This window comes from Coloeus monedula (assembly GCF_965178545.1).
Source record: "Coloeus monedula genome assembly, chromosome: 3".
In the NCBI taxonomy this organism is placed as follows: Eukaryota; Metazoa; Chordata; class Aves; order Passeriformes; family Corvidae; genus Coloeus; species Coloeus monedula.
This window is the reverse complement of record NC_138783.1, coordinates 16072153-16216331: the sequence shown is the minus strand read 5'-3', so window position 1 is coordinate 16216331 and position 144179 is coordinate 16072153. Positions and strand designations below refer to the sequence as shown.

General features: G+C 46.0%; 2 protein-coding genes across 2 annotated transcripts; one reads left to right on the top strand and one right to left on the bottom strand.

Annotated features, from left to right (window-relative positions):
- Positions 1-12075: 12075 nt before the first annotated feature.
- Positions 12076-35219, bottom strand: MOGAT2 (monoacylglycerol O-acyltransferase 2; the record flags this gene model as incomplete). The annotated part of the gene is made up of 6 exons (XM_082277368.1): positions 12076-12230; positions 14252-14451; positions 14602-14776; positions 16213-16417; positions 27726-27904; positions 35126-35219. 6 exons carry the CDS (start codon positions 35217-35219, stop codon positions 12076-12078), a joined length of 1008 nt encoding a protein of 335 aa, XP_082133494.1.
- Positions 35220-48569: 13350 nt separating this feature from the next.
- On the top strand, positions 48570-104716 carry MAP6 (microtubule associated protein 6; the record flags this gene model as incomplete). Its single annotated transcript, XM_082279502.1, has 4 exons — positions 48570-49294; positions 89345-89558; positions 91430-91626; positions 104647-104716. 4 exons carry the CDS (start codon positions 48570-48572, stop codon positions 104714-104716), a joined length of 1206 nt encoding a protein of 401 aa, XP_082135628.1.
- Positions 104717-144179: the final 39463 nt, after the last annotated feature.

Here is a 144179-nt window from a genome sequence, read left to right as displayed (position 1 = left end):
CTTCACTGGAGAAAAGCTGTAGGTTTTTAGAAAGGGAGGATGGATCCCTCCTGTGGGAGGATGCTTGTGGTCTAAGATGTAGGGAAGGGTTCCTTAGGACTGCAAACTGGGAGGTGTAGTTTGGAGGCAACAGACATGGCTTTGTTATTAAGTTCATGTCTACATCTAGGGATTTGTCTCAGTGGGAGGAGAGGAGGTGAAGACTGCATATTGATGACCCCCAGTATGTGGATCTCAAAGAAGAAGAGGAATGGGATGTGCCTGAGAGCACAGGGATTGAAGAGATCTTCCAGCAGCCTTCCAATACTAAAAGGGGCCTACAAGAGAGCCAGAGAGGGACTTTGGACAAGGGCCTGGAGTGACAGGACAAGGGAGAATGGCTTCCCACTGCCAGAGGATAGGGTTAGATGGGATATTGGGCAGAAATTCTTGATGGTAAGGGTGGTGAGGCCTGGCACAGGCTGCCCAGAGAAGCTGTGGCTGTCCCATCCCTGGAAGTGTTCAAGGGCAGGTTGGATGGGGCTTGGAAGCAACATAGTCTAGTGGAAGGTGTCCCTGCCCATGGCAGAGGGGGTGGAATGAGATGAGCTTTAAGGTCCCCTCCGATCCAAACTATTCTATGATCCCATTATTCTTTGATCCCAGCCCTGAAATGTTGAGGCTGGGACTTCCTCGAGTCGGAGCTGCCCTGGCCCTGGGGAAAGGTGCAAGAGAAGAAGTACATGGCCATCTGCTGCACCATTTTCCCCATTGTGTGAGGTGTGGGTCTGCCAGCAGGCCTGCGGACACACTGTCACCCACCTAACTGTGTTTTATGGGCAGTGCAGAGGCCCATGTTAGTCTGTCCAAGCTGCCCTTTGAGGTCTTGAACCAAATGCTTTCTACTGATGAGGGGCTGGAAGCCAAACAAGGGGACTCAGGAAGGTCTCAGACTGAACAAGTCTCCTTTCCAAGAATGCTCTTCTTCCCCAGGCATGTTGGAGGTCTGGTTTCACCATTTCTACCAGAGATCTAACCTTTTTTTCCCCTGTATTTTCACAGATTTTCCCCCTTGGCTAAGTCTGACTGCAACTTCCAGCTACAAGACAGGATTGCGATATCAATTTAAAACTTACTGTGATACTCCTTGGACCATGCATGAGAAGCTCTTGCAACACAAATCAATAATAATGATCTGAAATTTAGCAGGACATCCAAAAGAGGCCCCAGATCTGCTGCAGATGCTCATTTAGAAGCCTTCACCTTTGAGAACAGCTGCAATCAAACCCCTGCTTGATAATTATGCCTTGCAAAGATCATTTTGCCTCCTTTCACCCTGTCCCAGAGCTCTCTCCTCTGAATGCAGGACAGCATCACTGTCAGTAGTCTGGGAGACACAAATGGCGCAAATGCTCTTGCCCTGAAGTACCTCTGTCTATAAAAAGATGAAGTTTTTGCTTCTCTATGCTACAGAAATTGATGGAGAAAAGTTTTAGGGCTTGTTTGCAATGCTTTAATTTGCTGTTTTAGAGCAAGTGTGCTCACCAGCCACCACACCAATTAAAATTGAGGATCATTTTAGCACAGAAAAAAGTTAAATGCTCAATTAAAAAATTGGAAATGCAGATGCAGAGAGAAAAGCATAGAACTCCTAGAGCAAAGTGTCAGGACCTACCTGATTTTCTCCTCATGCCCTTTTTGCAATCTGGTTTCTTCTTAGGCACTTAGAGTCCTAAAGTTGTAGAGTCATGGAATCATTTAGGTTGGAAAAGCCCTCTAAGATGATTGAATCCAACCACTCCCCCAGCACTGCCACGGGCAACACTCAGCCATGTCCCCAAGTGCCACATTTACATGCCTTTCAGTTTCAGGGATGGTGATTCCACCACCTGTTCAAATGTCTGACCACCCTTTTGGTGAAGACATTTTCCCTGATATCCAACCTAAACCCCCACAACTTGAGACTGTTTTCTTTTGTCCTGTCACTTGTCCCATGAGAGAAGAGCCCAACCCCCGCCTGGCTGCACCCTCCTTTCAGGTAGCTGTAGACAGGGAGAAGGTCCTCCCGAGCCTCCTTTTCTCCAGACTGAGCCCCCCCAGCTCCTTCATACACTCCTCATTGAACTTGTGCTCCAGTCCGTTCCCCAGCTCCATTGTCCTTCTCTGGACACCCTCCAGTACCACTTGCTACTAAAAAAAAACCCCAAAAGACCCTGCTTGGCAGCACTCTGGTGCCAAAATACCTTTTTCTCTGGCACTTTGACTCATGCATGGTTGGATATTCTATATTGGCTCTTGAATTTCAAAGCACATCTCTAGAAGCCATGCATGGTTCAAAATGCCTCCCCATTGTGGATGAAGAAGGATCTTGAAATAGAAATTCCTCTCCTTCCCTCAGGAAGGCAGCTAACACAATATCCCCACTGCACTTTGCATGTTACACAGCAGAAAGGGTTTGTGGACAGCCTGTGGGAGGCTGAATCTTAATTGCTCCTGGGTCAGCCAATCTGAGCAATAACCTAAACCTCCCCACTGTGTTATAATAGCTTGAAATGTGGAAAGCATATAATTTCTATAATATTTTTCACAGCCCTGCTACTGCAGGATTTGATGTGGAGATTACATGTGATGTAGAGATTACATATGATGTGATCATATGTGGCGGACTAGGGCTGTCTCAGTCAGCCATGCTGTTAAATGTATGGGGTTGCATCACAATCAAATATAAAACTTAATAAACTAAGAATTAACAGAGTCTGCACGAAGAAGGTGCCAGCCTTGTTTCACAACTCCTGCAGGTTCCAGTAGAGTTGTTCCACACGTGCACGTGGGCTGTAGGCACCAAAGAGACTCAGTCTTGCAACCCTTTATTCACCAGGGAGTCTCACTGACTGCAACAAGACTCTTTCTGCAGATGCTCCTTGTGCACCCCCACGGCTGCAGGAACAGGCCAGGAAGTGCAGAATAAGAGTGGTACTTCTTGGTGCCATCTATAGGCTGAAGGACAAAACACTAATCTAGTCACCAGAGGTTGTCTTTACTCTCTACAGAGCCTTTCAATGGCTCTTCATCTCTTCCCATTTTTCTGGAGTCTTCTAAACAATGTTTATCATAGAATCGTAGAATGGTTTGGGTTGGAAGGGACCTTGAAATACCATCTATTCCAACTCCCCCTTCTTCCATGGGTAGGGACATCTTCAACTAGACTATGTTGCAGATCTTTTCAATGATCTGCCATATGAGAAATTTCTTGGCCAAATATGGACCAGTGTTTTGAGGACACCCAAGAACAGATCAACAGCTTTGGGGTATAAATGGGAAGAAGGGAAATCCTCCTTTCACAGGCCATTTTCTATCAACTTTTTTGTGCTGGACTATTTTCAGACTCATGGAAGTCCTCATGTGTCCTCCAACAACCCTGTGTTGTCCAACTCCAGAAGGTGAGATGATCATCAAAATATACATGTCTGTGTACAATCAAGCACCCATTCTGATAGAGATTATTATGGAGATTTTACTGGATCCAGCTGATCAAATAAACATGGTTTAGCCTGAAAAACTGTGGATTGAGAAGACATCACATGTGATGACATGAAGACAGACAGAGAAGGGAATAATCTTATCTTCATTCCCATACTGGATGGGGAAAAAAAGCCAAGAGCCAAAGTTCATCCTTGAGAATTTGAGTTAAAATTTGGGTTAGGTATAAATCCTCTGAGAAGGTTGTGTCATCTTTATCATAGAAAGTCTTCAAGAGCATATTAACACCGTGTCTGTGTGGTGACACATTACATGCATGGACTTGATCCTTCCTTGAGATAAAGGGCATGGCCGCACTGACCTCTTAATACCCCTTCCCAGCCTTGTTTCTCTATGACTGCGGTGCTGGGAACAGTAATATCAGCTACATTGTCACTTCCACTGCTCTAAGAAGATTTCCCGCAGGATGTGCCTTAGCTAATAGGCTTCTGACGATCTTTCATGAGGCTAGTTTTAGCGTGACCTGCTAGGAAGTGATGAATATTTCTTCCTTCTTACAGATATCAGTGTCCAATTGCTTTGTTTATTACTGGGTTTCATTGCTTCTAATGCTTCTAATACTCCTAATGCTCTGCACTGGTCAATACAAAGTGAAGTGGTAGAAGGCCTCCTTACCCAAATAAAGCTTTCAACAAAGATTAACCTTTCCTGCTGCTCCAGCCACAGCCAGCCCTAAAGTTTGGCAAGGGAGAACCAGCAGCACATCCTATCATCACTGTGTTGTGCCAGGGCTGCAGTGACCTCTGTGCTGCTGCACACATGCTCTCAGCAAGATGTGAAATCCATTCCATCTCAGTCTTTGGCCAAAGGATGTGGACATCCCAGACACAATGAGGTCTGATACAACACGATTGCAAGGGTTTCTACAAGGGAACTGATGCCAAATAGAGTAGCAGGCTAAGAAGGAAGGAGAGTGGAAATAGAGACTAAGAGAGATGGCCACTGAAAGAGGACGTGAGGCTGTAGGGACTCCTCAGCCATGGGGATAATGGATCACTATCGTTTTTCTGTGTCATTTGCACTTTCCAAGGAAGGGAACAATTTTTGTACTAAATAACTGTCAAATCTGGTCATCACCTCTACATTTCTAATTTTTAAATAAGAATTTAACCATTCTGCTTGCTTGCTTTAAAATAATTGTAATTTCAACTTGATTGACCTATTTCTTCCTAGATTGATATTCTTCTTTCTCCCCCTCTATGTTTAAATATAAGTATTCATAGAAAAGACGGTCAATTTAGATTAGATATAAGGAAGAAGTTTTTTACAATGAGGGTGGTGAGCTATTATATGATTCAGGAGGAACTAGGTCTCACCTTTGCCACAGTCTTCCTCTCTCCAGCCACAAATCACATGGATCTAGATGACCTGGGAATTTGGGCCACAGGTCATGCTTATTCTTGCTCTCTGGCCTTGTGACATTCGTGATCTTGGGTTGACAGTAGCCCAGCATCAACAGAGAGGTTAAAGGAGCTCCTGCTCTATCTCTCCAGGGATTATGTATCCTATTTACTTTTAAAGTGCTTGACAGTTCCTGGAAGCAAGGCACACTGTGGGATTTGTAGGTAATGTCAAAAACACAGCGTGGAAAAATCTGGCACCCAGCTCATTCCCTCCTCTCAGGGACACACTGTGATTTTAGCAAGTGAGCATCTCGAGATTTTGGGGTTGCTGATGAGGAAAATTATCTTAGCGTTCCTAGGCGATCCTGCCACATGGCAGCTTAGAGGATCTCCCTCTCAGAAGGTAGAAGCTAAGCACTTTGTGAACAATTATGAAAATCCTGACATCACAGCCCTGTTTACGTGCTCTTGACAATGCAGCACTGGTCTCTCAGTTCAAAGTACTCTGTGATGTGGAGCTGAGTTCCTCAGCATCCACATGCATCCTTGTCCATGAAGATTTTGTTTGTGATGAGCAACCAAGTTCTGCCCTTGCTGGCAGTGGTGAAGATAAAAGCATTGCTTGCTAGCACTTGTTCCCCTTGAATTCTAGGGAATCAGAAAACCTTCTTCACCAAGAATTAGGCATGAATTTTTATTCTTTGCATTATTTTTCTTCTGTGCATGCACAGTTTTCTGTGAATGCATAATATTCTGTGCATTCATGGTTTTCTGCAAGCATTTCATAAACCCAAGTGGTTTCAAATCCTTGCTGTAGTGCTTTTCTGTGCACCTTGAGTTGCTCATTGAAATCGTGTTTGGGCTTGTACTTTTTCTTATAATCTAATAAAACATTAATCCCTTTAGCTCACAGGAATTATTTTGTATCCTGACACCCAAGATGCTGGCTCACAACTACCTGATATTATAGGTGTTTTCCCTCCTGATAAGTGTATTCTCTGTTTTGAAGGTCATGTGTTGCTTGAAGCACACAAGCCCCCTGTACCCCAGAGATATGGTGGCTCAGTAGGTTGCCAGCCCAAAGGTAATGGCTTAGCATCTCCAAGGGGGCTGAGGTCAGGAGATGGGTAGGAGTAAAACCAAGCACAAGCTTGAAAAATGGATGAATCATACTCAATAATTTCTTAAATCCAATATATACCCTCCTGCCTTGTTGGTCATTGCAGATTATTTCTTCACTGATGGGTTTTTATAACCTGAACAAGGTGGTTTGCCAAAATCCTGTGTCAGATGGTTCCTCTGAGAAAGGCTGTGTCAAGAGGTGAGCTCACATGATGGGAGGTGCAGAAAGGAATTCATTGGGTACAAGTCAGACAGAACTAACAGATTATCCCAAAAAATAAGTGCCCGTATTTGTGAGGAGACCCGTGGTTTTCTAAATGTTTTAAATGTTAGTGTTCCAAATGTTTAAATGGAAAAGAAAACAAAAAAAAAAGTAATTTCTTGGTTTTGATTTGGTTTTGTCTTTGCTTCTTTGTTTGCTTTTTTAATGTAAAGTGGTGGATTTCAGATGCACTTGCAATTTTATTTCCTTTCTTGAAAGGTATGCCATAAGGGAGGGATGTTTAGCACACTACATTTTGGGACTTTATTGAAGTAAAGGCGGCAAATCTTTCCCTGAGCACCTTTCTTGAAAGGTATGCCATAAGGGAGGGATGTTTAGCACACCACATTTTGGGACTTTATTGAAGTAAAGGCGGCAAATCTTTCCCTGAGCAGAAAAACACACATTTTTCTGCAACGGCAGAAAACCTTTTAATTTTGTTTGCAACAGCAGGCAATCTTTTAATCCCATTCTCAGGGCAGTAAAACAACTTTGCAGCACTAGAGCTGAAGAAGGGCAAAAAATTTTTTGCTTGGCTTTCCTCCTCTTGGAGAACTAGTCCAGAACTAGTCCATATTTTGTATTCATTAGTTGTCATGGTTTAGCACAGTTTGGGTTTTTAGTTAAGGAGGGCTCCATCAGCCACAGAAGTGATTCTTTGCAAAGAGGTGCTTACAGCTTCCTCTAGACCCGACAGAACCAATCAACTGGCTAGTTTGAATATTGGCAACATTTTTAAGCCACTTAAGAAGCTTGACACACCTTTGTGATCCACATTTAAGAATGAACAAACCCCAAGAAGCCTCTCTTGCTTCTGGCTTTTGGACAGGTGGAGGGGGGGGGGGGGGGGGGAGGCCGCGGCGCGGCCCAGCGGGGCCAGGCTGGGCCCTGCTCGGCTGGGTGCTCGGCTGGGTCGGCCGGGTCAGCCACAGCACGGCTTGGCTAAGATCTCAGACGCTTCGGCTCGCTGGACACCTGGCGCAGCCCCCTCAGTGCGGCCCAGGCCGGCCGGGAGACAGCCATCCTTGAGCCGTGCGGCCCTGTTCCATCCGCAGCCCTGTTCCATTCGCAGCCCTGCTCCATGCAGGTGGCCCCGCGGTGCGGTTCGGCCAGGCCGGCCCTCACCTAATGTGGCCGAAATTCATCTGAGGCTACTGCCTGGCAGAGATTAGGTGACCAACAACCTAGAGAGGAGAATTCCAGCTGCAAGGCCCAGGTGAGATTAACTCTCTTAGTGCTGTAAGATTCTCCAGAACAGATGAAACCTACAGACATCAATCCTCTCCCGAGTCAGAGGAAGAGGAAAGGTGAAGGTACGTGTAGAAAACACCATAGAGACACCAAAGTCAGTGAAGAAGGAAGAGCTGAAACCCCGAGAGAGGAGAAAGAGGAGATGCTTCAAACATAGAAGCTGAAATTCTGTTGTAAAGCTATGGTGATGGACTATGATACATCAGAGAACCTGTTGTAATTTCATGAAGCATGGGGGGTGGAGCATTCAAACTGCAATCATGAGCAAAAGTATCTGTGCTGAAACAAGCAAATGTTGAAGTAGCTGTGATTTGATGAGATGCTTGAACAGAGAGAGATGAAAGTGATGAAGAGCCTTGCTCCCACGGAGGAAGACCTCTGATCCTAGAGATGAAGATGATCCCAGAGATAAGTGAAGAGAATCTTTTGCTTCTGAACGGCTCATCCTTAACATGGTACCTCATTAGCTAAAGATTGAACCCTCAAAAGCAGTTGTGGGGAAAGCTGTAAGTTGAGGGAAAGGATTTTCACATGCGAGCAGAGAACCATCCCGGGTGGCTGTCTTGCTGTGACATTGAAGCCACAAGAGAACTGTTTCTTGTGGAGATGTCTCCATAGCATGAGCAAGAGAGAATCCTCTCCCTAAGTGAACTGAAAAAAGATTATTATAGGGATGGTAAACTGACTGATAATCTCAAGGGTTGTCTTTTTACGTTGTCAGTGGGGGAAGGGAGAAAGGTGGGGAGAGGAAAGTGTTCTGAAGGTTTAGTCTGATTCTGACTTTTTTTCCTTTTAGTTCTGTTTAATAAACTTTATTATATTCTTTTAAGTTTTGTGCCTGCTTTGCTTTCTCCTAATTCTTATCTCACAGAAGGAAAATAAGCAAGTAATGGATATTTCGAACCAAACCACTACACTCAGTTGGTGTTTCTGCCTGGTTTATGAGCTGAACCCGCTACATCAGTCATCAGAGGTTTTCTTCTGAGCCTCATGATCTGAACCTGCTAAGTAAGGCAAATCCAGATTAGAGCCTCTGGCAACAGAAATACAGGAGAGATCAGGAGGGAAGAGGTGGGAGGAAGTGACAGGCAGAAGGGGAATACCGAAGCACCACACTTTTATTTCTTACTGTATTTTCTTTAGAATTTCCATGTAAGTCCTAAAAAGGGTGACATTTGAAATTTCTGCAAGAAAGGCAATTGGATATATCTCTTCTCCTTGAGCTTGTTTCTCAGATCAAAGCCAGCTGTGTAAGTAGGGAGTGGACATGCTGGAAGGAAACATAGAGTGTTGTTTTAGCTTTAAGTGGTCCTTATATTGAGGTGACAGCTCAGAGGTCCCTCAATTGAGGGTGCCTTGGAGGTGCCTGCAATTGAGCCAGTTCCAAGCTAAAGAGCTCAAACCTAAACACTGTTTGGTTTGGTTGATTTGAACACTTTTCTTTAGGCTTCTCCTGCCTTGTGTAGCATCAGAGGAGTTTTAATCCTCCAGACAGCTCTGTGTGAGGCTGAAATGGCACAAAAGCTTTTTGAGTTACAATGTTTCTCTCAGAGACAGCTCTGGCTTCTTGAGATGGGACCTCTCATTATGCTGAGCCCCCTAAAATAGTCCTGGCTGTAAAGATGCCTATGAATTAAAGTTCTTAATGTTATATTTAATACAAGCCCAGGCACTGACTTTTCCCTCCTGGGTTATATAGGTCCCTGAGGGATCAAGTCTGTTTTCCAGTCTGTGAGATAAAACTGACCTTAAAGAAAGCCAATTATGTACAGCCAACACTCTCCTCTGGCCACTCCTCTCCAGCACCGTGGTCTTTCTTCACCTTTGGATCTCCCTGATCACCGCAACAACTTTCAGACAGCTCCAGCATCTTCCTTCCCATGCCTCCCTGGGATTTTTTCCTGACCACCCATTTTCTGCCTTTTCTCTCTTTCTGGCTGGTATCACAAGCCAGAAAGGTGATAGGCCAGCCCACCTCTCAAGCAGGTGTGTCTCTGGCACTGGAGGTATCACTGTGACAGCCCTGAGCGGATAAGACCGAGGCCTCCATTGCCAATTGGGAGCACACCTTCTAACATGGCTTCTCAGTGCGGTAGAAGTCTTTTCTACTGACCAAACCCCTCTTGTCATTACAAATATCTGCCATCCTTGTCCATGACTTTGCATCCTGCCCCTCTCCATTTCCTACACCCCCAACACATCACCAGATTCAACCACTCATCTGACATCTCTGGAAATCTTCTCCCTCCCCTCACTGCTAATTTCCATTCCAACAGCAGCACCTTCTCTCTTTTTCCCCTTGCATCAGCTCCTCGTCCTCACCTCTGGAGACCTCCCCCATCCTCACAGCACACTGTGATGTGACCCTGGGGACATACCCATCGCTTCCCTCTGGCACTGATCCCCACTGGGATGTTTCCAGAAGGCCATGGCAACATTCCTGAGATCTGTGGGTGGATGGCCAGTAAAAGGAAAGGCAGAAGAAAGGATAGAGAAAAACACCTGGAGCTAGAGTAAAGTTTGGATGGTGATGAACTCCAAGAGAAAAGGGTGGGAGATACATTTCTTTTGTTTCTGGTGCAGAAAATCTTCCTCCTGCTTGGGCACCTCTGTCCTTAACTAAAAAGAAAAATAGAAAGCAAGCAAGAAATCATAGCATGTGACCTGGTTTATTGGACTGGATTAAGTGTGGGATTACAGGAATGTTTAGAATGTTAACCAGGGCTCCATTAAATTCTTCCTTGCTGCTGCTTGTTTTCTGGGAATGGGAAGGATTTGCAGTGGGTCATTCAGATTAAGAATACGGTGGAATAACTTGGTCAGGGCAGGAGACAGGAAAAGGAAACAAACGCCAATGATGGCCTGGTATTGTCAGTTGAGACAGAGTTTTCAAGTTTTAAACAAGTTTTTCTTGTTAAATGCAATTCTTGCAGTTTCAGGAACAAAAATGAAGTGCATGTGGTCTCTAGGATTTTTGGTGGCTCCTCACAAGCAGGGAATGGGATGTGAGGAAGAGAAAGAAATGAAGGGAGGGATGAAAGTATCAGGGCTCTGTAAGGGTGAACTGAGCAGATGGCTTCCTGCCACCTGAAACTTCCACACTGCAAAATCCCATTAAGTGCAGAGTTTAATGAAGTTCTGGATATCAAAAAGAAGCAGCTATTTAAAGCCTTGATCACCTGCCAAATGTGTCTCCCCCAAACCTCAATGGATATTTCCAGTCTACATCACTTCTGCCTTCCCCCATGTCTTGGTCCTCTTTCCTAAGAAAATGGCCTCATTTGTAGAACAAAATGCACAGTGACCCTGCTACCATAGCTGGTGACTGGTCGTGTTCCCATGCAGGGATGTCTGGGATTAAACTAATCAAATTGGAAGCAGGACTCCTAGAGCCCAGGTATGGTGAACCCTTTGGGTGAGTCCCTAGACTTCATAAATTTAATTCTATTTATATTTTTAAACTAATTGTTTAAGAACATATTCAGAGCAGGCAGCTCAGGGGCAGCTGCAGTGACAGCTGCAGATGGAGCTCTGGAGGCATGAGGTGGAGACAAGAAGCTACTGGCAACCCTTTGCCCAACAAAAGGGCACAGGGACCTGTGGCACAGCCAAGCAAATGGATGCTCTGAGACACTGCAGGATGCCGGGCCTCAGCAAGAAGAGCCCAGACTTTCCCACACACTCAGATAGTAAGGCCACATAAGCCGAGGGTTTCTGTTTTTGGAGATTCCTCCTCACTTCTGGAGGCTCCCACCCCAAGCTGTTATTTTGTTCTTGCGCAATTAAATTATTTGAAGGATCCAGATGTCTGAGACTGTGCTATGGGAAACCAGGGGTTGAGCCAGTAAGGAAGCCCAGTCTGACTGTGTGAGTGTGGAGTGTGAAGCTGCCAAGGGGCCTCAGTCCCAGCTCAGGTGGTGTGAGTATAACTGCCAGAGTGGCTTCTGGTTTCTTTACAATAATTAGAACTATTTTATAGTTCCAATACATATTTCTAATGGAATTTATTTAATCTCTATTTCCCCAGTGGGCTATGGCATCATTCTGCTGAGGGTGCTTGGCATCATACTAGGAATATGACCTTTCTGATAAACTGTGCTTCAGAAAAAAGAGCCCAGAGCAATTAAAAACGTAAAATGCACCAAACAAACAATGTTCATTTGTTTATCTAGATGAATTATATTTTAAAAACCGTATGCCTTCAGCACAAATTATGGCTCATTCTTCCATTTCAAAATGAAAATAATGCAAAGGAAATAATTTCAATACTTCAGATCTGCCTGGAAATATCTGTATAAAGTGGCATCCATGCCAGACTGGAAGTGCGAGTTTTGTGCTGGGGAGTTTCAATTGTGCTGATCACAAATGGGATTTTTTTTTCTTCTCTTTTATATCTTTTATGTGGAGAAAAAATTAAAAACCTGGCTCTACACCCATGCAAATACTTGGAAAATCAAGCTCTTTTCCCTGTGCTATACAGACTATATGCTAACTGAGTATGTTGAGCTTGTGAAGTAGTTCCAGAGAAAGGGGAAACTTGGAGCTTGATCTCCATGGTTTCACCTTGCTTGAGGCACTCTATATAAATTCCAGGTGGCCGTCTTCTGGGACATTATATTTAGCTTTGTGCTTCTCAAAGAGATTGGACAACTCATTTAGGTATTTTTGATGGACTTGATCAACTTCTTCCTCAGAGGGTCTGTGCTTCTTCTGCACTGGAATTGGCTTCCCAACTGGAAAAGAAGCACAGGTGTTAGGAGGATTCAGTCTGAACACTGCTCACCCTAGCACAGAGCTGAGGTCAGCCTCTCCAGGATGGACAGGTTAATATGGCCAGTTATTTCCTGGAGCTTGGGAGATAGCAGAGCCAAGGAGGGATGGTGGCTCAGATCCTGACCAAGCTCTTGGTCTCCAGGATCACACTGGTCCTTGCCTCAGTTTACCCATCTACAAAGTTGGTTAATGTCAAAGACCCTCTGTGTAGTCTTTTGAAATAAGTGGTATATCCCAATGCAGTCCCAAGATCTGCTTCTCACATCTCAGATGTGCTGCAGATAAACACAATATAAAGACAGGATAATATTTAGGTTGGGCTTTCCAAGCTGTTTCCACATGGCCCTGGGAATCTGCATTGCAAATGGGGAAGGTGAGGAACAAGGGAGCCCCACACTATTTAAATACACTTGCAGTGGAGGTGCTTCCACTTTGCTCAGATTAAAGATTCTATTAAACATCTGATTTTTATTAGGAACCAAGCACTTATTTATCTTCTTAAAATCATGTTTTATTCTACAGAAAATCTAATTATTTTGATTCCTATCACTAGAAGAGCCTTTCCATCTCCCAGAGCTACCAGGGGCAGGACCAGGTACCTGGCAGGGGTCAGAGAAGTCCGTGAGGTACCTCTCTTGCTCCGGTCTCTTACTCAAGTTGTTTTTGTCAACTGACAGAGGGTTTCAACATCTTATAATGCTATTCTTCATCCAATTAATGAAGAGTCCATGTGATGCTACACAGCTCATAACACCATTGAGACAATCCAAACAGGTTGTAATACAATTAGAAGTAATTGCTGATTGTCAAACTTCATCAGTGGTGTAAGCTCTAACCATTCCAAACAGCATTTTTAATTACATTAATTCACAGAGCATCAGCCACGCTAGTGGGCCAAGCATGGAGACATCGAAAAACTTACTCAAAACCAAAGATTTTCTTGAAATTTGGTCTCCCACAGACATGGTCTCTGGTCAAAATAGTTCATTTCACATGCAAATAGGTTTGGATTTGCAGATGTGTTTGCACAGGACACTGAGCAAACCTGCAAACTGCTTCAGTGTTCACAGAACCACAGGATAGTTTGGCTTGGTAGTGACCTTAAAGATCACCTCATTCTACCCCCTGCCATGAGCAGGGACACCTTCCACTAGACCAGGTTGCTCTAAGCCCTGTCCCACCTGCCCTTGAACACTTCCAGAGACGCGGAGCAGCCACAGCTTCTCTGGGCAACCTGTGCCAGGCCCTCACAGCCAAAAATTTCTTCCCATCCATCTAACCCTGCCATCCTGTTACTCCAGGCCCTTGTCCAAAACCCCTGTTCAGCTTTCTTGGAGCCCCTTTAGGCACTGGCAGGGGCTCTGAGGTCTCCCCAGAGCCTCCTCTTTTCCAGGATGAACATCCCCAGCTCTCCCAGCCTGTCTCCAGAGCAGGGGCACTCCAGCCCTTAGAGCATCTTGGTGGCTTCCTCTGAACTCACTCCAGCAGCTCCCCATCCTTCTGATGCTCTTACCCCAGAGCAGGAGGCAGCACTGCAGGAGGGGGTCTCACCTGAGTAGGGCAGAGGGGCAGAATCCTCTCCCTTGACCTGCTGGTCCTACTTGTGTTTGTAAAACTGCCTTGGAAGATGTTTAACGCAACCCTATTGGAGTGGTTTTTGTCACCATGTTGTGGTGTTGGGGTTGTCTGTGTCTCACAGGAGTGATGAGGTGGCCACATTTGCTCTGGAGCTCTTCCCAGCACAGCCCAGATGACTTGAGATCTGTCAGGAGATCAAACCAGATTGCCAAACCAGTGTGACACGAGAACAGTTGGGGATGCTGCTTTGCAGCACATTTCTAGCCCACTACTGCTCGTGCTCTCTGGCATGATGCTTCAGCCTGGCAGGATGATGTCACAACTCTGGGACTGACCCTGTTTCCCCAGTTTGGCCAGCCTGAGTGGGTCTGGCATCATGTCAGAGTTCTGTGGATTGACTCACCCACGGTGCAGATGGGCCGTCGGTACGGTATCAGCCCAAAGCTGTACTGGAAGATGCCTCGTGCGTGGAAGAGGGGAAGGGAGATGCCCATGATCTTCTGGAGCCGGTGCTGAATCCTCCGCAGCCAGGAGCCCTTGGGATTCTTCACCTGGTCAAAGACATCATTCTCCCCAAAGGAAAAGGCAGGGACCAGGGGGGTGCTGCAGGGAGTCAAAACCAGTAGGGTGACATGATTAGCAAAGTCCATCCCAAAACCCCTTCATTCCTCTCCAAAGCAGAATCACCCAGTAATCAGTCACAGAGCCAAGCACCCCTCCCTCAGCACCCCTGGACCCCACCCCCTGCATCACCCGTGCTGGATGGCCAGGCGCACAAATCCCTTCCTGTTCTTCAGCATCAAGGTGAAGGATCCTGGCCGGGCATCCAGTGCCTCCTGTGCCCCACCGACAATGATGGCCAGCAAGTTCCCACCCCCTGGCTTCTGCAGCACGTAGGATGCACTCTCCTTGTCAGAGGGGATGAGGCCTGGAGAGCAGAGAGGAATTAAAAGTAAAACCCATCTGTAAAACACACCTGACTGTGGTTTGTTCTGAACCTTTTTCCCCCATAATCCATCTCTGGAGAGGTGCTAAATAGTTTATTTTCAGAGTTGATAACCCCAGCCCAACTCCCTTAAAAGGTGCTGGATTTGTCCACAGCTCTGCTGGGTGAGTACAAAATTATCCATTTGCTGTCTGGCTCAGAAGTGAGAAATGAGGGAAAAAATAAGGAAAAAAATAAACTGAGAACTAGCTGCACTTGAGCCCTAGGAAAAATCTGTTTCAGTTTGTTGTCAAGTGAGACTGTGTCCAATTCTGAATAATTCTGAAGTCAGAGAAACATTTGCTTTAGGTCAAAACACACGTTTCAGTGGATGGTACTAATTTAAAGTGGAATTTAATGAAGGATTTGGTCCCTTGGTGTTGTTTACTTGAATAAGTTAGAAATCTTTAATTCAGAAATGACAAAGCAACATTGTTTTGACTATTTAAAAAAAAAATCAATCCTTGTTTCAGGGGCTGAAATAATTTGCACATTAAAACCTCATTGTGAAATGGATTAAATTGACCTGAAATTGAGTTATGCACCCAGCTCCCACATTACAGTGATTAAACCTGCCTTCACCTGGGTCATAAGTATCTCATATATCTCACTGTTTGGATTTCTCACTCTCTATGTAAATATTTTTTCAGCAGCAGGAGCCAGAGTTTATGTGGAAAACAGGGTAACGGATGCCCTAAGGTACATCAGATGGAACAGGATGCCTATGTTTAACCTATTGAATTCTGCCCACATTCATCTGGAGAAGTGACCATTGCCAAGCCCACTACTGAGAGATGGAGGTCATCCTGCCAGTGTCCAAAAATCTCTCAAACTCCCTTTCGCCTCTCTCCATTTAATTTTTACCTGTCCCTTTTCCTATTCCTTTCACTACATCTTCCTCCCCTGCCACACTCCATTGCAGTAGCATGAGCTGCTATTTTCATCCTCTGTCCCTGGATGCTACTTCCCTGGAAGCAGCAGATGCTTCAGAAAAAGAGGGGTTTTTTTTCCTCATCATTTCAAACCTGAATATAATTTTTATGGAAAGAGATACAGGAACACCCTGCCCTGCTGCTCTCAGTGTTTCTGTTCACAATTTGCTCTGCATTTTGCTGTTACACAGCAGCTGGCAGAGTGATGCCCTGAGCACAGAGACCATTTATGAAGTTGAACAACAGAGATAACAGTGAGGAGGACAATTTTTAACTTCAAAGGTTTTGGGTTACCATCTCTAATAGCTGTGTCCATGAATGGGATCCAATTGGCCCCAGATGGGGAAAACCAGACCCTTGACTCCTCTTTCCCATGTATCTTCACTCTGTGTTCCTCTAAAAAGCACCCACATATACCACTGCATGCCAGAGGCCCGTGTTCCTTACCTCCACTCATTACATAGTCCCTGAAGAACGGGATGCGAAACCACAGGGAAAGCATCATCAGATGTGGGGTGATGCCTGGGAAGAGCATGGAAAAGCCAGATGCCTCTGTGCAGAAATTGAGAAAGGCTCCAGCTGCCAGGACTCCATGGGGATGAAATCCCACCAGGTAGTTCTGCCGAGGGTCCAGCTCTGCTGTCTTCATCAACTAGACCCAGGGATGAAGCCAAAAAGGGGCCAGAGTTAGTGCTGTCACCTCAGCAGGGTGGAACACTGGCTATTGAGAGCAGATAAGGCATTCCTGGAGGGGCGTGCCTTGCACCCACCGTGCCTTTCTGTTGGAAAAGGTCAACTGGAACAACTCCCTCATTTTTCACTGAGATGTATTTCACTGCCCATATTTCCATCTCCTCCTACCCATTGGCCTAAAATGACTTTTCTAATGGCACAGTTCCTTATGTTGCCTTGAACTGGTCTAGGTGATGTTGGGAACCAACTTTGTTTAAGGTGTCCTCCAATACATTTTCTAATTTGGGGGGAAAAGTGAAAAAAGGATGATTTTTTTCCACATAGTCCCTCTTGATCCCACAACCAGAACAGCAGAGGAAGTGCATAATCACTGGTAGACCTACTACACAGCACAAGCACATGTCCCACCCAACAGCTTGGTGTGGATCCTAGGTTTATCCTGTCCTGAAGCATGTGCCAGGTGATTCCAGGATGTTTTTCACACATGGTAAGTTGAAATCTAATTCCCAGACATCTAACAGAGAAGCTGATGGTTTTCTTCCCACTGGGGAAAGCCTGCAGGAGGCCAGCTGTTTGTGTCTGTGTTGGGTGCCCAGCTCCATCAAAGAGTAGTGGATGTCTGCCCAAGGCTGCAGCAACTTTAGCAGGAGGAGGGAACGGGAAATGCCCATGTCCAGCATTTTAGGGATGGGCAGCATGGATTGCAGATACAGTGCAGCTCATGGCCAGCCCTTGAGGGCTGGCTAAGCAGCTTGTTAAAATCCTCAGCCTATCTGAAAGTGACATTGAAGCCTGGGATGGACTACATGGGAGAATGGGTACCACAGAACAAGAGGGGATGGTTAACGGGAGATAAGGAACAACTGGGATTTGAACTTAATTACACTTGTTATGGACTGCCCAGGGGAGAGGAGCTGGTGTGACAAACCCACCCTCCAGCTCTGGCACCAAGAAGACCTTGCCATGACAATATCAGCCAGCATGTGCACAGCCCAGGCAGAAGCAGGCAAAAGTGAATGCTAACATCTCTGCACTGTTTCTGTGGGTGCTGAGGATGCTCACAGCAGCAGCAGAGGACGAACCTTTCCAAGGTTAGTCATCACATCATTTCCTCCCTGAAAGGGTGGTCAGACATTGAAACAAGATGACCAGGGAAGTGGTGGGACCACAATCCCTGAAATTGTTCAAAAAATATGTAGGTGTGGCACTTGGGGACATGGTTAAGTGGGTGTTTGTGATAGTGCTGGGCAACAGTTGGACTCGATGGTCTTAGAGGGCTTTTCCAACCTAAACAATTCTGTGATTCTGTTATCACAGAGGCACCATGCATTTCCAGACAACTCAAAGGCACTTGTGCTCAAGAACAACCAAAGCCCTATGCATTTCAGTGTCACCCCTCCAAGCACCCTGATTCAATCTGCACTCAGGGTGCAGTTAATGGTGCATGTATTTTCCTAGAAGCAGCTAGAACTGCAGGCTAATCATGAGAGTGTATTTTACTTTCTTACATCATGGCTCATTTTCCACCTGTCCGAAGGCACTGTTGACTGTACATGTGCCCATTCAAGCACCTGCTCCTAATGAGGGGAATGGACAAACAAAAGTCCCATCACTGCCTAGATGCAGAGGTCTCTAGGCAGGAAGAAAAGCAGATGGCTGAATCACTAAATGCCCAAGGCCCCTGCTACCATTTGCTATTTTGAATAATCTCAGCTTGCATCAATGTTTCCTGCATTCATCTTCACCTTCCAAACAACCTTTCATCTCCAACTGATTTATAAGCAGGGAAGCAAGATGCTCAGGCATGTTGGAAACTGCTACATTTCTGGCTGTGTATGTGCAAGGAGACAAGAAGCGCAGAGGGGGGCACAAGACAGCAGCCACTGAACTGTGCAAACTTCCTTGATGGGAGAGTTCGCCTGTGCTAAGACACCACACATCTGTAAAAACCCTCCCTAGGAAACAATCAGCTGCTGTCTTGGTGCTCTTCGCAGTGAAAGAGGAAGGAGAACAGGAAAGCAAAGAACACAGGATAGTGCTTGGAGTGACAAGACAAGGGAGAATGGTTTTAAACTAAGAGAGGGAAGATTAAGACTAGCTATGAGGAAGAAATATTTTTATGATGAGGGTGGTGAGGCCCTGGCACAGGTTGCCCAGAGAAGCTGTGGCTTCCCCATCCCTGGAAGTGTTCACTGGATGGGACTTAGAGCAGCCTGGTCTAGTGGAAGGTGTCCTTGTTCCAATGAGATGAGTTTTAAGGCCTCTTCCAACCCAAACCATTTTGTGATTCTGTGATAAGACATGGTCCTGGGCAACTGGCTCTGAGTGGCCCTGCCTGAGCAGGGGGTTGGGCATGTTGACCTCCAGAGTTCTCTTCCAATGTCACCCTGGTATTTGAATCTGTGATTTTTGACTCTCTGCCTAAGCCATGGGCAGCTGGAGGGTAGCAGTTGAGTCCCTCAAGACTTGATGGATCTGGTTAATGTTTCTGCAAGAGCTGTCCCCTGCAGTAGCCCTGGGGAAAGAATGTCCTCAGTTTGTCACAATATCTGCTCACATCTGGATGATTTGGCCAAAACTCACAGAGAAACCAGAGAGCTTATACAAGACTAAGAAAGAAATCTGTAGCAGAGGAGAGACTTGGGCAAAGTCTCCTACACTGTAGGTCTAGACTCTACACTACCCTTTTCCCTCTGGAAACTCTTCCACACAGAAACTCCATCCTCCCTTCTGGATTGTTCCCACTGTCTCACTTCTTCCCTCTCCACCTGGCAGAGGTCAGTCTCCATTCCCAAACTGCCAGGAAAGTTAATAATGTGACTGTGAACAGCCTCCCTCTCCTGCTGTCCAGCTGAACTGCCTAATGGAGCTGGGTTTGAGGTGCCAAGGAGTGGGACTATCCTCCATCCTGCCTGGAATGAGCTGTCTTTTCCACACCCTCTGGATGGCACTTGCTATTCTGGTCTTTATGAATGAATTGAACATTTAATAGTTGTCAAAGTACTTAAGGGTCCAACCAAGCTGGTGTGTGCATGAGCATGAAAAAACCCAAGGTTTTTCTGGTGAGCTAAGAGCAGTATCTCATCTCAGAGGTGCCTGAGATGCCAAGTTAATGTGTATGGCCTGTGGTCTGAAAGAAATGAGCTGTTAGCAGCTCAGGGTTGTGCTCTCCAAGCTGAGCCATGGGTTTGTTGACTTCCTTGAGATTCCCCTTGGCATGGTCAGGATGCCTGCTGATGAGCAGTAATGATGCATTCTCAAAAGTGCTATGAAGCCTTCTGGATCCCAGATGTGGGATGATCTTGGCCTTCCTAACAAATCATAATTGTTTAGGTTGGAAAAGCTCTCTAAGATCATAGAGTCCAAACGCTCTGCCAGCACTGCCAAGGCCACCACTAATCCATGTCCCCAGCTGCCATATTCACATGGCTTTTAAGTGTTTCCAGGAATGGGGAGTCCACCATTGTGTTGGACAGCCTGTGCCAAGACTGGACAACCCTTTCAGTGAAGAACTTAAATTTTGAAGGATGAGGTCTATTTTATGCTTCATCATGGAGAAGTATAGCTTGATAGCTACAATTTTTCAGGGCTTGCAGTGAGTACTCTAATAGAAAACTCCCTTTATTCTGTCTACTCAAATGTGGGTCCAGGACATGGGTGAAACTCTGCCCCAGTTCCCCCAGCTCCCCAAGAGACATGGTGGGACCTGCTCCATGCACTGTCAGCTGTGTTAGGGAAATGCATATGCAGACTTACGGGAGCTCTGATAAGAGCCCAGGTACTAGTGAGGATCTCAAGCAAATTAATCCAAATTTATTTTAAACTGGATTAGTTAAATGGCATTAACATCCCAAATAGATTATTAATTTGATGATATTGATGAGGTATTAAAGTGCTCTTCATTTCATATTTGTTTTGGTTTAGTTTTAATTAATTTTGGAGTGGATTAAGTGAATTAAGATAATTGGAGCTAGGGCTTCTGAGTGACTTTATCAGCCCAGGAGTTTAGCACTGGTTTAACCGGGATGATTTAATTCATCCCTTGAGATGCGGCTGGGTTCTCCTAGTTGTTCCCTACTGACTGGATTGTCCTGTCCCAAACCGTGGGAAGACAGAGGACAGGCAATTCCCTGTTTAAGGCTGGTGCACTAATGCTTGAGGAAGGGGTAGTGAGGCACTGGCACAGGTTGCCCAAAAAAGTTGTGAATGCTCCATCCCTGTAAATATTCAAGGCCAAGTTGGATGGAGCTTGGAGCAACCTGGTCTAGTGAATGGCATGCCTGCCCATGGCAGAGGGGGTTAAAACTAGATGATCTTTAAGGTCCCTTCCAACCAAAATCATTCTGTGATTCTGTGATTCAAATAAAATTCTCCCAGAGTCTAAAGGTTTGGAGGGTGGGTGCTCCAGAAACCCCTGGAGATGCATTGTCTGCAGGGCTGAAGGGGTTAAAAAGTTGTTAAGTGAAGAATTAATCAAGTCAAGTTGAAATGAGTAGGAGCACTGCATGGTGCATACCATGTCAGGGGGCATGTAGTCAGGGAGGACACTGATGTGCCATGTCATTGCATCCTTAAGGATCAACGAATATGAGGTGGGAGAGAGGGAGGAGCATGGCATTACCCCCACAGTCATTCAGAGAGCAGAAGAGGATGTGATGGAGGAGGAGAGGTTAGGAGAGCTGATCAGAAAGCTCCTGCCTTCTTCATTTAAAGTCTCCCAAATTGAATTGCTACTGTTTTTTATCCTTCTCTGGTCCCAAACTCTGCTTCTGTGGATGTTACTGTCAGTAATCTGCTCTTAAGTAGGATAAACCTCCTTTCAACTTTGTACTAAACAAATCCTCAGGTCTCTAGTTTTCCATGGGCACCTCCCAAAAGCATCTCTTGCAGGATGAAACAGGCAGTCAGTTTCTCTGTGGGAAGAAGCCCAACAAAGATATCCAAGAAACCCAGCCAGATCTGAAGAAGGACAAATTGTGCCAAGCTGAAAAGAAGCAGGTCACCCATCCAAGGGTGTCTGAATGGGAGACCAAAAGAAGGGCAAGTATCTGAGTACTGCCAGCAGCTGCTGAGGGTGGGTTTCAGGTCCCAGCAATGGTGAAGGTCTGAGAGGGGCAGTTGGAAACAGTGAGATCTTTGAGCCCTGGGATTTTCTCCTGGTGTCACAATGCCATGTCAGAGCTGCATTTGCAGCAAATATTGGAGAATCTGACCAGCTAGGTGGATTTAAATTGAGTTTGGATGGGACTTCACCACCCTCACTCCAAAGGCTTGGTAAGGATGGAAGGTCCAAAGTCCTCCCTTGTTCTGGTAGGACTTCCTTTATCCAGTGGATTAGCAGTGCAGATGGTGGGGGACAGTCCTCCAATAGATCACAGCCATGCCCCCCCTCTTACTTAAGGACCCGCCAGAACAGAAGAGTGCCAACACATGGGACAGAGAAGTTCCTCAGAAAAGGATAGCAAGGTGGCTTTGGGCCATTTGGCCATGACTTTCTTTTTCCCTGACAATGCCTCTTCCAGCCAACAGAAGGAAGCAAAGGGAACAGCCAAGACCTCTGGAAATCAGAAATTGTATTTAATGTCATGGGCCATGACACAAGTCCCCAGTTACAAATAATACCACTCTTCTGTGAAAAGAAAGGAAACATTCCTGGCAGTGATTACTTCACATGAACTGGAATAGTCCCCTCTACAGTGCCTTGTAATTCCCCAGAATCACAAAACATTCAAATAACCTCCATCACGGTTTGTGCAATGATGAGAATGAATGAGCCATGGGATGGAGCCTTCCCAAACTACAGCTTCAAGGGTTCAACTAATTCTCCGATAACTCATTTTAGTTATGCTAACAATAAAACCAGTAACACCACCAAGGCCACAAGCACAATGACAGAGGTTGCTGCAGACAACAAGGTCCAGCTGGCACTTAGATAACCCCAAGGCTTGTAAGAAATGTCCTGGTGGCTCTTCACAGGGAGAAAACAGTGCGGTGAAGACAACAGGGGCCTTTCCTGTACAGCAGGTTCTTTCCAGGCTGCCCTGAATAAAGCCGGCATGATTAACCCTACTGGGGTTGCGCTGAATGATGACAGCAGCTGAAAACAAAATATGTCCCTGTCTTGGGTTAAAAGGCAAATGTCTGCCAAGGAAGGCAGGAACCTTCCTGGAACAGGAAGAAAATACCCCTCCCTCCAAGCTATTTTAATTTCAAAATTACAGGGCTTTCAGGCAAAAAAAAAGTAGAAAAAGGACTAACACTTCTTTACTAGAATATATATATATATGTATCAGGACAGAACAAACCAATAGCAGAAGCTTCCAACCCACCAACTACAGTTTTTCCCTATGGTGTAGTTATGATCACGGCCGGCAGGGGGCGCAGCCGGCCCTAGCGAGGCAGAGAGATGCCGTGATCCCCTCAGCCGGCGCCGGGAGGGAAGGAAGGAACTTGCTCCTTCTGCAAACTCAGGGTTCGATCTCAGCACTACCAAGGAGCAGCTGGCAGAAGCAGGGAAAGCAGGCAGATTCGATCGTGGTGCCGAATTGCAGCGTAGCAAAGTCCTGGAGCCGAATACACAAACTCCCGCAGCACCACGCTCTCCTCAATCCCCGAATGGAAGGAAGGCAGGACCCACCCCCATCAAGTCTCGGGTCCGAGTCCACAACTTACCGTGGCATCACGCCACAACTCCCGAAAAACCTTGAACAGAAAAGCCCACTCCCCCAGCCAAAAACTCCCCAACCCCACAACAACTCCACTGGAATGCCAGGGGACTTCTTTTTGTGTCTCGATCGCTGACTATTCACCCAAAAAAATCACCCCCTCCCCCTTCTAGCGTCTCCCTGAAAACAACGGGAAGAAATTAACTGAGAAACCTAAAAAACCACAACAGTCCCCAAAATTTCCCCCAAGACGTTAATTTTCACTTCCTACTGCTAGAATGGACTCATAACCCAGGTTTTGTGATCCAAAGGTGAGATGTCTTGCCTAAGCCAAGCATCCAGCCCCAATTTTCAGTCAGCAAGAAATATGGTGACTTCTGTTTGAGGACTGTGGTAGAGATAGATCTTGTCAAGATTATGCTTACACTTTTCCAGTTTCACCTTCCTCATCTGGGGTTACCAAAGCACCATGGCTGTATGAGGGAGGATGGTGACAGGACAGGATGGGACTGGGGAGAAAAAGCCACAATGTCCATTCACTTGCCCAGAGGATGCAATTTGTTTTTACTGTTAGGCTGGGTGTATCCTTCATCGTAAAGATGCACTGATAAATGATGAGGAAGGGATTGTGAACATGGAGATAGGGTTTGGGCAGCAGCAGACAGATTACTGACTAGTTTTTCAACATAGCATAGATAGAGCAGTCCACAGCATCCAAAATCACTCTGTAGGCAACATCAACACAGCAGACATCACTGGTCATCTGTTCAGACATACTCTAGCCCAACCAGATTCATTTTACACCTTTTGGTGTATTTTTCACAACTTTATAATGCAGCTGAGCTCAGCCATGTATTGGAATTGAAGAATCATAGATTCATTTAGGTCATAAAAGCCCTCTGAGACCATCAAGTCCAACCATTACCCCAGCACTGACAAGACCACCATTAAACCATGTCCCCAAGTGCCACATCTACACAATTTTGAAACAATTCCAGGCCAATTGAAGGACTACAATGAGGGCATATTAAAAAAAAAAAACAAAACAAAACAAAACAAAAAAAACCACTTTTTTTTTTTTTTTTTTTTAAGATAGGTTTTAAATGCAGAGAAATTAAGCAGAAATAACTTCTCTGGGCAATGAACTGGACCCTGACTTGGATTCTCACTGCAGTTTTTCTCATCCCCCTTTTGAAAACACTCAAGCTCATTTGGGTCCTGCCTGGCTCTGATTCTCAAATCATTAATTGAAATGGAATCAGTTCCAAGGGGGATAAATCCAGCAGCAAAGTGGTACTTGTGCAAGGGTGGTATCAGCAGAAGGCGCACCTTGCACACACTGCAGTGGCCTAGCTCATCACTGGCACGCTCCATGTACTGCAGCATACTGCAAATTCACACTGCCCAGAGAACAGATGCTCATCCCAACCTCTCTTTGCTTCCAAGATAGCAAACATGCACAGGGATCCCTTAAAAGCAGTGTTTAAAGCTGTTTCCTAAAATAAGACAGCAGGCAGCACATGCTGCCTCCAAACACTTGACCATGCTATGTTTGCTGCTGGGATCTGGTAGGATTAGGAGGCACACTTAATCTTCCCAGAATGCCTAATTCTCCAGGGCTTAACAAACTCAATCTACACACAAATACAGCCCAGAGTCCTGGATGCCAACCCAGTCTGTGTCCCCACATCTCACTTCCTTGTGCCCCTTGTGCTGGGACTTTGGGCAAGAGGCGTTGTTCAGCCTGAAGAAGAAAAGGTGAGACCTTAGAGCCCCTGCCAGTGCCTAAAGGGGTTCAAAGAGAGCTGGAGAGGGATTTTGGACAAGGGCCTGGAGGGACAGAACAAATGGGGATGGCTTCAAACTGCCAGAGAGCAGGGTTAGATGGGATATTTGGCAGAAATCCTTGGCTGTGAGGATGCTGATGGCACAGGCTGTCCAGAGAAGCTGTGGCTGCCCCATCCCTGGAAGTTCTCAAGACCAAAGTGGGCAGGGCTTGGAGCAACCTGGTCTAGTGGAAGGTGTCCCTGACCATGGTAGGGGGGTTAGAACTGCATGTTCATTGAGGTCTCTTCCAACCCAAAACATTTTATGATTCCATGTTTCTATGACTGAAAAAATATCTTGGAGAAATAGTATTATGTGATTTCCTGGTTATAATGCTCTCTATATTATATATTTTTTAAATTTTTCTGCTGTCCTTTTGTGGAACTTCCTCTATTTTCTCACAGAGAAATGGGGAGAAAGGTTCCACAGAGCCCTCCCGGCCCTCCCCCAGGCAGCTGCAGCCAAACCCCATACCATGCTCCCTCTACTGGTCTTAGTGGTCCTCTTAAAAGAAAGGAGAGACACGGAATGCAGTGAAGCATTCAGGAGCGGGGTTCCATGTCCATTAGAAAGGGACAGGAGAAGGATCATTGCTGGGCTGAGCTGGCAGCTAAATTTCAGCAGAGATGTTGGTCCAACACTTCGTAAGTGGTGGATTATGGCCGCAGATAATTTACAGAATATATATTTGCATATAATTATTACAGTCACAAAAATCATTGCATTAATGTATGGTTTGGGTTGGAATGTGATAAATAACATAGAGAATAGAAATTTTCAGTTCTCCTGAAGTTGCTGAATAGAGTTTAAAGCCTAATTAGCAAAAAACCCCATAAAAGGATGTAAAGGTATGCACACTGGATGATAAATGCGTCTTACCAGTGGAGGAACAGATAAAGAGGATTACAGTGGGTTTTTTTGCAAGTTAGGTAACAAGAAGCAACAGCATATGCCTAAAGAAAAATTTCAAGGAAAGGTCACCTTTCAAATCGAAGTATTCACTGAATAGGACCACCAGAGATCCCTTTAGAGGATCCTCCAAGATCATAAAATGATTTCCAGTAGGAGGCATGCAAATTAGTTCTAGGAAAAGTGATGATTTATGTGTTAGCTAGGAGACACGCTTTAATGAACATGTATGATTATAATGGATAAATACCTTATTGTAAAGCCTCATCACGCACATTAGATAAAAGGAGATACCCCTGTAATATGTCCTGCACAGATAAAGAATGCCTGCTTTCTAACACTTCAAATTGTATTAGAAAGCTTATTTTCTGGCCGATTTCACTATCAAAGGGGCCTTAAAAACATTCCACTCCCTGCCATGGGAATGGACACCTTCCACTAGACCAGGTTGCTCCAAGGCCCGTCTAACCTGGCCTTGGACACTTCCAGGCACGGCACAGTCACAGCTTCTCTGGGCAACCTGTGCCATGGCCTCACCAACCTCACAGCCAAGAATTTCTTCCAATATCCCATCTAAATCTACTCCCTTACAGTTTGAACCCATTCCCCCTTGTTCCATCACTATAGTTTCTGATTAACAGTCTCTCTCCATCTTCTCTGTAAGGCCTTTTCAGATACTTGAAGGTGCTGTGAGGTGTCCACACAACCTTCTCCAGGATGAACAGCCCCAATTTTCTCAGCTGTCTCCATAGGGCAGGTGCTCCAGTCCCCTTTTTGACTTCGTGGCCTCCTCTGGACTTGCCCCAGAAGTGCCATTTAACCTTCTTATGTTGGGAGCACCAGACCTGTGCACAGTATTCCAGGTGGGATCTTAGGAGAGCAGAGAAGAGGGTCATTTTTGGTTGAGCAGGAAAGCTGATGGGCATGTCATCTCTGGTCCTCACTTTGCTCTGGCTCCCCTTAATCCTTATCCCAGGCCCTACTCCATTCAGGATGGACTCTCAGGCTGGGTTCTTACTTTTTCTTTTGGGCTGGTGGGTTCTTTGGATTTTTAGGCTCCCGACTTCATTATCCTGGACTGCAGCACCCAGCTTCTGACTCCAGGTGATTTCTGACCAGCTGGGTGCATCCCATCTGAGTTCTCTCAACAGACAATGGGTTTCTAAAGGAATTACCTTAGAAATTCCCATTTCCTGATCTACCCTTGAAGCTCTCTTCCTTGCACAACCCATGACCTCTTCTGCTGCATTTCTCAGATTTGTACCAAATGGTGATGGCTCTGAGGCAGGACTTGCTGCTACTCTATGCATCCACACCATGCCAAGGGGACACCAGATAAAAGAGTAAGGGCAAAGGCCAGCCACATGCATTAAGTAAATCAGGGAATGTCACAGAAGCCCCTCTCAAGAGAACAGTAGCTCTATGAGACTGCCCAGTGCACACACAGATTTACCCATCCATCCCCTTCCTCAGCAGAAGGGGATACTGACATTGCAGGACACCCAGGATCTCTTGATTTTGGTTAAAACTTGGCCCTGTGCCAAATGGGTAAATTCTGAACAACCTGAAGGGCAGGAATGTTGCAATATAGACACAGAAAACAAAGGTGAGATTTACCTAACAGCTGTAATGCAGCAAGGTTAAATAGGTGTGGAAAAGCCGGATGATTGAAGGATGTGGTTTGTGAACATGGTGATCCCTATTTTTTACTGTGTCTTCCAGTAATCTGGGAGCTGGGAAGATTATCCTTCAACACTAAACTTCTAGCACCCCATGCCATGACTGCTGACCCCAGACTGTATCCAGACTCCAAGGACAAAGCTGGTCCCTGAAACACTGAAGAGCCGATAGATCGGTGGCACTTACCGTGATGGGGAAATAGTCCCTCATGTACCTCCAGATGATGCAGTTCCGGAGGATGTGGATCCGCCGCCCACCCTTGCTGGGTTTCTCTCTGTCTATTAACCACCATGCAGCATAGAGGGTACTGACCAGCCAAAAACGAGTGAAGAAGAGGGCGATGAAGGCAGCTGTACAGCACTGTGCTGAAAGAAAAGCCAGCAGTGACTTGGCAGTTGGATTAGGTGGACTTTGGGAGAGGAATAGTTCACTTGGAGAGGCATTTTGGTCCTCGGATGTAGCCCAAGCCTCCACTGAGCTTGCTGCTGAATATATCAGTGTGAAGGAACCTCTGATGCAGAGGTGGTTTCTTTTTTATCCTGCCCAGGAACCTGAAAAGACACTAAGCACCTGCCTTGTAGCAACCACCAATTTCTCCAAAGGCCACCATGTCCCCCTCTTCCCAAAAGACTGATGGATCTCACTGCATCCACAGTGGATTCACATTCTCATGGATCAGCTCTCTATCCTTTGCTGTCTTGCTTTTCTCTGGAGTCAGACTGATCTCTGCAATGATAATGGCCTTGTTTTACTCCAAAACTGCTGTTAATACCCTCTGATGACACCTGATACTTTGCAATGGCAGCAAAAAGGGTCCTATATCCAGCCTGTACAGTCCCCAATAGCTTTTTCTTGAGCTAATGATTCCCTATTTTAGTTGTGTCCATGATTTATACACATAGATAAGATTTTACTCTTTACTGAGTTTTTTATTATTGATTTTGGACCCTTTCCTCCACTTCTCAGGTTCAGTCTCAACTCTAATCTTGGAGTCTAGAGGATTTTCAGTTCTTTCAACTCGATGTCATCATGAATTTTATAAGAATGTTCTATTTCATTCTCTAAGACTTCCATCACTTGGGACTTTCTCCAGTTAGTGCTCAGCTTTTACCTCTACCTCCCGCCTCCCTTATACCCTATGTTTTGGCATGGGAACAAGAGAAGAAAAGTCTTTGTGCAAACAAACATCATTTGGTACATGAAATCCCACTCAAGCCCAATACTGTCTGCAGAGACTGGAAAGTGATGATCAGCCACCAAGCTGCCACCTGGTAAAGCAGATGTGCGCCTGGGAAGAGCTGTGTCCTCTCCATCTGTTCCTCTGGAAGCCTTAGTATTGCTTGTGAAGGGAAAGACTGAGCTGAAAAATACCCAAAGATTTATCCAAATCCTTTGCCCTCCCCAGCTCATGGGTTACATAATGTTTTATACATTTTGTTCTACTTTGGGTCTTCATCACAGATCCACCACCCAGGGCTGAAAGATATGAGGATGGAGATGCCCTGCTCAGCTTCAGCTTCAGCTGTGATATAGATGCATCCACACCCTCATGCTCTGAGACATCTTTTCCATCTTTGGGAATCACCTCGTACCTGCTCTCTCCACCTCATCTCAGCTAAGGCCTGTCAGAGAAGTGGAATAGGATGCTCTCATCTAAGACCTTTGTGTACCTCCTGTTTGCTTTCACTTACGGATAAATAAGTGGATCATGTTGGTAGCTTTTCTTTTTTGGTGATGAGTCACCCTGATTACAAAGCATGGAAAAGCAAATCCTTGCCCCTTTTTAAAACACTGTCACGATAGAACCAATAATCCCTATGGGGGGGGGGGGGGGGGGGGGAAGTGCAATAATCTAACAGGATCCTAAATCCCCTTAAAGCTGAAATGGGATTGTTTGTCTTCCTATAAGTAGAGACACTGCAGCAGGCACCTGGGTAGGCACTACAAATTTGCCAGTGGAAAAAAACCTGCAGCTCTCTGCAAAGCAACAGTTCTAACCTGTAATGCATCCTGCAGGTCAGAAAGAACTACTGCTCCCACCTGGTGCCACACTTTTAATGGAATCATAGAAGTCCCCTCAAATCTGGCCTTAGACACTTCCACGGATGCAGCACTCACAGCTTCTCTGGGCACCCTGTGGTTGCCAGGGCCTCACCACCATCAGAGCCAAGAATATCTTCCCAATATCCCATCTAACCCTGCCCTCTGGCAGTGGGAAGCCATTCCCCCTTGTCCTGTCATTCCAGAGCCTTGTCAAAAGTCCCTCTCCAGCTCCCTTAGAGCCTCTTTAGCACTAGAAGAGGCTCTAAGGTCTCCCCAGAGCCTTCTCTTCTCCAGGCTGAACACCCCCAGCACTCCCAGCCTTTCTTCAGAAAAGAGGGGCTCCAGCACTTGGAGCATCTCTGTGGCCTCCTCTGGACTCGCTCCAACTGGAGTCTCACAAAAGTGGAACAGAGGAGGAGAATCCCCTCCCTCAACCTGCAGCTCATGCTTCTTTTTCAAATGCCTCAGACATAGACTTTATAACTCTCAAGAATTGCATAGAACATGAACTGCAGCTCCAGGGTCCACATGATAAATAAACACAATTTTACTACAGCTGGGAGTTAGGTTGTCAGGTCTGCTGCAAAACTGTGCAGTGCCTAATTCTCTTTTTATCATACTGTGCAAAGCTCAAAGTACATTCTGCAAAGTGAAGGAGTAGTTCTGGTCCAAATCCATGCTTTATCTCGCAATTATATACTTATTAAGTTCTTCCTCAATTCATTTGCAATTCACCTTTTTTTTTTTTTTCAGAGCAGAATTTGCACTCAGTGACCTTCATTCAATTTTAAGTTTTTGGGGGGTTTTTGTCCTTTTAAAACCTTTTGGTGCTCTGTGGGAAAGGAGCCCATTCCTGTCCCAGAATGGACTGTCAGTCTGAAAGTTACTGTGGATAGACCAAAGAGACAGGAAAGTTCCAGAAAATGTACAGTTAAATCTTCATCCAAACCAATTCCAACCTTAGGCAGGCACCTGATTATTTATGGTCTGTAGTTTGGTGAGAAGGAGACACTCTGTAGCACTGTCTGGACACTGAGACTTTCTGGGCCACCAGTGGCAGAGTATTTGCCACAGAGCTCTATTAGTGCTTCCCAAAAGCCATGTCAGGTCCCCAGGTTGAGTCCACCACCACCAGTCCCACTGCTCAGAAGAAATGGGCAGGTTTGGGTGTGAGGTTGCAAACAGGCAATCCTCATCTCCTCCCTCTGCAGGTCTGGACTCTTGTGCTATAGTCCAATTGCACATACTAAATTGCTATAAAATGGCTTAAGCCCTTACACAGAGCCCTTTCAAGGCAGACAAGGGCTGTAAGAGCAGGGCTAAGGGCATCATGCAAGTCTTTGCAGATGCATCAGTTCTGTTATCTGAAAATAGCCAGATAATCCTGGGCTGGGCTGATATTAGCTGCTGCACTGTCTGCACTGTCATGGAAAGTGGAGACTGCTTCAAACCAAAACTAAAACCAAAGGGTCCTTGACAAGAAGGAATGCCATATGCAGACCCTAAATCTTGCACTTTCTGACCAGTCCAGATGCAAGAAGGTTTCTTTGTGGTTGTCCATGGTGAGATTTGGCTTTGGATGAAGCATTCATAGGATGGTCTTGGACTCTGCGCTGCACCTGTTGAGCAAGGTTGCAGCAACTTTTCATGGTCCAGGACTCAGCATCTCACATCTCTATGGCTGTATGGGACTCAGCAAAGAAAAGAGACATCAATTGATGGCTTTCTTGGATTCTTTCACAGGCCAAGTGGTTTCCTGGGATAGATTCCTTCAAAGAAGCTCAGAGCAAAAATGAAGTGGTGGGTTTCTTATGCTGAGTAGTTTTGCTGTGAGCTGCAAATCCCTCTCTGGACAAAAAATTGGCCATATCACAGAAAGCACAAATATGCCATTGGGTCCAAGTGAGCCATGGGTTCCAAACAAGCCACAGGTTTCAAAGCACATGGAGGACTTTTCTGGCCAAGTCTAAGCAGCAACCATGTCCCATCAAAGTGCTGCTAACCCAGAATTTGTTCATTCAGCCTGAAACAGGGAAAACTGCAGCCCACAGAAAGAGATTTTTTTTATTGCAACAGCCCCAAAGTGAGTCAGATTCATACTGCGCTTGTCAGGAAGGTTTGCAAAATCATCACAGAATCACAGAATGTGTTGGGTTAGAGGGATCTTAAAGACCATCCAGTTCTAACTGCCCCACCATGGGCAGGGATACCTTCCACTAAACCAGGTTGTTCAGAGTCCCATCCAGCCTGGCCTTGAATGCTTCCAAGATGCATGTTCCTGAGGTCCCCAGTGCCAGCCTGGAGTCCCTGATAGTGACCACCTACACTGATACGGCACCCTTGGGCACAGCTGATCTGGGCAGGCTGTGGACTACACTTAGCTGCCAAGGAAGCCTGATCACACTGGTATCACATTGCCCTTTAAGCCAATCCTAATGACTCGAAGGGTTTGAAGGCTGGGTTTGTTATGCTGGGTCTGCAGAGGCAGCGTGCCCAGGTCTACTGCCCCTGCACTAGGTTTGTTTGCCATGGCTCAGCCCTGCACTCATGGTTCTGCATGGTGTGTCTGGATGGACGTCCATGCCCAGTGGAGAGTAGGAATGAGAGAGGCAGCAGGAAGCAGTGCAGCAGGCTTGGGCACCAGCCTGCTGATTTCAGTTTCTGCAGTAGCCTGGTTCCCCTCTATTACGAGGGGGCACTGGTCGGTACTCGGATCATGTACTGGAGAGGCAATGGGGTCCTCACTCCATGCCCTGCAACCCATTCTTACACCTTGAACTCTTCCTACAGCAGCTGTCAGCCTCGGAAGTAAAATGAAACCTTTTGTCTCCGTGCTCTTGTCAGGAACATCCTCAGGAAAACTGGCAGGGCAGACAATGCCTGCCTGTTGCAAGGGATGCTGGAGCAGAGCTCCTTGCCAGCACTGAGGCCGAGCTGCTGCCCTCACCCACCATCCTGCCAGGAATGAATGAGTCCCTTGCCCAGAGCTTGGCTTTTCAGGCGATGCATTTGCACAACCATAGCAACAGCTGCCTGCAATCAGCGCTGCTGGGATCTCTGGTCGAAGACCTGTGCAGCGGTCAAATGGGTGTTTTCAGAAGCCCTCTTCTGGCAGCAGAAGCACAAGCCTGTCTCCCAAACAGTGGAGCAGCCGGCAGCTAAATCCTGCCCACGGAAGGTCTGAGCTCTGTGCCTGAGGGTTATAACAGTGCAACAAGGGGTGCTTGGCAGCTCACGAAGAAAATAATGGTATCTCTTAGCATCTACCTTATGCAGTTGTTAACTGGGAGATTTTGGGAGGAAAGCTCCAGGCTCAAAGAAACTTTGTAAAATGAACCAAACCAGCTGGAATTGCTTCGTAAGGTTTTGTTATCACCTTTCTAATGCCCTTCTTAAGAGCATTTCTTAACTGCTTTTGGTTTCAGATTGTATCACCAAAAAGACCCCAAACTAAAACCAAAACCAAAAACAAATAAACCCACAAAAACACACCAAAACACCCAAACAACAAATCAAATTCTTCCGGGGAAAGAAGATAAGTTCTGGAAGGTCAGCCATGGGAGGAGGAGTGGGTTTGGGTCCCATCCCCATGCAGAGCAAGCTGCATTTCCCTGCAGGAGATAGAACCTGTGTTGCAAGTAACTCCTACAGCTGTAGAGGATTCCTTCCTCCTGGCCATTTGCTGTCATTCTGCTGGCTCCAGAAGTAATTTTCATCTGTGGAAAGTCAAGTGCCAGTTTGCTCCCAATACCAAGAAGGAAAAAAACCTCAAGTACAAATTGTTTTATTGGAAAATACTGTTAAAACTCCGTAAGCCCCAACTGCATCCATGCTGGGAACGGGGATGTGCTGTTGGATCCCTTGTTAGCACTGCGACCACATCTCTACTGCATCCCAACTGATTCATGCACTGTGGAAGGAAATGCAGGTGGCAGGGACAGAGAGGGAATCACGGAGCACTCCAAAATGTCCCATCTTGGCCAGCTGGGTCCAAGGCTGCACAGCTCTTGCCAGATCTCCATCTTTCTTGCCAGGACACATTCATGTCTCCTCCTGACAGGTGTTCTCTGGTGGCAGAAGGTTGATCACAGGTGGGATCTCTTCTTCACTGGAATGTTGATCACAGGTGGCATCTCTTCTGCTCAGGGAGACCCCCAGGGTTTATAACACAAGTACACAATGGCACCAAGGGTGGCTGTTTGGCACTTCTCTTCCAAAAAAAAGGTAGCTTCACCCATCCCGTTGACCAGCAATGGCCCCTGGCCTCTGGAATTGCCCAAACTGGGCTAATGTGTAGTTCAGAAGAGTGATACTTAGCATGGACCAATCCTACACCAAGAAACATTTAAAGAGCTACACTATCTGGACCAGTATGGTGCAGTCCTCCGATCCATCAGATACCGGTGCAAAGGTGGCCATTCAGACTTAAGTCTGTGGCAGAATTTGGAAGGGCCCATCTCAGAAACCAAGTGGGACTCAGAAGCACAGCCTGTGCTTTCTGTGCAGGTATAGTTCTGGAGATGTTTGTGTACCAGGAAATGGATACACACAAAGATCTGCTATGTTCTGGGGCTAGTCAACAACTGTATTGCCACAAAAAATGAGGAGCTTTATGCACGTCCCATCTGAGATTCACAACTGGCATACAATGGGAAACTCTGTGATGTTACCTTTTAGCTTGGCTCCTGATGTGCTGCAGATGGCCCCTGACATTTTACAATGATTACCTGCCTCTGATACTCCCATCTCTTTATTTCCCTAACGCTAGGAAACACTGGGATGCCACCTTCCAGCCTGATGGGCTCTAAATGTCTCCAGGCAGTTTGTACTCTCTGATGACGCACTTCTGGGTCTCCCATCTCTTTATTTCCCTGTGCATCCTATCCAAAACTGCATGTGTGTCATTTCCATCAGCACCTGATGCCATCCACCAAGCAGTGAGTTTGTCTGCATCTCAGTTTGCTGGTTTGATTTTCCTCAACTGTTTGGGTTTTCTTTGAAAAACAACCTTTTCGAATGTTCAGGGGCATCTGTAAAAAGTGAAGTGTCTGTTCCCAGGGCTGCAAAGCAGAGTCCTCAATGCTCTTCTTATGGTACCATTCCTCAAGCATGGTAATTCTGTTTCCCATCCCTAACACCAAGCAGAGCAACAGCTTAAACCAGGAAAACTCTAAACCTAAAGGGCAAGAGAAACTGAAAACCCCACCCAGGTTTAGATGCTGCATAAGACCTGTAAATATTCCCATGCACAGGCAGGCAGCCATACACTTCCTTAGTGCTACCGTGCTCTGATCAGGTGGTGAGAAGAAGCCAAAAACACTGGCACAGATTGCTCAAGGAAGCTGTGGCTGCCCCATCCCTTGGGGACCTGTTCAAGGCCGGGTTGGATGGGGCTTGGAGCAACCCGGTCTAGTGGAAGGTGTCCTTGCCCATGGCAGGGGATTGGAACTGGATGATATTTAAGGTCCCTTCCAACCCAATACTGCAATTCTATGGAAAGCTTCTCTGACTTCTCAGAAAAAGGAAGAAGAGGTGTTTCTTACCCAGACCCAGGAAGCTGAAGACCCATTGAACCACTGATGCTGTCTGAAGCCTTCTCTGCAGTGGCAGAGACAGCGGAGCGAACTCAACCTTCATCTTGGGTTCTGCATGCACGTCTTGCAAGGAGAAGGAAGCAAGTGGTGAATCCAAAGTGCAGTCACCTGTCAATATCTACCCAGTGTTACAGTAGAAGGGATTGTGCAACATACAGTGGCAGTGGTGGCTGCACACAGCACCATCCCATACAGGGAGGAGAGGGAGGTGTCACGGACTTTACACCATCATGACTCACAACATGGTTAGATGGTGACAATTTTATGCTTCTACCACCCAAATCTGGGAAGTAAACTCCATTCAGGACCTGATCCTGCCTTCAAGATCCTGTCTCTTTCAAATTTTGCAGTATTTGGATGTCGGCAGAGACAATGAGGCATTCATGCCTGTAAGCCAGTTTTATTTTTGCCTTTCCCCTACAAATCACCCTGTACACAACAGGAAGGGACAAGCAGAAAGGACAAGCACAGGCAGGTCAGTTTTGTTCACAAGTGATGTGATATGGATGGGTTTCAGTCTCAGCCAAGGAGGTGGGGAGAAAACACAAGGGTGTTTCGCTGCTGAGCACAGGGTACATGAGCAACCTCATTCCTCTGCCAAGACATGAATGGATGGTGGATGGATGGGGCAGATGAGTGTCCATGTGCATCCTTGCACACATTTATATAGGTGCAGAGAAAGGAAATACTACTCTCGTTTTGCATTTCTGTGTCCAAGCAGGTGCACAGTCTGAGCCTCTGCCTTGTCATGTGCAAAGAGATGAAATTTACTATATGGAGAAAAAAAAATCTGAAATTTTAGGGGAAAAAACCTCAAGGAACTGAAAAGACACTCAGATAAGCAATCATCTCATGGGAGGGCTGGGAAAACCAAAGGTCTCATTGTAACCAGGATACAGAATAATATCATGAACAGATTGCACTGAGCAGTGAGCACTGTGAAAGGACTGGCCACGTACAAAGGCTTTACTCACATGTGTGCGGGGCATTTCAAATCCCAAGGTCACTGCAGCCAAGAATTACAGAACAAAAGTAAAACCAACCTTGGCAAAAGCAAATCAGATATGTTAGCTGAAAAATAATCCCTCTCCTTTGTCAGGCCTAGCAAGATGCTGGGCTATGAGGGATCCGTTAGACTCCATTTTCCCAAATCACTATGACAACAGGGCTCTGGTGAAAGGGATCTTTTCCTAAAGGCATCAGTTGCTTTAATTGAGCTAAAACTGGTTTAGATTTCACTCAAATCTCTCCCTATCCTTTGTCTTCTGCTGCAAATGTCAGGACCCTGCCTGCTTCAAGAAAACAAAGGAGGTTTTTAATTCTTTCAGCACTGTTACCTGGAGACAGGATGTTTCCTGGTGAGAAACCATCAGTGATTTCCAAAATTCTGTGGGGAGATCTGTGGGCCCAGGGCTCCTGGTTTTCCTGGGCTGCAACACCAACACCATCAGAGAGGTGGACGGTGGGACCAAGGAGGGGTTAGATTGGTTATTAGGGAAAATTCCTTCCCCAGAACAGTGGTCAAGCCCTAGCACACGCTGCCTGGGGCAGTGGAGGGATTTAACACACATGTAGATCTGGCACTTGTGTTAGCGGTGGGCTTGGCAGTGCTAGAGGAATGGTTGGACTGAATGGTCTTGGAGGACTTTTCCAACCTTAAAAATTCTATGACTCTATGAAAAGTACTTGCAGGGAACCTTCTGGTCCAGTGATGTTTCAGGGTGTTTTCCATCCAGCACTCCTGTCCTTGTTGGAGACTAGCCATGCCAAGGAACTCTTTTGGTTTTCACTAGTGGAAAGAGTCACACCTGTGCCCTGGGGACACCCAGACATGTGGAAAGCACTTTCTGCTCCTGGAAATTTCAGGCTAAGCCCTAGACCAGTTGTATTGCTTATTACCAAAGCAGTTTTACTGCAGAGAGTCACAGGTGTTTGCTTGTGGCTTATTATGACAAGGAAGGCTCATCCTCTGGATTTATGAGCAAGTCGGCTCCTTGGAAGAGCTGAGTTAAGCAATGCTCAGCTAGGTAAGAAATATTTATGTCCTGCTTTGTGGTGGTTATGTCACTTGCTTTTTGTCTTTCTACTTTCTTAATTAAGGACAGAACAATAACTACTTATGGAGGGCTAAAAAACTTCTGCTTAAATAAGAGAGGAATCATAGATTTCTACTCAGGACGAACTGGAAGAGATGCATCTCCTTGCTGAGTGTAGATAAAATAGAATCTGTGACTTAAAATCACTGAATCACAGAACAATTTAGGTTGGAAAATTCTCTAAGTTCATAGAGTCCACCCATTCCACCAGTACTGCCAAGGTCACCACTAACCCATGTCCCAAAGTGCCACATCCACATGTCTGTTAAATTCCTCCAGGAACAGGGACTCCACCACTGCCCTGGGCAGCCTGTTCCAGGGCTTGACAACTCTTCTGGGGAATAATTTTTTCCTAGTTTCCAGCTTAAACTTGCCCTGGCACAACTTGCAGCCTTTTCCTCTGATCCTGTCTCTTGCTCCCTGTGAGAACAGACTGACCGTCTCCTAGCTCCATCCTCCTGACAGAAGTTGTATAGAGCAAGAAGGTGTCTATCCCCCCTCAGCCTCCTCTTTCCTGTTTTAGGGAAGATCAGTCTCTGAACTCGCTAACCAGTACGTGACATGCCCAAACACTGAGCCCTGATCTCTATATCTTATATCCTGATACCTTAGTCGGTCTTATTTCCTAACAACTCAGGCATTCACAAACTTATGGGCCATGATAAAGCTCCAACTACATTCCCCTTGGCTTTTCCCTTTTCAGTTATATATAATTTCATTTATTTAATCTCCTATGGCTTGCATTTAGTCTGGGAATATTAGGTTCCTTTAATCCCTCAATAAGTCATCTCTGTAATACCTCTGTCAGTGGCCATTGTGACTCAGTGGAGCAATGTCCCTCTCAGAGTATGAGGAACCTGTAAGCTCAGAGTCATGGAACTGTGGGTTTTTCAAGTCACCAGGCTTTGCGAGTCAGCATGGTGGGGCATGCCCATGAGACTTCACAGGCTGCACATGGACACTGGCCACGATCCAGGATCAGCACTAAGAAAGTGTAACACAGAGGATCTGCAGGAAGAAATGCAAGGAACAATGCAGTGGCTCATATAGGATGCCGGGATACTTCATAGTTGGCAGGAGCAGCTGGCCATAGCTACCTGTGGACTTCCTTGTTGAAATCCCACCACTTATAGATCCTATGGAACTTAGTGCTCCAGCAGAAGAGCTATAAGCACTCTTCAGATCACTGCTCCTCTCTTCCAATCATAGACAATCCCCTTTTATTTACCCTAAAGCCTCTCAGTCATTCATATGTACTCCTAGAGTTAATTTACCCTCCAATGGGAAAAATTATCAGAAGGAAACTGAATGTACCATCTTGGTAGTTGCCCAGTGGATTCTCTGAGTTCTATTCCTTCCTGACCCATCACTCCTTCAGTAGTAAGGTTCTCCTCCTTTGTACTACCCCAAACCTATGTGATACCATTGCACCAAGCTTGGTCTTTGTCCCTCTCCAGCTCTGAGTGAGAGTGTGGGTGTGAGAGAAGCTCATGTCTGCCGGGTGGGAATTTTGGTTTGGGGCTTTTTTTAATGCAAATTATTTCAAATTTTACTCCCCCTTCTACCTGGTACAAAATCACTTCTTCTGAAATCTGGCTGTGTTATGCCAGTGATTTTCATTAAAGAATTTCATGTCCTTTAGAACACTTGATTTATTGGTCAAATTTTCTTTTTATGGATTTCAATTATTTTCTTTATGCAGCACTCTGATATGGAATTGCTTTGGCTCCTGTCCCATTTGGCCTCAAAACACTCTCACAACATACACGAATCGTAAGCAAAATTGGCAAGGAAGACAAGAACACCCCAGAGCAGAACCTTGTGAACCCACCAGGCAGAAGCTGTGCATGATTATAAAATGATTTAAGATGTGGGAGGCTGTGAATACAAATATTGCTGCTAGCAAGACTTTTTCTTGCTTCCTTCCAGTCCCGTGAGATACTTTTCTCTCTCACAGAAGATATTTGTAGAGTTCTATAAACTATGAACACCTGCAACCTTGCAAAGCCTTGTTTATAGTACAGTAGAAAAATATTTTGACAACGGTGTTTCAGGATTTCAGCCGATCACCCCAAGGGATGGCTGATCCTTTGACCAATTAGACTATGAAGAAAAAAGTCTATAAAAGAGTTGTAAAATAATTAAATAAATCAATCTTGCTGCACAATTCCTGCCTGTTGGATCTCTCTTCTCCTCCCTACCACTGCGGGACACCGTGATAGGAGGCTACTAAAACTCCCCTTTAGATTGTCACCTGCAGTGTTGTCATGTTTCTCTTGTCTCTGGTGATAGATATTAGGAATGGGAGCAATTGGTGCCAAGACATCTCCTGCAAAGTGGAGCGAGTGCCTGGAACAACCAGAGTGAATAGAACTTTCCTGCATCTCACTGGAGTAGTGTGGAGCTGAACAACCTGCTGCAAGTGTGGTTTGACTCTGGCTTTGGAGATGGAGTCTCACCTACCTTTAGCCTGTGGAGGGCTGTGAGCCCTTGATGCAGGAGCCCTCTGCACTCCCTTGGAGAGAGGCCTGAGGCCCAAAAGAATCTTCCCAGAGATAAGCAACCTTCCTCTGGGTCATGGTGACAAAAAGAGCCACTCTCAACATGCCTTGCTTCTTTATGGTAATAGCCTGTACCCAGTTGGCTAATTGGTTTCTACCCCACCCCCTGCCTTCCCCATATAACCTCTGCTTCTACCCCTGAAGAGAGGGAGGTTTTGTCCCTGGCCTCCCCTTCACAGGGGCTGCTGGACAATAAAGGCTACCTCTGTGGAACTGCCATATGAGGCTCCTGTCTCTCTGTCCCCGAGTTTTGCCTGGGTGATTTCACAAAGAGCCAAATCAAAAAGAGCTGATATCACTTGTAGCAGAGAAGTTACTACACTTGCTGAAATAACCTGTCACTCAGGGAAGTTGCTAAAGCCCCTGGAAAAGCCTTTCCCTGGTGAGACACTTTCTCTAGGAAGGTCACAACACACTGGGTTGTCCACCACCGGACCCCAAGGTGATATTAGCCCATGAAGCAGATGCCCAGGGTCCCTCTATAATGGGGGAAAAAGGCTTCTAAGGAGATGTGGGGCTCCTACGTGATTTTTTTCTCCATTTTCACTTCATTTCAGCTTTTATCAGTGACCTCCTGAGAGCAATGGGATGAGCTGCCATCCCCTTCCTCTAACTCTCGTCAGTGATTAACAAGGAGTTAGGTGCCTACCTTTGAGATGGCTACCACTGTATGGGGTGTTTTCCCTAAATAAACTCACTGTCCATTCCTATAAGGTCATGAGCTTTGCCATGCCATTCTCACATATAGCATTATTTCCTAAAAGAATGGATGGATATGTGTGTACAGGGTGTGGGGGAGAATATGTACAGCAGCATGTGATGAGATGTCAGCTGGTGGTCTGAGAAAAGAAGCCAATCCACCTTTGTCATCAGATTGTCATGCAGAAAAAAGCTCTTGCAGTATAAACATCTGCTCACATCATCATTGCCAGTCATCTTGCTCTTCATGCCATCACAAAATGCAGGAGAAACTGTCAAAACTGTCCCTGGATGGTCTCCAATAGCTTGACTGAAAGGTGCCCTGGCTTCATGTGAGGACACCAGGAGAAGAAGGTTGATCAGGTACCTTATTAATCAGCTTCCAAAACATCCCAGTTATCATTGCACAGGAGATGCTTGGAGCTATTCCTTGCCTCCACACCAGTGGATCCCAGCATGGAGAGGACAGGGAACCACTGCTCTGCTCAAAGTCAGTGATGATTTTGGGTGCTGCAAAATACTGGTATTGCTCTGGTTTGTACTGCACCATGGTGCCTTTAGCATCATCATACTATCACAGACTGGTTTGAGTTGGAAGAGACCTTAAAGCTCATCCAGCCATGTGGAGGGACACTTTCGACTAGACCAGGTTACTCCAAGCCCTGTCCAACACTTCCAGGGATGGATTAGCCACAGCTTCTCTGGGGAATCTGTGACAGTGCCTCACCACCCTCAGAGAGAGGAATTTCTTCCTAATAATAAACTTTTTGGCAGGATTGTGCCCCAGACTGATACAATCTGATGCTGTATGACACCAATGTCCTTGGCCAGCCCCCTTGTCCCACAATGTGGCATCACACTTGGTCACGCCATTTTCCCAGAGGCGGCTGGAGAAGGAATTCCTCCTTCCTGCCATGGTGGCTGTAATTTAAAAACAGAAATATTTTTATTTAACTTCCATCCTCTCTCAGAGAGGTTTGCAGCCAGCACATCAATTCCACTGATTAGAACTAATGGATTTTACTTGATGATGCGTAGGTACGAAAATGCTGCTAGCGAGGGTTTTCTTGCTATTTTCTAAGCCCATGAGAGACTTTTCGCTCTCACAGAAGATGTAGCAGAGTTATGTAAACAACCAAATACCTGCAGCCTTGGAAAGTCTTGTTTATAGTACAGTAGAAAAGTATTTTGACAATGGATGTTTTAGGATTTTAGCCAAACACCCCAAGGGGTGGCTGATCCTTTGTCCAATTAGACTATGGAGAAAAAAGTCTATAAAAGAGTTTGTAAAATAATTAAATAAATCAATCTTGCTGCACAATTCCTGCCTGCTGGATCTTCTCTCTTCCTCCCTATGGCTGCAGGACATGGTAATATACCCTAGGGTTGCAATAATAATGATGCTTTTCCATTGTTGATTCCTGAATGTGAATGAGCAGCCATGCTTCAAGATACAGATAACCATATATTTCACTGAGATGCTAAGCAATTTTTTTTAACGCTGCAGCTTCTAACACCATCCAGCTCTGCATGGTATCTGCAGAGCAGCAAAATCTCCTGATGCTGCAAAACCTCACAAGGCAGTTTTGTCCATGACTTTTGTTATAAATAAAGATGATTAATGCATGACTGAGCATTTCCATGTGGCATGAGCCCAGGCCTGCTGCATATGAGGGACACTCAAAAAGAGGCTCAAAAGCCCTTCGTGCGCATGCCAATCCTCAGTCCCCAAATAGGTGCAAGATGCTGTGCAAATCCCTGTGTGATGGCACTGCTGAATGCAGAGCTAGGACATGGATTAGCTCCAGACTGGGAGCTGCTGCAATGGATTCATGCAGGCTTGCACCCTCCAGCAACACACTAATATCTCAGAATCACAGAAACACAGAATGGTATGGGTTGGAAGGGACATCAGAGATCATCTTATTCCACTCCCCTACAATGGGCAGGGACACCTTCCACTAGACCAGGTTGCTCCAAGCCCTGGCCAACCTGGCCTTGAACACTTCCAGGGATGGGGCAGCCACAGCTTCTCTGGGCAACCTGTGCCAGGGCCTCAGCACCCTCACAGGGAAGAATTTCTCCCTGATATCCCTTCTAACCCTGCTCTTCAGTAGTGGGAAGCCATTATCTTTTGTTCTGTCACTCCAGGTCCTTGTCCAAAATCCCTCTCCAGCTCCCTTAGAGCCTCTTTAGGGACTGGCAGGGGCTCTAAGGTCTCCCAAGAGCCTTCTCTTGTCCAGTCTGAATATCCCCAGCTCTCCCAGCCTGTCTCCAGAACAGATGGGCTTCAGCCCTGTGATCATCTGAGTGGCCTCCTCTGGACTCATTGCAACAGGTCCACATCATTCTTCCCACAAAACTTCCCTGTTATATTAAGAACAACTCATTTCACTAACAGCTCTCAGTGCAACAAATTCTGAAACAGCAACACAGATGTACTTCGAAAGGTTTTCTGCAGGACAGTCCACAAACATGTGTGGGGCCTCTGTGGGCAACAGTTCTCAGACCAAGATGGGGTTCACATTCTCAAAAATCACCATGGCAGCTTTCAGATAAATGAAATTACTGAGAGTATTTAAAAAGAAACACAATCTTGAACTTCACCAGGCAGCAAGCTTGATCCCATTGCAATCTTTTGATTGCGCATCTTCCTTGCAAACCTTGGGTCACCATCATAAGGTCATTCTTTTCCAATTTTCCTTGTTCCTGTTTCCATACATATATTACTTTTTTTGTTATACCATAGTCCATTCAATGCACAAGCTGTTTGCCATTAACCTGTAGTGTGCATGGAAACACAGAGCTGGGGTCTGACAACAGCAGTTTTGGGATGACTCTACCATCTTTGCTGCTTGAAAACAACCAGGGTGTGTTGGTTGAGAGTAGCTAAACATGAGCCCAGGTGTGCCCAGACAGGCAAGAGGCCAAGGGCACTTCACCTGTGTCAGCAATGGTGTGTCCAAAAGGACCAGTGACACTTTACCGTGCCATAAATCAAGTCCCTCCGGATGGGAAAGAATTTACTGAAAGTCTTTGCAAGGAGTTTCAAAGATAAGCTGAGACTTTTCCTTTAGTTTCAATGCTTGCAGATGGTTGTTTATTAAGTCTTATCAGAGGAACAGAGCCACTAGCGTGACCCAGGTACAGCATAGAAGGAAGAAAAGTAGGAGTGAGTCTAATTATCAAGATTTACACAGCCTTTTAAAGATATTTTAACCAATAGTTACTAAAAACCTACATTATTTTCACTTTCCTACCAATTATTCAGTAACACGGCTAGGAACTGCGGAATTTTCTATCCAATCGTTCCAAACTACTTTTACTGCAGAACATGGAGCAGTAGAAGAAGAAAAAGAAGGTTTCGAAAACAACAACAATTCTCCATTTTGATATTTTTTACTCTTATCTATGTACTACAAAGAGAAGCCCAAAACCTCTAAAATTTTCACCCTGTGACAATCTTACATAGTAGTCTATCACCTAATTCACACCACCGTATTTTCTAGTTCTTGTCTGACTGTTGGTCATTTTTTCCAAGGTTTGAAGCTAAAACAGTGTTGTTCAGGTGGGAAGAACCCTTAAAAACAGGCAGAGAAATATTCTCGGCACTCTGGGTTCCCACAGACCAGGGCAGTGACCATCCCCCTGTGCTGGACCCTGCTGAGGCATCTCCAGTCCTGGGGGCAGTTCTGGGCTCCTCACTCTGACAAGTACATTGAGGGGCTGGACCATGTCCAAAGAAGAGAACAGAGCTGGAGAAGGGTCTGGAACATGAGGAGCAGCTGAGGGATATGGGGGTGGTTCAACCTGGAGAAAAGGAGGCTCAGGGGGAACCTTCTCACTTTCTTCAACTCCTGTGGCAGGACTTCCCCCCTACCACAGAAGAGCTTATCTGCTCTGTCCATCAGCTGGTGCGATAACTCTGGACATTCTCCCCCTCACATGAATTGATGAGCTAACCCAGGCCAGCTTGCCTAGCTGGTGAGTTATTTCTCTCACTGGCACCAGGGGTGGAATTCCCAATAAACAACTGGCCTTGAGAACAAGATGTGAGGAGATAAGCTGGAATTCCTAACTGAGAGATACTTCACTTTACTATAAAAGAGGCAGAAGCCTCCTACACACGCCTTGGAAATGTGTAGGACTTCTTCCCCAAGTTTGGAGGCAAATTCCATGGATACTTTCCCAAAAACTGAAGGAAAGAATTCTATGTGTACTCCATCATCAGTATGGAAAGTTACATTGAATCCTAATCTATACTATTTCTTATCTAGCTGTAATCTAGGTACCTTTTTATCGTGCACTGTATTTTATCTACTAGTAGTTCTTTTTGTTTTTTCCTGTGTAGTAGGTAGTCTGTTTAAAGTCTTACGTCTGTTAATTTTGTGTCTATTCAATAAATAATTCATTTTGCAATAGACTAATCCACCATTATTAAGAACTTACGAACGAGAGCGATCTGGGGTGCAGACCGCCCCAAACAGAGTTACTGCCAGAAATCTTAGTCAAAGGCAGAACTTGTCTAAGCTTGTCTCCATTCGTAACAGCGCCTTGGAAGGAGGCTGGAGCCAGGAGGAGGTTGGGCTCTGCTCCCAGGTAACAAGAGACAGAACAAGAGGAAATGGCCTCAAGTTGCACCAGGGGAGGTTTAGATTGGATATTCTTCACGGACAGGGTTGTCAAGCCCTGGTAAAGACTGCACAAGGCAGTGGTGAAGTCCCCATCCTTGGAGGAATTTAAAAGCCATGTATATGTGGCATTTGGGACATGTTTACTGGTGGCCTTGGCAGTGCTGACGGAATGGTTGGACTCAGTGATCTTAGGGGACTTTTCCCACCTCAGTGATTCTGTGATTCTATTTCAAACCCAGCCTAAGCAGAGATGAGCACATCTATTGTGGATGCACAGGAGCACACTGCAGACCTTCAAAGCTGATACACAGTGCATTGATGCCCCAGAACACTATGGCTTGGGTCCCAACTTGGGAAATACTGAGGAGCTTCCTAAATCTTTAATTGTAATCCTCACTTTTAGTAGCACTGGATGTAATAGCAGGAATGATATAAATCTGGAAGAGAAAGCAATGTCTGTGTATAGGCATCTCTAGTTGATATTTATTTATTTTCTTTCCAAAGGCAGCTCTTTGAACCATCCATCCCCAGCACTGAGTGCTCCAATACCATCCATAAAATGAGTTTCCACAATTTGCCTACAGGTAAGAATGAAATTAAGCCATTCCAGGCAAAGTCAAGCAAAGAAAAAAACCAAACCCAAGGCCAGAATCCTCAGGGCCTAAGAATCAGTAAGGGAATGCAAAGTGTTATACTAGAGAAACAATCCCCACAGGGATGCTCCTGCCTGTCACTGCACTCCCAGCAGCTGCAGTCACTGATGAGGGGGAATTGCTTTTTCTCTTTGTAATTCAGCATTTGGGTGTGTGGATTTCACTGGTTTTATTGGAGTTCTGCTCCTGGTAGGAATGCTGGCAGTGCCTCAAGGCTGACAAAGACTGGAGGGCTTCAAGTGTGGATGTGATTTGAGTGCAAATGGACTTTATTGGCATCAGGGAATAAAAAGAAAGATGCAGGGAAGAATGGAGGGGTTGAGGGAGTGATGGAGGGACAGTGGGAGAATGGGATGGAGGGATGAAGGGACGGAAATAGAGAGGGATGGAGGGATGAATGGAAAGATGGAGTTATGGAGTGATAGAGCGATGGAGGAATGAAGGGATGGAGAAACAGAGGGAGGAATGGAGAGAGGGAGGGATGGAGGGATTGATGGCAGGATGGAGGAATGAAGGGATGGAGAAACAGAGGGAGGAATGGAGAGAGGGAGGGATGGAGGGATTGATGGCAGGATGGAGGAATGGAGGGATGGAGGAAGGGATGAAGGAAGGGTTGGAGGGCTGGCATGATGGGGAGAAGGTGGAGGCAAGGCTAGAAAGGAGGGTGGGATCTGGGGCTGTGAATCCACCCTGGGAATCAGATTTCAGAGGAAGCCGTCAGCAGGAGATAGCTGGGGGGTGTTTTGGTTTGGGTTTGCAACTGAAAAAGAGGTAAAAGGAAAGAATAAAATGTATATGCGTGTATGTGTGTGTGTGTGTGGCTGCACGTACCGGTGCATACAGATGGGCAGCTCGCATATGTGTACATGTGCGACCAAGTACCTGTGCATGAGTGTATGCACATGGGAACACGCATTCATTTCTATGTATGTGTGCATATGCGTGCATCTGTTCACGTGCACATGTGTACAGCATGTGCACGTTTGTGAGATTGGATGTGTGTGGGCATCTGTGTGTATGTGCACGTGTGCATGCATGTGCTTATAGGCATGTACTTGTGCATTCAAATGTGCATATGCAGCAGTGCACATATGTGGACAGACACGTCTAGCTGTGTGTGTGTTCATATGTGTGTGCATGTTCATATTTATGTCTGTGTGCATGTATGTGCTTGCACATGTGAATGCAGGTGTGCACATTGTGCATGTGTGAGCACGGGGGTGCATTTTCACAGTTGTCCATGTGCATATTTGCACGTGTCTACGGGGGTGAGTGCATGTGTACAGGTTTGAGTATATATGCAGGTGTGTAGATTTGCTTGCACGTGTGTGCAGTTGTGTGTGTACACATGTGTGCACATTTGTGTGTACAAATGTCTGTGTGCACTGCATGTACACTTACATGAGAACCTGTATTTGTGAATGTGATTTCTGTGTTTTTGCATGTCCATGTGTCTGTGTGCAAATGTGTGTATTTGTGTGTGAGTTCACATGTGTGTGCATGTGCACATATGCCTGTGCAGGTGTGTGTACAGAAGTGTGTCTTGCATGTGTGTTTGCATTCCTGTGCATGCATGTGTGTAGGTGTGAGTGTGCACCCCTCTGTGTGAATGTACATGTGCACGTGTGCAAGTGTGTCTGCTCACGTCTTTCCATGTGCATGAACACAAGCATGGATGTGGGCATGTGCATGGGCATGTGTTGCACGTGTGTGGCTGAGCATGTGTGTGCATGCAAATGTGCATGTCTTGTATACGTGTGTGCAGGTGCGTGTGACCATGCATGCATGTGCATGAACACATGAGCACCTTGCACATATGTGTGCAGGTATGTGACCAAGCATTTGTGTGTGTGCACACACGCATGGGCATTCCTTGCATGTTTGTGCTCTGGTATGTGTCCATGGAGTTATGTACACACATACATGGGCACATCTCCACATGCGTGTGCAAGTGTGTGTGACTGTGCAGATGTATGTGTGCACCCAAACGTGTGCATCTCTCATGTATGTGTGCAGGTGTGTGTGACCACATATGCATGTGTTTGCACACATGGGCACCTTGCACATATGTGTACAGGTGTGTGACCAAGCATGCAGATGTGTTGATACATGCATGTATGTGACTTGCCCATGTGTGTACAGGTGTGTGACCATGCATGTGTGCACACACACAGAAGTGTGTGCTGGGTTTGCATGTCTGGCATATGTGTGTGCAGGTGTGTGATTGTGCACGTGTGTGTGTCCAGGTGTGTATGAAGTATGCAGGTCTGTCCACACATGGGCCACATGGGTGTGTCTTCTCGTGTGTGTTCAGGTGTGCAGCTGTGCAGGTCTGTGGCAGTGCAGGTGTGTGCACACACACATGGGCATGTCTTACATATGTATGTGCAGGTGTACGTGTGTGTAGGCCTGGGATCAAGCATATGTGTGCACACATGTCTGAGTGCTTTTCACACGTGTTTGCAAGTGTGTGTGGCCGTGCAGGTCTGTGCACACACATAGCCATGTCTCACGTGTGTGTGCAGCTGTGTGGCTGTGCAGGTGTGGGCACACACATAGCCATGTATCACACGTGTGTGTAGGTGCATTGATGTGCAGATGTGTTGCGCGTGTGCGTGCCTTGCCCCTGTGCGTGTGCAAACCCCGCCCCCACGCCCCGCCCACCTGGGGCGGGGCGGAGCGCGGAGCTCGGTGTGGAGAGCAGTGCGGTGTTCGGAGCGCGGAGCGGTCGTTCCCGGCGCGGGGCCGCCATGGCGTGGCCCTGCATCACCCGTGCGTGCTGCATCGCCCGCTTCTGGAACCAGCTGGACAAGGCGGACATCGCCGTCCCCCTCGTTTTCACCAAATACTCGGAGGCCACCGAGCATCCCTCCGCCCCCGCGCCCCCGCCGCGCCCCGCGGCCCCCATCGAGACCCAGCCCGGCGGCGAGGGGGCGGCGGGGGCCGCAGGGGGTGAGCCGGCTCCCGGTCCCGCCCGGCCCGGCCCGGCCCCGCACGCCTCTCCCCCGGCCGACTCGGTCATGCGGCACGACTACAAGCCTTGGAAGGTGCAGCGGCCGGAGCCGAGCTGCAAGCCCAAGAGTGAGTACCAGCCCTCGGACACTCCCTTCGAGAAGGAGACGCAGTACCAGAAGGATTTCCGTGCCTGGCCCATCCCCAAGAGGGGCGATCATCCCTGGATCCCCAAACCGGGACCTTCCCCCGTCCTGGCCCTGGACCGCGATCCCCCGGAGAAACCGGCTCAGGAGAAGCGGCGGAAGGTGCACCTCGCTCCCGAAAAGAAGGAGGAACACCCCGAGGTGGAGGATGAGCATCCCAAAACAGTGCGGCCCGGGGATGGGAGAGAGAAGGGTCGGAAGAAGGTGGAGGAGGCGGGTGGGCAGCCGGCGGAGCCGAGTAGAGGCCGGGCGGCTGCCGATGCTGTCAACAGGCAGATCAAAGAGGAGGTGGCGGCGGGGGTCAGTTCGTCCTACAGGTGAGAGGGCATCTCCCCCTGCCTCCCATCCATCTAGATCCCCAACCTGCCGGCCCCTTGCCAGCTCTTATCCAGTCCCCCTTTGCGCATCCCCGGAGGAGCATCCCACCTTGGGAGTGAGGCTGTGAAACATTCCAGGGAGGCTTGCAGATTTCCTGCCGGGGGGGAGGTATCCTTAAATTCCTCATTTCTCTGGGGATCGATGATGGGGCAGTAGGTATTGTGCAGGTAGTGAATACATGAACACTTTTTGTCGGGGGTTTGGCAGCAGGTTTGAGTTTCTCTGTGTCCCCCTCCCTCCACTGCATTCCAAAATTCAGACACCCACCACCTTGGATTTCCACAGGGGTGATGTTTGGGGTCACCTCCTTAGGATGTGCAAGTCGCCTCTGGTCCTTTCCAAGCACATCCTTGGCTGCCATGCTGCAGCCAACCCCCCGGCATCCCAGGGGTCCCATGCACGAGTGGGGTGCCCCACACACAGGAGCGTCCCAGGAAGCATCCCAGTCTGGCCCACCCTCAAGACAAAGCATCCCGGCGGTGGGGGATGTGCCAGGATGAGGAACGCGCATCCTAGGCCGCTTGGGTGGGGCAGCCTTCAGATGCTGCCATGTTTTAACGCAGCGCAGCAGGGGATGACACATCCTTCTGTCGTCGTCCCCCCCCCCACCTCCCCAGCCAACTAGAAATGGATGCCTTTATTTCAGCTCAGCAGTAGACCTTGTTTGGGATTCAGAGCATGAAACTCATTGCAGTGAGCTGCTGCTGTTGTTTCTCTCCGTGTCAAGGGGTTCAATGTGTTGGGAATGCAAAAACAAAAGTGATGGGGTGGTTGTCCTGCATGTACGTTTGCAAGGAGGGTTTGCTGCAGTTGTGTTTTCCAGCACTTTCTTTGGCAGAGCCCACCGCTGCTGAGACCAGGGTGGAGGTGGCAGAGAGCAAAGCTGGGGGTTGCGGTGACAAAAGTGTGATGGCAGCCTTTTTGCTTTTCCCTATAGCTGTGTGAATGCTGAAGTGTTCATGCCTTGAATGATTTATTTTCCTCGTTGGGGAGATTTAGAGGTGACACCTGGCCATCAAACAGGTAGTACATTCATGCATATTTAAGATGAAGCTGGGACTTGACTCCTCTGTTCCACTGGTGGCACAGCAAAGCTGACAGTCATCTGCTTTCCCCCCTTCCTGAGTGGGAAACAGTTGAAGCAGTAAGGTCTTGATTTTTGCTGTCATTTGGCATCAGCTCTAGCTCTCACTGGCTGATGCTGGAGGCTCAGGTGCATCCAGGTGTGATGGTGGTGCTTGGCTGAGACACAAGAAAATGGCCAGGGATTTTTGGGGGCTCTGTTTTGCAGGGGTGGAGAGTGTGGGGAAAGGGGTTTCCAGGAGTAACACAGCCCGTAAATCTGCTGTGATCTGAGAGACTCTGAGAGCTTTTTGTCTGCTCACTTTGCAAGGTCTGTGTTCATGCTGGAGATGGCAGAGCTAAAGCAGAAAGCTCTCCTGGAACTGGAGAGCCCTTGTGTTGCTTCTCTTCTGCTGCTACAAAGGATAATTAGACTTATTTGCATATTTAAATACAGATAGCTCAGCTTCCTATCCCTCCAGTCTGCTCCAACAAATTCCTAAGGCACTGGGCTAGGATTCCTCCCCAAGGCTGGGTCAGCTGGGATGTTAAACCTAAGAAGAACTAGAAGGATTCAGCTTTCTTTGTGTTGCTTGTTGGCTTTCACGATACTCTTAGGGCTTTTCTTTCCACTTGGAAAAGTGTTCTCCCACTTCCATGTTTTTCTTCCCTTGCCGCATATTGCAGGAGAAATGTTTGCTCTGACGCTCAGCCCAAAAACATAAGCACCTCTTCATTAATGCATAAGTGATGTTTTGGCTAATTGTTCTCTTTTCTGTTCCAATTAGGCATCTTATAAGTGTTGTTTATTGTTTGGGTTCTTTTTAAAAACCAAATTCTCCAAATCTTTATTACTGCCAAGAACCTAGCTGCTGACATACTGAGTGGATATTGAACATCTCCAAGGATGGAGACTCCACAGTGTATTGGGACAACCTTGTGGGCCGTGCAGCAGCCCAAAATTACCTCCTAATGACTTCTTTGCTAGAGAGGAGCAAGGACGGCTCACATGGGGCTTTTCTTCCTAGTGCATGGATGAAGGCTCCCCATCAGCAGAGAGTCAGGGGGAGATTTCCTTACAGTCCTCTGCCACTGCTGCAAATCAGTGTCTCCAAGGTTGGGAAACAATTCCTTGGTGAAATCAAAAGAGCAGACCAGCAATAGTTTTTAAGCTCGCTCTGTCCCACTGGGTATTATTTCCATGTGAGGAATACCTGAGAGCATGGGATAGAGTAAGCAACTCACCCAAGGTCATGGGGAAAGTCCATGCTAAAGGGACTTTTTAACCTCTGTATACTAAGACAGATGAATATCACAAAGACCATGTGCCTGTGATCTCCTCCCAGGTCTGCCCAGAGTTAGAGAGCAGAGGTGGCACTAGATGGTGATGTCCATGGAAGATGGAGGTTCCTCCCAGCCAGAGGGATGAATGATTTGTTTGTATTAGCATTTGAGCCAGAAGCCTTCGGTGAGGCCAGAGTGGCAGGACTGTGGATGTCTGCCAGAGACTTCCTGTGCCCAGGGATCCTACAGAATAAATAGGATTTATTTCCAATATTTCTAGTATTTCTTTATCTTATTCATAGTATTTACATTATTTATATTGATATATTTATTAACAATAATTTATTAACTATTCACTAATACATGGGATTTATTTATGTACTTATTCCCACTGCTGTCACTGGATGTGGCTTGGCGTGACACAGATTCCAGCACTGAGAGACTTCTTGTCTCATTTTCCCTCCCCAGCACAGGAGCTGCCCAAGTTTACAGGTAACCAAGGCAGGTTACATCTCCTTCACCCCCCCTCTTCCCTGTGGTCCTGCTTCTCAGGGTGGTCCATGGACCCTGAGGGACCAAGGACCAGGGAATCCTTCAGTCAGGTCAGCTTGAAAAGCCGCTGGTGGTGGATGGAGCTGTTTCTTGTTCAATTTGTGATGTGGTGGCATCATTGAGGGCTTTATCTGTATTGGGTAAGGGGATTTCTGCCCCTGAACTTCTGGACAGGATGGGCAGAGCACTTCTCCCTGCTGCACCAAAGGCTGGACTTGACCCTGGGGGTTTGGGACCAGAGGGAGCAGGCGACAAAATGTGCAGACAGTGGCATTTGCTGGTGGATGTGAAACAATTAGAAGCACATTTGGCAAAAATAAAAGAAGGAATGAATGAATGCTTTCCCTTTTTATTTGGAAATTGTGGAAAAATGCCAGAATTAGTTGTTTCTTGGGTGTTTTTCCCCCCCTTCTCCTTTGTCTTACATTCTGCCTTCTCTTGTTACCTTTATTCCCTGAAGAAAAAAGATACAAAAGGGAAAGGAACCACTTACCCCCCTTTGTAAGGTGTCCAAATGAGTACTAAGAAAATGCATTTACCCCTGAGAAGTAATATTGTGAAACCAGATTTTTTTTTTTACCAAACCAATTATTTTTTCCATCCCACCAACTTCCTTTCCTAGCAGAGGAAACAAAACAATAAAGGCTTCAATGGAAAATTTTGGACTGCCTCTTGTATTAATGAATTGCCTGTTGCTAATGTTCTGTCATTCATCTCAAACCCTGGAGGTACTAAAGATGTGGAGCAAATGAGGATTTGTAGTAGCTATAGAGATGAATGAGTCAGCACTGGAGACTTGCTGTGTGGTTTTTCAGAGATACAGCAGAGATAATTTAGGGAGGGATGCCCACACAGGAAGGCTGGACCAAGATACACACGGGCAGGAAATTCATACTTCTCCTTGTTCTGGAGACAGGCTGGGAGAGCTGGGGGTGTTCAGACTAGACAAGAGAAGGCTCTGGGGATACCTTTAGGCCAGTGTCTAAAGGAGCTGCAAGAGCCAGAGAGGGACTTTGAGCAAGGGCCTGGAGGGGCAGAACAAGGGGGAATGGCTTCCCACTGCCAGAGGGCTGGGTTAGATGGGATATCGGGTAGAAATTCTTCCCTGTGAGGGTGCTGAGGCCCTAGCACAGGTTGCCCAGAGAAGCTGTGGCTGCCTCATCCCTGGAAGTGTTCAAGGCCAGGCTGGCCACGGCTTGGAGCAACCTGGTCTAGTGGAAGGTATCTCTGCCAATGGCAGGGGGTCAGAACAAGATGAGCTTTAAGGTCCCTTCCAACCCAAGCCGTTCTGTGTTTCTGTGATTTTATCTAACCTATTCTTGAAAATCTCCAGTGAAGGACATTTCCTATCTTAGTGAGAATGCTAATAGCACTGCTTATGCTGTAAGATGGGAAATTTTCCATTGCCTTCTGAAATTTCTGATCAGATCTGTAGGCTATGTCTGTACTAGTAAATTAGAGTCCCAGGACATGTTTCTGGGTGTGGAAACATCATGTTCACTCTAGTGCTTGGAACTGTCTCTAGCCCTCTTCTCACACTGAGTTTGGTAGCACCCACTCCCAAGCTAAGAACTTATCCCTACAAGCAGTTTGGATGCAACCACCTTGGTTTTAGAGGTTAAAGAGGTTTAATAGCATGACTGAGGGCTATCCCAGACTCCACTGCCAGAGAACATTCCTTGGGAGATACCATTCTCCAAATCCTTGTTGTTTCGGCTATGAGAGTGTTTATTAAAGTAACTGCGTAGGCAGATGGGTCCGATTTTCTTCTCAGGTGGAAGGAAAGGGGCAGAATGTTTTCTTCTATCCAGAAAAGGCTGTTCAGAGAGGTGTTTGGCAGCTTTGGCTAAGGCTGAGCTCTGTCTCAGGGGTCACTTGATACATACCTTTAGCAGCAGGAGGAGACATGACGTCTGCTGAGACGACAGGGACTGGCTGCCCGAGTAACTAATGACCCTGGTGTTCACTAAGACACAAAGAGCATGGAGATGGATGATGCAGGCTGTGTTGGTTTTGTATGGCCTAGTTTTTGGTAGTGGGGGAGAGGGTGGAGGCCACAGAGGTGGCTTCTGTGAGAAGCTGCTAGAAACTTCCACTGTGTCCGGCAGAGCCAATCCCTGATGGCTCTGAAGATGGACATGCTGCTGGCCAAGGCTGGGCCAGTTAGAGATGGTGGTAATGCCTCTGTGATAATGTATTTAAGAAGAAGATCAAAAACAAAGTGGGGCACAGTTTTTTTCTAGCCAGAGAAGAGGAGGAGGTGAGAACATGTGAGGGAAACATGGAGACACCAAGGTCTGTGGAGAATGAGGGGGAGGAGGTGCTCCAGGTGCCAGAGACGAGATTCCTCTGCAGGCCGTGGTGATGACCATGGTGAAGCAGCTGTCCCCCTACAGCACATGGGGATCCACGGGGGATGCAGAAATCCACCCACAGCCAGTGGGGGAGGTGCCCATGCCAGAGCAGGTGGATGCCTGGAGGAGGCTGTGATGCACTGGGAGACTGGGTGGAGAGAGAGAGGGCCCCTGCTTCCAGGCTGGAGCAGCCTGTCCTTGGAGGACTACACCCCATGGAAGAGTGACCAACACCGCAGCAGTTTTGGTAGGACTGTCTGCCCATGGGAGGGACTCCCGTTGCAGCAGTTCTGGGAGGACTGCTGCTCGTGAGATTGGAACCATGCTGGAAAATTTCATGGAGAACTGTCTCCTGTGGAAAGGGACTCCATGGCATAGCAGGGGAAGAACTTTTCTCCCTGAGCAGTGGAATAAGATCTTGGGTGATGAACTGACCAAAGCCCCCACCCCCCATCTCCCTGCGATGTCGGTGGGAAGGAGGGAGGGGTTGGGGAAAAAAGGTGTTTATAAGGGCTATTTTATTTCTCATTATCCCCCTCCAGCTTTGTTATTAATAAATTCACTTTGTACTTCTAAGTTGAGCCTGTTTTGCCCTTGGAGTGTTTTCTCCCAGACCTTACCTCAACTCATGAACCCTTTAATTTTTTTTCTCTCCTCTGCCCAGTTGTAGCAGGGGAGGGTGAGTGAGTAGTTGTTGTGGGTGCCTGGCATTTGGCCAGTGTCAAACGACAACATGCAGGCAGAGAGCTATTCTACCATGCTCTTGATTTCCTCTGGATATAGTCCATCAGCTGAGAAAGACTGGTGGTGTCTCCAAGCTTGGGACACTTGGGGGTAGGTAGCTCCAAGCTGGAGTATGTGGCAGTGTATTCCCTGCAATCAGTTTAAGGTGGACAACATCCAGCCCCAAAAGCCAACGGGGAGGTTCTCAGCAGTGTAGGCAAGACTGAATTTTGCTGCTTTGACTGTGTGCAAGCTGGAACTGGTCTGTGCATGCCTTAGGACTGGGTGGAGCAGGAGGAATCGGTGGAAGTGGCATTCAGGTGATGGAGTCAACATACTTGAGAATCTGTTCATCTGCTTTTGCTCAGCTGGGTCACCTCAGAGAGACCTTTAGGCACATAGGGCTGAATGGGACCCTCTGAACCTTGAAGTGCAATTATCTGGTTTGTTATTTAGTCTTTATGAGTAACACCCAAGGCTCTGTCTCAGAAATGCAGAATTTTCAGCTGCATTATGCCAGCAGGAAGGCTGTGCCAAGACCTCAGTCTTTGATAATTTGCAACTCATTTCCAGTCTGGATCAATGGAGAGGTTGTAGTTTGCTGTTTTATTTGGTTTATTTACCTCTTTTTTTTTTTTTTTTCTGTTTTATTGGCATACTTAGTGACTTTCTCCTGTCCAAATGTCACTGCTCAGTGTCTCCAAGTACAGTATCCACATTGTTTGGCTCTGTAGCTAGGAAGTAAAAATTTTTACTTCCTGGGTATCAGCCTTTTCTCTCTAGCTCTTCCTAGATGAAATCTGTTTCTTAAACGGAGATGCAGACTATTGCCCTTTGGAGATGAGGTCCCCATTTCTACTGAAGACTCATGAGCCATATTTGTGGGCATCATGGATTCATTATGGATCCCTCATTTACTCTTTGATAACAAGGATGTCCATACTGTTCTCCTTCTTAGGCAGTCACACGCCATAACAAAAAATCCTGGTGATTAGTACCAAGCCTAGAACTAACTACTAATTTTCATTCCATTTTCAACATGGCAGTCAAGGTCAATCCCCTCCTTCTTCTGTGATTTCCTGATCCTCCTGCACATTGGTGCTGCATATTACATTGTGTCATTAGGAGGTCCCATCAGTGTTGCCCTACTTTTTTTGTGCCAAAGTCAACCTTAAAAATATTAAACACTGCTAACCTCCTTCTGGGCTGCTGCTCAGCCTTCCAACACTCATCACTGTCATTTTCCTTGCCTGGTTTTCCATTCTGCTAATGTTCATGTTCACTGGCTTAATTAAGAATTTCCCACATGGCCCTGGATAAAATGCTTTGCTGAAACCCAATAGTTTTCCACATTTCTTTTGTCTGTTAAGTCAGTTATCATGTCAAAGGACATGTCAAACATCTCTCCTCCTCCCCTTCCACACACTTCTGTGTCTGGTGAGACCACCGGCTTCTTTGGGATGCAGGAGCTGATGTTGTAGGGCAGATGCCACTTTTACTTGGTGACTTCAAGTCACCACTGTAACACAAAGAGTAAATAAAGAGGAGAGCGATCAACTACAACTAATTTGTAGTAAGCATGGGTGCTCTTCTGCTACCATGATCAACACCAGCCAGGAGGGAAAGGGCCATTTTAGGGAAGTTTTATAGGATGGAAGTTTTAATTCTCATGATGTAAAACTCAGTATTCTGGATATCCTTCCAATGTCATTCATATATATATATATGTATTATTATATAAAGGACATTGGAAGGAAATATATATATTTGTAATTATATATTATTTATTTTTAGATTAATATATTTTATATACTAATATTTTATATCATATGTTTATATACATTTATATCTATTTTTATATATTATTAAAATACTATACACAAAAACTGGGCTGTTCACCAAGTTAATCCTTTAGCCTCCAACTCATATCTCCTCCCCAAATCCAGCACTTCAAGAGTTCTATTGCAAGCACATTTTGCTTTCTATTAATAACTGCTTTATTTTGATTAATAGCTCATTATATGGCAAACTTTTCTTCCAGTTAGTAATTTCTTTTTGATCAAAAATTGCCTCCAGCTGTGGGGACCCCACAGCACTTTGCACACACAGTGTGCATATGGAGACTATTGCTGCTTTGGTGAGTTGGCTGCAAGCTGTGCTGTTAACACTACGGAATAGGAGGTTTTGGTGCTGAGAAGGCAGGGAGGCTGTTATTCTTAAAAAAAAATTATAAATGTTTTAAAAATTTTAATTTAAAAATAAAATTTTACATTTTTAAGAATTAATTTTAAAATCCAATTTAATTTAAAAATTTTTTTAGTTTTAATTTTAAACTATTTTTTAGTTGTTTGATAGTTTTGGTTTGGGTTTTTGTGGGTGGCTGGGTGGGTTTTGTGTGGTTGGTTTGTTTTTTGGTGGAGCTGTGATTCAGCCTGCAGGCGAGAATATTGCGTGGAGACCGCACAGCACCTTGCAGTGTCTGAAGGGGCCTACAAGAAGCCAGAGGGGCACTATTCATCAGGAACTGTAGTGACAAGACAAGGTGGAATGAGTTCAAACTGAAGTAGAGGAAATTTAGGTAAGATATTGGGAAGAAGTTCCTCCCTGTGAGGGTGGTGAGGCCCTGGCACAGGTTGCCCAGAGAAGCTGTGGCTGCCCCATGCCTGGAAGTGTTCAAGGCCAGGTTGGACAGGGTTTTGGTCTAGTGGAAGGTGTCCCTGCCTGTGGCAGGGGGTCAGAACAAGATGATTTTTAAGGTCCCTCCCATTCCAAGACATTCTGGGATTAAATAATTTGATTGATTAGTATATAGCTTCACTACAGAAGGCCACTAGTTTTTTTAAGACCATCGCCTTCTATTTTTTTCCCCTTTCTGAGCAGCAAAGAACCCACACAGTGTCACACATATTTAACCCTTTTAAAACACAAGAAAAGAAAAGCAGCAACCAAGCACCATTAATCAGGCACCAGCAACCTTGCAAAGTATTCCAGTGAAAAATCTGTTTTCTAAGACAGCATCTGCAAGGCTGGGCAGATAAACACCCTGTGAGAGCTAACAGTGTCTTTGTGCTGGATGAATGGGAAAAGGAGAGGTTATCCAGATGCCGGAGAAGGAAATTCTTCAGACCTGACAGCTGAGCTTCAGGCTCCCTCCCAAATTTCACTTTGCCTTTCACCCTGAAGGAGGCTGCGTGTCTGCTCTTGTGCAGGGAGCTTTGCCTGAAAGGAATCAGCATCACACACTGATGGGCTGGAAACACAGGCAGGGGTGTGAACCCTGACCGGGCCCATTCCCAGGTTTAGGCAGCAGTCGGGCTGTTGGTTGGTTTATTGGACGAGACCTTAAAGGAAAATTTGCAGATGCCCTCAGGATACCATTTCACTGCACAGGTGGCTCCTCTCCCTTCTCACATCCATTTTGACTGTGTAGTTCCATCACCGTGAGCCTCAGCAGGAAGTTGAAAGGACCCTTGGTATCTTGCAAACTCTTTTGCAGCCTGAGCCACACTTCCACCAGTGCATCAGAGCAGACTATCAGTGAAGTTCCTAAAACTAGGGAGGGAACTAGCTGACAAGGCCTGATTATTCCAGTGTGCTGGATTTGTGGACACCAGCATGCTGGGTTGCACATTGGGACTTTGAACATGTTTTGTGCTCTTGTTACTTGGATATAGATGGATGTGCAGAAGATCTGAGATGAGGGAAGAAAGGTGGGATTGGAGGTTGCCCATGAAAAGTATGAAAGCCCTGGGTTGGGTTTGCCATGGCTGGGTGATAGCCCCCAGCCAGGTACCCTGTGCATCCAGGGGATGAAGGCACCGGTCTCAGCCAAGCAGCAGAGCTTGTTAGAGTCAGTAGCTATGGCAACTCAGAGAGGATTCCCAGAGAGGGGTGTGTTGGCAAGCAGCCCTGTGGAGGGAGGACACAAGGAAAACCATGTGTTTGCTTTGGGGAACTGGGATGGGTTTTGACAGCATCATCATGCAGAGAGCAGTGAAAGTGGTGTTGAAAGTTGCAGTGATTGAGCCTTCCTTAGTGTGTAAAAGCTTTTGACAGCATAGCAGCAGTGGAAGCAGAGCAGGATCAGGAATCCAAGCTCAGAGCAGGATCACAGGATCACAGGGACCTTTAAGCTCATCCAGTTCCACCCCATGCCATGGGTAGGGACACCTTCCACTAGATAAGGTTGCTCCAAGCCCCATCCAACCTGGCCTTGAACACTTCCAGGGATGGGGCAGCCACAACTTTCTTTAAGGGGAGAGGTGATTTCCTGGTGTCTCACAGAAATTCTCCCTTGGCTCTGTGTAACCCACAAGGCTGAGAGGGTCTGCAGCATTTGGCTGGTGTGAACTCTGGGAAGACACAGGACAGGTTGTTTCAGCCACTGACTGTCTGTAGCATCTCCAGCAAGCCAGCCAACCTTCAGAGGAGATATAAAGGTCCATTGCTTGATCCTGACTCCAGAGCATGGGATGAATTGAATGTGTTCTTGAGATTCTCCCCAGCCCCATTTCCCAAGATTCCCTTTCTTGCTTGTTCTAGGACTGCATATTAACTTGGCATGCTGATCCCTGTACATGGAGGATTTTCATCCTCCCAAGAGAGATTTTTATGACCAGTTGCAATTTGTCTCCCTGGCTGCTCTGAGAATTGGAAACCCTCAGAAAACACAGGCACATTTGTTGCCTTAGAAGGTGGTTTTCTAGTTGGTTTTCTGCTGGTACCTCTAGTCATTGAAGTCTTGGCAATACTTTCGTTAAGTGTTTGCAAAGCCCAGCTCTTGGAGTTAAGTAGTTTGGAGAAGCCCTCAGCTTCCTCTAGAACAAGGATCTTGCAGGGTTGTGCAATATCCAAAGCTGGCAGTGAACAACTGAAAACTCAACATACTGTGGTTGTGAGTTGTAGCCAGGTGTGTCTGTCCAGCCCTTCTTATCTCAATCTTTGGTCTTCCAGTGGATCTTAATGTCTAGTAGTCCATCAGTGGTGACATACGTATTATCATCTTTTTCACACCCTCTTGGGCAGTAGGGGTGTATTACCGCAGGCCTGGTTCCTACGGTATATCACCATGTCCCGCAGCCCTAGGGAGGAGGAAGAGAGAAGATCCAGCAGGCAGGAATTGTGCAGCAAGATGGATTTATTTAATTATTTTACAAACTCTTTATAGACTTTTTTCTTCATAGTCTAATTGGACAAAGGACCAGCCACCCCTTGGGGGTGATTGGCCTAAATCCTAAAACATCCATTGTCAAAATATTTTCTACTATACCATAAACAAGACTTTCCAAGGTTGCAGGTGGCTTGGTTGTTTACATTCCCTGCTAGCTCTTCTGTGAGAGAGAAAAATCTCTCACGGACTTAGAAAATAGTAAGAAAACCCTCGCTAGCAGCATTTTTGTACCTACAGTTCCCCCTTTTTGTTTTATAAGATAACAACTCTACTATTAATCCTAAATAGAAATCTATATCAGTTATTAATTCTAAATATGTCCTTAAGGCTTTAACTATCTGACTCCATAACAAGAAATTTAAAATTCAGTCTCTGCTTGTGGAAGGACCATCCCAGTCTCTGCTTGTAGAAGGACCATCTGCCTGATGGTTGCCATCTTGGCCATCATCAGAAGAGTCATTAGGCTGATGATCTACATTCTGGTCGCCATTTGGGTGGTTGGCGTTCTGGTCATCATTTGGAGGTTGCCTGTTCTGCCTCTGGTGCCGTAGGTCAGGGCGAACACATTTTGAAGGTAGCCACCGTACCCCAGTATCTGTGGAAATGCAAGCATACCCATGACCCCAAACGATAAGCTCATGCGGGCCTTCCCACTGGTTAGTGAGTAAATTCCGTACCCAGACTTTTGCCTGGGGCAGTTGTATGTTGCCTGCAGACTGCAATGAGAGAAAATGATTCAGAATAACAGGATTATTTGAATTTTGTGGTACTGTAAGGTGATTAATTGTATACAAAGCTTTTGCTAGTCGGCTCTGTGGGGTTTCTCCATGCATTCCCCTTTTCTGTTTGTCCAAAACACGCTTCAAGGTACCATGAGCGCGTTCAACAATGGCTTGGCCAGTAGGAGAATGTGGGATACCAAAGGTATGGTCTACATTCCATAGGTGTAAAAACTGCCGCATCTTCTCCGAGGCGTAGGCAGGACCTACATCCGTTTGCCAAATCTGCAAGGCTTTTAGCCCTCTGGGGTTTACCCCGGTGGCAAAGGCGCAGTGAGTCCGTGACAGTCAGCACAAGCGCTGACAATGTCACGCACTTCAGTTGGCATTAAATGGAACTGCTTCTGCAGGGTATGTGCACTTTGATGGAAGAAACCGTGTGATGCCTTGGCTTGTGCAATTTTGTGAGGCTGAGGCCCTACCCACGCAGGGTTGGCCAGCATGTCAGCCCTGGCACTGCCTTCTGTTAGAAACCCTGGTAAATTGGTGTGGCTTCGAATGTGCAGAATGTAATACGGATGCACTCGAGCCTGAATTGCAGACCACGAGGTTTGCAACAGCAAAAACAGAGCCGCATTGTTCACCTCCTTCAGAAGTGAACAATCTAAGCGTTGGGTGATATCTTCTACATAGCAGAGTCAGTAACCAAATTCAAAAGTTCCTGTGAGAATCACTGAAAAGCCATGGTAACAGCCCTTAATTCAACTAACTGAGCAGAGTCTGACTCGGATTGGTATGTTAATCAACCACTGCAAAGGCAGTATAGGATACTGTGCGCCCTTACACACAGTGACCCCTGCTAAAAATTTGTCCCAATCCGTATGCCTCAAGCTGCCAACACATCCCACCCCCAAAGGTTACGGGAAGTGGTAGCAACATAAGGCCTAATCATAGCTGTGTGCCCCTCTGAATCCTTCACCACCACAGGCCGTTTGCTTAAATAGCTCTGTGTGGATCCTCCTAATCCTGCGATGGCCAATCCCACCGGGGCTAAAGGCCATGCGGGAGGCCATGCAGAGAAGGAGATGACAGTTACATCAGCAGCCGTATCAATCAAACCTCGAAGCTGAGTCCGGGGTGGACGGGCGTTCGGCAGGATCAGGGTACATGTCATCTGTGGCCTTTGGTCAGAGATGTCTGCAGTCCAGAAGGCCTGCGGAAGTCCCGTAGATCCACTGCCGCTATCTCCGTGAGTTTGTTCTATCCTGGGGACACAAGACTTAAAAGGCGCGATTTTAGCAAGGCAGGTCTTTTCAGGAATAGTTACAGGGGGTTTTTGCGTGGAGACCATAGTGCAAATCTGACCTTTAAAGTCAGCATCAATAACTCCTGAGTGCACTAAGATTCCTTGATGGGCAACATCAGGTTTTCCCACCAGCATCGCACTGGATCCCTGGGCTAAGGGTCCGTATGCGTCCAAGGGAACCTTATAAATACCGCTAGAGTCTAAGACGACTGCGGCTGCGGTGTGGACGTCCAAACTGATCCCTGGGTGCTGTCTGATCCCTGGGTGCTGTCTCTAGGATGGCTGGGTAGGCCTGTGCCTGTACCTGTGCCACTCTCTGCGGGAGCGACTGCATCGGAGAGCAATTCCCCCTCCTTGCACCCCAGTGGGAGTTTCCCGGCAACGGCCGACCATCGGCATGAGTCTGGGATCTACAGCAGTCCGAGCAATGCCCTGGTCTGCCACACCTCTTGCACTGGGGGATTGGTGTGTTCTCTTTTTGGCTCGGCTTAGGCCGCTTCCGTTTCTTCACCTGTTTTGGTTGCTTTGGTTCACGACCAGAAGATGCACGAACAGGCTGCAGGAACGCAGCCAAAGCAGACCTTCTCTGGTTTCCAGATCCCACCTTAGCACAGGCTTCGACCATGTCTCTTACCTCAGGATCCCCTGGTAAGGCATCTATGATTTTTCTGCACTCCTCGTTTGCGTTATCTCTCACTAACTGCCTTGACAACAACTGCCTTAACCCGTCATCCTCAACCTGCTTCTCGAGAGAAGCAGTGACTTTCTCTACAAAAGAATGACTCTGATTTGCCTTGAACTATTTCAGTATATCGCTTTCTGGGCGCAGACAACTCTATGGTTTTCAACAGGGCAGCCATGCTGACCTGTTGTGCTTGCTGCAGGATGCTAGAGGACAAAGCACCCTGTAGACTGGGATCAGAAAAGGGACCAGTCCCCATCAAAGCATCCATTCCTGCTGTCCGTCTAGGATCAGCAGCAGGGAGCTGCATATTTGCTAATGCAGCCTTGTTGGCCAGCTTTCTCCAGGTTTTTTCAAAAACTGTAAATTGTACAGGTTGAAATAGAATTTGACCTAAGTGTCTGATATCAAATGGAGAAAGCAAATCTGTATTTATCACCCTTATTATCTGCATAACCTCAGCAGAACCTAGCCCATGTTGTGCCACCTTGGATTGGAGGTCCTGGGCAACTTTCCAAGCAATTACCTCATGTTTATCATGCTCCCCTGAATCTGGGAGAGCCTTATACACTGGGAAAGCTTGGATCTCTTTTGGGGAAGCACTACCATCCTGAACTTCTGGCACAGCCTGCGGATGGAGTGTAACAGCTCTCCAGTTACCCCCAGAATCCTCAGATCTATTTGGCATTCCAAGGGTTTCTAATAACCTCCAGTCACCCTCCTCCAATGCTCGCATCTTAACTGACTCTAAGAAACGACTGTAGTGGGTTGGACGTACAGTTATCGTGCAGTCCTGAAAGGTCCAGGGGCGAGACCGGCGCAGCCTTTTTCTTCGCCGCGCGGCTACAGCCGCCTGACGACCTGGGGCCAGAACCTCATCTGCATCACTGCCTGACGATGAGTCATCAGGCAAAGGCAACTCAGAGATGCTGGGAGTGAACAGAAATGGACGGATAGGGGCACTTTGGCTAAGTTCGCTAGAGGCAGAACAGACAGTACAGACTGCAGCTGGCTGTGCGGCAGTTTGGACAGCAGTTTCTTTACGGGAGGCTGTCTCGGCCGGTCCCGACTGAACCAGTACTGGAGCTGCAGCCGCCGTCTCTGGGGCTGCGGCCGCGCTCGGCGCCGCGCTTGCCTCTTGCACCGCGGCTGCGTTCGGCGCGGTCGCCGCTTCCACTGCTGTTTCTCGCTCCCCGGCCGCGCTCGGCACCGCTGCCCGCGGCTGTTTCGCACTCCCCGGCCGTGCCCGGCGCCGCCGTCTCTGGCCGCGTCTCCGCAGCCGCCGCCGCTTCCGGGTTTTCCCGCGGCAGCGCTGCTTCCGGTTTCACCGCTGGCCGCACCGTTTCGTGGCTCGGAGCCGCGGCTCCCGCGGCCGGCGCGGGTGGTGCGGGCTCGGCGCGCCCCGCACGGCAGGGTACCTCGGGCATCCGCTGCTCTAGCAGGCTGAGCAGGTCCTCCATCCTTCGGGATAGGTTCAGTAACTGTCAGCAAAGGCAGATGCTGTATTAAAAGGTCGATGGCTCGGTTCTGCGACTGCGCAGAACAGTCCAGCGCCAGGGAGGGCAGCGGGCCACAGCCAGGCAGTCTCGGGGCAGGCACGCCCGGCGCTACGCCGGCTAAGAAGTTAGATCCAGGTGCATACGCAACCAAGCTAGGAGCCGCTCTGGGGGTCCAGTTGGCTAAGCCGCTAATTTGCGGCCCTGGATAAGCCGTGGCCACCGATGAGCTGAGCGGTAAGGCAGGCTGTGCGCCCTCCCGCTGCCCCGACCCCCCTGCCTCTGCCGGCGCGGAGTCCCTGGGGGTCGTGGAGTCCTGCGATTGCACAGGGTGAGGCAGCGCAGGCTCTGCCTGTGGAGCTAGGGGGGTTTTCCGAATCCACCATCATTTGTCCCGGAAGCCCAGTCAGCGGGGCCCCCCCGGACATTCCTCCGTCACTCATCACCGAAATAGGCGATCCAGCACTGCTGCTACAGTCAAGGTCTGTCAGCAGAATAAATAACGAATGCCAGGTTTTGTATAATTCTAATGCTGCCGGCTCCCCTGTCGGGAACTTGTGTCGGACAGTGCATCCGAGTTCTTGCCATAAGGCAAAGTCCAGGGCAGTATCTCTGTCCATGGAAATCCCTTTTAAAGTAGCCCAGTCTAATAATTCCCGAACTGAGTTTTCAGGAATGGAGGTGTGCATTATACTAAACACACCTTTCCAGACCAGTACGACAGCGTCGGTTTGTGAGCCGCTGTTCGCCATTTCTCAGTTCTGCCGGACCTCCCGGTAGGGGAACAACGTACCTCTAGAGAAATTCAGCTTGGCTCGCAGTGTGCAGGACACGTCAGAGAGTGCAAATCACGTCGGGCAGCACCAAATATTACCGCAGGCCTGGTTCCTACAGTATATCACCGTGTCCCGCAGCCATAGGGAGGAGGAGGAGAGAAGATCCAGCAGGCAGGAATTGTGCAGCAAGATGGATTTATTTAATTATTTTACAAACTCTTTATAGACTTTTTTCTTCATAGTCTAATTGGACAAAGGACCAGCCACCCCTTGGGGGTGATTGGCCTAAATCCTAAAACATCCATTGTCAAAATATTTTCTACTATACCATAAACAAGACTTTTCAAGGTTGCAGGTGGCTTGGTTGTTTACATTCCCTGCTACCTCTTCTGTGAGAGAGAAAAATCTCTCACGGACTTAGAAAATAGCAAGAAAACCCTCACTAGCAGCATTTTTGTACCCACAGGGGTGCTCCAAGGAGTTAGTCCTGGGATCTAGTAACCAGGCTTCGGACTATATCACATTGATGTTTGATAGGGAAATTGGGTGGGAAGTCATACTGGATGATTGTGTAAAATTGGTGTTTTCATGTCAGACTTAGGACATGATGCAAAATAGGAGGAAACAGAGGCTTGTCTTGCAGTTATGGCCTGGGAAGAGTGAAGATGTCTGAAGGTGGTGCACTGCTGTACCTCACTTTCATACCTGTGTTGCTCTAATGAGGGGAGGTGGAAGCACTGAAATAGAGGCTGTATTTAGTTTTAAGGTCTCAAAACACTTGCCAGCAATTCCGATTTAACCTGGTCCCCAGTCTGGATTTCGGCAGATACTACATTCCTGCCCACAGGAGTATTGCTGGGTACTAAACCAGAGCCTGGCAGTGTCCAGGTTCAGGACTATGCCCTTGATATAGAAACTGCATGGATGTGCCATGCAGACGGGGAAATGAGGGGAATCACCATGACCCCAATATTTGTGCACACTCTATCCCCTCTTTGCTGTGTGGAGACATCCCTTGGAAAGCTGCACAGGTGCTGGAGATGTGTTCAGGCTTCCACAGGAACAAATGATCAAGAATATTCTACTTATGAAATATTATAGGATATTACTGTATAATGTTCAGTGTAAGATCTTGTGGAAGAAGATATTAATTTACAAAATACATAAAAAACTAGCTTTTTCTTCTTTTTTCTTTGATTTCACTCATTTAAACCCACCCTGCAGGTAGAGAGATGTCCATGTTCAGGTGATCTGACAAGGATCACTGGTGGACAGCCTGAGGGACACCAGCTTTCGAGTTCTTATGTAATTCCTTGGGTTTTTCTCAGCTGATGACTACAAACTCAGTTTTGGGCAGGTCTTTCATATCACTTAGGGGTTATTTATTTCAGATTCATCCTTGAATAGCCCATCAATAGGACTCTCTGATGCTGAACACTTCCAGGGATGGGGCAGCTGTAGCTGCTCTGGGCAACCTGTGCCAGGGCCATACAAGGAAGAATTTCTTCCCAACATCCCATCTAACCCTGCCCCCTGGCAGTGGGAAGCCATTCCGCCTTGTCCTGTTCATCCAGATTCTTGTCCAAAGTCCTTCTCCAGCTCTTTTGGAGCCTCTCTAGGTGTAGGATGCCTTAAATATCCCACAGGCAATTTAAATATGCAGCACTATGTTCCTCCTGTAATTCTAACTGATACTTATTACAGGTAAGAGATTTGTAAGGGCAGAATGCGGCATTAGGACTCTCCCACCTGAGGGCCTGTCCAGAGCTGTATTTCATCTATGTAATCTTGTGCTGAGCCCTTCACTTATGTTTGGCTAAATCATTTTGCATGAATTGGAATTCAAAGAGATCTTGACATATTGAAGAAATAGCTTGAAACAAAGAAGTGGCAGTTTAGGAGAGGTGAGGGCAGGGAATGACAGAGAGGTAGGGATCAGCAGTGGTGCCAGTGCATATGGGAACAGCTGGTGAAGGAACAGTTCTGCAGGGAATCACAAATCATATGTCAGTAATGTTATTTCATCTAAAAAACAATAAATTAACAACAAAAGCACTCAAATACTTTGGGGCAAGTAATGTACTGAGATATATGGAGAGGATGTGATATCTTTCCACATTAGTCAAGACTCATGTAGATTTTTTTTGTTCAGGTTTTAATTTTGTACTTGAGCAGTCATGGATCAGAGAAGGTTCTGAGGACACCCATTAGAGAGGCCAGGAGTGCAGCAGACACGGTCGTTGCAGGAAGCTGGAAAGTATGGAATGGTTTTGGAAGAGAGAAATGGATTATTATCTTTGCATCTATGAAATGTAACAGTGGGTTAGGATGCTCAAACTTGCTGTTGTCACAGCCAAGAGGAGCAAAACTTGGATGTCAAAAGTTAAAAATGTACTAAGTGCATTCCTGGAGAAAGTCCAAGGGATATGGCGTACCTCTGGAGATGCCAGGAGGAAATCTCCACAGTCCTTCTTTGTGAATCTAGGAGAAAAGAAGTCACTATCACTCATTCTTTGCATTGATTTTTTTGTCTGCAGTGACCTTGGTGCTGCTAGCTTTTCTTTATGCTCACCAGGGCACAGGTTGGATCAAGCAATTAGAGTTTTAATAAAAGCTGCCTGGGTGTATCCATGGTGACATTTGATTTCTATTATTTTGATGGCTTCTGCTGATCATCAGTCATTGTCCCACTGCCCTCTCTACTCCCTGCCATGTTCTTCATCCTCTAGCCCATGTTGGGGTCCAACTGTTGGGAGTCTTACCCCATGTTGTTGGACCTTGTGTATCTTTGCAACCAAGACGAAATAACCTGTTAGTGGGCTCAGAGCCTCCTCACATTCATGGTGCCTTGAAATCAAAAGCATAATTTCTTGACAGCAGAGCTTAATATGGGACCACTGAACCTGCCCTGCCTGGCTGGAAAACGTCTTGTGGTGTTCAGAAAGTGTGTGGATGCAGCTCTTGGGGTCATGGGTTAGTGGTGGGCTTGGCAGTGCTGGGTTAATGGTTGGACTTGATGATCATAGAGGTAATTTCCAATATAAATGATTCTATGACTCTATGACTCAAGAGCAGGCTTCATGTAGCTGTTGCAGAGATCAATGGAAAACACCCTATTCAGGGCAAGATCAGGATTAGACCCAACAAAGCAAGAATTGACCCCATTTAACTGCTTTAGCAGAGGAAATCCAATGTGACAGCTTCCAAGCAATCATTTCCCCCATCTTCCTTTGGGTTGATTTTTCTCTTGCCTAGCATGTTAGTTTGGGGGTTTTTGCAATGCAAAATTGAATTATTACTTAATATAAACATTTTATGAGCTGCTGCAGGAGGTGAATTATTTATGGGAGGGGAAGGAGTGCTTTTTCTGAACCTTTCTGCTCTGTCAGTTGGAATAAATATCAGTCTAAGAGTGTGTTTAAAGCTTGCATGCTCTGCCTGGGAGATGAGAACTCTGCCTTTTTCCATCATCTCTTCTCTCAATTAAATACCTGCTGCATATGTTTGTCCCTAGCATGTTTTATTTTTTGATTAAGCTTGGAACAACTTCAAAGGAAGAAGTATTTGCAGATCGCCTCATTTTCAAATGAGACAAATTATTAAACCCAGCAGGATACAAATGGCTTGGAGAGGCTGTAAACATTTGCTGTGTGGAAAAAGTGCATTGTAACAACAAATCCTCCTTCTAGTTCTTCACAGAAGACTTATAAAAGTGGTGCTTTTAATTTTTAGTTCCTAAATTTACTGCCTGGGAGCTTTGTTTTCTTAAGGAAAGGGATTGCTGGGCACCCTTTTGTGTGCTGGCAGCTGGGTTTGGCAGGTAGGTCTGGCATGGGTGGTGAATGTGGAGAGCATGCAGTGGAGGAGTATTTTTATTCAGTTCTATGTTTATGATACCTTTCTTGGAAAGTGGGTTTCCATGATCCAAATATATTTTAAGGCTATTTACAGCCGCATTACAATGGCACCATCCTCTAGACCAGGTGAGGCACCATCCTCTGGCCACATGAGCATCAGTGCAGCACTGTCTCAAAGCAAGTGGCCCATTTTGCAACCTCCTCTGAATGTTTCAGGCTGGGCCTGGAGGTGCCAAAAGACCCCAGGACATCCCTGCATTATAATATCCCATCAGCTTCGCAAATCATGACAACTCAAGATGCTCCCCAAAATGGGAATAGGCTCTGAGTCTCTTGAGTGTTTCTGGGGTTTTGTCCCATCCTGTGCAGCTCTCCAGGCTTTGTTTCCTGCACACAACATGTCTAGAGCCCCTTTGCTGGCACAGGTAGCTGTGCACATAGCCTGGGATTTTCTTTCTCATGCGTGTGTGAATGGTGTGTCTCCCTGATATTTTTGGTGTGCTCAGCACGATGCTTTTGATGGAGCACAGTGGGGCCCTCTAAACATGAGCACCTTTGATATAAAGACATAATCCATTTGGTCTGAGCTTTGTTTTCAGAGCTTCACACTCCTTGCAAACACTGAAGGAGCCCTTGAAAATAACCAGTTAATTATAAAACAACCTTCTTCCACAACATGCTTTCTCACCGTTTTCCATATAAAGCTTTCCTACAGTCATCCTTACCCCTTTATATTTCACTGTGACGGCTTTGGTGTGGACAGCGTGGTACCTGCAGATACCATGAGCTGCTTCATTCACTCATATCAGTCCTCCTTTTTAAGTAATTAGGAGGAGATTTCACAATAGAGCCATCTGTTCCAGTGCCTTCTGCTGTCTCTTCCCCATACTCCCCCAACACAGCTTTGGTGGTCCCAGTATTTACAGATTTGGTACCATGGGACTAATCCAGTTCGTAAAGAGCTGGAGTCTGTGAGTCCTCCCCATAACATGATTGATGCTTAAGTGATCCTGGCAGTTTCCCAAGCTTGGGGTGGAAAAATGCAGAGCATTCTATCATTTCCTGCAATTCATCTAACTTTTGTGCCTCCCTCTGGCAGGGATCACTTCTAAAGAAAGATACGTTATCTGGAAGTGGAATGAACTGAGTATTACATGGTAAAAGTGATAAACTTTAATGACCCTTATTCTGCTCCCCATTACACCAACACAGTCCCAGTGACTTGTGCTGGTGTGTTGTATGGTTTCCTAAAAGGATGCATGGGCATTTTAAGCTTTGTCTCTTCCCAAAGCTTTCCCACCTCCCAGTTCTCCCATACTGTTCTCTGAAACTGTCTGCTCATCCCACTTTAGTCACAGAGTCACAGAAGGGTTTGGGTTGGAAGAGACCTTAGAAGACCACCCAGTTCCATGCCCCCCTGCCATGGACAGGGATACCTTCGACTAGACCAGGTTACTCCAAGCCACATCCAGCTTGGCCTTGAACACTTCAGGGATGGGGCAGTGACAGCTGCTCTGGGCAACCTGTGCTAGGGCCTTACCACCCTCACAAGGAGGAATTTCTTCCCAATATCTAATCTAAATCATCCTTCTTTCAGTTTAAACCCCTTCTGCCTTGTCCTAGACTTTCATGGTGCTTTTTACAACAACCTTCCTCATACCAAGGGTGATTTCAATGGAATAATCCACATTTCCTCTCCAGTAATTCCATGTATGTTATGCAAACACTGCACCTTAATGTCTACAGCACAAACCAATTTTATAACTGGATTTTGCAGTCTTTGCAATAGCACAGTATTTAAGGGTAAAGATGGGAGGGGAAATCCAACTCAGCCTTTCTCTTAGGTTAGTAATCCTTTATTGTAAGATCTTTGCTCAAACCTCAGCTCTCTTCTTTCATCTACTTAGATCACACCCAGATCTGTTACGGTTTTTCTAGTTGAAAAGAATTACAGTCTCTTAATTTCAACAACAGAAACATTCAATGGGGGCATTGCGCAGGAAAGCATAAACTGACAAGCAGAATTCAGTCAAAGCCAGTGACTGGCTTGACACTTTTGAATGTTAAAAAATACTTTAGATTCATTATATATATGTATAAAATTTTGTAAAGAAATAGGACAAGTTCAAATACACACACACACAAGCATGGCAGAGGCGGGCGATCGGACCAAATGTAGGTTAATCTGCATTCATCCACATCTGTATTGCATTATTCAAGGCTGTGTTGTTGTCACACTGCCTATGTTGTGTGTAGCATGTCTCACTATTCCTGACTTGTGTTACACACTTGGAACATGGTTGAAAATGGGGAAATGCAGCTAATCAAGCTGCAAAAATGTTTGCTGTGGAATATTCATTGTGTTGGACCTGGTGCCCCAGTGGATGGATTCAAGGGTTTTCTGCCAGAGTAGTTCTTGCAAAAAATATCTGCAACAGTATTTTTATTACTATGCATTTTATACAGTATGTATAAATGTTTATATTGTATATATAAAAATTTATGTATTTTACTAGTATTATGCTTTTTTAAAATTACTTTATTTGTATTTATCCCCATAAACCATGACCTGATCTGGGCAAGCTGATCTAGTTGAAAATATCCCTGCTCATTTCAGGGAAGGTGGACTATATGATCTTTCCCTTCCAACCTGAACTATACCATGATTCTATGATTTTAAACCTCTGCACAGTGGGAGTGCCACTAGAAGATGTGCCTCGAGGATGGATAAAGCATCATGGATTTGAATTCTCTTTCCATTTCGAAGAATATGATATTATGGATCCAAGGCATATATAAATACAAGAAGTTGTGATTATATGTCTGTATTTTACTTTATACACTAAAATGGGACAAAATTGGGTGTCTTTGGACCCTAAGCATGTGTGTGTGCTTTGCTTTCACAGGAGGTACTTTTGGCTTGGAGGCTCTGAGATGTTAAAGATGTTAAGATCACTTAGGTGGTACCTGGTTGTTAAAACAACCCCAAGTTCAGTGATCAAACAGAAAACAAGAGGCTATCCTGGTTGCTTGGTCTCTGAGCCGAGCTGCAGGCTTGTCCATCCTGTCGGCATCCATTGGCATGAGAGCAATTAGAGCTGTGACCTCACATCAGCATCTCCCTCAGCTCTGCAGGGTCACTGAAGGTGGAGGCAGGAATGCCAGACCACTGCAGAGTTAGATGATAAATTTACCTGTCACAAGCAGTATGGACAGAAGAAGTAGGTGGTATTCAAAACTCTCTTTGCATTGGACTTTCAGCAGTGTGTCACTGCTCCAGCCCAGTGCCACGAAAAACTTAATTACCACAGGGTCAAGGCTCTGGGGAGACCTTAGAGCCTCTTCTAGTACTTAAAAGGGCTTCAACAGACACAGAGAGGGACTTTGGACAAGGGGTGACAGGATGAGGGGGAATGCCTTTACACTGACAGAAGGCAGCGTTAGGTGGGATATTGGGCAGAAATTCCTTCCTGTGAGGGTGGTGAGGCCCTGGCACAGGTTGCCCAGAGAAGCTGTGGCTGCCCCATGCCTGGAAGTGTTCAAAGCCACGTGGAATGGGGCTTGGAGCAACCTGGTCTAGTGGAAGGTGTCCCTGCCCATGGCAGGGGGCTGGAACAAGATGGTCTTTAATGTCCCTTCTAACCCAAACCATTCTGCAATTCAATTGATATTCTGTGTGCTAACTTTGCCATGGGACTTGGTTTACTGCTTCTTTGTTTAGTGCTCAAGGTCCTTGTTCCTCAATGTCTCCGCCATGAATATTCATGGCGATCCCTATCCATTACCTCCCTTTTCCTCTTATTTGCCTTGTTGCCACCTCGGACATGTAAACTATTTGAAACCAGGTGACTAGTTCTTCTGTGAAAGCCCATACTGGAATTGCTTTCATATATTAACTGAAACTCAGATTGCGATGTCTCAGTTTTGAGACAAATTTAGGAGAAGACACCCCTCTAATGAGTCGTTTCCTCTAAAAGGGTTCCCTTTCCACCAATAGGAAATGAATATTAATGGCTGAAAGTAAAAAAACCCTCAAACCCAATATTTTATTAACAAACAGAATGCCCACAAGGCAAGGGGGGAAAAAAGTAAATAACTGCTAAACATTAAACTTTCAGACCTTACCCACACACACACACTGAAACAAAAACCCAAAATGCCAAGGAAAATACCCGCTCATGACATGCAGTACAAAATGGTGCCGGCTTCTCTCTCAGGGGAAAAAACCAAACAGGAGCTTCACACAGCAGTTTGAGCAGCAGATGAAAATTCGGTGACTCTCTAGCGCTAACCTCCTCTCCACAGCAGACGAAGCAGCTGGGCTGGAGCCTCTTGCTGTGCTTTCTCTCCCCGTCTTGGCTTCCCAAAGTTTGGGGGCTGGAATGGAGCGATCCATCTCCCAGAGCCGCCGGTCGCACTTCTCTGGTCTCAGTCTAGCAGCTGTTCAGTTCACCCCAAAGGCAGCTGAAAGATTGCTGCTGCAGATTCTCTAAGGCCAGGGAAGGAAAAAGATTCTCTCCTGGGCCAACAGAACCAAGCTAGCCATGCAAAACCAAACCGCACAGGCCCATGGAACACCTGGGTAGTAAGGCTTTGGACAAACCAGCCGAAGAGCTCAAAGCTCCCCCCTCCCCGGCCCCGCACACATCCGATCCCGGGCCTTAAAGATACAGCAACCATTTTTGGGCATAAAGCAGAGGATCATGGAATAGACGATCATCATAAATCACTACAAGACATGTGATTAACTAATTTCTTCATTTTTCATGTGTACAGTTAAATTAGGACACCTGCACAATCAGCATTTAAAGGATATTGAGATACAGTCATATAGTAGCTACTGTAGTGAGGAGCAAATAATATTGCCCAAATCATCAATGGAGTGGCATAACAATATAGCAGCTATTTAATTTTCACCATCTTCCTTCTTTACCTACTTTACTGGTTAATCTATTTCTACTCCCATGTGAGCAATTACACTGTCATGCAGACTAGAAATGAAATCGAAGAGCAACACTGAGGAAGAAGGGAAGTAATGATTCCCTGCAGGGAGCAGCAAAATACAGCAAGTCGAATTATATTGCTGCATCAGAAAAGCTACTTCTTGTCAAACAGTGATGTCCTGACCTTTCTCCAGGGAGACCCATCCTTCTGTATCCATGATTTGGATGATAATTGAAGAAATTCAGACAAAATCTTACTGGTGGTCACAAGCACCAGCCATCTCCATCTTTTGCCTCAAGGACAAACTTCACAGTTCCCATGCAGTGGACTGCAGTATCACATATCGGAGAAGGGCCAGGATTTAGGAAACAGGAGCTGACAATGGGCTCAAGCAGCTTCACAGCAGACCTTCCCATAAAGTCTCGGCAGGAGGGGGTATCCCCAGCAGTCCCTGCCCAGCACTATGAGAGTAAATGGACTTAATGAACTCCCCCCCAGCAGTGTGAATGGACACTGGCACAGGTTTCCCAGAGAAGCTGTGGCAGTCCCATCCGTGAAAGTGTTCAAGGCCAGGCTGTGTGGGACTTCTGGCAACCTGGTATAGTGGAAGGTTGTAGCGGGTTGAGTTCGAAACCGGGCAGAAACACCAATTAAGGGTAGTGGTTTTGGTTCAAAATATTCATTACTTACTTATTTTCCTTCTGTGAGGTAAGAATTAGGAGAAAGCAAAGCAGGCACAAACCTTAAACAGTTGCAGTACAATAAAAGAGTTTTATTACTAATAGAATTAAAAGTAAAGAGAAATAACAAGAAATTAAAGTGAATTCCCCCCCCTTCCAGCACGTCTCTCCTTTTACCCAACTTGCACAAAGGATAACAGAACATGGGATGTTAGTCAGTGTTCCAGTTCTTGAAAAGTCTCTCTCTTATGCTTAAGGAAAAAGGCTTTTCTTCAGTTGCACGTGGTTCCCAAACTGCCACCAACAGCAGACCCACCCGGAAACAATCAATCTGCTGTGGTGTTAAGCATCTCTTCCTTGAAAAATCTCACAGTTCCTTCACACTGCAAAACATGGGCCATCACATGGGGTTATTCATCTTTTTAAGGATAAGTTATTTTTGGCCTGCACACGAAGGCTTTCTTCGCCACAAGTCTCTAAAAAGCCTCTCACTGCTTCTATATAGCCTGGCATAGGCATTCTTCACAATCTTCACAGGCCACACGTTGATTCTCCATCCCCCCATGTACTTCAAATGGATTAAAGAGACGAACAGTTTGTGGTATTACAGTTTCTTAACCACGGCATGCAAGAAGGTTTCTTTTAAGCTGCGCGCCAAAATCGCGGCACCGCCCTCTTTTCTCCCGTCGCCATTTCCAGCTCCGTCCCACGGGACTCACTTCTCTTTCTCTCTGACTCTGACACCGCCGTGTTGAAGGGTGTTTTTGTTCGGCCTTTACGGTGGAGAAAGCCTCGCTCCCTTTGTGCTGCTGGCTGCGTGGTGTCTTCTTCAGTTCAGCACGAAGTGTGCTGGCTGCAGACAGGAGGCTCTGCCGGCTCCCGTTGACTCCGCCGGCTCCGCATGGAGAGGAGAGGGACCCGCCGGTCCTCAGAAGCCGTGCTGGATGGGTCCAGCTGTGAGCAGTCCATGGCTGGTTTTAGCTGCCTGCGGCTCTGGGACAGTCCCCCCCCAGCCACCCAGGGACCGTGCCGCGGCGTTGGGAAAGGGGGGAAGGGGCAGTGGCCCCGGCCCGGCCCGGCAGGGCCGGGAGGCTCGGAGCCCCCCGCACCGTCCAGCAGGCGAGCTCGGACAAAAGGGAAATCCCGCCTTTCTGTGCGGTTTAAATATGTAAATTGTGAGAAGCGTCATTAGTCTAAAAGACTGTCCATCAACTCAGGTTCAACCCACTACAAAGGTGTCCCTGCCCATGGCAGGGCAATTAAGAGTGACATGAGCTTTAAGGTCCCTTCAACCGTTCTAGTATTCAACGAATTTGGACCAGAGCTGTTGTCAGCGCTGCCAGTCAGTGAGATGCACTTGTCCTTCATCTCCTTGGGCAGTAGCTCTTCAATTCTTTAACCAACCATCTGTCCTGTCTTTGCTGAAAGGTGATGCCTTTGGCTTCTCTCCCCATCCTGCTGCTGGATCTCTGTCAAAGACTGATGACACTATGAGTTTGTGAAATGCAATTGCTTCATTTGGCCTAACAATCTTCATTTTCCTATGTGTTCATTAGTACATCTTGCTGCACCAAATTCCCCTCTTACAAGTCACATCATGGATTCACATGTAGCTTTTGCAGTATGAAGCTCGATTCAGGAAGTTGTTTATTGTCCATATTTACATCTGTGGAGCAGCTAAGGGCCACTATGCATGTGCTGAAGTTTTTTGATGAACTGAAATAAGGCATTTTTAGTTCATCTGCAGTTTGTGTCTTCAGACACTTTAAATGAGGTACTGAAAACATCTCTCTGCCAAGAATCCCACTAGAACCAAAGGCTCACAAGGCCATCAGATAAGGGTTGTCCAGCCTTGGCACAGGCTGCCCAGGGCAGTGGTAGAGTCCCCCTCCCTGGAGGGATTTAACAGATAGATTTAACAGGGCCAGGTAGATATGGCACTTGGAAACATGGGTTAGTGGTGGACTTGGCAGTGCTGGAGGACTGGTTGGACTCAATGATCTTAGAAGGCTTTGTCTTTCTTAAAGATTCAGTGATTCATTGTGCCCTTTTTGCATGGGGATGAGCAGAGGCAGGCAGCTGACAGTTTCTCTGCATCCCATTGGATATTTAAATTAGTTCATTGCATTCACCATGAATTGCACTAAAAAATCTCTGCACTTAGAGAGGAGAAGAATTTCCAATGCTATGTTGTCTTTGCAATTTCTTCCACTTTTCCCAACATGAAGGTTTCTTCTCAAGGGTTTTTATCCCTGGGACCCTAATAGATGAGCCTACTTAATTCACATGTCCATATTTCTGTGCAGTTGTGTGTGTTGTCTTGAACAGAGAGTCATATATGTGATGCTCTTTGGCCCAGCAAACTCTCAAAAGAGCACTTTGGTTCTGTTATGGATCAAGTGAGAGTGTTAGGCAAGTCCTGCCTTAGGTTCAGACTTTTGGCAGCAGCTTTACTCAGGTGACCTCCACCTAAAAAGCTCTGTCTTGCAAGTTCTTAAGAATGGCCAATCAGGTCTATTATAAAGTTAGTTATTTATTGAATAGACAGGAGATTAGCAGACAAAAGGCCTTAAACAGAGTTACTTACTACACAGGATAAAACAAAGAACCACTACTAGATTACATAAAACAGTGCATTATATAAATGTATCTATATTATAGCTAGCAAAGAAATTCCTAGATTAGGAATCAATGTAATTTACCACCAATTGATGATGTGGTACATAAAATCCTTTCACTCAACCCCCAGGAGAGTAACCATGAAAGTCAGCATCCCGATTTCAGGAGAAGACTCCACACATTCTGAGGAATGTGCAGAAGATTTCTGCTTTGTGAAAATATGGTGTAGCTTTTATAGTTTGTAAAGTGAAATGCCTGTCAGTCAGAAATTTCAGCTTATCTTCCCACATCTGCTTCCGCAGCAAGATGTTTACTGTCAGCTGAAAGCATCAATCCTATGTCACCAAAATAACTCACAAGGCAAAACTGTCTTTCACCAAGGCTTATGTGGTGCTCTGAAGCAAGATGCCCTGAGTTATTGTGCCTGCTAACAAACAACTGATAAGCTTTCCTGTGGCAGGGGCAGAAGTCCTGCAACAGGCTCTCCTCATGCTCTTCAGGTTCCTGCAGCCTATCCAGATCAGCCTGTGGCAACACTTTTCCCAATCCTACAGCACTCTGTCGATAAATACGCTGTTGTGTCAAAGCATCCATGCTGTGAACTGCTTTGTTTGTTTGTGTGGCAGATTTTAGTCATTTGTCCTTTTGGAGGACATGGGGGCTGAGTTGCTGCTCCTAGACCAACCCACTGGAGAATAGACATACAGGCATTTAAAGGGGATGTTGGCAGAACTTTGACCTGATCCTGACCCATTTTCCAGGGGTGAACATGACATTTGCAGATGGATTACTTCTGCAAGCAAGCTCAGGCTGTGATCACCCTGGGAGCTTTTCCAGCAGGCTGGATGGGCTGGCTTCATTGTTGACACCAATATCGAGTTTATCATCTGTACACGCTTGAGCCTATGTGGAGACAGCATGAAAACTGCTATATGGAATGGCCAACATGTGTCCCTTTCTTAGCAGGACCCATAAGCTTATAATATGCAGGGAAGTTCAGAGTGGTATAAACTGGAAGATTTCCACAAGGTGGTGATTCACACCAGGAGGTCTCAGTATTGTTTAGTTTAACCTCTCTCCAGATCCCCAGATACACCTTTTCCTGGTTTCTGGGATTTCTGCTGTGGGATCTCCCAGTGTTATGCTCCCCAGAGTCCATGCTGCTCCCTTTGGCAGGTGTTTAGCTGCCAGGGTATAGGGATGGCTTTGGGCTCCTGGGCTGTTGCAGGTGCTGATAGATATCTTTTATGAGGCTCAGACTACTCTCTCCCTGTGGCTGGGCAGCACAAGGAACTGGGTGCAGGGGAAGCTGGAGAGCAGATCTAATGTGAAGGCAGTAGTGGAAAGAAGGAAACAATCTGGGGGGTGCTGGTGTTTACCCTGAGGTTCACAAAGTTGATTTTGTGTGACAAAGCTGCCTAGATGAGTCTGAGTGTGAGGATTTATCTCACCTTTTTGCATCATACATGCACCTCTACACACTGGCTGGGCCGTTACTCATAGAGTTACTCACCCACAGCTATGTTTCTCACTCAGCTCTTTGGCCTTCTGCAGTGTTCACCATCACCTTCAGTCCTGGTTTTGTGATGTTTTAGTCATGACAACCTGCACAGTAATTCTTCCTTCTTGAAAGCCCACATTCCATGTTCCTTAGTGTAGTGGTTTGGTCCAAAATACTCATTACTGTATGCTTGCTAACCTATGACACTCAGGTATAGGAGAAAGTTTCACAAAGGATGTCTGCACTTCAGGCAGCTCTCTTGAAAGCTGTTTATTGCATAGGCGAAGTTACAGCATTTCAGGGAGTGGGTATCCAGAGCCAGCCCTACAGCTGCCAGCTCCAGCTGTAGGCATACCTGAAGCCGCTTTCTGTTCACGCCACAAAACATTATATACTTTTCTTTGCAGAGTATCTTAATACATAACAACCAATAAGCACCATACACAATACCTTTACATTTGCCTATAGCCTATCATAACTACTACCATCACCATATTACAGTCATTATTACCCAATCACAAGAGTAAGTAAGTTACAATTTAAGCTTACAATGGAAAATTCTCAAACCTCTCTTTTTCTTCCTACATCGACATTTCTTGTTTGCCTGCCATATCTCTCTTTTTGGTAAAGACATGTTTTCTATTTACTTATGCTCTTCTTGAGACTTATTTACTTGGTGAAAAACATGTCTTTGTTTGTAGTCATATACCTTTGTCCTACTCCTAAAAATCTCCTTCCAACTCATCTCCAACCTTTGCCTTCTCAGTTATTCAGTGATCAGTGTTTCAGCAAAACATCTTTTACTCTATATCAAAACTTGCTTCCATTTCTACCATCAAACTCATCCCCAGTTTCTACATTCAGAGATCTTTCTGTCAAGCCTACATATCTGTGAAACTTTCTTACCAAACTTTCATCCTCCCCAACACTCAGGCAACGCAATATCCATGATTAAATGGTTGGATCACAGAATCACAGACTAGTTTGGGTCAGAAGGGACCTTAAAGATCATCTTGTTCCAGCCCCCTGCCATTGGCAGGGACACCTTCCCCTAGACCAGGTTGCTCCAAGCCATGACCAACCTGGCCTTGAACACTTCCAGGCATAGGGCAGTCACAGCTTCTCTGGGCAACCAATGACAGGATCTCAGCACCCTCACAGCCAAGAATTTTTGCCCAATATCCCATCTAACCCTGCTCTCTGTCAGCGGAAAGCCATTCCCCTTGTCCTTTCACTCCAGGCCCTTGTCTAAAGTTGCTCTCCAGCTCTCTTGGAGTCTCTTTAAGTACTGGCAGGGGCTCTAAGGTCTCCTGGAGCCTTCTCCAGGTGAAAACCCTCAGCTCTCCAGCTTGTCTCCAGAGCAGAGGGATTCCAGCCCTCACAGTATCTCTGTTGCCTCCTCTAAATTCATTCCAACAGCTCCAGTGTCTTGGGGTGCAGGTGACATGTTGCAGTAAAATGTCAGGCTGTCAGCAGAAGCAAGGAATCACTCCAGCCCAGAAGTTAAGGTTTATTTCTCTGGGAGGCAAGAGCACGTTGCACTGTTTACTATGACATGAGGGACCTCAGCATGGGCCAGCATTCCTTTGATGCTGGAAATGAGTTAGGGGGCAGGTTTTGGCTCTTTCAGAGCAGAACAATTGATCAGGCTGTCTTTAAAATCAGTTGTGTTTGCAGGAGGATGCACCTGTTTATGCTGAGTCCAAATGTATTTCTTCCTGTTCACATTAGCAAAGAGAACAGCTTTAGGATCAAAACACAAGCCTGCTCCTCATCTGAGCAATCCTTTCTGAGCTGAATTTGCCTGGAATCCATGTAGTCCAGCGTCTTCGGCCAATCACAGCCAGAACCAGACAACCCCAGGGAGGTTGGAGGAGATTCCTACATCATGGAATAACTCCTGCTTTGGCCCGTGGTTTTTTGGGAGCAGTTACATGCTGAAGACAACTCTGAATACTCCCAATATCCATCTAAACAGCCATGACTGAATTAAATCTCATTATATACTGAAGTTCAGTGTCCTCCTTTAGCACTGAGTTCAACCAGCCATTATCATGGATTTGGGTTTCCCAGTATTTCATTTCACCAAACGTCTCTTTTCCTGCTTTAAGAGCTGGAGAATACTTAAGAGCAAGTGACACTGTATTCCAGGAAGGCAAAATAATTTGAAAATCCCAGACATATTTTCTACTTAGTTTGGCCCAAATGTATCTTCTTTTCATTGCTGCTTTATTTAGAGAAACATTAAAGAGAAATCTGACGTTCTGAAATACTCCTTGTGAAGCACTTTGATGTTTTGCATCATAAGAGGATTCATAGTCTTTGGTGTTGTCCTGAGTAGAATAAGGAAAAAAATATGGGATGGTAAAGAATTAAAGAAACTGAAAAAGAAAATTAAATTTTCATTTTAGAATTAATTAAATGCTTCAGGCCTAACATTTTGTAAAGTATCTTCTTTTTCAGTGAAAAATCCAAATATTTTTCTTTTTTCATCGAGATGTACTTTTCCAGATTAAGCTAGAAATATCCCTCCTGTGCAGGACTCCACCATGAAGTCCCCCATCTCCTTTTTCTGCATTATTCATTATTTCGTATGTGTGCATCAAGAAGAGGGAATTGGCCTGGCTCAGTGCCAGCAGAGCTGCTGTCAGCAGAATACATTGAACACCCTGTGCTGCTGCTGAGCAAATATAGCCTCTCTTTAAAGTTCTTCAAAGAAGGTGGAAGCCTTGAAGTGGTTAAACCTTGCCCTGTCCTGTTGTGCCTTCCCCCTTTTGGCTTTCCTTTGACATCAGTAGATAAAGGCAATCCATGCCTACATGGGGCCTTGACAAGCATCTCCAGAGTCAGCTGGGAGCTCATTTCAACCCCAATGCACCCTGGCTGGGCTGAAAGAGGGTATTTATGTCACCTTCATCTGCCACCACCTTCAGCAATCCTCAGTCAAGGGGAAAATGCAATTAAAACAAGCAGGGTGGATGAAACCTCACTCAAGAGCAGTGTTGTGTTCACTGATACATGTGGAGAGCAGGCTTGGCTTCAATGGATATAGATCAGGCCACTACCTCCCGAGGCTACTGTCATCTGATAAGATCTGCTGCCTGTACATTTGTAAGCCGTCTGCCCTGTCCTGTACAGCCTTATGTTCTCTTCAGGTCTGTAGATGGATAAACTCTCTTTAACCTCACTGGGAAATTTTCGTGTTGAACTTGGCTTGCTAAAGGTCATCTGATGCCTCATACTCTTTTTCACTGAGTTTTATTTCAAGTTCCATTTCAGGTCAGCACTGCGTTCCGTGTAGATTCTAATTATTCTTTCTAAGGCTGGGACCAGAACAAGGCAGAAAATCAGGAGACCTGTAATTTTCTGCTATTTCAGTTCAACCCTCCATTTCATGCCAAGAGAGCAGTTCTTAAAATCTTCCTCAGCAAAATTAAGAGCATTTAAAATCCCTTCGATTAAGAATTTCAGAGCTGGACAAAGCTGTGCCTGTTGGCTACATCCAGACTGGAGCTGGTGCATGGTTCATATTTGCTGCTTGAGCAAAGGTTTAAGTGAGCTGTGAGACCGACCTCTTTTAGGGTGGGTTCTAGCACGTTCCTTGAATACTTCAAGAGCTAATTTGATGTGCAGAATTCTGCAAAGCTCCAGACACCACTATGACCTGGTGTTCTGAAAATAGGGGGAAAGCAAAATTTTCAGGGCTTGTTTGAGATTGCCTAAGGAATTTGTAACTTTTGGGCACCTTCCCCACAAACTGGTATTGGAATGTTAAACAATAATGAGGGATGTCTCAGAATGACAGGATCTTTCTCCAAACCAGCATAAGGTTTAGTGTTACAGGAGCAACCAATATGGTACCTTAGAGTACAGATATTTTTACTATACCCAGAATAAAAAATTTTTAAAAAAACCCTCTTAAAGCTGCTAAATTTCCTCTCACTTCTTTGCTGCATATAAGAAGTTTTTAAATGTATAACACAACATCTCTGAGTGACATAAAGATCCTGGTGAATCAGGCCAGTTCCAGATGATAGACTCACAGAATGGTTTGGGTTGGAAAGGACCTTAAAGACCATCCAGTTCCAACCCCCTGTCCTGCAGGGATACCTTCCACTAGACCGGGTTGCTCCAAGTCCTGTCCAACCTGGCCTTGAACCCTTCCAGCAATGGGGCATTGCACAGGAAGTACAGTGCAACTGCCTTAAAAGAGTGTAGCTGTACCATGCACTGTTTGGACAACACTACGTCATGGTGACATCAAACAGTATCAGACACATTTGATTGAGAGTCATCAGACTTGGAAGGGGGATTTAGGTTACCTTCCTGAGACATCCCCTTCATCTTTACAAGCAATAGAGATGCAGGCCCCAAGCAGGGCACCTGCCTCCTCATTCATACTCTGCATTAGGAAATTCCCTCTTCCTGACACTCAAATCTGGTGATCCAAGTTGCAAAGTTGCTAGCACAGTCATGGCTACAATTTTGGCCCATTGTACCTGATGCTTTTCCAAGCAATTGTTGGGTTGGATTCAGGATCTGGCATATTCCAAGGGCACTTCCCAATAAGTTGTTTTCCCTCACTCATCTGTGGTGGAGATGAAGAGACTTAGGAATTAGTTCTAATTAACCATGTTGAGTTCCTGGGCACTGATGAAATCAGCAGAGAATAGCCTGTGTTTATTCTAGTAACACTTACTTAATGTGTTGCCTGAATATCATAAATAGACTTTGAGACCAGCCTGTTGCGCCAGCTGTAGCTGTAGTAAATGGTGGAGATTCTCTCCTCCTTCTGCTGTCTCTGTGTGCTCTGGATGGCAGATGTGGAGAACTGGACACATTGGATGTTTCAGTGGTCTAGTGGGAAGTGTCCCTGCCCATCATGGCAGGGCAGTTGGAACAACATGAGCTTATAAGTCCCTTTCAACTTAAACCAGTCTGATTCTGTGTATGTGGTAACAGGGAGTGGCCAGTCCATTCCAGGTGTGGTAGGACTCCATATGAATGTGGCCCATGCACTCTCACATACTTAAAGGGACCGTTTGTAGTGTAACAGCTGGTGATGTTAAAACATTTGCCTGAAAAGGATTTAGATTTAGATTTAGAATATAAACACAGAATCACAGAATGGTTGGGGTTGTAAAGGACGTTTAGAGGTCATCTTATTCCAGCCCTCCTGCCATGGGCAGGAACAACTTCCACTAGACCAGGTTGCTCCAAGCCCCATCCAACCTGGTCTCGAATTCTTCCAGGGATGGGGCAGCCACAGCTTCTCTGGGCCACCCATTATTTCTAGATGTGCACTGAATCCACGTGGCATACTGGTATTTAGAATTTGTTTGTCAACAAAGTATGGGATTTCTAGATCAATAGCCTTCTATCCTCCATTTCCAGAGGTTGTGGCTGAGCTACTCCAGAGCTGATAGCCACAGTGCATCAGTGTGCATCCACCTAAGAATGGCTGTTATTCCATTCTTTGCGTGCAAAGCCTCATCTTGGGAGACATAATGTAGTCAAGGGTCAAGTCCAATCACCAAGAACAGTGGAGCTGAGTACTCACAGAATTGTTACATCTGCATTCAGACCAGCAAAGCAGGGTGGAGACAAGCAGTCTCATTTTTCAGTTAGATGAGACTTGTTGCATTAACAGCCAAGCTCTATTGCAGAAATCATTCCCTGACAGCCCACAGGGAGTACAAGGCTTTTCTGTGCCTTTTCTGCCAAGATCACAGGGGCTTGGGGAAAAAGCCTGTCACTTCCTGCATGTTGATGTTTGCATAATACAGCTGCTAATAAAGTTGCCAGGCACTACAAATACAGTCATGCTGCTTCAGAACTGACTTCTGTGTGAACCAGCATTCTTTGAGCAGCAGAATGGATAAATCCTGGTTTGTGTTCCACCTTTAAAATCCACTCCCTGCATCCGCAGTACAACAGCTTTCATCCTTTGTCTGTGGTTGACCTGATGACCAGTGGTGGCTGGTTGTTCAGCTGTCCTGACACTGAGTGAGAAATGTGAATTTTACCTCTTTCCCTCAGCTGCAGAACACTGTTTGGATGTTCCCCATGTGCCCATTCACTGATCTTGAGGAAAGGTATTGTGATTTTAACCTTTGAGATTTCTACTTCTGCCACAAATACAATAGAAAACAGCTAATGGGTTCTGAAGTTGTTAGGAAAGAAATCTTAAGGACAGATAGATATGGGCAGAGAAAATTAGTCCACCATTTTATTTATTTATTTCCATATATTGAAAATGTCAGGAAAATTAATCCACAAACACCAGAGGTTTGTGTCCAAAAAAGAGACAGAGGAGTCCTGTTACTTTATTCGAATAAAGGGAGAGGCCATGGGGCATTCCCCTGGGGTTTCTCAAATTGTTAGAGGATGCAGCCTCCTTTCTATCCTAATTTCCCAGCCGCATTTCCCTCTCTTTTTCCCCATTGGCTGAGGTACTTGCGAGGTACAGACTTCCCGAATCGCCTAATACAGACCCCCTTCTAATGCATACACACCCTTTTTCTTTTCCTGTGGAATTTATGGTTCTTTCTATTGCTTCTTTCATCTCTCGGTATCTATCTTTACCTATCAGCAAACCCACAGTTTGTTTGTGTGAAAGATGAGGTTCACTCTCCTGTTAGGATTTAAAAGTTTAATAAAAGGACAATAAGGGACAAAGATAATAAAGCAAAATTCACGGCTCCGGGTGCCTTGGCACTCAGCCAAGAACACAGCTGTTATTTCGGAGACACCCTTTACATACCTGTCCTATTGCATCAGCCTAGTGCATATTCATAATCAATTATGCATATTCAAACTTTTCCTTAAACTAGTTCACATGTTCCAGGACGTTTGGCATGGCTCTTCCTTGGGTCCGCCCTTTTAGAGCATGCGCATTGCTTGGTTGTGCTTTTAGTTTTTATTATCATCCTCAGAGTGGGCTTTGGTCCATGGTTTCTGCGGTAGTTGCCGATAGTTGGCGTGTCAGTAGCAGGGGTCTTTGACACACGTTGGTTGGATGTTATCCAACCAAGCAGACAGTTCAATTACCAACAAACATAACTATATTAGCTATTTCACTATTATGTCTTTATAACGAAGCTGCTTTAACATTATACATATAGCATCTATTTGTAACAAAGCTATTTTTACATATAGCCTGTATTTGTAGAAAGCCACTATTATAATATTTATCTATCACAATAATAAAGCTACTTTAACATCACTCATTTTAACATTTGCAGAAAGCCAATATTATAACATTTATCTATCACAGTTTGTAAAGACAAATCCCTCTCACTCCTTTCATCAATCAGTGGAAATCCTCCCATTGTTTCTTTCACCTCTCAGTATCTAGCTTTTACCTATCAGCAGACCCACAGTTTGTAAAGACAAATCTATCTCATTCCTTTCAAAAATACAGTCTACTTTGGAGCACAAGTGGATCCTAGAAAGACACCTCTTATCTTCTGATGAGTTTAAGATGAACTTTGTCATTCTGTCTTGGTTTGAGACAATTTAAAGGAGAACGCTCTGGAATGAGTTGTCTGCTTTTATAGGTTCTAACAATCCCTTTCCACCAATAAGGAGCATATATGAGTAGGTAACTGAAAAAGTAACAGTTTACTAACAAGCAGAACAGCAACAGGCAAAAATAACCTGCTAGATACGAAATTGCTAAATCTCATAGACTCCCCCCAGAACAAAAAGACACCCAAAAATGCCAGGGACACACACACGCACACACCCACCAAGATGGGTGCTCCACAGCCGAGCTTGTGGTTTGAAGGACAAAGGGAAAGGTAGTATCAGTCTTTCCCCCACCCCCCCTGCTCTTCCTCCACGACAACTAGAGCTCCAACTTGTATTCTCTGGGTCAAGGGGCTAGAACTCGCGGAAGGACTTCGCCTTACTTGCAGCAAGAGACGACAGGGCAGGTAAGGCAGGGTGACTGGGCTAGGACAACTCATGGTGTTCTGTCTTCAGCCAGGACAACAGATGACCTTTTGCAGCCTAGCATCCCTGCCTGAGCATCCTCTGATGACATGCGCATGTCCATACTTAAGCTTTCCTTACCCTCTGGGCTCAATCCAGTTGCTTATCTTCATAAAAGTGAAACCAAGTATCTCCATTCCCGTTTGTCAAATTTGGTAGAAGCTGATTAAGATGTTCAAAAGTATTACGGGAAGGGATTGACTGGCAGCCCACTTACACAGAGCTCATTTCCCCAGTGTTTGGGGTTAGGTTTTCTTTTTTTTTTCTTTAAAGAATTTTCCTCCATTTGTTGTCATAGAGATGGTGAATGGACGTTGATTTAAAAGACAAAAGATGTAGCCAGGGCCTTGGCAAATCATTGGAATGGTTCTGGGGGAGGGGGAGAAGCAGTGTGATGGTTGGCAGTTTCTTAGCTGGGGGTGGGTCAGTCTTTGCCTCGCTTGGAGGGTTGTCGGTTGTGGGTTTTGGTGCTGGACTTCTCCTGCCCAGGGGGACTCGCTGCTACAGCTGAGCCTTCCTTGCCATTTCTCCTTGCCGTTGGAGATCACTGCTCGCAGAAGCGGCCGTTGGACTTTCGGCACCCGCCGTGTCTGGGAGAAAGACGATCCACCATCTGCATGGGCGCCTCAGGGGAAAACCGGGCCCCTATCTCCTCCCTCTCTCCGGAGGGAGCACCTCGCGGCTGCTTACTGGAGCCTCGGCTGCTACTGCCGTCGCCAGGACACCCTCGGGACACGTGAGAGCCAGGGAAAAACCGAAACACCCCCCACCTTCTCTCTCCTCCTGGAGCCACCATTACGCCCTGGGGAGACTCACAGCTTGCTTCGGCCGCCCTCTGCTTCACCAGGAGCCAACAGCGCCCACTGCCGGTTGTGATCGTACCTACACCAAAGGGGAAATCGCTTGATGGGCAGAGAAAGGCTGTTATTGGGGATTTTTTTCTGTTTTGGTGGTGGTGGTGGTGGTGTCATTGTTGTTTGTCTGCGTTGTTTTTATACATATTTATATATATATATATATATTCTAGTAAATAATTGTTACTCCTTTTCCTTTATTTTTGCCTGAAAGCCCCATAATTTCAAAGTTATAATAGTGAGGAGGGAGTCGTCTTTCCCATTCCAGGAAGGTTCCCACCTTCCTTGGGAGACACCTGTCTTTTAAACCAGGATACCTAGTAATCCAGGCTGAAAATGAGTAATACAACCCAAAAGTGGTTAAGTGGAACAGGCAGGAGGGGCAGGGTCTGTAACTTAAAAGGGTTAATGCCTTGGAAGTCCTGAAATTAAGACAAGAGCTTGGAGCAACCTGGTCTGGTGGTAGGTGTCTCTGCCCATGGCAGGGGGTTGTAACGAGATAAGCTTTAAGGTCCTGGCCAACTCAAACCATTCTGCAATTCTGTGATTTCCCAGGAAAGTTCACTCCCCCAGAGGTTTTGTATCAGCACTGTTAGGACAGATCCTGGCTTCCACTGGAATTTTAAGGATCTAAACACTGTCTTGATCTATGTCTGAGTACAACCTCCTAAGATAGCAACACATTTAGGGTTTCTCCTTCCCCATTCTCAGGTGAATGGTGATTTTCAGAGAGAAATTGAAATGGTTTGCTTCAAACCTGGAAGGTTGTTGATGTTGCATTGGGAAGAACTACAAAAAGCAAGAGAAGGAAGCCGTGGATGGGAACCAGAATGTGTCCAGAAGATGCTGATCCACACTTTCAACTGTGTTTGGGGCTTTTTCTACCAGAAGTTGCAGCTCAGTCCAAAAGAAATGAAAGATGGTGTTATTTTTTCCCTGTAATTCAGGAATCCACTATCAGTTAATAAAGAGAAGCTGTAGTTTTCAATGTATCTGATAAACTGTGCATTCCCTGCTCTGCTTGAGTTTACATCTAAGTTGGTTTTGTGTTAATTAGTTATCTGTTAGTCTTAATTATTTATCTGTTAGTATGGAATTAACAAAACTGTTCTTTCTAATTTGGTGCAATATAGGTGGAATCATACAAATCTCTACTTACAGGTGTGGCTAAGGGGTGTCCAGGACTGGCTGATTTTAATAGACTGCGTTTCATTTGAATTTCTCATAATGTGTCAGTGGGTTTTGGATGAGGTAAAAAATGAATTGTTGGGAGCCAGTTTCTATGTAAACCTGATCGAATGGAAGCAAAATCCTTTCCACATAGACTTGGTTGAGCAGTGCAAGACTCCATTCCCATGTTATCACTGCTCTCCTGTTGGTTTAATTCCTGAAGCCTTTTCCTTTTTGATCTTCAGAAATGAGTTCAGACCCTGGATAGACGTCAAGCCTGTGAAAGCGATAAAAGCGAAGCCCCAGTACAAACCGCCAGAGGAGAAAATGACCCATGAAACCAGTTACAGTGCTCAGTTCAAGGGGGAAACCAGTAAGCCTTCCCCAGCTGATAACAAATACCTGGAACGCAGAAGGATACGCACTCTCTACAGCGAACCCTACAAAGAACCTCCAAAGGTGAGAAACACGGCAGAAGGGACCCAGGGCCATCACTGTTCCTGGTGGCACATGTCCAACACAGTAAGGCTGGGCTGAACACTGCATGTTCTCGCTCCCCTTATGTGGCATCCTCATTCCAACCAACAGGTGCATTTCATGATCCACCTTGGAGATGGTGGTGAATAAAAAACTAAACATGTCCCAGCCATGTACACTGCCAGCCCAGAAAGCCAACAGGGTCCTGGGTTGATCCCACAGCGTGGACAGGGAGGTCAGGGAGGGTATTCTGCTTCGCTGTCCTGTTCTACCCCTCTGCTCGAGACCCCACCTTTAGCGCTGCCTCCAGCTCTGGGGTCCTCAGCACAGGAAGAACATGGATCTGTTGGACTGAGTCCAGAGGAGGCCATGGAGACGCTCCAAGAGATGGAGCACCTCTGTTATGGAGACAGGCTGGGAGAGCTGAGGGTGTTCAGTCTGGAGAAGGCTCTGGAGAGACCTTAGGGCCCCTCTCAGTGCCTAACAGGGCTCCGGGGGAGCTGGAGAGGGACTTCCGTCAAGGGCCTGGAGGGACAGTCGAGGGAGAATGGCTTCCCACTGCCAGAGGGCAGGGTTAGAATGGATATTGGGAAGAAATTCTTGGCTGTAAGGGTGGCGTGGCCCTGGCACAGGTTTCCCAGAGCAGCTGTGGCTGCCCCATCCCTGGAATTGTCCAATGCTAGGTTTGAGGGAGCTTGGAGCAACCTGGTCTATTAGGAAGTGTCCCAGCCGATGCAGAGGGTGGGGAATGAGATGGTCTTTAAGGACTCTTCCAACCCAAACCCATAATTCTATGGGCTCTAGGACTTGAGGCACTTCTGAGACAATAGTGCCATACGTCAAATTGTATAGAAGTGAGCGTAGTGCTGAGATGAAGAGGTTTTTCAGTTTTCATTTCCTATGTGATTATCCAGGCAGCTTTTTCTTTCTCCCTCCAAAACTACAGCAGCCCCATATTACATTTTATGCCAGGAGCCAGACATCTGCTGTTAATTCAGAGCATTCCTCAGATTTTGACAGTATGCACTTCTGGCTTTGATCAGATCAAGAACATATGTTGAGAAGGGCCTGAGCTGAAATGTCATCCAGCCGTTTTTTCTAAGAGCAGCAGAGGATCTACCTATAAAAAGTCTGTGAAGTTTTAAACATAGGACCATACATTGTTCCCTGAGTTGATGAGTGCTTATATGTGTGAGGACTGAGAGGGATTGCAGGGAGAGCATGTAGGAGATGGAGGCTTCTGTTCTCCCTTAATTTTGGTAACAGTCCTTCCTGTTTTGGGGCTGTAGAAACAAGACATTGTTGTGGAATTTTCTCATGCGCCAATCCGAGTTTTGCACCTCACGTATCCCAAAGTAATTTTCCTCCATTTTGGGAATCTGTTAAGGACAAACAAACAGAGGAGTCCTCTCCTGCAAGATGAAGAGGGACAACTATAACTAGCAGCCTCTTTGTCCCAAGCATCGTTTCTCTGCTTCCAGTCCAGAGAGAGACAATCCTCTGTGGCTTTGTAAAACCCCTCATGAAGTCAGAGAAAGATGCAGAAATTGATAAAATTACTGATAATATTCCCTCTCTGATTCACCCTGCTCTATCCTGATCTGGATACAATGGGCTCTGCTGGCTCCAGGGGCACTGTGACTTCAGGGCATCCTGAAAGGAGCTGGCCATTTGCAACTCAGCATAAGCCCAGCTCCTCCCCTGCCTTTGTGGCAGGGCAGAGTTGAGCAGATAAGTAACATTTGTGCTGTTTAAGATCTAAATCCTGTTTTCCACCTGTCCTTGTGTCTCTCCTTCTCTCTCTCTCTTTCTTCATCTCTGTGTTGTTGTTTTGCCTATCGCCCTCCATGCAGGTGGAAAAGCCTAGCATAAAGCCTTCCAAACCAAAAAAGACCACAACAAGCCATAAACCCCTGAAAAAGGCCAAAGACAAGCAGATTGCATCTGGCCGGGCTGCCAAGAAAAAGAGCGCCGAGACCTCCAACACTGCAAAGCCAGAGGATAAGGAGAAAAGTAAAGAGATGAACAATAAACTGGCTGAGGCAAAAGAGTAAATGTTACTGCACTTTCCTTTCTTTCTCATTTTTTCCTTTTCTTTCTTCCTTTGTTCCTTTTTTTTTTTTTCCCCTTTGATTAAATAAAGGCCACAAAATTAATTAGAGGCTTCTAATCTGCTTTTTGTTCTGATTGTATTAGAAGCTTTTCTGTTTTATTTCCGAGGAGGATTAAGAAATCCTTGTTTCTGAGGTCAGGTTGTTCTGCTTTGCCTGCACAACATGGCTCTGCACAGAGTGAGGGATGTGGGAATGCATAAGCAGGGTCCTAAGAGATGAAGGTAATGGATCAGCAGTGATTACATCCAACAGCTTGTCCCTTTCCTCGGGCTTGGTTCTTCAGTGCTTTGACAGCATCAAAGTGCCCACTGAGCCATGCAGGGGCTGTGCTCGCATCCCATGAGGTCCTTTTGGGTTGGCCATTGTTGTGTCATCTCCCACTGGTGTCAGTGGGTAAAGGGTTTTTGAGGCAGAGAGGATCAGGTTAATTTGTGCTGCCATGGATCTGCTGTAAATCCAACAAAACCAGTGGTGTGGCCAAGAACAATTTCCCCTGGTGACACTGATGGGAATTCTGCTCCAAGAAGCAAAGGGTAAGGAGAAGGAAGTAAGGAGCTGAATCCTCCCCAGCGGTAGCTGGGAGTAGGTCTAGCTGCATCAAGGCAACTTCACTCATCAACACTACTTGAAGTCCTTGATTTAAAAAAAAGTGAGTGAGGGAAGGTGCAGTGAGCAGTGTAGACTTTCCAAGCACACAGCAGGTTAGACTATTATCAGCAGGTTGTTCTTCCCTATTGTTTCCCCTAAGTTATGGATCTTTTTAATTATTCCTGTTTTGTTTTGAATCTTGGTCTGCTTTCTTCACTTCTGGGGTGCCAACAGAGCTAGGTTTCAGAAAGTGGTTAGTTTGCAGGTGTGACCTTCCAAGGGGTAGAAAGAAATGTGTCATCAAGGATGGCTAGAGCTGTCAGCCCCCGTTGCATTTATTCTTCCAGCTGTTCATGTTCATGTTGGCTCATGAGCATCCCAAGAGGGCCATAAAAATGTTGCTGGGATCCCTAGACTCCCTCCAGATAAGATCTCAGGGTTTCAATCATATTTACTGTGCTCTTACTCTAGGAAATCCCCACGACTAGTTTGGAAGCCCTAAACACAGCAGGACCATTTGTCAGTGAGTATGATCTGGCCCAACAGACTGGCATTGCATGCCACAGAATCTGGGTCGCTGGATCAGTGGGAGAGTTGTGGTCCCAATCCAAATTTATGTGCCTAACTTCTGGATTGGGTCCTAAATACATGAGGATTAATCTTCATCCCACCAAATAGAGCTGTTAAACTCTCCCATAGCGGAGTGGCTGCAAGTTATGATACAGGGTTCTTGTTACTTATTCTTGCAGCTCAAAATTTTCTCTAATATAAAGTCCACCTTGAAACTTCCAGAGGACAGTTGGGAAGCATGAAGACAGAGATGGGAAATAGAGTAGGGAGGTGGTGTGTTACTGCAGAGGTGGTGGAATAAGGAAAGTCTTACTGCTAGGGGTATTATAGAGATATCTAGCAGACAGTGAAACTATCTAGCAGAAAAATGGATGGGTTGGGAGAGTGAGGAGTCCTGATTTTGGGATTTCATCCCATTAGAATTGGGTCTTTTGGAAACATAAATGAGTGGTGGGCTACAAGGTTGAGTGAAAATTTCCAATGAGGAGGAAAGGTCTGTGATATACAGATAGTGACATTTGCTGGCCTTAGTAATGAATAAATGCCAAGTTCAGTGTATCATGTGATGTGTCCTGTTTGCCTTGCGCTAACAGCCTAAACCTTTGAGTATCAGTAAGTGTAGTGTTCTGAATTCAGTGGTGTAATTCCAAGCTTAGCTTGTGTGCTAGAACTGTGTGCTATGAGCTAGTCAGGTTGTGTATGTGGAAATATATATATTCATATATAGAAATATATATATATATATTTAAACCTCCACTGTTTAGGAGGAAACCAGGGAAAATCCTCCAGGAAGTAAAACAGTGGAAATCTTTGTGAATGTAGTGCTTTTTTTTTTTTTTTTTTTGATGTGCATGCCTCATGGAGACACTGATCTGTCCATACTGATCATTGCTTTTCTGAGTGCTCAGAAGCCCCTGCAACACTGCTCAGCTCTGTCACCAGAGCAGCTCAGCAAAAGGCTTGTGTTGAGCTGGTAGAGATGTGCTGCTCGCAGCTCTTCCTACCTGTCACATAAGGGACAACTGGCCAGAGAAGATGAGCTCCCAAGACTTTGTGTGATTCCTTAGCTTTTAAGATGCTTCATGTATCTTCACACTCCTCAGTAACATCCTTTCCTATCACAGGATATAGCATCATCTATGAAGATATGTCACAGCAGGCAGAACACATCAAGAAGGCAGTAGACAGTTCAAATAACTCAACACACCAATCTTACATAAGGACAGACCATGCAAAACAATTCTCCCTATTATTTTTCAGCCCTAAGTTTCACATTTGAAGACACCACACTTGCCACTGTTTCACTTGGAATTCAATGGGAATTTAGCCCTTGACTTCAAGGTGAACTAAATTTTGCCCAGGGAACACCACTGAGATGCTCAGACCACCTAATCCAAGCATCTCCATGGCTCTGGATGAACTGCTGATCATCCAACATCTTCGGGATGGTTTCTCCTCAGTGAAGAGCATCCATCACATTGTCTGAAACATACATGGTGAGTGGTCAGAATATAGCTTTATGTTTCCATAATACATGAAGCTCTTTGGTGTCAGGGAGCTTGGCACTAGAACACCTTTAAGGTCCCTTTCAACTCAAGACATTCCATGAGCTCACTACAAAGCTAGGTATAAAGTGTTAGCCAGTGGTCTTAATTCCCTCTCTAGTGAAGGAACTTTCCAAGGGCCATTGAGCTGCCTATTTTTAACACCTGTCTTTGGGTGGGATGAATGGTCCTTGAAAGGTTTTCTTTGCAGAAAGAGCCTGGGAGACTGGTAAGGCCTGGAAACCTCCCTCTCAGACAGCAGCAAAATAGGGATAGAAATCCTGGCCTGTGTTCCATGTGTACCAGATCTGCAGCATGCATCCAAGCACACACACATATCCAAGCACACAGGCTGGCACTGCATTGAATACCAGGAACTGCAGCAGAGGCAAGCCTCAGGGTGAAATCCTGCATTGCTCTACCTTCCACAGACTCTATGCCCATCCAACCCACTCAGGTTTGTCAGAAAGGAGACCAAATCTCTAACATTTCAAGTTCACTTTGGGCTCTGAGCTTGTCAATCCCACTGGGAAATAGTGCTCTGCTGTTCTGTGTTTCCAGCTACCACAATGCTGATTGTGTTCCACTGCTATTTGTAATATGTTTTACTTTTCTTGTAAAAAGAAAAAAGAAATGTTTTGCTTTTTACCCTGTGATTGCTTGCTATTCCCATGCTATTGCTTGCTTTTGCATTTTCACTGTATTGTACTGTTACTCCTTTCTGCAAAATGGTGCTAATTGCTGACTGAGCTCCTGTTTTCTGACTGCTTCGCACACTGATCACCTGCTTCTTCATTTGCAGCACAGCCAGTGCCAAGACCTGGCGCCCATGAATTCCACAAACTCTTGCCTCTTGGAGGCAGATAGGAAGTGTCTAATTAATATTTTGTGGCCTGGGTTTGGTTGCATATCACAAATTGTCTCTTGTAAACATGTGAAGCACACCTCCTTGTGGTGCTTTTTCATTGTTGGTATTCTGATGAAAGTCTCTCTCTCTCTCTCTCACACACACACACACGTTAATGTACAGCCAATTGATTGTGACGTGCTTGTGATCTTCGCTTGCTCAAAGGGTTCTTTTTCCAATGATAAATAAATGCTGAAGACAAATACCACCTTCTTGATCTTGTTTTCTCAATCAGAAGCACAGTTAAGTGAAAGAAATGCCCATCCAACCAAAATGAGGCTTGTGTTTCTTAGAGTTGTCACTTTCATGCCTGCTGTAGAGGCAGCTGGGATGGCACAGTCTGACTCCCTTTAGGTGGCTGCTAACCTCAGACCAGTCTGGCATAATCACTAAGCATTTGCAAATGCAAAGATGGACAGTGAAGTCATGTGGACGGAGCAAGTTTTCTTTTATTTTCTATATAAAATACCTTTTAGTAGAGGGTCTGTGCAGTGCCTTGCTCATGGCCACCTTGTACTGGCTCAGGGAGCAGAGACCAAACTCCACTGAGAGCTGGAAGGAGGGTAGATTATGTTAATCATTGGTAGATCCAATGTTAATTACATTTTTTTCAACTGCCTACAGGTTTTGTTTTCTCCCTGAACCAAACCTGAACAACCTGGTCTACTGGAAGGTGTCCCTGCCCATGGCAGAAGATTAGAACTAATTGAGCTTTAACGTCCCTTCCAGCCCGAACCTTTCTATTCTGTGAAAAACACCTGAAAGGCCAATGAGAGCGGTCACGGGGCTATAAATCCTCTTTGAAAGGCGGTGGCAAGTTCTTGGGTTGAGCACTTTCAGTGCACTGCAAACCCAGCCACTGCTGAACAAGTGCTTGGCAGAGTCTGTAGAAATGTAAAAAGTGGTTTTATATTAATGAAAGCATTGGCTATCAGGAGAAAATGATACTTGAGAAGAAAGCAGGACTGAGGGCACAATTTTATTTTAAATTGTGAACCCTAATCTTAGCTTAATCTCTTTTTTCTTTTAATTAGCCTGCAATTCAAATTTTAATCATGTTTTTTCCTTTAATGGATATCCCCACCAACCTGAAGAAAATTACTGTATTTTTGAGCAACCTGGTCTAGTGGAATGTGTCTCTTCCCATGGCAGGGGGTTTGGAACTAGATGGTCTTTAAAGTCCCTTCCAACCCAAACCGTTCCATGGTTCTATGATTTTGAAAACTCTGCTCCACCATAACTCTGTTGACATCCGTGGACCACCAAACCTTTCCTGCCTTCCTGTTGCTAAGGGTGCTATTTCTCATCCCTGCCTGGTTTACAAATCACTTTCTGAATTTATTCCATCTGTGACCACATGCTAGTAACAGTGCTGCTTTCCTTCCTGCACCCTTCCCCACCAGCTTCATCCATTCATCAATCACACCTACCTATATGATTTGCTGAGTGTTTCACCTGGGCTGTAGGTCTCAGGATTTATCATTTCACTCTCTACAGCTGGTATCAGAGAAAATGCTCATTTTTAAAAGACTGGTTATTATTGGGGCTTATCTGGGACGACCCTGATAGGCAACAAAGTCCTTCTCCCATGACACAAAGGTACAGGGTCTTTTCCATGCTGCAGTCTGGATAGGTAATCCATCTGCTCCCCTGCAGCTGCCCAGAGTGAATGCTGGAAAACATGCCTTTGCTGCCCTGTTGTTCTTTGTGTGTTTGGGCTTTGCAAAGCTGAGTGAGTTCAAAGGGGCAGGATGCATTTCAAGGGGACAGTAGGACCTATTGGGCTGATGGAAGGCCTGGACTCCCTGGTCTTTAACCATCACTTTCTGAACCCACTGGTGCTGACTGACTCCTTAATCTTTGCCAAGTCACTAGTGACTGGCACTGCCCATCTCTCTCCAAGGGCTGTGCTGGGAGGGCTTTACTGAAAATAAAGTGTTTTGTCTTACAAGAGCATTTAGTGTGGAGGTGTGGAGGCACTGGCTGGAGGAGAAATGTCTTAATTGTCAGTGTTGGTGTCTGGGTGAAGTGAACAAGGAGGGGAGACAATAAACTGAATTTTGAAAGTTGAGTCTGCTTCTCAAATACTTAATTACAGAGCATCTTAGAGGTCTTTTCCAGCCTAAATAATTCTGTGATTTGAGAGTGGCTTTGCAGAGGTGTCTCTCTGACTGCCATGAGCAGACTCCTAAGGAGTTGTCTCCATGCTTCCAATTTTAATGAGCTGCTTTTAAATACATTGTGTTCACTCATCTAGGATCCTTGTGCATGGGTGGATGAAAAAGTTTTCCTTGACACTCTCCATCCTTCCACTCCAGCTTGGGCACAGAACTGAGCTCCCTTTGAAAACCTCAGTTATCATTTTTACATCCCTGACTGGTAAAAGGATGTTTCATCAGCTGACATATCAGCCCTTATACAAATACAACCTCTTCTGTCATGATATTCTTTTGGTTTAGGGTTTATTTAGAGATGTGCCAGTGCAGGAGAGAAAGGGACTTTTAAAGAAGATGCTTCTTTCATAGCTTGTACCTCCCAACATCCAAGGAATAACAACCATCCCCAACAGTGACATCAGATCAAGAAGAGGAGCCATACAGGAAGAAGAAATCCCCTAGTATACACATGATGATATGGATGTGCTCAGCTCTAAGAACAGTATCTTTTCCACATTTGGAAAATATTGTGATGTTCATACACGGGCTTCTGCTCTGCCTTGTTCCAGCAGTGTCATGGTAAGTTTGATCCAGTTGGGGAACTGGCAACTCACTTCCATTTGCCCATATTCGCTTGAGCTTTCTGGGTCGGGAGCAATTCCACTAATGCCACTGGGTCTACTTCCAAGCTCAGGGATGTGTGATGAGGGGTAACACAGCTCTGAGTACTTCAGGACTGGTGGTCTGTCATTAACTCTGAATTGCTTATAAATACTCTTAATTTCTGTTGCAGGGTGCCTTGGGAATAACTCCCTAATCCTGTCTGTCATGTGGAAGACATGTGAGGCAAGAATAAAAGAAAATCCTACTACTGGACTGAAGGCATCTTTATGTTTTCTAAAATGCCAGCTTGCCCTTCAGGCAGTCTATTCCATGGAAGCCAATGACAAGGACCAACCACCAGAAAAATGATGGATGGGAGTAGTGGCAGATCTTAGTGATATGTGAGAGCTCTGAGAATGATAACTGTGCTTTCAATGTGTTCAGTGGTGTGAGAGATGGGAAGGGGAAAGCATTTCTGAACCCTCCTTGTTGTCCTCCGCCTACTCCAACCTAGCCTGTGGCGTGCAACAACCCCAAGCCCTCAAACAAAGCTGGATCTTGCCCTATCTACTTGGAGAGACTGGTGTGTCCTCCCTAGCTCTGAGAGAGGTCTGGAGAACTGGGTGACAGCAAAGCGTGAGGAGCACTCTGCATGGAACATGGTGGAGGGAATCTCCCACATTGATGGGTGTTAGATGGGTCTGTTCCTGTCAGTTAATAACACCCATGAGCACTTGGTTCCAGTACCAGATGGTCAAGGTAGGGAAATCCTGAGGGCAGCCCCTGGACATTGGACTGACCTGCTCCTTGGCCTGGTTCAGGATTTAGTACCCAACTGAAGACAAGTTCAGCTGTAGCCACCTTGTTTGGACCCAAGAGATTTGCCCAGAGAAGCTGTGGCTGCCCCATCCCTGGAAGTGTTCAAGGCCAGGTGGGACTGGAGCTGGAGCAACCTGTTCTAGTGTAAGGTGTCCCTGTCCATGGCAGGGAGGTTGGAACAAGAGGATCTTGAAGATCCTTCCCACCCAAATAATTCTGTGATCCTGCAGAGACACAACCCCCCAGAGTACCTTGAATTTAATGCAACAGATAGTGCTTTGGAGCCACAGGACTGTGAATGTCTTTGCCCCCCTTGCCCCTGCTCCCTCCCCTCTCCCCAAGGTTCATTGCTGATCAGAGATCTCTCACTGTTGGCTCCTTCTCTTGCAGTTTGCAATGCCCTCACCTCCCTGTCTGACCCCATTTGCCCACCACACCACCATTCCTTCTTGCCTTCAAAATAATTTTCCCTCCATCCTCTCTGCCAGCTTTTCTGTGTCTCTCCCACAGCTGCTTCTCCAATCCTTTGCTTTCTCCCACCTCTCCCCCTCCAGCACCTTTCCCCTCCACATCACCCCAAATACCAAGCTCCATCAAGGACCTTCTCCTTCCCATCCCGCCCCCAGTTACTGTCTCATGTCCTGTCTCTCTTGGACTGTAAGCCTTTTTCTTTGCCTGTACTATGTGATATCACTCACTACTTGGAATAAATGGTACCTCACCTACCAACTGCCCCTTCTCTCTCTCTCCTTTCTTGGTGTGACTTCACTATATGTGTCTGGAAGTGCACTGTGTGTCTGTTCTGGTAGCCAGTCAAGCAGTCGGCCTTGCTTTTGCAGATCTGTCTGTCTTTTGGGATGACACTGCTCATGCTTTTGTCCTCTGGTACCTTTGTTTTTTTCTTTACAGCCACAGGGACAAGCTTTGTTGTCAGTGTAGGAACCTGGCATATTCAGAGCTGCAGGATCTTCTCCCAGCTGTTGAATCTGTCCAGCTGCTTTTCTCCCAGCTTCATGCAGAGATGTCCTGTGCTGCCAGGTGGCTCAAAAAATGCAGCAGCTGAGGAGAATGAAGGAGAAATCTTGTAGCCTGGAGCAGAAGCAGCTGATGGTAAAGGAATGACATTCCCTTGTAACAGAAAGCAGTGGGCAGAGATGTGTCAGTGCAAATCCATCTCTCAGGAGAAGCAGCAAAAGCTGGCTTAGCATGTTTCAGAGATGGATTCCCAGAAGGCTTCTTGTGGCTCAGAAGGTGCTGTGGACATCTGTTTCCTCCATCCCAGGCGAGGACTAAACCTGCCTGTGGTCCCTTCTACCTGTGAGTACAGCAAGGAACCAGTTGTGAGTCAGTCTCAGATGGCTCCTTACTGCCTCCTTGTCCTAATGTATGGCCACAAAGTGCTAGTTTGGTCTGTGCTGGCTGGAGCTGTTGGTACACATGGAGATGGTGCTTCTTCCCAGGTGCTCCATACAAATATGGAAAGTTGTAGGAGCAGCTCAGTTCCTCTACCCTTACAGTGACCCTCATTGCCTGTGGTGTGACATCAGCCTGCCAGAAAGCAAAGGAGACTCCTGATCATGCTGAGTGAGCTCAGAGCATGGTCACCAGTCTGGTTTCATGGGCCATCTGCAGGAGTTAGGTCTGAGGACGTAATGAGAGGCAAAACTGAAGCAGTTTGGTGGACGTGGATGGGAGAGGGATCAAGCAGTGCTCGGTCCCCTGGGCTTCCTTCAGTGCCTGTTCCTGTCCCATCATGCCTGCATGAGCCGACAGAAGAGATGAAATGTGTGGAGAGCTCAAATCCTCAGTGAGGAGCCTGAAAATGCCATCTAGGACAAGCAAGAATTGCAGCTGGGTTGTGCCTGACATCTCCAGGATATAGGAATTTCAGTGTGGGTGCTGGAAAGAGGCATTGGGAAAGAGGATCAATCCCTTGATATAGGTGATATCCTGCATCCTTTCCTATGTGCCACCGTGACTTACTTCCATCTGCCTTGCTTCCACAGTGCTGCTGCCTCCTCCTCCAAGTTGTAGATTCCACCATTCAAAAGCACTGAAAAAAATCTCAGCCACAGTTTTAAGGGCTGACTAGTATTTAGGACATGATTCCTCCATGCTGCTGAGGTCCTCATCTGACTTGGAGGTATGCAAAAGTCTTCTAACATCTAGATTTCTGCTAGCAGAGCTCTGTAAGAGCTTGCCTATCTGCTGCTTTGAACTCCGAAGGGCTGAGCTCCTTGTAGCTCACTGCACACCTACATCAGGCCAGATTTCACAACCAGGCACTTTCTTCATCAGACCTTGCTGGCCCCAAACTGGTGCACATTTCCAGGTCTCACCCAACCTTTGCAAGAACAGCAACCCCTCTGCTTGCTGAGGGATAGAGCAAGGCTGAAATTCTGCATTTCCCTGATACAACTTAGAGCATTACCTCTACTGCTTGATGTGCCTTTTCCAAAGGATGCAGCTGAGACCAATTATATAATACAATGTTAAGACCATTTTTGGGACAAAAAAGGTTTGTATTTTTGTTGCTGTTTTGTAAAGACAATAAACTTCAGTGCACAAAGGGCAACACAGCATTCAGAAGACAGAAGTGACTTGTCATAACCTCTCATAATCTAACTGGGAATTGCATTTGCCCAGAAATCAATGAGTTTCTATCTTCTGAAGAACATGAACCTGCCAATGTCCTCCTGGATAAGGGCACTAACCAAAAGGTGGGTTTCTCCACAGAATAGAGCTGTCTCCTCACCTGAATTCTCTGGGAAAGAAAGGACAAACTTCTCATGGTTTTTTCTTAAAAATGTTCCTTCAGCACCAAAGTTCTGTGCCTGAGGCTGTTTGCTGTTTCTAAGGCACTGGTAGAGGATTCCTGCTGCTTTTAGTTCTCCTAAAGGCAACTTTTAATTTTCCATGGGCCTATACAGACTCATAACAGCTCCCAAATATCTAAACTGCTTTGAACTAAAGTAATTTTGCAGAAGAGAATACAAGTCATCAGCTCATTTTGATAAGAGGCCACTAAAACATCAAGATGTGAATTCATAGAGGAACAGGGATGAGATGTGAGCAGGTCCTCCACATCTCTGAGGAACAGGATAATAATTGCTGGAGCTGTCAGAGGGAAGTTTAGACCCCAAGTCACAAAATCCCAGCTCCATGTGGCTATACCAGGACCAACAAAGAGGAGATGGTGCTGTGTGTGCTCATGGTGGCCCATGAACATCCTTGGTTATTTCCAGACACCTTGTGCTTGCCTCTGAGAAATGAACTCCTGCTGAATTTCATACTCTTTCTGCACCTCTCTCAGACATAACAGAAGTAGAAATCTGTCACCTCCAATTCATCTCTTCTACATTTCTCACCTTCTCACATAATTAACCCAACAATTTGCCATCAGCAGCCCTCATGAGGGCAAAGATCTCCAAACTCTTTCCTCACTTGTCTTAAACAAAGATAATTTACAAATGTTGCTGCTGCATGTGTGTTATGTTTCGGGATCAGACTTTCCTTTCAATTCTCCAATTTGCACACTCCCAGCTCACTCTTCCCAAGGCTGGTACCTAGGGCTAAACCTTGTTGTATAGCCCTGCAGAGTGCAACCAGGGCTTTGCTCTGCTGTGTGTGCTCTGTCGTCTCTGAATACCAACTATTTGGGAAAATAATGTAATTACCTACCCCTCACACTCCTTCCAATTTAAAACAGGTTTGCACGGACAACCACACAGTTGTCTATATTCATGCAAAGAGGAAGCCAGGAGATGAGATGGGACACAGTCTCTTTCTCCTCCTCAGGTTCATAGCCTGAAATCCATGGCTGAAGGATGCACACAGTCATGGGAAAAGAGCCAGTAGATTAAAATGAAGAACATTCACTGCAGGCACCAGCATTTTGACTGTCTCAACAAGGAGGGATGACCCCAGTGCTGCTGAGATGGAAGAATTCCCCTGGTAACTCTAGCAAGGGCTCAGGAAAATTCTGGTGGATTAAAAACAGTTCATGTTGCTTCAGGGAGAGACGATTTTTGGCTTTTAAAGCTCTCTTCTGAAATGCAGGGTAGCAGCAAGAGCAGGGTTGGATACCAAGGAAGAGGTGGGATGGCTCTGGTGTTGACCCACCAGGATCTGGTTGAACCTGGATCATCATGTACGCACTGGCACTGGACAACCTGAGATCATGCCCCATAGTTCCTGCATCCTCTCTCACTAAATGAGGTGTGAAGATGTGCTGGGTATCTGGAGTAACTGTTGACAGCCTTCAGCCTGCAAGTGCAGGTGCCCTTGGGGCACCATTTCCACTGGCAAGGATGTGCAGGCATCTCCAGCCTTCTCTAGAGACCAGGCAGGGGGTCCTGTCCCAGCAGATTCCTGTGCATCAGTAGTATGGACCCGGTCTACCCTGGGAGTGGGGCATCTTTACAAAGAGAAGCTGCTCTGCATTTTCCCCCTAATCCTTTGGTTTATGGTGCTGGGCTCACCTCATTCCCATAGGAACTTGTGGGCTGAAAGAACTCAGCAGATTTCCTACCAACCTCTGCCAACAGCTTCTGGCAGCAAATGTCTCTTTGTGGTAAGCAAAAAGGGCAGGGTGAGGGTGAGTATTTGAGAGAAAGCTGTCCTGCCAGGGCTCTTCACATTGTCCTGCCCCATGAGCCTCTCACACAGAGATGGTTTCGTGTCTCGTGTGTTCACGTGATCTTGTGTCTTGGTTGGGCTGATTTCATAGACCAAGAAAATGGTAACCTGCCACTCCATGGTTTCAGCCCCTCCTTCCCTCCTCTAACCTGGAACCATTCCCTGTACAAAAATGATGCAAGACTGGGGGATAAATGGGGATCTCCACAGTCCCTTGATGCAATCACCATGTAAAGCTGCCCATTTTAAATCTTAGCAGGTTTCTTGTGCCTTGTCAACTGCTTTCTGCCTTTCTGCATCCTCACAGACCCATTCCCATCCATCCATGTCTCTCCTCATCCCTAGAGATCCTCCTCCTCTTTCCTAGTGAAGACTGATTCCCGTGTTCCCTACAGGTCTTTCCTTTCCCATCCCTCCCTCTGTGCTTCCTCAAGACCTGGCCTTCCTTCCAACATACATCCATAGCTTCTACTGGTAGCATCTACCCTAACTCCAGGGTGCCTTTGTTCTTTTACACTGCCATCCAAGACTATCCAGGTACAGAAGTGACCCTACCAGGCATCCAGTACCTTGGTGCCACCATCACCTCCTGGTGTCTCCAGGGGGTATCAAAGAGAAGGGGTGTTCTCAAATTGGGGCTACCATATATTAGCTGAGCTTAATTTCCTGCTGGTTGTTTTAACAGGCTCCAGGTGCTTCCTGAGCAGCACAAGAGCTCGGTTCCACTGTAATAGGACTTTTACCACCCATCATGAGGGAAACAAACTGCTTCTTTGTGAGACAATTTTACAGCAAGGCGCTTGTTTGATGCAGGTTATAATCAATTGGCAAGCGTTTTTTGTAACTGATGGTGGACATGATCATGGTCACAGTTAAACCAAGGGCTGGTCAAAAAATCCAGCCCAAGCCCTCACAGGTTTTGTGGACATCCATGCATTTTTGACCAGTTCCTTGCAGGGACCAGGACCACTCACTAGCCAGCCTGAGGATGCACCAGGTGTGGTTGATTGGGGAGCACTCAGCAGAGCCACTGGTCATGGGGCAAAGTCCAGCCCAGGGGTGGCATTTTGTTGTCACAGGCCAGCTGATTGCTCTGACAGCTTTGCAATGATGCTCTTTCTCTGCTTCCAGGACCCCTGAAAAAAACACTGGTGCTACAGACCAAGAACCAAGTACCTTAGTGCAGGACCAACTCACATGAAGTCAGGAACTTTCGTCTGAGCAGCAGCTGAAGCAAATGTATAGTCTGCATGAAATGTGTATTGTCTGGCTGGCATAAAATAAAGCTGATGATGAGAGCTGAATGACAATTTCTGTTGTCTCTCAAGCATTTTGAAGTTACTGTGTGATACAATTAGCATGTCTGTGCCTTGATTTATGTATAGTAAAGTTACAGAAAAAGATGGGTCCCATTCTCCCTTTACTCCTAGATGGGAAGCAGCACTGGTTTTAAAGGTCTCCCTATTTGACATGGGCAACAGAGATAGATTCACATCCATAGCTTGTGGAAATACCACATTGGATTTCAGAGATTATGCCAGAATCCTAGTTGATAGAAGCAACAACTCTCTTCAAAGATCCTTGGAAGATTTAATGCACTATAAATTCTTAACCACTGTCAGGAACTTGTGTTTGGATATTCCCAGGTGAGGCACACATTGTGCAACATCTGGCAGATCCCCTCATCACTGTGTTGTAGCCAAGAATATTTCAGACCTTCTTCTGAGGCTGCTAATATTCAACTGATCACAAATTTGGGTATCACTTCAGGCAAATCATAGAATTATTTGGGTTGGAAGGGGCCTTTTAGATCATCCAGTTCCACCCCCCTGCATGGGCAGGGACATATTCCACTAGACCTGGTTGCTCCAAGCCCCATCCAACCTGGCCTTGAACACTTCCAGGGATGGGGCAGCCACAGCTTCTCTGGGCAACCTGGGCCAGGGTCTGCCACCCTCACGGGGAGGAATTTCTCCCTGATATCTAACCTAAATTTTCCTTTTTTCAGTCTGAGCCCTTGCCCTGTCACTACATTTCCTGATGCAGAGTTCCTCTCTGCCTTCTTTGTAGGCTCCTTCAGATACTGGAAGATGTTCTGAGGTATCTAGGCAACCTCCTCTTTTCCAGGCTGAACAGCACCAACTTTCTCAGCCTGTCTTCTTAGGGGAGGTGTTCTAGAGTCCTTATGAAATGCTGGACAAGACATCAAAACTTGCTGGCAAATGAGTATTTCTTATCAGCTTATTTTCTAAAAAATGTTTTACTGAAAAGTTGTGAAGTTGTTCACAGTTGGAAATGTAGGAAAAATTTAGTCAATTCATGGTTATTCTGTATGTTCATATTTTCTGGGTGAGGTTCTGTATGTTATTAAGATTGGACTTGATGATCCTGGAGATCTTTTCCAACCTTTATGATTCCTGTAGGATGCATACAGCACCATGAAGGGAGATGCAGTCCAGTCTTACAGTCTGTCCTGTACAGATGGCGTGGAGTCCCCAGACTGCAATTCCTGCAAGGCAGGGGCTCAGCACACTTCAATAAATATTTCTAGGTTTAGGCTGAAGTGTTCTAACACTTAGAGCTGAGATTAGGTTTACTTTCCTAAAGTGGTAACTTTAGGCAAAAGGCTGCTCTTCCTTCACAAATTAGTTATGCAAAGCAGGTACTTCACTGGAGGTGGGGAGAACTCCATGGAGCCTGGCAGCTCCATAGCCTTCCAGATCCAGAGGGTTTGGCTTGCTGGGTCTAGTTCTTAAGAAAATTTCCTTGGGGTTGGAGAAGTCATTCATGTATTTCAAAGTGAAAATGCAAGTCCATGATATGTCTCCTCCTCTTCCACCTCCTCCTCCACCACCTCCTCCTTCTCATCCTCCTTGTCCTCATCCTTGTTCTCCTCCTCCTCCTCCTCCTTCTTCTCCTCCTCCTAATGTTCCCATTGTGGTGAGTTCTCTTTCATAGCAGGAAGGTTGGAAAGAACCTCCTTGTTAAAGGGATTAAATACAGAGGAATATTTGTCACGACTGCCTTTCTACAACCTGTTATAGATCAAGTGAGAACCTTTAGACCAGCCCTGCCTTAGGTTCAGATTTTTGGCAGCAGCTTTAGTCAGACAACCTACACCTAAAAAGTTCTGGCTCGCAAATTCTCAAGAATGGCCAATCTGGTCTATTATAAAATGCATTATTTATTGAATAGACAGGAGATTAACAGACAAAAGGCCTTAAAAAGAGTCACTTACTACACAGGTGAAAACAAAGAACCACTAGTAGATTTACATAAAACAGTGTACAACATAAAGGTACCTATATTATAGCTAGCAAAGAAATAGTATAAATTAGGAGTCAATGTAACTTACCACCAACTGAGGATGAGTCAATCACACACAGAGTCCTTTCACTCAACCTCTGGAAGCGTAACCATGGAGCGTAGTCCTGACTTCAAGGAAAAGCCCCACACATTTCCAGGGAATGTGCAGAAGACTTCTGCTTTGTGAAAGTTTTGTGTAGCTTTTACAGTTTGTAAAGTGTCTTTCAGTCAGAAATTCGATCTTATCTTCCTTCAATCTCACTCTCAACGCAAGATTGTCAGCTGGGAATACCACCTCAATGGCGCCAGAAATAACTCACTACCAGACAGATGTCCAGCTTGAGTTATGTCACCATTTAGCAAATTCATGCAACAGGGAAGATGCCCTGAGCCATCGTACCAGCTGATAGGCAGAACAGATAAGTCCTCCTGTGAGGAGTTACTCTGACAAGAGTAACTAATAGTAACTAATGAAATATTTACTACAAAGGGATGGAGATTACATGCCTATGAATAAGTGCACTGAGTGTGTGCCTCGCTCAGTAGGTCAAGGATTCTTGTTACACATGATTAAAAATTAACTGTTCCTGTATATAATTACCAGGATTGCACAATTATTAAAGAGGAGACCAGTCCAAAGGTCGAGTGCCAGATGTTGGTTGCCTGCAAGAGGTTTTGCTCTAGTTCCCTGGAGCTGTTGGTGTCCAGTTAGCCAAAGATCTTATCTATACACAATTATTTGAATTATTTGTAGTAACTCAGATATCCATGGTGGAAAACTTGAGAAAAAAAGGCTTGTTCTTCCACCAGTATCTGATTTTCAGGGAGTCGCTTGGAGAGGCAGAAAATCCAACCCAAGCACGCACCAAAAGACAGATATTTTGTCTGCCTCTTCAGTTTCCTGAAGGTGAGAGCAGGAACAAGTGGCCACCAGCTTTCATTTCACCAGTGGAAAATGTAGGGAAGTGTGTCTGAAGTAGGAAGGTGAAATTTCCCAGCGGTAGGTTTTGAAGCAGTAGAGTTGATTCAAATGATGACCTAAATCACAGCAGAAAAAAACATTTGTGTAACCCATAAATAGTGACATATGTTTTTTCCACCAGACTGGGTACAGTATTTCAGACAAACCAAAAAAACTTAAAACTCTAATTTCATTTCATATAGTACTGCAGTGTTCTTACTTACCATAAAATCATAGAATGGTTTGTGTTGGAAGGGAGCTTAAAGACCATCTCATTCCTCCCCCCTGCCATGAAAAGGGACATCTTCCACTAGACCAGGTTGCTCCAAGCCCTGTCTAACCTGGCCTTGAACACTTCCAGGGATGGGGCAGCCACAGCTTCTCTGGGTAATCCATGCCAGGGCCTCAGCACCCTCACAGCCAAGAATTTCTTCCCAATATCCCATCTAACCCTGCCCTCTGTCAGTGGGAAGCCATTATCTTTTGTCCTGTCACTCCAAGCTCTTGTGCAAAGTCCCTCTCCAGCTCTCTTGGAGCCCCTTTAGGTACTGGCAGGGACTCAAAGGTCTCCCCAGACCCTTCTCTTGTCCAGTCAGAACACCCCCAGTTCTCTCAGCCTGTCTGCATAACAGAGGTGCTCTATTCTTTGGAGCATTTCCATGGTCTCCTCTGGACTTGCTCCAGCAGCTCCATGTCCTTCTAATATTGGACCCCAGAGCTGGAGGTAGCACTGCAGGTGGGGAGCTCATGAACAGGGCAGAGTCTCCATCTCCTCTGCTGCCCACGCTGTGGGAATGCAGGCCAGCATTACCTCCTTATCACCTTAAAATTTTCGTTTTGCCACAAGCTGGAATATTTACAGTTTATTAAGAAAAAGTAATAATTTCTCCATTCCTAGTATTTCTCTCCCCTCCCTCTTGGTGTCAGCTGCTATCCTCAGACACCTACTTCCTTCCACTTTTTGTTCCATTAACTTTTCTTTCCCTACATATTGTGTTCTCCTCAGGTTCTTCTTAGTCTCAAACATAATCAAGCTACTAACTGCACTGACCATCCCATGTATTATAGATTATTTCCTTCCTTGTTTTTCCTTTTAGATTGCAGAGCCTTTGCAGCTGGAAGTTTCCCTAATTTTGTGCCCTGCTCATCTTGATCTTATCCTGAGGTATTACAGTAATACATGTGATTATAGAAATTATCCTCCCACCAACAAGCTTAATTCAATACTGCTGAATTTTGCATGCCTGCTTTCTTCTGTGGTGTATGTGGCACATTCTTCCAGCCCTGGCTGTGGTTTGTGTTAGCAGTGGTGTAAATGTGTAAGGCTGAGGGAGAGCAGGGAATCCCCAAAGCAAAAAAAAAGCCAAGGCTGAAATAAGAGCAACACAGGAGACCAGAAATTAGAGCAATGAAAGAGAAGTAGTATTTCAACCTCAGAAATTAATGCAATGGAGAGAGATAGGGGCAAGAGGCAAAGTTTTCTGTTCCTCCACCCAGGAGCTAGGTAATAATCTGGTCCAGGGAGTGCATATCCCCTAGAGAAGAGGAGCAGCAGTACTGAAAAATGAAGGAGACGAAAGTGCTTGGGAGAGTGTTTCAGACTGGATTTCACCCTTTGTAGGCTCCAGGCCTCACAGCTTTGAGGGTATTTGCTGATTTTTCAGGGAACAGCATTGCCCAAGGATGAGGAGATGTGTAAAGTTCACACTGGACATGCTTTGCTCACCAGCAGCACTGGCAGCATGAGGGATTAATGCTGCAAAGCTCCTTATTTATGGGCTGTTTCTTTTTAATGAGGCAGTGACTGAAGTTGTTCAGTGGCTAAGGAGAGCTCCCAGACAGATCCATCAAAGACCTGGGCAGAACTGAGGGAGGATTCAATTAGGATTTGACGCCAACAGCACCTGTGGTGTAAAGTGACCAGAACTGTTGCGATGAGAAAGGCAGCTGTTGAATCTGTCCTGATTTATGCGTTATGTCCTTGTCACGTTCCACTGTAAGGGAAACAGGCCTCTTGGACGAAATCAAGCACAAATGAGGCAAATATGACATGTGAGAACTGTTTATTCATAAGGAAGGGTATGTGTCCCGACCAGAGAAGGACAGAAAGTTAAGCAGAGAGAGGAAAAGAAAGACAGAGAGAGAGAAAGGACAGGGACAGAACGCTACCACCAGGATCCTGGGATGCACCGTCGGTATCGGATCGGCAGCTGGCGCCTGTGCGCTCCCTGCCGGGGGAGCTTGTGCAGCTTTCGCGAGAGCCATGGCTTCGATGGTCGAGGGACAGCGTATCTCCCCCATCGACGGGCGGCAGGATACCCGGTGAGTCGCTGCTCGGGCGGAGTGGCTGGCAGGACAGGCTGCGGGATGGCAGTGGTGGTCAGAACTCTCGATGGCGTCCCGACGGGCTGTGGCGGGATCGTGGCGGCGATCAGAACCATGAACAGCGTCGCAGCGGGATCGCGGGCAGCGATGGGCTGTTGCCGGGCAACGGCGGGACCAGCTGCGGTGGGAGCGGGCTCGAGGCGCAGCGGGTTGTTGCCAGCGGCGACGGGCAGGCTCGAGGCGCGGCTACTGCGGGTAGCGGCGGCATCCAGGCTGCTGCGGGGAAGCAGCGAAGCAAGGGTAGACGGAACAGGCGCTGACAGGGGAGACGGGCGGGGAAGAAGCAGGATAGCAAGGAGAAGGCGAGCAGAGATCGAACGAGCCAAACCTCCACTACAAGAAATTGAGATGGCGGGAACCAGTTATGACACAGTTAACATTTTTATGTGCTAAGGCTGCTCTCATAATCCGGTCCTTTGAGGATGACCATTGGCTAGTCTGGGAAATTTTTCTCGGGCATCAGGGGTTTGCCTGCAGGGGGAGTCGCTTGCAGACCAGTGGTGAAAGTTTTCTCTCCGCTGATCGGCTGTCAGGCGAAGTCCCCCCAGAGACAGAGCTTCCCTCCATTTTCTAAAGGGGTTGCCTGCTTAGAGACTGTAATGTCGGCAATCTCCACCCTCCCCACACACGTGTTACCCACCTTCTACACATGCCACGTATTAGGTCTCAGCCCATGTAGTAATTTTCCAGCCGATGTCAGAAAATGGGTTTGTAACATAAAATGCGGACAATGTTGAGGCATAAATAAATGCTCCTCCGACACTTACAAATTTCAGTGGGCTTATATAGCAATTTTACTAAAATTACCATACATCCTTACACTTCAAAGGTTAGTATTCGATAAGCAAGTGGTTAGAAATACATTGCTATACTTTAAGCTAGTGTCCGCGAGCTGTCCACGCGCAGTCTACATAGCCTAAAGCAGCTAGTCTTCCTTATCGCTACCTTGCACAGGGGCGATTCCCTACTCGCCTGTTAGCTGTTCTGGTATACTAAGTCTAAAGCTTTTTGTCAAGTCACACTCACGTCAAGATAGGCCTGCCAGGCTTTCTTATGCTAACTTGTGCTAAGCACTGATGTATACTTGTGCTAAGTACATGTTTACTTATGCTTATTGCTTGTGCTTGCTTATGTAAAACAAATTCCTTTTTCAATGGCACAAAATATCCAACAGCTCTTTTTAATGCCATAAATAGCATGTTGGGTTTTTTTGGTTCCCTCCCCTCCACCAGTGATTCCTAGATGTCTTATGCTCCCTTGTTTCCTCAAGACTCTTATAAATCCTAATTTGAATAATTTAACCCCATTCACTCCCCCTTTCCTCCACTGACTTTTATCTTTTGTTTCCTTTACACTGATATGTTTATTTTCTGCTCTGTCATTCCAGTCACTTCATTTCTCCTTCTTCTACCTTTATGCATCTTTCATAATTTACCCCACTTTGCTCTGGCAAGGGGCAGATTTTCCTACTGGTGGCAGTCAGGTTTTGTGGCATGTCTAGGTTACTGTCAGGACTCCTTCCCTGCGTAAAATGTCTTTCATTTTGTATGGATCTGCTTTAATAATTTATCCCACATCAAAAATGTATAATGAAATCACCATCCTGACATGGCTTTTTCATGTTGAGGTAATGAAACAGATGGGCTGGAAGGTATTACTCCAAGATAGTATTTTGGTGCAAAATAAGCCACAAGATTCAGGGGAAAGAGAAAGCTGGAACACCTGAGAAGATGCTAATGTTTGGGGTCTGGATTAGAAGAGAAAGGAATGGACCCACCTTTATCTTGCCTTATAGTGGAGAACACCAAAAGCCTAAGAACAAAATTATCCCTATCCCAGCCAAAACCAGGACAGATGTAAACCACTGAAATACTTTCACTGATGACCTTTGTCTCAGAGCTAAGCAGCACAGAGATGAACCACTCTAAAGAGAAAGACTCAAAATATCTTTGCCATAAAATCTTCTTCACACATCTCAGGATTCCAAAACCATTCCATTACATACCTTTCCTGAGCTGCATATTTCCCCATGCTGGGCCAAAATGGATCACAAGATGTAAATGAGGCTTATGACCCTCACGAATTCACAGTGATGGGAGAGCTGCTGTAGTCCTGGTGATCTAGGGATACCTGTGAGGCAAGGTTGGTAGCTGTTTTATCTTTTATTGGATGAATGTATTTGGTCTGTCTGAGATTGAGTTCATTTTCCCATAACAGCCTTCACAGTGCTATGTTTTGCAGTGGTAGCTAGAAAGGTGTTGATAACACACCAGTGTTTTGGCTACTTCTGAGCAGCTCTGTCTATCTAACGTTCCCTTTCCCCATCAAGGGTCTGGGAGTGGCAAGATCTTGGAATGGGACAGAACCAGGCCAGCTGACCAAATTAACCTAAGGGATATTCCACACTGTATGATGTCAGCTCAGATATAAAAGCTAAGGGAGGAAGGAAGAACAGGGGGCATTCATTATTCTACAATGTTTGCCTTCCAGAGCAATTGCTATGTGTGCTGAAGCCCTGCTTTTGGGGAAGTGGCTGAACTTTGGAAGTAAAGACTAAACTTTCTTCCCCTTTGCTTATGGGTGAAAAAACTTTCACTTTCTTTTTTCTTTATTAAACTGCCTTATCTCAACCTACTAGTTGTTTCCTGTCTTATTTTCCCTCTCCTGTCCCACTGAGAAGGGGGATAATGAAGTGGCTTGCTGGGCACCTGGCATCCAGCCAAAGTCAACCCACTACAAAGAGGAACAAGGGTTTGAGAGGGCATTTTCTCAGGATCAGAACTGCTGCACCAAGTCGAGTTGAGGATGTTGGTCCAGACCCTTCAAGTGTCCTTGGATTAAGAAGTCAAATGTACACATGCAGTATTTTAATAGGCACAACCAATTACAAGGCACAAGCAAAATACTCTTAGTTTTCAGGATGGTGAGGTCCTGGCCCAGGTTGCCCAGAGAAGCTCTAGTTGCCTCATCCCTGGAAGCGTTCAAGACCAGGCTGGATGGGGCTTGGAGCAACCTGGTCTAGTGGAAGGCATACCTGCCCATGACAGGGGTTGGAACAAGATGATCTTTAAGATCTCTGTCAACCCAAACCATTACGTGATTCTATGCTTCTATAGTTCTACGCATGAGTAAAGGCAACCAGGAGCTGAAAGTTATTACCAGAGCCATGTTTTATTCAGATTATTCTAGGATTACCACAAATGCCTCTATTGCACTTCACTTGGAATTAGAGTGACTGGGGACATCCTGAAAGGATGACTGGTCCAGCCTCAGCCTAGAACGAGTGGAAAGAGAGACAGATTTCCCAGCAGGCCCAGGCACTGGTCCAGGCAGTGACCTGGGAGACTGGGAGCAGAAGAGAAGGGCAGAAGGTTTGAAATTGCAAGTACGGAAGTCCACTCCACCCAAGATGTTCATTCCAGCCTTACAGCCAAAGGAGAGAAACAAGAACTTCTGGGAGACAACACAACTCATCCTAAGGGAAACGGTAAAAATAGCTTGCATGAATCATGTTCCAGAGAACTGAGCCAGGGATGATAATCTCAAATATTTAAATTTTATTTACATGTCTGATGTCCAGGGAATTGAACTCCCTAATGTTGGCATCCTGTGGCCCATAGAAGCATATACAAAAGTCTGGAAACTTCTTACATGAAGTGTGCAGGATTGCATAAAAAAATGGAGGATGAAGCCTTGCTACAATAGCAAAATGTGGATTCTTTGCATCTAAATTTAATACGTACACACACAAACCCCAAACAATGCCAGGGCTACATCTATTAACACAACATTAGATCATCTGCTCTGATGCTGTAGAAAAGCAAGATACTTTTTGTTTTTTTGTTTCCAAGTAAAAAACCAAATCACAAAGAATGTATTCACTTTCATGCATTTGTATAGTATAATAATGGCACATCCCAGCCTTAGAAATGAGCAAGTAATGGATTTCCTGCTTATGTCTAGATACACACAAATTATTCATAATTACTACAGCAACATTTTTATTTGTCTTAATTTGCATGGCATTATATACATGAGATGCTGGATTCCCCAGTAAAAAGTGCAAGGAAAAGGTTAAACCAAAGGTGTACTACAAAGAGATTTGGGAAGAACTCGATACTCCTTATCTATCCACCCTCCCCACAGTGCTCACCGCTTCTTCCAAACAGACTTTAGAGTCAAAACCTTAGAAAACTTCTCAAGTCACAAAATCACAGAATGATATGTGTCGCATCGGGGATTACTGCAACAAGTATATTTCAAACCAGGAGTCCCGTGGAAACGAAGTATATATGGACAGATTCGTGGTAGACGTTTCAGAGATGTTTATTTCTCCAGCCACATGGCCGGGGCTCTGCTCAGGAACTCCGCAGTCACGGGACCCAAGGGTCCTTGGCGTTATCAGGGAACCCAAACCAACCAACGGGGAACGAGACTGACCAGGGGCAGGGAAACCCCGTGTCTCCCCCCCAGGGCCCCTCTCCCAGGGTTCCATGGCAGGGGGGAGGGACCCCAACATCTCACCCGTTTTATTTTAATAAAAGGAGAATGAAAACAACTGGATAAACATAACAAGAACAGTTTCAAGACAAAACAAGCCACCCTCCTGAGTCTTTAAATGTCCAATCAGATTCTGTGGAACATCTTAGGGCTGACAGAAGGGAACAGAACTCTCCGGGCATGCTTTGTCGGGAAACTGAGGCAGGAGAGGGTTTAATTTCTTCCCTCCCCCTTTTCATCCCCCCCTCGGCATCGGAGAGGAATTGTAGGGAAATGGAATTGTATAGGGAAGCCATGGGGTGAAAAACGGATTAGGAATAAACTGGGGATAGGGTAAACTTAGGAAGGGGTTCATATTGGGTATAGGGTAAAAGGGGGAAGTAGGCTGTGGGTAGGGAAATTGCAGGGATGGATATTGTTTATAATTTTGTGCATAACGGCTGCCTTTGACTGGAACACCTCCAGGCCCAGTAACATTCACTGCTTGTAAACCCTTCTTTCCTTGCACTATATCAAATTGTACAACTTCTCCATCTCCTACACTTTGCAGGTAATTTTTAGGGTTATTCCTTTTAATGGCAGTTCTATGGATGAATAGATCTTCCCCTGTATCATCTCGTGTTATAAATCCATAGTTGTTTTTTACATTGTACCATTTCACAGTTCCTGTGATTTTCGTTGCTACAACTCCTCCTATCACGTGCTTGCGTGTTCGTCGTGGCTGCTGGTCCCGCGTGGCCGCCGCCTCGCCGGCTCCGACATCTCGGCCGGGCCCCCGCGTTGCGGCTGCTCCGCGCTCTCCGAGCGGCGCTGCTCCGGCGCGTGTCTGGGCTCTGCGCGGCCCCGCGTTGCCATCGCCGCTGGCTCCGTGCCCTGTGAGTGGTTCCGCTCCACAAACTCCACGCTGCTTTGAGTGCGGCCCCGTTCCGGCTCGGCACTGCGCTGCGCGGCTTCTCGTGTCGCTGTGGAAACCGCCGCTTCTCCCTCCGCAGGGCTCTCCGAGCCGTGTGCTCAGAGCAGGCTGCCACGCCGATGCCCGGTTCCTGGCTGCTCGTGGCCCACGGCACCCGCGGCGCCTGCGGCGTCGCTCCCTCACTCGTGGCCACGTGGCCGGGGACCCCGAGACAGGGATGGGGTTCGTGATAAGGCACGCGCTCCCAAGGGGGCCGGGCACATCCAGCGCAGGCACCTCCGCCGGTGTGTGCCACAGGGATGGCGGCCGCGCGGCCTCGACCGCGGGACTGTGGCCATCCTTTGCTTTAGTAGGACCATATAAATGCTCCTGAATAGCTTCACTGACTACCATGGATCCACGCAAGGGTTCAATCACTAATACATGTTCTGTTTGATCTTTCATTTCCCACAAGATCTCGTCCCAAAAACACTCCTGACAAGATGCAGGAGGTTCAATATCAAAAAGTAGCTCTCGAGAAATATAGGAGAAATTTTTGAAAAGCCAGTTAAAAAGTTCTAGATCTCCCGGTTCCATTACTTTTTTGTTTTGTTGTTCAAGGATTCCTTTAACTTCTAGGTACATTTCTTTCTGTGGCTCAGAGAGCCCCATTTCCCATGATTCTTCCATAGTCCAGAGAGAATATCCAAACCAAGATGAGAAGAGAGAGGTCTAGAGTGGTTATTTTACTCACGAATCTTCCTCAGGGATCGGTATCTTGCTCGCATTCCTCCAGTTTGTCGCAGCGGGGATTACTGCAACAAGCATATTTCAAACCAGGAGTCCCGTGGAAACGAAGTAGATATGGACAGATTCGTGGTAGATGTTTCAGAGATGTTTATTTCTCCAGCCACATGGCCGGGGCTCAGCTCAGGAGCTCCGCAGTCACGGGACCCAAGGGTCCTTGGCGTTATCAGGGAACCCAAACCAACCAATGGGGAATGAAGCTGAGCAGGGGCAGGGAAACCCTGTGTCTCCCCCCCAGGGCCCCTCTCCCAGGGCTCCATGGCAGGGGGAAGGGACCCCAACAGATATGGGTTGGAAGGGACCTTAAAGATTGTCCAATTCCACCCCTTGCCATGGTCAGGGACATCTTCCACTAGACTGATGCCATGAAGATTTTTTGCCTTTTCTTTTATACCCCTGTTATACCTTTTTACAACTTCCGTATTCCTAGTGCTTTTTGCCTACATTCTTGGACTTGTTTGTCAAGCTAAGAGACTAAACATTTTAGAAGCTTCCTAGCTAGAGATCAGTGTGCCCCAGACCCCAAGGTCCTCTCCAGAACACATTCTGTAAACCAAGATGGAACCATCCAGGGGAAGGTTCCTTGGGGAGGGAGGCTCGCTTGAGCCTCTCATTGGGGAATCTTTGATAGATATGCTAATTAGTAAAACCTATAATGTTATACCTGATCTTTTGGGGATACTCGGCTGGGTGCATTTCGATGCATATGACCTGGACATGTGCACCTAAGGATCCTTAAAATAAATACCAAGGTAAAATCCCTTTTTCCCTTCTAACCATGTATGACTCTTGATTTTAAGACCAGGAAAAGGCATCAAGACCAGGTTGCTCCAAGCCCTGTCCAACCTGGCCTTGAACATTTCCAGGGATGGGGCAGCCACAGCTCCTCTGGGAAGCCTGTGCCAGGGCCTCACCACCCTCAGAGGGGAAAATTTCCTCTTAAAATCCAATCTAACTCTGCCCTCTGGCAGTGGGAGGCCATTCTTCCTTGTCCCGTCACTCCAGGCCCTTGTAAACAGTTCCCTCCATCTCTCCTGTGGACTCCCTTCAAGTAGTGGAAAGCCACAATTAGGTCATCCCTAAGCCCTCTCCAGGTTGAACAATCCCAACTCTATCTGCCTTTCCTCACAGCAGAGGTGCTCCACCTCTCTGATCAACTTGGTGGCCTCCTCTGGATTCGCTCCAACAAGTCACTGTCTTTCCTGTGTATACTTTTATGGACCTATAAATATGTGCTCTTGCTTCAATTAGGATAGTCATTTCTTCTCATGATAAGCTATTTTTGCAATGTTCCTTCTAGACTGTTTTTCCCCCAAAATAGCACACATCAAGCATTACACGAGATATAATGCACAGCAGGGGCAATACTTTCACCTCCAGCATAAAAAAAAATCCAGTTCTTTACTGCTGGATTTCCAAGTGTCTGAAATCTCTTGTGCCCATTACTTAAAAGAAAAACTGGGGGCCAGATTTCCAGTGGGGGAAAATAACGAACCCGCTGCTTGTTTATATATGAATTTCCTTATACTTGGCATAAGTAGAGAAAGTTTGGATTAAAAGGGTGAAGGAAGAAGATCTTTGTCCATACTCCTCTGAATTTCAGTGGAACCCTGCTTTTCTGTGCTTGAAGATCCCATTTGCACGCTTCAGATGTTGAAGTCACTTCATGTTATTGTTCCGGTTTGGCCAAATTTAGAAATATATCCTCTGAGAGAAGGCACAACCACCCCTCCCCCACCAGGTTCAGGAAAAGAAATAAATTTGCCTCGAAGGAAAGTGAAGGAGATAAAACTATTTATTTAACAAACACATGGGAAAAGGAAAATAATGCTAAATAATAAAACCTCTCACTGTGGAGGAAAAACCTGGGAAAAGTGTTAGAGTCCTCCCCTTGGTCTCCTTGGAGGTGGGGCTTGGCCCAGGGCCAGGCCCTCTCTGCCCAGTGGAAAGTCCTCCTGATGTGTTCGGAGGTTGAAGCAGTCCAGTAGAAAAGGGAGAAAATCCAAAATTCCAGGGAAGGAAAAGCAAAGTCCAACTCTCAGTCTCTCTCCGGAGAAAAAGAAACTGAACAACTGGCTAAAAGCTGACTGGAAAACAGCAAGCCGGGTGCTTCCTCGCTCCTCTGCCACAGCTGGGGAATAAAAGTTGCTGTCTCTGTGTGACCTTGAACGAGCTGCAAACTGCTTTGAAAAAGTTTTGCTCAGTTTTTTTCCTTCCCCCTCTCAGGCTCAGTTTAGAGGCATAGAAAGGCACAAAGTTAATTTCTGGGCATAGGGCAGCGACATGGGATACACATCATAAAGTCACCCCAAGACAGTTATCCATGGCAGGAGTCTCAACAGCTTTCTCTTACAGTGAGATCATTTAAGATGTGCATGCAATGTGATCAAAGTAACTGGAGAAAAAATGCTTACAAGCACCTCTGTGCTGTCAATCAATGTCCAGCCTTGTAGATTCAATCATTTCTCCACAGGGACACTTGTTACTGGCTTGGCCCATGGTTAAGCTGGTGTCTCCATTACCGAATTTGAACCCTGATGTTCTGGCTTTCTACAAATTGTGCCATCTACAGATTTGTGCTGTAGGACAACCTGGCTGGAAGCGCAGGAAAAGGGACATATATACTTTCTTAAGAACAGACTGAGTTAGGTCTTAAGAGACCACAAAATGAGGAAGGGCTCAATGGAGTGAAGTAAACTTCAGATCTTCTGTGAGTCTATGTTGTCACTGTTATTCTTTCATTGTTTTTGCTGCTTCTCCTCTGATCCCTCAAGAGCTGGCCTCATTAGTACTAGGACACTGGAGAGATGACCAGTTTTATCCAGCACAGCAATTCAGTGATTTCCACTGTCCTTGATGGGATTTCAAGGCAACGATACTCCTCCATTGCTCAGTGACAGCCCCTAGAAGTGTAACGGCCACAACTGCAAAAGAAATTTCTCCCAAGAGGGGATTCCCACTGCAAACAGTCATTTCTTATACATCCAGTCATCCAGAAGACCCAATCCTGCAAGGCTTTATGCCCACCTGGGGTTGTTGTGGTCCACAAGTCCATGCAAACAGGTATCACCATTCAGCTGGTGGGACTGCCTGTGACAGTGGTGTCCCAGACCAACCATTTAGCACCGAGTGAAGAAACCCAGGTCTTGGTTTCACCATCAAAGCTGAATTAATATCAGCTTAATTCCTCAGTTCACCTTTCTGGGCTAGTAGCAACAAAGGCCCTCCATCCTGCCCAATATGTAGTATGAGGTGTGTCTGTCTTTGGTTTGTGTGACAGGTGTTAGTTTTTGGAACAGTTGCATAAGGAGGAAATGTGATATGTGTGCAGCTGTGCTTGTGGTTCAGCTTTCCAGTCATACAGAAATAAAAATAGGTTAGCAGGTTCACAGAAATAGGAAGATCCTGCAATCCCCTCCTCATGGCAATGCATAGTCAGATGATTCCTCTCTGGACAGGCTCTGTGGCCAAATCTTTTCCACCCTTCCCAGTTATGCTCTGAACAGAGCTCAGAGTCAATCCTTCTCGTCTAGCAGGGCATTTCATCTTGATCTAATATCCCCAGAGATGAGCAAGTCACACCTTACCTCACAAAGCTCTTCTCCCTTGACACTTACATATGCATTGCTTTATTTTGTCTGATAATAAACAGCCCCACTGAATCTTTAGGAGCTTCTCTTGATGGCAATGGTTTCCTCTTTTGAAGGATTTCACTAGCCCCTTTTCCTCAGAAGATAACACTTACTGCCTGCTCTTGGTGACCCCCAAAGCCTATTCAGAGCCCTTCTTCCCAAGAAATCATGTGCACATTTCAGGCCACAGCCTCCTGCATTTCCCCAGATTCCAAGATCTTTTTGGCTTTACGAACATGTATTTTGGCTGTATGGCCCCCACGTGATCCCTGTGACTCACCACAGTGGTCTCTGTGTTGTTCGTGCATTGTATCAGCAATAATTTTAGATTCATTTTCAGATGATTGAGGAAAACGTTGAAGAGCATCAAGCCTAGTAGCAGCCTCTGTGGATCTCTGCTCCAAAGTTCCACAAGCAATTAGAGATTTCAAGTCACCCAGCTGGTATCTGCTGATGGAAACTTGCTGGTCTCTTGTATCATTGATCAACGTTCCTTTTGCTGATGGCATAGAAATATCTTATCATTGTCATGCAGGTGAAATACAGCATCCAACATGACTTTCTGAGAGTTTCACTAATTCTTAGTGACAGCTCCAATCCATTATCCATTCGTAGAATTCCTCCATTCCTGTTGCAGCACATCTTTGCTATTTCTCCCCAGTCGTCATGGTTTGTTTTTTTTTTTTTTTTCAGCATCCAGCTTCTCTCCTCCATTTTCTCTCCTCTTTTGCCACTATACGTAACAGAAGATACAGGATTTCCCTTTTGCCCTTGCATTTTAGTGTTTCTAATTGTGGACACCAGAGAAGGTTTTGATAGTAGGTGTCCCTCTCTGTGCTACAAACCAAAATATTTTGGAATCTCATTGTCTCTTGCTGAAAAGCTTCTAGGTATCATCCACTTTTTCTTAGGCTGAATTTTCCCTCTTGGTTTATCTTATCTCTATTGTTCCTCTGTGCAGAGAAAAGACACATCTTGAACAGTTCATTGCTAAGCCAGAGAGGAAAAAAGGCAAGTTATTTGAAATTCAGAAGGATGAACGTTGTGTTATTAATGGGCTTAAAAATACATGAGTTGAAATCCTTAACTCTGAGTTCTTCAATCATCTGGTTAGATGTGGTTTGGATTTCATTTTACGGCTTGTGTGAAGCAAGCCAAGAGCTCATCTGTGCAGAAGGAAGTTCCTTTTTGGAAGAGGTTATTGTCTCCTGAGCTGTTTTCAGGAGGGTGATCTGGGCAGCACAGATCAGTCACATGATGTTTCTGAAGCACCTGCTTCAGAAATGCCATGTGACTGAATGCAGGCTGACTTCTTTGGAAAAATTATCCTGCCACATTTAATCATGACAAGCAAACACAGGATGAGGGCATACGAGCTGGTGCCATCTCCAGTGTGTTCAAGGAGCTCTGTAAATAGTGCACTTGGAAATGAACCTTTGCCTCAGGCAATATTTTAAATAGGCAATGGCCTTAGTCATGCCACAAATTATGTATCTATTTGGAAATGAGAAATGGTTAGTGTAATACTCTAAATCACAAGAAATGTTCCCTTGGAGGGTTTTTGTCCGTCTTCTTTCTCTACGGAGAAATGCAATTTTGTAGCAAAGATTTCTTTTCTGAAAAGGTCTGGATTAGAAACAGAGAGAAGGGAAGGCTAGCAAAGAATAAAGCGGAAATAGAGAAGGACCTGGGGGTACTAGTGTATAAAACCTGGACATACCCCAGCCATGTGCGCTGGCACCCTGAAACCTCTCGTGCTGGGCTGATCCCACAGCATGGGCAGCAGGGAAGGGGGGATTCTGCACATCAGTGGTGAGACACCACCTGCAGTGCTGCCTCCATCTCTGGGGTCCAACATCAGGACATGGAGCTGCAAGAGTGAGTCTATAGAAGGCCACAGAGATGCTCTGAGGGCTGGAGAACCTCTGCTCTGGAGACAGGCTGGGAGAGCCAGGGGTGGGGTATTCAGCCTGGAGAAAAAAAGGCTCCAGGGAGATCATAGAGCCTCTTCCAGTGCATATAGGGGCTCCAAAAGAGCTGGAGAGTGACTGTGGACAGAAGCCTGAACAAAGGAAACTCCAAGCTTTTTTACACTCACATCTAAGTGTGAAAGTCTGGGATCATGGGCTCCTGCTGTGCCTCTTGAGTGTCTGGTCACCCTGTGCCCTTTGTTTCCCCACGTTCCTGTCCCAGAGCTTGACCTGCAGCTCACACTGCAGCTGCACACAGAGCTGCCTGCGCTGAATGTATTCCTCAAGAGCCCTCATTTTGTTTTAATTAAGCACTGCTGCTAATACACTGAAAGGGAAAAAGATAAATTTTAGTGCATTTAACCCCTGTCCTTCCATACAATTTTAATTCAAGTACCAAGCATAACAGAACTAAGGCCAACAAGATTGCCTTACAAGAGTGGAAATGATTATCAATATAAAATCACATAGCAGTCTCAAAGTCAGTTACTGATCAACTGTTTTATTGTTCACTGCTTGTTAAAATACTGGGTCTAGCATTCATCTCCATCCAGCTGGGTGCCTCCTAAAGGATCTCTCTATCCCCAAAGACTTATGCAGCTAATCAATTATATTTGCTGTCAAATGACACCACTGGCTGATTCAGTTGACTGTGTAACTCTGTATCTAGGTGCACTTTCCTCTAGCAGGGCTTCTATTACTCCTCCTGTGTTAGTCCTTCTTGCTGGAAAGGCTTCTGCCCAGCCTGATAGCTATCTACTATCACTGGAAAATGCTTGCACCCAGCATAGTTGGCATGTTCCAGAATTCATTTGCAGTCTGTGAAAAGGGAGGTAGGTCCATGGTTGCCATCCTGACTCTGAGCTCAGTCGGATACTTGAGAACTTCTGGCAAATTGGGAAGCAGTTTGTGATTCTTTTTGTGACAACATAAATTCCTGGAGCTATCCCTAAGATTGTAATTTAGTTAGCTATTGCCTCTGTCCCTCCAGGGGCTTGATTATGAAACCGTCTTGCCACAATGAGTGACTAAGTATCTCTTTGGCAGAGTTGGCTTTCCCTCCCTTCATTTCCTGGAAGAAAATGAAAATTAATATAAATAACACTATTTTTAAAAATAAAAACATGAACAAGTGCACATAGCAGCAACCCAGAGTGAACAGTTCATTCAGTGGAAGTTCATTCTCTCCAGAGACAAGGTCCATCTGTGTATCAATTGCATATTTGATAGCTGAGAAAGAAATTCTAAAGTGACTTGCTTTCAAGGCTGTGATTCTTTAATCACCATATATTAAAACCCTATCTATCGTGCACAACATAGCACCACGTTTTAAGTAGTTTCCCACTTAATAATTTCAAATACTTAAACAATTTCCCTATCAATCTTTTCTCTCAGTTACATCCTCAAATCATTCTGCAATGCTCCCAGCATTGGCAGGTCATAGGCTGTTCACCATGCAGACCTGCTGTGGATGTGCTCCCTGCATGCCTTACGAGACACTCCAAACTAACAAGGCTCCCTTGCAAGTCTTGTGGGGCAGCCCAGCTCCCTGAACAATTTGGCGAGAGACCCCAAAGCCCTGCTTGCCTTATTGGGGAATCCCAGGCCTTGGAGGCCTTGGGAGGAACCCCAGATCCCCCCTTCTGTGCACCTTACAGGCTGACCAGGCTGCACACTTATAGTCAGCCCACTCCAGCTATTTCACCCATTGCACCAACAGAAAGACCAAAATCAGTGGAGAAATTTAGTAGCAATTTAGACTGTTATAATTCAGATGGAATCTGATCAGGGAATTTTAACATGGATCCTTTGGCTCCAAAGTTCCAAAGTGAACTCAACTGGTGCTGGGAGTGAGGTGTTTAGAGAAGAGACTCCGAAGGTAGTGGCCTAGGGTCCCATCTGAGTTGGCAGACTGCTGAGGAAAGTTCCCTGTAGGACCATCCAGGACCCACTCTGGCAGTCACACTCGCACCACCTGAGCTGGGACCGAGGCCCCTTGGCAGCTTCACTCTCCACACTCACACAGTCAGACTGGGCTTCCTTACTGGCTCAACCCTTGGTTTCCCATAGCACAGTCTCAGACATCTGTATCCTTCAAATAATTTAATCATGCAAGAACAAAATAACAGCTTGGGGTGAAAGCCTCCAAAACCAAGGAGGAATCCTCAGGAAAAGAAATCCTGGATCTATGGGGCCTATGAGGGCTCAGAGGGATGTGGGGGCTGTGCTCACCAAGCTGTACAAGAAAACCCTTACCCAGCAGGACAATTGGATGCAGGGGGATACATTGTTCCAAAGGATGATGAACAAGCTGAAATAATTAACAGTGTGTCCCCAGGATGTGGCCATTCACAGCACCCTTCTTATGGTCTAGTGGAGTGACTGGCCTTAGGCTTCTTGTCTTCGGGTGGTGACATACCCTTACTGCTACTGCTTCCCTGCGTTTCTGTGAAGTAACAGAAAGCAAATGACAGTCAAGGAAATAGCATCCAAGGAAAGCCTCAGCACTTCCTGTATCAGAACAAGAGCCAGAGAACAAGCATGGGTATTGGTGCCATCACACTTCTCCTCTACTTCTTCAGCTTCTTGAATGTCTCCTCCCTGGCTCTTCCCATTGTTCATCCTGGACACTTGACTGTTATCCCAAGTAATGGAAATGATGTTCATTTCAAATGAAGGAAATACCCTTGCATGTCTTGGGCGAGAACCTTGGAAAGTACCGTGATTTCCCAGTACTTTGGGGCTGGAATCTGCAGCATCTGGATAGCACACCTGGGGAAGGAGAGAGACTTACAACATCAGGCTTTCCTTGTCAGACTCTGCAAAACAAGGGAGGCCAAAAGGTTCTTCTTCCAACCCAAACCATTCCATACACATGCAAGTCTGTGCCAGCAGCTATGTTTTTAGAGAGCCCATTCTCCCTTCCCAATTTACCAACTTTTCCCTGCCTTTGGAATGACCAGAATTCCCAGAGCTCTCCTGTTACCATTACTGCATGGCTGAAGGCAGGAGAGCAAAGCAGAGCTGTGCAGTCAGGACAGATGCCAGGACAAGCTCCCTCCAAGCAGGCTGAACCCTGCTGAAGTGGGGGGTGTGGGTGTTGTCACAAGTTCCAGGGTTAGCAAAACATCTCCTGTGCTATCTGGCATGTTCACAGACATCCACAGTAGCTGCCAGGGGCTCATCCACTGGGCATAGCTGCTACAAAGCTTGACTGACCGCTGTCAAATGAGTAATTGGCTTACATGGATAACAAACACATCAGAATCAGGCGGCTGAAACACACCACTGTTTCGACCAACATGGAGAGGTTGTGCTTTGTATTCTGCCAGGAAAAAAGTAAAGGAAACCAGGAGGTGAGAGAAGCTTCCTCCTTCCACTGCACATTGCCCAGAAGGACACATCCAGCAGTCCCCAGTATCTCTTCTACCTCTCCTGTGGGTTCCTTGCCCTTGTCAGAGGCCAGGTCTTTGAAAATGTTCCCTTGCTGAAGACACTGGTCCACGAGAGCAGAGGCTCCCTGGTTGTCTTGCCTCTCGCTGAGCAGCTTTACAAGCAGCCCGGTCTTCAAGATCATCTTTCCACAGGCCAGGAGAAGCTCAGGCAGGCTGCAGTATTTCATCAGGACTCTTGCCACGTGGACAATGAACACCCAAAGGACTTTGTCTGGCACCAGCAAGCGTAGGCCATGATAAACCATGGCTTCAATGATCTATTCTGGGCTGTCAGAGCTACCCACTTTACTAGGAAGCCAGGACTCTTCCTTTTGTTGCTTCCAGTACACACCTGGAGAGGAACACTTTTTCAGCAGTGTCCTCTCCCATGTTCCTTGCAATGGCACGGCTGTTAACCAACAGGTCAGAGAGAAAGTCCAGGTTTCTGCTTAGACCATGCTCAGCTTTGCTTTCTCTTGGTGTAGGCTCTTCCTCTGCTTTGACATTGCCTAACACCTCATAGAAAAAAGGGCTATGTCTAACCTGATCTTTGGTTTCCCTCTGCTTGAGCTTGTGAATCTGAACATACTTCTGTCTATGAACTGGGTCTTCTTCTGCATCTCGATGTCTGAAGGCAGCATCATTGCTAGTGGGGTTTAACCCGCCATCTACTTCCCAGGGGCTTAATACTTGCCAGTTCAAACCTAAGTTGTGCTGGTTTTGCTGCTCACCTGTGGTTGTCTTTTCCTTCAGCGCCAGGATCTTGTTCACCCTCTGACTGGCAGGAGGTGGTTGCTGTGAGACAATGCTTTTCACAGTCATGATGCTTTAAGCATCACACAGCTTGTTCTTGAGCTCAGCTGCTACCAGCTCTGCTGGGAAATAGAGTTTCCTTTAATAGATGTCTCTGGTCCAGCCCATGTTCTGAATGCTGTGCAGCATCACCATCAGATCCTCAACAGTTTTGCTTTCCTCTCTGGACTGGTGCTTAGAGGAATATGAATTTGCCCTGGAATCTTTCTAGAAGGCTGCCGAGATCTGTTGGTGCTAGTCCATTTCAGGGCAACTGCAAATGTTATGGTTCCATGGTCTCCCAGCAAGGGCTCCTTGGATTTGACATTCAACAGCATGCTGGTTTTGAGTTTTCCACACCATACTTCTTCCCGTACTATTTCCTGTCTGTGCCGGAGAACCTGTGTGAACTGTAAAACACCAAGAGAGCAGATTAGTGACTCAACGTCTCAAGAATCTTTCTGCCAAAACACAGGGTCTGAGGTTTACCCCAAGCAGCAGGCATGCATCTTTAAGGTGGAGCATAGTCTGAGGCTTTTCAGGTCTCACCAGAGCTGCCTGCACTGGTCTTTGGGCTGATTGAAAGGCTTCACACAGATGAAGTTTCTCTAGAGAGTCTGCCCAGGTTTAGTGTCCCTGGGACCGGCCAGGAGCTGCCAGGCTGGACTGATGCCATCAAGGCGGTCCAAGGCTTCCTGGGAACATCCACAAAAGGGGGCCATGATACAGCATCTCCTCAGTCTGGAGGGAACGGGACAGATTTGAGGTGCACATCACTGTGATCAGGACATCTACCACACTGGGGAGTGCTGGTGCTGCACAGGTTCTCACAGAGGAACTGGATGGTCCTGCAAGGGGGTTTCAGTGGTGCCATGTTCCTTGCAGAGGCAATTTGCTAAAGACAAGAGGTTATTGAAGAAAAACCTAGCATCCCAATCCACATATCTCAGTCCAAGTTGGGAAACAGCAACATCCTGTTTGTGCTTCGGTGTCTGCCACAGCTCTGTAAAACTTCCCTCAGTCCCACTTCCAGTGGAAAAATTATGTTCTTCTAATTTCAGAGAGGTTTTCGATTAGACTATTAGCTTCTCCATTGATAGCAACATGGTGATTTTACCTCTGAAAATTGAACTGGTCCCAAAACACAATTTACAAGAGAAATGCACCCCACTTTGATTTAAAACTCCCCTTTTGAAAAGCCTGAAGCATGTCACCTAAAGGGGGACATTCTGCTTCTAAGCAGGTGAGTCTGTGAGGTTCCCAAATATAAACAGCAACTCTCAAGGTTTCCAGGGTTGTTCTGGTTTAGTGGCAGACAGATTTGTTTCCCAAAAGACGCCTTCTCCCAGCACCTATTCCAGTCTGCTGGTGGCTGGAACTCAGCCCCACATACTCACAGTGTTTCCAAGCATTGTTGTCTGGAGGAACACGAGGAGCACCCGTGGAGACACTCGCATTGCACTCAGGTCCCTGCAAGGATTTGAAAGACCCCATTAAATTCTCAGCTGACATTGCCAGAACTCTGCTCTGAGAACAAGGTGCCTGATGATGGTGGTGGTGATGGCAGAGGGAATCACTTCTTCCAAATCAAACAAATTATTAAAAAGCCAACCACCTCGCTTTGACCTACTCTTAACAATGGGATCTGAATCAGGAAGGGATGCTGCTGATCTCCTTGGGAGTCAGATGTAAACAGAAAGGATTCCCTGGCTCAAACCCCTTCTCCTGCTCTCCTCTGAGAGCAGCTCCAGTCCTCGAGGGGACATGCTTCTTGCCCAAGAGGACAAATTCAGCACGACCTTCGTAGTTTATAGCAGAGAAAGGAGGAAAGATATTGAGCAGAAAGAAAAGGCTATCGGTGAGATAGCAGACCTGGGAGCAGGAAGGATCTCTGCAAAAAGACAGGACTTCTTGCTCCCCTAGGAGTCACACAGATATGAGCAGGAGCTCACAAGACACTGTGAATCCTGACCAACACAGAGCATCAAGAGCCCTCAGCAGTGTCAGGGCAGCAGAGTGGAGATGCATGGTCGGCAGGAACCCTGAACTGCTGACACAAGTGCTCAAGCAGGAGTGGAGGCATTCCCAGAACCCACCAGCCATTCTGAGGCTCCAGACCTGGTCAGCCTCTAGTTTTTTAAAGCTTGTATCCCAGCTCCTTGGGTGCTTTGTAGCTGAGAACATATCAGAAGTGCGTGGCCTTTGCCTTGCTCTGCTGGTGTCTCCAGCAAAATAAAGCTGGGAGAAGAGTGAGCTTTGCTCCTGGATCTCTGCTCTCCTGAGAACACGACACTGGAGAGAGACAAAGGTCTATATCAGTTTGGTCCAAGATACTTGACAGAAGGCAGTTTGAAGAATGCTCTGTCAGCAATAACACTCAGGTGGGTATGGCTTAGGATCCTGAAAAAAACAACAGACTGCTGTGAAGCGGTGTTACGGGTTTGGGAGGCTGCCCGTGCACAAGAAACTCAGGACTCACTCATAATTGCAAGTTAATTTTATTAGTTGCAGTAGCAATTAATACATACCGACCCGTGGATTCTGGAGAAGCCACCGAGCAAGAGAAGGAGATGGAGCACGGCTTCTGAGCAGAAGCGGTAGGAAGGCAGTGCACTTTCAGGTTGTCCCCTGGATGAAAATGGCGTGTATCTTGTCTTCCTCGCTCCTCCACCCCAGGACCACACCTTATATCTCCTCCTCAGCAGTGGCCAGTTCCAACATCATCTCACGCAAGGCCAGCGCGTGAGATGAGGTCACAACATCCCCTGATATCACCTCCATGCCAACAATGGCTTTATTGTGTATTATTCCCCTTTCACAGGTTGAATCCCACCTACTACTATCCCTCTGGCTCTGTGGGCTTCTGTGCTGGAGCACAAGGTGTAGCGATCTCTAAAACGTGTCTCCAAAGCAAAGCAACGAAGCAGGATCAGCTATATACACTCACGCGTGCACACACAAACGCATGGTTAGCTTCAGTAATATAAGTCGTCAGCAAAGAGACAGGAAGGGTCTTGCATAGATTTCCACAGGAGCAGTTTATTGTTTCTACACTGTGAAGGGGTCTAGAGGCAAAAGACTGAGAACAATGGAGAACTCAGGCTTAAATACAGGCATGAGGTTAGCACTAAGAACCAATGGTGTGAGGGCACAGGGGCGGTACAAAGGCAGGACTAGGGAATGGGGGACCCACGGGGGTGCTCTAGGGGAGTGGAGAGGGGCAGAGGCCAATGGGGGAAACTGGAGTGGAGAACTTTCTATGGCATGGAACATACAAGGCAGCAAGGGGGTGGAGCGGCTGACAGCCAACCGGGGAAGCCGAACTGGGGTATATTACCATAACTGAACAAGGCATTCTGGGAGAGGCTTCTCTTCTCATTGTGACTGCTAGGTCTCTGGCACCAGGGACTGTCTTACAGAGAACTCTCTCTGTCCCTTGTACCACAGGCTAACCGGCCACCACACCCACCAGGCGATGGATACATAGTTTCATTTCTGAAGATTAAAGTCCTATCAACTAACACTAAGGTCTTCTGCATTACCTTGTCATTGTGCACAACAGCAGACCACATATGGCAGGCCTTAGGCATGTCTTCAGTCCCTGACACATGCCACCACGTGAGTCTGCAGTTGAAACACATTGATATTCTACGATTCAAACAAAAATACGATGGAACACACTATCCATTAAAGATTCATTACATGTATGAAACAAGGCATACAACAGATGATACATAAAAACGCAATACTGAAGGCACAAAGCAATGCTACTCCTTTCTTTAATCAATTCCAACCTTATGTCCATCCAGCAAATGGATTCCAGCCAGTATTCTCTACAAGGTGTTGAGTGAGTGTCCAGATTTCCTGTTACTGTGCGTGAACAGAGCTATGAATGGTCACTTAAGTTCTTACCACATAACCCATTGAAATCTTTGCATCCGTGCCCATGTGCTAAAAGCAAAACATCAATTGCTGCTAGATTTTGTAGCATAGCATGTCTAATACAGTTTACATCAATTAACAAATAAGATACAGCTATGCTAGTAGAATTACTAAATTTTGCCAACCAACAGCCAAGTCTATTCAGGCTCTTGAGGGCTTTAGCACTAGCAACCCCAGGAGCCAATGAAGAGGCAGCAATTATCTTGGCAACATTCCTGAAGTCTACTGTACCTCAGCAGTCAGGGGAAAAAGCATGTATGCCTCAAATGTGATGGCGGTGAGTTTGGTTTCATTTGCTCCATACTGCAGCAGTCATGTTAGGAGAGGAGTTAGTTTTCCTAAGGTGCATGGTCCACCTTTAATTGCCATTGGCACTTCATCCCAAGCTCAGTCCCTGAAAATTAAAAAGACACCTTGTGGGAGTTGCATATGTGTATTAAACCTTAAGGTTCACTGTATTGTAGTTGAATTACACCAGTGCAAAGCATTTTGATATCCCAGTATTATGGCAAAAAGTAGGACCATTTCTTGTGCTGACAAAGTTAAAAGTAGTACAACTATCTGTATTCAAAGTGCCTAAAATCCACAACTCTTAGGGGACAAAGTAGGAGATTTTCCAAGATGAGACAGTTGTCGCCACAGTCCTGTAGATGAACAGGTCACAGATGCAGGAGTGCTTTTATATTACTGTTGCAGCTCATGGGGAGTGAGAGGAACACTGATCAAATACATGAATGGGTTCTGGGGCATAGCACTGCTAAGGCATATGGTATCCTTTCCAATTGCCTTAACCAATATTACCTAGACGTTTTCTTTCAGAGGGGTGTGAGTTTCAGGTACCCTGTAAAAATACAAGCAGAAGAAGTTACCTTCCCCCTCCTCCTGCTCCCTCCCATTACTCCCTCTGACGTAAGTGTTGAGCGGGTACTCTGCGCCAGTGCTGTTCCCTTGGAATAGCAATAGTAACTGCTTGGTTTGCTTCTGCTGCTATCACTTCAGCGGCAATAGGACCACATTCCATGGGAGGTTGATACCATTCTTTGGTACTAGTGTGGATACTGCAAAACGCATATCAAACAACAAGGCCCATGGAAAGAAATATATATGGACCAATTCTTGATAGATGTTTCAGAGATGTTTATTTCTCCAGCTGCATGGCCGGAGCTCTGCCGAGGAACTGCAGCAATCACGGGACCCGAGGGTTCTTGCCCGCGCAGGGGAACACAAAACAACCAATGGGGAACAAGGCTGAGCAGGGGCAGGGAAACCCCGTGTCCCCCCCCAGGGCCCCTCTCCCAGGACTACATGGCAGGGGGGAGCACCCCAACATTTCACCCGTTTATTTTTTACAAAAAGAGATTTAAAACTTAACATTGAAAACAACTGGATAAACATGAGATAACAAGGACAGTTTCAAAACAAAACAAGCCACCCTCCTGAGTCTTTAAATGTCCAAACAGATTTTCTGGAACATCTTAAGGCTGACAGAAGGGAGACAGGACTCTCCGGGAATGCTTTGTGGGGAAACTGAGGCAGGAGAGGGTTTCTTCCATTTGTACCTGTTGGAACTCTAAACAACAATAGTTAATTTCTTCCCTCCCCCTCTTCATCCCCCACTCGGCATTGGAAAGGGATTTTTGGGGAAACAATTGGCAAAGGCATGGTTTTGTGAGGGAAACCATGGGTGAAAAAATGGATTGGGAATACACTGGGGGTAATAGGATATAGGGTAAAAGGGAAAGGTGGGATTAGGAAAGGGAGACTGTAGGGGGGCTTATAATGGAGATATTGTCTAACATGACTACGGTTTTTAGCATATATACTGCCTTTTACAGGAACACCATCAGGCCCAGTGATCTCTGCTGCTTGCAACCCTTTTCTACCTTGTACAATTTTGAATTCCACCACCTCTCCATCTCCCAAGCTTGGGATGCATTTTTCAGGGTTATTCTTTTTAATAGCAGTTCTATGAACAAATATGTCTTCTTGGTTGTCACATCTTGTTATAAAACCATAATTTTGTTTAACATTATACCATTTTACTATTCCTAAAACCTTAGCTACAGTGATTATTTCCTTTTTCGAGTGGTTGCTGTTTTCTGTCTCACTGCGTTTTTGCTTTCTCTTTCTCTTTCGCTCACTCCCGTGTTGGAATTGCCAGGGTTGTCAGTGCTGCCAGGGTCACATTTGGGGCCGCCCGGGCTGGGCCGGGCCGGGCCGCGCCACTCAGCTCCCTGCGCACCATCTCCTCTGCTCTCAGCTGCGCTGCCGCTGCCTGGTGCCGCACCCACGTCTTGGCCGGGCCCCCGAGCAGCGGCCCCCCCCCCGCCCTGCTCCAGCACACGTTTAGGCTAGGCACGGCTCCACTCCACCGCCACCGCTGCCGGCCGCCGCCCGCACACCACCCCTCTCAGTCATCTATGTATTGTAAAATCTGTACCTCAGCAGGTGCAGTATGTCGTGTTAAAGTGTGGTGTGTTGCCTGGTTACAAAAGGTAGAACTGCATTCATACCCTGCGGAAGGCATGTAAAGGTGTATTGGTTTCCTCCCCAGGTAAATGCAAACTGATCTTCAGCAGCATGGGGAATAGGAATTGTGAAAAACGCATTAGCTACATCAGTCATTGCATACCATGTTCCTTGATGTGCCTGAATTTGGTGTACCAGTGTGGTGACCTCACGGATAGCAGCAGTTATGGGGGTTGTTTTCTTGTTCAATGCTCTATGGCCCACAATCATTCACCAGCTATCATCTGACTTTTTTACAGGCCAGACAGGACTATTGAAAGGAAAGTGTGTATAATGAACAACTCCTCCTCCATTGATAGTTGAATTTCTGCATCTCCTTCTGAGATCTTATATTGCTTGATATTTACAATTTCTATAGCTACTGGAATATCTGCTTCCTGTTGTATAAGTCCCACAGTGATGGCTATGGCATGTAGCCACCACATGATGCCAAAAGCCCAATAGGTACCATTAATTTCTAATGTGGCACCCTGTAACACATCCGTGCCTAGGAAGTAGTCACCAACTGAAGTAACCATAACAGAATAGGTATGAGGGTTCTAATCTCCAATCTATAATTTTAATTTGGTCGTTTTTCCCACTAGCGGTTGTTCACCTAACCCCCACACAAGAGCAGTTGTTCTCCATATGCTGTCTGGGTTACCTGTGTCTGGGTTACCTGGCATCCCCAGCCCTGGGTATTCCACGTTCTGCACGCTCCTACCCTGGGATTCCTTTACTTTTCTTGTATAGGTAGTCCATCTATATCCTTTTTATCTACCCCTCTGTTGAGGAGTAAACTGAATAATCAGGTCCATTCACTTGGCTTTTCCTTGCCATCTCCCTGTCAGTTTTCCTGTCTTTCTGTTCTCCCCTGACCCTGGACTGAATCCTCTAAGTCTAGTCCCAGTAAGTCTCCAAATTTATTTAGTTTTTCAATAATCTGTTCAATCAGATTCCCTTGTTCAGCTAAGAGTACAGTTGTAAGGTAGGCTTTCCACTCTTTTGGGCATCCCTCTAAGAGAATGTTCCGCATTCCAGGAGTTATGGGTTGAGCCATATAAAGGTCAGGAGACCCCATCATGATGCTTACTTTCATGCCTTCTGCTTTGAGCATATTCCATGCTTGTCTTAAAGTAGTCCATTCTTTGGACACAACCAGCCAAGCAGCATCATTGCTATACCAATCTGAAAATCCTTCCACAAAAATTGCAACCACAGTAACACTATTCTCCCCAACACAGTATAAAGCAGATTGCACATATACGTCAGAAGTAACTCCCATAAACATTTCAGCATCTCCACTATCCAGCAAGACACTATCAGCACCTTCTTCCACAAGGTGTACTAGCCAGTTTCGGGGTTTTTCCCTGGGCCTCTGTCTGTATTTCTCCAGTAAATTCTTAACCTCTGCAGAGCTATAATCAGTTCATCTGTTCGAACAGCCTGTCCATTTTCTCGAGTCACTAGTGTTCTCTTAAACATAGGAGCAGCATGAACACCTCCCTTTTCAGCATCAGACTCTTGTCAGTATAGGAGTCAGAGTCAGTGCTCCAGATATTTCCATCCCAGGTTTCCAGGTCCAAATGATTGCATGGACCCATGGGCCAGCCGCCTTTCTGTCTTTCTTTTTCCCTTGTTTCTTGGTAACCCGAACATCAAAGTGTTCTGCTAAAACTGCACATTTTTTCCCCAATTGCTCACCCTTGTTCAGCAGCAGCTACAAACACTTGTCTTTGCAACATCATGTCAGCCCTCAACTGCTCTATGTCCTTGCCTTGTTCAATTAACTGTTGTTCTAGCTCTTCATTCTTTTCCATTGCAACTTTGTATGCAAATAACAGGCAACCTGCCATTCAGCCAGCATGAATCAGCTGCTCTTTAGACCGTGTCCGAGAAGTTTGCACAAACTCTCCCCAGTATTTTAACACTGGTCCAATATTTGTACAAGTTTCTAGCTTATGCCATAATTTACTCCACGGCTCCTGAGTCCACCCCAGTAACTCCATCGAGGGAACCACTGCACGAGGCTCCTTTTTCCTAAACTATATGACCAATGCACTTGCACAAGGTCGTGATAATGACAACAGAAATAGTAAGGGAAATAACTGTTCTATTGGTGTTATCCTGCAACACCACAAACACAAAGGACTAATGTTTTTTTCTAACTCAATTTCAAAAGTACTCCAGTTATGTCTACAAAGTCCACACCATGCCACAACAACTGTATGACACCAATTTCACTTCAGACACAGAAAAACACTGCTAAGTTCCCACACACAACTGGGTACCCAGATTAAATCTTGACCTCCCATATATCATACACACATGTAGAATAGCATCTCTCAGTGCAGCGATGCGCTTCACTCCCCTTGTGCAGCCCCGTGCTTCGCTAAATAAGCCCCGCTCCCATACAGAACAGTGGTGCATTTCACTCCACTGGTGCAACCACACGACCCGCTGAACGCAGAACAGCCTCTCCTGGTTCAGCTGTGTGCTCCTCTGACTGGGCTCACACACATAAATGAAACAGCATCTCTATTTTTAGCAGCCACACACACAAAGCAGCATTTCTCGGTGCAGCTACACATGCCACTGCCCAAGCCCTGTTTTTTCACACACGAAACAGCATCTCTTGGAGCAGCTGCACACCCACTCCCCTGGTGCAACCATGTGCCCCACTGCCCAAGCCCTGTCCATGTTAAGGTGTACTCAAACCAGCATTAGTTTCTCACACATACACACTCAAAACAGCGTCAGGTTTTGTGCTCTGGGCATCCCATCCTCGTTGACAATAATGTTACAGGTTTGGGAAGTGCACAAAAAACTCAGGACTCACTCAGAATTGCAAAGCAAGTTAATTTTATTAGTTGCAGTAGTAATTAATACATACCGACCCGTGGATCCTGGAGAAGCCACCGAGCAAGAGAAGGAGATGGAGCACGGCTTCTGAGCAGAAGCGGTAGGAAGGCAGTGCACTTTCAGGTTGTCCCCTGGATGAAAATGGCGTGTATCTTGTCTTCCTCGCTCCTCCACCCCAGGACCACACCTTATATCTCCTCCTCAGCAGTGGCCAGTTCCAACATCATCTCACGCAAGGCCAGCACATGAGATGAGGTCACAACATCCCATGATATCACCTCCATGCCAACAATGGCTTTATTGTGTGTTATTCTCCTTTCAAAGGTTGAATCCCACCAGGTGACAGATACATAATTTCATTTCTGAAGGTTAAAGTCCTACCATCTAACACTAAGGTCTTCTGCATTATCTTGTCGATGTGCACAACAGCAGACCAAATATAGCAGGCCTTAGATATGTCTTCAGTCCCTGACACAGGGGGTGATGGGAAAGACATGAGCTGTGTGGGTAGTGGCATGTAGGGAGGGCCTGTCCATGTGTCATCCTATGTACATAGACCCACAAGTGTGGAAAGCCAAGATCAAGGGCTTCTTGATAGAACCCTCTATGTATTATGTCAGGTTTTCTCCAGACACCAAGTTTATTTTTTTTCTATGTTTTAGAGACCTTTCACTTTTAAGTGCAAAGTGAAATTTCTGACTATAAATCTTGGTCACATCCCACAGCCCTTGTCACCCTGCCTCTTCTCCCTTCTTTCTTATCTGTCCTCCCAGCCTCCCACTGCTGCTGTTGGAACTTGATGCTCTGGAGGAGATAAGCAGGTCAGGAGAAAGTGGCTTTCCAGCCACAGACTCCTGGTGCGCCATGGATGATATCCACAGTAGGAGTCAGTACTTTACACAGAGCAAACCTGCAGAGTCTCACTCTGATGTGCTTTCTGACCCTGTTACACTTACAGCTCTTGTAGAAACTGCATTCCATGCCATGCCTGGAAAGTGCTGCTGTGGATCTGTGTGAGGTGATTCTCAGAAAGGTTTCTGGAGAAACAGAAGATGACAGAAATAAGTCCTACAGGAAGCTGGGGCAAAGCAGTGTCCACTTACTGGAAATTTGCAAATCCAAGGTAGGATAGGGAGGCAATTGCTGTTTTCTCCATCTTTATAACTTGTTCAGGCAAGGGAATGAAGAGCACAGGTGCTTCATCTATTTCTGTTCCAGGATACAGCAAAGCCTTCAAGAAAGATCTTCTGTGATGGCTGATTATGGACAACCTCACTAGGATCTGTTATCCTGGCATGGGTCATCCAGTCACCTTCATTGATCCCTTCAACACAGCTGTCTTTTAGCAAGAGAAACAGTCACTGTTCTTGAAAATGCTCCTGTTATTTTTAACAAATAAAGGCTTCTAGATGCAAAAAGACTTCACTAAATACACTAGAAATGTTTGTAACTCACAGATGTTGCAAAAAAGGCAGTGGATCTGATGCCATGATGATTTTTTGCTTTTTCTTTTATATACCTTTTTATAACTTTTGTATTCTTCGTGGTTTTTTAGCCTACATTCTTAGACTTATTTGTCAAGCTAAGAGACTAAACATTTTAGAAGCTTCATAGTTAGGGATCAGAATGCCCCAGACACCAAGGTCCTCTCCAGAACACATTTTTTTAAACTAAGATAGAACCATCCAGGGGAAGGTTCCTTGGGGAGGGGGCTCACTTGAGCCTCTCATTGGGGAATCTTTGATAGATATGCTAATTAGTAAGACCTATAATGTGATACCCGATGGATCGTGTGTGTGCATTGCGGTGTGCATTTCAGCGCATTCCACCTGGACGTGGTGCACCTAAGGATGCTTAAAATAAATACAGAGGTAAAATCCCTTTTTCCCTTCTAACCGTGTTTGAGTCCTGATTTTAAGACCAGGAAAAGGTTGCTGGTGACTCTGGTGGGACCCTAGAGACCTTGAAACTCGCAATCTTGGGTTGAAACATACCTCGCTTTGCCCCTCTCTTTCTGGTGGCGAACTACAGAGGCCAAAACAACAATCCAGGACTGGGACTGTGACTAGGGCTTTAATACCCACCACAGAAAGGCAAAAGCACAGAAATGAAGGTGAGTTAAGAGGGACCGGTATTGTGCTAGCACTAAGGAAAGGTTAAGGTTTGAAGGCCAAGAAGCCCGCAAAAGGGGAAAGCCTAAACCCTTCCCCTACAGATCTGTAGAGAGGAGGGGACACCCTACATTGAATCCACAAGACCCCAGAGGCTACAGTCTGCACAGTCACAGGAGTAGCTCAGAGGCTTGAGAAGTTAGTTGGTTAGTTGAGAAGCTGAGGGTTTGAATCCCACTTAGACCAGATTTTCATGCACATGCTTTCACTGCTTGCTAAAATAAGTTGCTTTTTAGTATTTTAAAGTGCTGTAGTTTGTGTAGTAAGCTAGATGAATTGCCTGGGAAGTGGGAATTTCAAAGCCGGATTGCAGGCTGAATTCTGGAGTTAAAAGCTTTTCTCCGGCAGAGTTTTTCTGTTTGTGAGTAAACATGAGTGGTGTTTTTTCAGACAAAAACGTGAAAATTCCCGATAACAGTCCTTAAAAGTTGATAATAAAACACTAGAGATGGCTGACAAAGCAGAGAACTTTACTACTCTACTCTAGACACCCAAGAATTGATCAAGTTGTTGACACGAGTCTGGCCAACTTTAAAGTTAAGTCAAAGAAGTTGGCCTGACTTTGGTAGCTTGGAGAATGATCTCATTACTGACCGGATGGTAGAACTGAGATCATTACACAGGTTTGATGAATTAAGATATGCAGAGCTTTTTACTATGTATCTGAACAACAAAGAAGCATATGTGATAGAGAAAAACAGTTTAAAGATGACTTTGAGAAAGAAGGAGGGAAAGAAAGCAAAGCTGCTGCAAGCTAGCTTAGATACAACCAGAGAAATCAGTATGACAGACCTAAATATGGTAGCCCCAGCCTTGCACGACGGGGGGGAGGGGGGTCTTCCCCCCCACCCCATTCAGACACCGGGGCAGCCTGCACAGGTGGGAGGAGGGGATAGAAGAGCAAGACCGCCAGTGGGAGTGGGGGGTGGAGGAGCCGCACCACCGTCGTCCCCTCCGCCGCCACCACCCCCGCCGTCCAAGGAAAAGGACAAGCGGGCAGTGGTTTCACAGCCAGATGCAGCTGGCCAAGCAGCTGTGGTGCGCAGCCAACTCCAAGCCAGAATCAGCTCGGCACAGAACCTCCCCCCTCCCTCTCCCTCGTCTGGAGCAGAGGCAGGCTTGCCACCGCCCCCTGAGCACCTCCCAGAGGTGGGGAAGGGCGCGGACTGGCTGCCACTCCCCGATTTCCCCAAATACAAAAGTAAAAGCAGAAATGCACACGGGCGGTTCCAGCCGCGTTCCCCAATATGGCAAACTGCAAGCTTCAGAGCTAAAGACAGGCGCTGCCGCTCACATTCCCCGCCCTGCAGCGCGGCCAGTGTTAAAGCTGAAGGCGGATGAGATGGCCCCAACCCAAGCGTCTCTTGTGGAGCTAAGGACAGAAGAAGCTGCTTGCAGCCCCTGCCCCCCTGCACCTCCAGCACCGTAAAAAGTGAGGCAGTCCCTGATCAACATTCAGCTGAGATAATCTCTAATACCAATGAAGCAGTTTCAATTAAAAGCAAATGAGATTACTCCAATAGACAGAGTTCCTGCAGAGAAAGTGGTAGAAAAAAGGGGGAGACAGCCCAAGAAGTCATGAAAGCAGTCAGTCCCATTGCTAAACACACAAGGTCAAAAGCAAATAAAAAGGGGGGAAAAACCTGTGTTAGAAGTACCTCTAAGACAAGCTGTGAGAAATCAGAAGGTGATTTATATAAAGACACCATTCTCCCTCAAAGAACTACAGTAGTGGAAAAACTTGATTGGAAGATACAAAGACAATCCAGAAAAAGTAGCCATACGTGTAGAAATAGTCATAAAAGCCCAAAACACAGATTAGGGTGACCTGAATGTTATGATAGATGAATTATTAGATAACACAGATAAAGAAATTGTCACCAAATCTGCTATATCTGCTATAGAAACTCAAATTGCAACTGAAAATCTCCAAAGGTCAGTTAATGACATTTATCCCCTAACAAACCCTAGCTGGGATCTCAATGTCCCAGAACAGAAAAGCTGAAGTGATACCAGAAATTGGTACTTGTTAGGTTAAAATGTGCCATTCCTAAAGCAGTGAATTGGGATAAGTTATACGAGATCAAACAAAATCCAAATGAGACCCCCACAGAGTTTCTGAATAAGCTCAAGGAAGCTGCATGAAAATATACTACCCTAGACCCTGACTCACCTGAGCAGCAGCTCCACCTGGCCTACCTGTTTATAGGCCAATCTGCTAATGACATAAAGAAAAAGCTGCAAAAGATAGATGGGGCACTGGACATAAGTAAATTGTTGAATGTAGCCTAGAAGGCATACCAGAACAGAGATTCAGCAAACAAAGATAAATAATAAACCCCACCACAAGAAGAAGTACGATAAGAGAAAGTCATCTGACACATAAAAAAAGATCCCCCTTTTCCCCTAGCCAAGGACCAGTGCGTAATTTTCAAGAACAGAGGCACTAGAAAAATGAGTGTCCAACACGAGAAGAAAAGAAGCCCCCAGTTCCAGAATTAATTGTAAATACAGACTGACAGAGACTGAAGGAACTACCCCAGCAGAGCCTTCGCTTGTAGCTAAGCTGGGAAACAATGATGTTGAATTTCTGGTTAATACAGGAGCAACATATTCTGTGTTAAATACTTTAAAATGTAGACAGAGTCAAGACACTGTGGATGTGGTCGGAGCTACTGGAGTAAGGAAACAAGGCCTTTTTCCCAACCTTTAAAATTTAAATTAAGAAAACACTGAGTAACTAACCAGTTCCTGTATATGCCAAATTCCCCAATGCCATTATTGAGCAGAGATCTATTAGAGAATTTGGAAGCAGAAATTAAGTTTTCCAAAGAAGGAAGAGTGAAAGTTATAATCCCAGAATCTAAAATTATTGAAGCAGCTGCTATACTTGTACAAGAATGCCATGGAAAAATTCCCAAAGAAGTTAAAGAAGCTGTCATTCAAATAGTGTGAGCCAATGATTTTCGTAAGAGATCCAAAAGAGCTGAACCTGTGAATATCACATTCAAAGTAAGAGCTCCACCAGTAAGGCAAAGACAATACCCTCTGAAATTAGAAGCCCACAAGAGATTAGTACCTGTGATTGAAAAGTTTCTCAAATTTGGGTTGTTAGTGGAATGTGAATCCAGGTACAACACACCAATCTTGCCAGTAAAGAAAGCTGATAGTAAAAGCTACAGGTTGGTACAGGATTTGAGAGAGATTAACAAGATAACAGAGGACATACACCCAGTGGTAGCAAATCCCTACGCACTCTTGACAACATTAACAAATGAATTAGGGTGGTTCACTGTTTTAGATCGCAAAGATGACTTTTTCTGCATTCCTGTGCATAAGAATAGCCAAGAACTCTTTGCTTTTTAGTGGGAGAATCCTGAAACAGAGAGAAAGATCCAGCTCACCTGGACAGTTTTACCACAAAGATTCAAAAACAGCCTGACCATATTTGAAAAACAGCTGGCAAAGGAGCTTGAAGACTAGAAGAAACAAAACCCAAGACGAGCCATTCTCCAATATGTTGATGACATCTTGATAGAAGCCAAGATGTGAGATGACTGCATCCAGCTCACTGTAAGTCTGTTGAACTTTTTAAGCCAAAGTGAGTATTGAGTCTCAAAAGAGAAGGCACAGGCTTCCAGAGAAACAGTAGTTTACCTGGGCCTGGAAATTTTCCATGGACATCGACAACTCAGCAGAGAACAGAAGGAAGCCATCTGCTGACTTCCAGAGCCCCACACCATAAAGAAGATGCAGGCCTTCCTAGGGATGGTAAATTAGTGTCACCTATAGATATCAAACTATGGATTATTGATAAGACCTCTGTATGAGGTCCTTAAAGCAGACAGAAAGGGGACAATCGTATGGACAAAAAATGCCAAGGCTGCATTTAAACAGCTGAAACATTCCTTGATGTCAGCCCCAGCTCTGGGGCTGCCAGACTTGACTAAACCTCTTTACACATAAGCAACTGAATGTTGCTCTAGGGGTACTGGCACAGCATCTTAGAAACCAGCGAAGAGCAATGGCCTGTTATTCAAAACAACTAGACAGTGTAGCCCAAGGTTGACCAGTATGCTTGAAAACTGTAGCAGCAACAGTCCTTCTAATACAAGAAGCCTGTAAATTCATCCTTGGGCAACACATTATTGTGTATGTATCCCATGCAGTGATAAATGTGTTGGAGCAAAAAGGAAAACACTAGCTATTCCCTAGCAGAATGATCAAATATCAATCTGTGTTGTTAGAACAAGATGATATTGCTCTAAAGACAACTTCTGCAATAAACCCTGCGGTGTTCTTATCATCCATGTTACTTGACAGTGTGCCTGAGCATGATTGTTTGCAGGCAATAGAAGAAATTTATTCCAGCAGACCAGACCTAAAAGGCATTCCTTTAAAGAGCCCAGACTGGGAATTGTAACACTGATGGGAGCAGCTTCATGAGAAACAGAAGATAACAAGTTATGCCGTAACCACCTCAGATAAAATCATTGAGGCAAAAGCCTTGTCTCCAGATGTATCATCACAGAAAGCTGAACTCATTGCACTAACAAGAGCTCTAGAACTGAGCGAAGAGAAAAAGGTGAACATATGGACTGATTCCAAATAATGCCTTCAATGTTGTTCATGCCCACAGAGCAATTTAGAAAGAACGTGGCCTGCTGACTGCTCAAGGTAATGAGATTAAGCATGCTAAACAGATTCTTGCACTCTTTACAGAGTATTTGGAAGCCTACAAAAGTGGCTAGCATGAGTTACAGAGGTCATCAAAAAGAAAAAACAGCCCCTGAACTGAGAAATCATTTTGCTGATGAAACAGCAAGGGGGATTGCAGAAAAAGGCATTTTTGCAATGGTACCACAGAAAGAGATAGATTTGTCAGAATTTACCCCAAAATACAATCAGAAGGATCACAAATTAATTACGTTCTTTAAAGCTAAGATCAAAGAAAGTAGGTGAGCTGTTACCCCAGTAAGACAAGTTTTAGTTCCACCCCTGCTCCTCCAGGAAATAGCCCAACGAGAGCATGAAAGTACCCATTAGAGAACAGAAAATCTTTTAAAGCATCTGAAACAGGTAGTGATAAGAGAGAAAAATGACTGATATTGTACAATCAATAACAAGCATGTATGAAACCTGCTGTAAAAACAACCCTGACACAAGCAAGAGAGTTGTGTTGGGAGTGACAAAAACAGGACATCTCCCGGGAGATTATTGGCAAACAGATTTTGCTGAGATGCCACACAAAGAGGGATGCAAGTATATGCTAGTAGTGATTGACACCTTCAGTAGATAGTCTGAAGTGTTCCCGTGTTGCACCAACACAGCAAAAGAAGTAGTGAAAGCTTTGCTCAGTCATGTAATACCAAAATTTAGAGTTCCTTTAGGGATGTCATCAAATAAAGGACCACATTTCGTTGCAACAGTGGTTGAAGAAGTTAGCAAGATTCTAGGACTTACCTGGGACCTGCACACACCATACAAGCCCCAGGCAAGTGGTAAAGTTGAACGCATGAATGAGACCCTCAAAACCCAAATTTGCAAGATTTGTCAAGAGACATCCATGACATGGGTTCAAGCCCTGCCTATAGCCTTGCTGAGAGTCCGCATGCAGCCAAGGCAAAGGGACAACATAAGTCCCTATGAAATACTATGTAGCAAGCGATACCGAGTTCCACACATCCCAATGAAATGAACAGTCAGTCACCTGAACAGGTTTAACTGATTTATTAAACAAAAACACAAACAACAACTGGAAGCAGGGACCCAGGATAGGCCCAGGAACCCAAAGACAAAGCAGAAAGGATCAGAACTCTCAAGAGTGCTGGGTGCACCCCACATGCCTAACTGCAGGAGGACATGGAGGGGGGGGGGGGGGAGGGGCGAAACCCGGCAAGAGTTCTTATAGTCTCTGGTTCACCCTGATTGGTTTGTTTGTCAATCCACTTTCCCATTGGTCCTTTTAGGGTCTTCTCATTGGCTCATTTCAAGAAGCGTTCCTGTCCAATCATTTTCTCCATTCTCCTTCCCATTGGTTCTTTGAGTCCATCAATCATGCCCCAGGATGTTAGGATGATGTAAGACACCTCACAGGCTATTGGCATCTAGTGGTTATATGAGAGCATTACACCCATACATTTCGAGCACGGACATTAATTAACCATAACTCTTATAATTAACTGGTCACAAAATCCAGCCTCAACCTAACCAATTAACAATATAACATTTAACAACAACAAACACGTTTATAACAATTCCCCCCTCTAATCCTTTGATGGGGTTGTTTTAACCCACATCAACCATCGTACTCTTCATATACCCTATGCAACTTTCTTAACCTTTGGTACTTTTTGTACGTTTCCTTGGCTGTATGAGTCACCTTCTATTTGTCAGTTTTCAACATCATTATCTTTTTTTCTGTTAATTTTTTGCACAAATTGTGCACTTTGCACTATTCTAATAATCAATTGAATTAAACAAGGTAAGACACAGGGGAGAA